This window comes from Gopherus evgoodei, chromosome 2 (genome assembly GCF_007399415.2).
Source record: "Gopherus evgoodei ecotype Sinaloan lineage chromosome 2, rGopEvg1_v1.p, whole genome shotgun sequence".
In the NCBI taxonomy this organism is placed as follows: Eukaryota; Metazoa; Chordata; order Testudines; family Testudinidae; genus Gopherus; species Gopherus evgoodei.
The window spans coordinates 295,695,803-295,834,211 of NC_044323.1; the positions used below are offsets into that span (position 1 = coordinate 295,695,803).

The 138,409-nt window shown below is 56.5% G+C and overlaps 6 protein-coding genes across 17 annotated transcripts in view; 4 read left to right on the forward strand and 2 right to left on the reverse strand.

Moving 5' to 3' along the window:
• Positions 1–2,270: 2,270 nt before the first annotated feature.
• Positions 2,271–7,926, forward strand: LOC115645082 (forkhead activin signal transducer 3-like). Its single transcript, XM_030549484.1, has 3 exons — positions 2,271–2,543; positions 5,491–5,595; positions 6,991–7,926. The coding sequence occupies exons 1-3, from the start codon at positions 2,271–2,273 to the stop codon at positions 7,924–7,926; spliced, it is 1,314 nt and encodes a 437-aa protein (XP_030405344.1).
• A 984-nt stretch (positions 7,927–8,910) lies between these two features.
• KIFC2 (kinesin family member C2) lies at positions 8,911–41,429 on the reverse strand. The gene is made up of 19 exons (XM_030553984.1): positions 41,317–41,429; positions 33,241–33,322; positions 32,779–32,948; positions 29,524–29,776; positions 24,167–24,363; positions 23,679–23,744; positions 22,583–22,720; positions 21,401–21,598; positions 20,675–20,848; positions 20,147–20,294; positions 19,765–19,895; positions 18,739–18,850; positions 16,752–16,933; positions 14,392–14,496; positions 13,806–13,936; positions 12,197–12,320; positions 11,742–11,871; positions 10,669–10,898; positions 8,911–10,214 (listed from the first exon to the last, which is right to left on the reverse strand). The coding sequence occupies exons 1-19, from the start codon at positions 41,395–41,397 to the stop codon at positions 10,089–10,091; spliced, it is 2,778 nt and encodes a 925-aa protein (XP_030409844.1). The 5' UTR covers positions 41,398–41,429; the 3' UTR covers positions 8,911–10,088.
• Positions 41,430–61,575: 20,146 nt separating this feature from the next.
• On the reverse strand, positions 61,576–70,049 carry LOC115647190 (flap endonuclease 1-like). Its single transcript, XM_030553985.1, has 11 exons — positions 69,955–70,049; positions 69,528–69,618; positions 68,982–69,084; positions 68,519–68,564; positions 67,915–68,000; positions 67,351–67,487; positions 65,756–65,816; positions 63,894–64,025; positions 63,349–63,500; positions 62,469–62,622; positions 61,576–62,143 (listed from the first exon to the last, which is right to left on the reverse strand). Exons 1-11 carry the CDS (start codon positions 70,034–70,036, stop codon positions 62,057–62,059), a joined length of 1,131 nt encoding a protein of 376 aa, XP_030409845.1. The 5' UTR covers positions 70,037–70,049; the 3' UTR covers positions 61,576–62,056.
• Positions 70,007–71,687, forward strand: LOC115647191 (fibroin heavy chain). The gene is made up of 2 exons (XM_030553986.1): positions 70,007–70,380; positions 70,423–71,687. Exons 1-2 carry the CDS (start codon positions 70,029–70,031, stop codon positions 70,998–71,000), a joined length of 930 nt encoding a protein of 309 aa, XP_030409846.1. The 5' UTR covers positions 70,007–70,028; the 3' UTR covers positions 71,001–71,687.
• A 242-nt stretch (positions 71,688–71,929) lies between these two features.
• LOC115647194 (ras-related protein Rab-19-like) lies at positions 71,930–94,483 on the forward strand. 10 transcript variants are annotated; one of them, XM_030553999.1, is made up of 5 exons: positions 77,657–80,236; positions 85,367–85,693; positions 86,307–86,469; positions 89,394–89,513; positions 94,134–94,483. In XM_030553999.1, exons 2-5 carry the CDS (start codon positions 85,499–85,501, stop codon positions 94,160–94,162), a joined length of 507 nt encoding a protein of 168 aa, XP_030409859.1. In that variant the 5' UTR covers positions 77,657–80,236; positions 85,367–85,498; the 3' UTR covers positions 94,163–94,483. The 10 variants fall into 10 exon arrangements, with proteins under 10 accessions (XP_030409856.1, XP_030409858.1, XP_030409852.1 ...); XM_030553997.1 differs by lacking the exon at positions 94,134–94,483 and adding an exon at positions 90,783–91,677 and having other exon boundaries at positions 77,658–80,236; XM_030553995.1 differs by lacking the exon at positions 94,134–94,483 and having other exon boundaries at positions 89,394–89,953.
• Positions 94,484–104,195: 9,712 nt separating this feature from the next.
• Positions 104,196–138,409, forward strand: part of LOC115647192 (cysteine and histidine-rich protein 1-A) — a 44,422-nt gene continuing 10,208 nt past the window's right edge. The window contains exons 1-3 of one of the 3 annotated variants that reach the window (XM_030553989.1): positions 104,196–104,252; positions 134,792–135,033; positions 137,255–137,466. In XM_030553989.1, the coding sequence (XP_030409849.1) occupies positions 134,813–135,033; positions 137,255–137,466 (433 nt within the window). In that variant the 5' untranslated portion in view covers positions 104,196–104,252; positions 134,792–134,812. Of the gene's footprint in view, positions 104,253–104,309; positions 104,342–109,809; positions 109,939–134,791; positions 135,034–137,254; positions 137,467–138,409 lie in introns of those variants that run through there. The other 2 variants (XM_030553988.1, XM_030553987.1) reach the window with 2 other exon arrangements.

Consider the following 138,409-nt stretch of genomic DNA (forward strand, 5'->3'; position numbering starts at 1 on the left):
CAGCGGTGACTAGGCTGAGAACCGCTGCCTAGCTAATCGGTGATGGACATGCCCAAAGCCAGCCTGCAAGGGTTTCTGTGGGGGACGTCTCCCTGCCCTGGCTATGAGTCACCCCTCAGCAGGGCGAGGCCTGGTCAATGCCTGGACGGGAGAACTCCAAAGAGAGGGTGCATCCTACCTTGAGCAGGGAGGGTGGGGGCGAGCTAGCAGGGTTGAAAGGCATGGAAACGTGCCCTCCTGCTGAATCCCAGGCAAAGGGCCAGCCCCCTCCCTCGATTACAGCAGCACCTACCCCCAGGAGTGCAGAAATCACAAAATTGGCTTAAAAACCACGAGATCTTCAAAGCCAAACACCCGGCCTCCGGGTTCCAAACCGAGCTGCAGGGCCCATGCCCTGGAAGCAGCAGGCTCTCTCACCCCCATGTCCTCCCATCCAGACCCCATGGGGAGAAGAGCCAGGCCTGTGGCTGAGGATAGGACTGGGGCCCTGCATTGCCACAGGACTGTGGTTCCCTGCCTGGACCAGCCTCCCATGGCAGCGGGTGGGAGGGTTTTATGCCTCTGGCTTCGTGTGGGCATGTGCCAGTCAATGCCCAGTGGCGTCAGAAAAGCCTTGCTGGCCGCTCCAGAGTCCTGCACATCTTCATGGCCCAGTGCCCAAATGCATCCCTGGGCAGGAGACGCGAACAGCAGGGCTGGGATAAGATCCCAAAGGGTAGAAATAGCTCCTTCAGGTCCCTGCCAGGGCCCCAGCTCAGGACTGTGCCCTGCAGGCCTTTCAGTGATGGGGCTTCCCCTAGGATGAGGAGTGGGAGGATGGGTGGCCCAGTGGTTAGGTACTAAACTAGGTTCCTCTTGGTTTCTCACTGCTTCGGCTGTCATCCCTACCTTGGGGGTGACAGAACTGCCCCAGGCCGCGGGGAGGCAAAATCTCTCTTGTGATGGCCAAGTGGCTGCATGAGCAGCCACAGAGACTCCAGTCAGTGCCCCACAGGGCCTGGACGACTCCTTGGGCGTGGGTCTCTCTATTCAGCCTGCTTGAGTTGATGACATTCAGTGAGGATGAATGCAAAGTGCTCCACTTAGGAAGGAACAATCGGTCGCCACACACACAATGGGAAATGACTGCCTAGGAAGGAGCAACGTGGAAAGGGGGGGGCATGGGGGGTCATAGTGGATCACAAGCTAAATGTGAGTCAACAGTGTAACAGTGTTGCAAAAGAGAGAGAGAGAGAGAACATCATTCTGGGCTGTATTAGCAGGAGTGTCGTCGGCAAGACAGGAGAAGTCATTCTTCCGCTCCACTCCGCACTGATACAGCCTCAGCTTGTGTATTGTGTCCTGTTCTGGGCGCCACATTTCAGGAAAGATGTGGACAAATTCGAAAGTCCAGAGAAGAGCAACAAAAATGATGAAAGGTCTAGAAACCCTGAGCTATGAGGGCAGATTGAAAAAACTGGGTTTGTTTAGCCTGGAGACAAGAAGACTGAGAGGGGACATGAGAACAGTTTTCAAGTACATAAAAGGTTGGTACAAGGAGCAGAGAACGATTGACCTCGTTAACCTCTGAGGACAGGGCCAGAAGCAATGGGCTTAAATTGCAGCAAGGGAGCATTAGGTTGGCTGTTAGGAAAAACTTCCTGACTGTCAGGGTGGTGAAGCACTGGAAAAAACTGCCCAGGGAGGCTGTGGAATCTCCATCCTTGGAGATGTTTAAGAGCAGGTTGGACAAACCCCTGTGGCTGGGCTAGACAATACTCTGTCCTGCCAGGGAGGTCCCTTCCAGCCCTACCAAGCTATGATTCTTCCTGGCCTCACCCCAGCTCATGGCTCCTAGGCCCCCCACCCAAAACCCTAAGGTAGCCAGGCCGAGCCCTGCCCTGTCACTGTACCAGGCCTCGCTCTGCCCAGGGGAATCTCAGCTCATCTGTGGCTGCTTGTCACCCCAGTGCTCAATAGAAGGGCAGTGCCCCAGGACGGCAGGTGCCCCCGCGCCAGGCGAGGTCACCCCAGAGCCAGGCAGGGCAGGTGGCTCTGGCTAGGAGCTGGCTGGGGGTGGCTCCTCCCCCCCAGCAGCGCTGTCTCAGGCCCCATTGAGCTGGGCTGCACAGTGAGCTGTGGGGGGAGGCGGGGGCCACTTCTCACCTCAATTAACCCAGGGCCGCCACCTCCCGCCTCCTCCCAAGCGCCCAGCCCCTTGCCCTGGGCCGCACCCAGCCGGGCTGGCTCCAGCGGGGGCCGAGCCGCCCATCAGCATGACAAAGGCGGCGATGGCCCCTGATGCGCCCACCGGAGAGCTCCCGACAGCCGCCGCTGGCGCCGGACCTTCCCCTTCACACGCTCCGGGCGCCTGGCCGGGACTGACGGACCCGGGCCCCGCCGGCCACCCCGCGCCCCAGCGCCAGCCCCAGCGCCGCGCCATGGAGCAGACGCCCCCGAAGAAGAAGCGCTACAGCCGGCACCGCAAGCCGCCCTACACCTACCTGGCCATGATCGCCCTGGTGATCCAGGCCTCGCCTGGCAGGAAGCTGAAGCTGTCCCAGGTACGGGCCCCCCTGCCCGGCCAGCGCAGCGCAGCGCGCAACTCGCCAAGGCCCGGATCGGGGCCCCCCGCCCTGAACCAGTGACCCCCAATCCCAGGCTGCACTTCCCCCCTTGGGTGCCCTGCAGGAGGCCGTGGGGCTCGGGAGCTGTGGGGCGGGGACCCCTGAACTCCCTGCGGGGAGCCCAGTTTAGGGTCACCTGCCCCGGGGTCAGCTCCGCTCTCAGTTTCTTGCCGTCTGCCTGCGCGCTGCGGGGAACTGGGGGGCATCGGGTGGTTATGGGGGGCGCTGGGGTGGAGTGGTGGTGGCAGGGCGGCGTCTCCGGTTTGGGAGTGATAGGGGCAGTGGCGGGGGGGGCGATCACTGGTTTGGGGAGCGGGTCGTTGGGGGGGTCACTGGTTCGGGGGGTGGGGTCAGTGGTTCTGGGATGGGGGTCACTAGTTCAGGTTTGGGGACGGTTGCGGGTTCACTGGTTCGGGGTGGTTGGGGAGAGGTAGGGGTCACTGGTTTGAGGTGGGGATGGGGTGGTTGGGGAGAAGTGGGAGTCACTGATTTGGAGTGGGGATGGGGTGGTTGGGGAGAGGTAAGGGTCACTGGTTTGGGGTGGGGATGGAGTGGTTGGGGAGAGGTGGGGTCACTGGTTGGGAGTGGGGAGGGGATGATTGGCAGAGGGGGGTCACTGGTTTCGGGTGGGGATGGGGTGGTTGGGGGTCACTGGTTTGGAGTGGGGAGGGGGTGATTGGGGGAGAGGGTCACTGGTTTCGGGTGGGGATGGGGTGGTTGGGGAGAGGGGAGGTCACTGGTTTCGGGTGGGGATGGGGTGGTTGGGGAGAGGTGGGGGTCACTGGTTTGGAGTGGGGATGGGGTGGTTGGGGAGAGGGGAGGTCACTGGTTTGGGGTGGGGATGGGGTGGTTGGGGGTCACTGTTTTGGAGTGGGGAGGGGGTGATTGGGGGAGAGGGTCACTGGTTTCGGGTGGGGATGGGGTGGTTGGGGAGAGGGGAGGTCACTGGTTTCGGGTGGGGATGGGGTGGTTGGGGGTCACTGGTTTGGAGTGGGGAGGAGGTGATTGGGGGAGGGGGTCACTGGTTTGGAGTGGGGATGGGGTGGTTGGGGAGAGGGGAGGTCACTGGTTTCGGGTGGGGATGGGGTGGTTGGGGAGAGGTGGGGGTCACTGGTTTGGAGTGGGGATGGGGTGGTTGGGGGTCACTGTTTTGGAGTGGGGAGGGGGTGATTGGGGGAGGGGGTCACTGGTTTCGGGTGGGGAGGGGGTGGTTGGGGGTCACTGGTTTGGAGTGGGGAGGGGGTGATTGGGGGAGGGGGTCACTGGTTTGGAGTGGGGATGGGGTGGTTGGGGAGAGGGGAGGTCACTGGTTTCGGGTGGGGATGGGGTGGTTGGGGAGAGGTGGGGGTCACTGGTTTGGGGTGGGGATGGGGTGGTTGGGGAGAGGGGAGGTCACTGGTTTCGGGTGGGGATGGGGTGGTTGGGGAGAGGTGGGGGTCACTGGTTTGGAGTGGGGATGGGGTGGTTGGGGGTCACTGGTTGGAGGGGTGGAGGTCACTGGTTTGTGATGGGGAGAGGGTTTGGGACGGTCACTAGTTTGGGGTGGTGAAGGTGGGGTCACTGTTTGCGGGGGCGGCTCTAGGGATTTCGCCGCCCCAAGCACGGCAGCCAGGCTGCCTTCGGGGGCTTGTCTGCGGGAGGTGCCGGGTCCCGCGGCTTTGGCTTGGCGTGCTGGGGCCTGGAGCCGCCGCTGCTGGTTTGGGGTGGGGCAGTGGAAGTGGGGGGTTACTAGTCCAGGTTGGGGGATGGGGTTGGTTCGGTGGTTCAGGGAGGGGGGGTCACTGGTTTAGAGTGGGGGAGGGGTTGGGAGGTCAGTGGTTTGGGGTGGGGGTCACTGGTTTGGAATGGTTCGGGGTGAGGAAATGGAAGTGGGGGTCACTGGTATAGAGTGGGGGAGGGGTTGGGAGGTCAGTGGTTTGGGGTGGGGGTCACTGGTTTGGAATGGTTCGGGGTGAGGAAATGGAAGTGGGGGTCACTGGTATAGAGTGGGGGAGGGGTTGAGAGGTCAGTGGTTTGGGGTGGGGGTCACTGGTTTGGAATGGTTCGGGGTGAGGAAATGGAAGTGGGGGTCACTGGTTTAGAGTGGGGGAGGGGTTGAGAGGTCAGTGGTTTGGGGTGGGGGTCACTGGTTTGGAATGGTTCGGGGTGAGGAAATGGAAGTGGGGGTCACTGGTTTAGAGTGGGGGAGGGGTTGGGAGGTCAGTGGTTTGGGGTGGGGGTCACTGGTTTGGAATGGTTCGGGGTGAGGAAATGGAAGTGGGGGTCACTGGTATAGAGTGGGGAAGGGGTTGGGAGGTCAGTGGTTTGGGGTGGGGGTCACTGGTTTGGAATGGTTCGGGGTGAGGAAATGGAAGTGGGGGTCACTGGTTTAGAGTGGGGGAGGGGTTGGGAGGTCAGTGGTTTGGGGTGGGGGTCACTGGTTTGGAATGGTTCGGGGTGAGGAAATGGAAGTGGGGGTCACTGGTATAGAGTGGGGGAGGGGTTGAGAGGTCAGTGGTTTGGGGTGGGGGTCACTGGTTTGGAATGGTTCGGGGTGAGGAAATGGAAGTGGGGGTCACTGGTATAGAGTGGGGGAGGGGTTGGGAGGACAGTGGTTTGGGGTGGGGGTCACTGGTTTGGAATGGTTCGGGGTGAGGAAATGGAAGTGGGGGTCACTGGTTCCGGGTGGGCGGGGAAGGCCGTGGTTTGGGGGGTCACTGAATCACTGGCTTGGGGTTGGGGTGCTGGGGGAAGACATGAGGTCAGTGGTTTGGGTTGGGAGAGAGGGTTTGGGGGTCACTGGTTCGGGTCCGGCAGGGATGCTTGGGGGTCCCCCAGCAGGGCCCGGCGCCGAGCCCTGCTCCGCCCATGGCCAGGGGCTCTCACCGCCTGTCTCTGGTTTCAGATCATCCAGGAGATCGGCGCCCTCTTCCCCTTCTTCACGGCGGGCTACCAGGGCTGGAAGGACTCCATCCGCCACAACCTGTCCTCCAACCGCTGCTTCTCCAAGGTGAGCGGGGCCGGGGGGGCAGTAGGGACGGGCTGGCGGGGGGTGATGGGACATGGGGGGCCGCAGGCTGGCGGGGGGTGATGGGATCGGGGGGGGCACAGGCTGGGGGGGATGATGGGCTATTGGAGGGCAGGCTGGCGGTCTTGGGGGGGGCGGTTAACCGGCTATGGGGTGACAGGCTGGTGGGGGGGGGTGATGGGACATGGGGGGCCGCAGGCTGGCGGGGGGGTGATGGGATGGGGGGCAAAGGCTGGGGGGGATGATGGGCTATTGGAGGGCAGGCTGGCGGTCTTGGGGGGGCGGTTAACCGGCTATGGGGTGACAGGCTGGTGGGGGGGGTGATGGGACATGGGGGGCCGCAGGCTGGCGGGGGGGTGATGGGATATGGGGGGGCGCAGGCTGGCGGAGGGTGATGGGCTATTGGGGGGCAGGCTGGCGGTGTTGGGGGGGCGGTTAACCGGCTATGGGGTGACAGGCTGGTGGGGGGCTGATGGGATATGGGGGGGGCACAGGCTGGCGTGGGATGATGGGATATGTGGTGACAGGCTGGTGGGGGGGGATGGGAGGACATGGGAAGCAGGCTGACAGTGGGGGAAGTGGGGAGGGGTTCATGGGGTTTGGGGATGAGGGCATGGGGGGGTAGGCTGGCAGTAGGGAGTGGTGATGGGGGAGAGGCTGGCAGTGGGGGGTTAACAGGAAATGGGGGGTCAGATTGATGGGAGAGGCTCTGACTCTGGGGAGCTCTGTCCCTGGAGAAATCCCCCCTCCCACAGGCTGGGGGAGGAGGCAGGCTTATGGGGGGGTGTCTCTGTCCCTGATGGGGGGGTCTCTGTCCCTGGAGAATTCCCCCCTTCCCACAGCTGGTGGGGGGGGTGTCTCTGACTCTGGGGAGCTCTGTCCCTGGAGAACTCCCCCCTTCCCACAGGCTGCCGGGGGGGGGGGCAGGTTGACAGGGGGGTGTCTGTCCTGGAGAATTCCCCCTTTTCCACAGGCTGGCAGGGGAGGCAGGCTTATGGGGGGGTGTCTCTGTCCCTGATGGGGGAGGGGTCTCTGTCCGTGGAGAATTCCCCTGTTCCCACAGTTGGTGGGGGGGGTGGTCTCTGACTCTGGGGAGCTCTGTCCCTGGAGAACTCCCCCCTCCCACAGGCTGACAGTGGGGGGGCAGGTTGACAGGGGGGTGTCTGTCCCTGGAGAATTCCCCCTTTTCCACAGGCTGGCAGGGGAGGCAGGCTTATGGGGGGGTGTCTCTGTCCCTGATGGGGGGGGTCTCTGTCCGTGGAGAATTCCCCTGTTCCCACAGTTGGTGGGGGGGGTGGTCTCTGACTCTGGGGAGCTCTGTTCCTGGAGAACTCCCCCCTCCCACAAGCTGAGCCCATCTCACTCTCTCTCCGGCAGCTGCTGAAGGATCCCGCAAAGCCCAAGGCCAAAGGGAATTTCTGGACGGTGGACGTGAGCCAGATCCCCCCGGACGCCCTGAAGCTGCAGAACACGGCCATCTCCCGGCAGGAGGCGGCCTCCTTCGCCAGCGACCTGGCCCCCTTCATCCTGCACGGGCAGCCTTACAGGGGGGGTCCCCAGCAGCTGCAGCCTGCAGCCAGCGTGGACACAAGCGCTCCCGTTCCCGCCCCCGGGGCCGATCCAGAGACTCAGGCCCCACAGGCCAGGCCCCGACTGGACACTTCCTTCTCCATCCAGTCCCTGCTGCAGAACCTGCACAAGGTGGACTTGAATAAGCAGCCTGGGGGCCAGGGACCGCCCAGGCCCGGGAGGAGCCAGGAGCCTTCTCCCTTCCTGCTTCCTTCCCCCCCTGCACTGAGAGCCCCTGGCAGCCCCAGCTGCCCCTCCAGGGGCCCTGGCATCCCAAGGACTCGCTCCTCCTCTGCCTCGACGCTGCCCTTGGATGAAAAGAGCCCAGGCAGCCCGCAGGCCCCAGCTCTGGCCAAGCGCCCCCGGCTGCTCCACGCCTTCCCGAGCAACAGCTCCGACTCTGAGGGCTCCATGTGCCGCACCCCCCCGGTGTCCCCCGGGCCCCAGCTCCCCCACTCCTATGCCATGGGCCTGCCCCCGCTCATCCCCACCTGCTTTTCCTTTCCCCCCATCCCCGGGCTGCCCTACCTCAGCTGCTGCCCCGCTGCCTATGTCAGCCCGGCGTACTGGGACCTCCTGCCCCAGCCCTCGCCGGCGCCCCCTCCCCCGCTGCTGGGCGTCCCCATGGACCTGGATGGCCCCTTCCCGGCCCTCCCCCCCAGCAAGGCCAGTCACACCCCTCACCAGGCGCCTCTTCCCTGGCACAGCCAGCAGCTGGTGCTGCCACAGTACGGGGGTTTCTGAGGAGCGCGGGGGCAGCCCCTGTCTGGTGCGGCTGCCGGGCCATGGCTGATGCTAAATGTGCAATAAAGGCCAAAATCAGGGGACGGGCAGCTCGCCACAGGCCCTGCCCTGGAGCCCAGCCTCTCCCGAGCCCCTGGCCTGCACCACGGAGCCGGCAGGCCCAGCGCGCAGCGTGGCCTGGCCACTGGGCTCCAGTGGGAGCGGTGCATGCTGGGGCGTAGCCGGCGAGCAGGACACAGAGCCGGGGCTGGAGGAAAGGTGGGGTGTCTCCCAGGGGCTGGGGCAGCCTGGGCTGGGCCTGCCCCAGTGGGAAGGTGAGCGGGTGGGGGTGGAGTTTGGGGGGGGTATGTGTGTAAAGTGTGCGCACGCACAGCTGTGAATAAAGGTGAATGGAGACTTGGCCGTGCCACTCTCTGCACTGACCCCATGACCTGCCCCTGCCCTACGCTGACCCACAGCCTGCTGCCCCCGGCTCCCTGAGCCTGTCCTGTTACACCACCCCCCCCCCAGCGCAGCTGTGACTTCTCACTATGGGGCGGGAGGAATAGGAGCAAGGTGAGCACAACCACAGGCAGCGGGGGGTGGGGGGGGACTTCATAACCTGCCCCTTGCTATGCTTGGCAGCCCCTCCCCTTTCTCCATGGGGTGGGGGGAACCCATGGCAGGAAATACAGAGCCTGGCCCCTCTGCCAGGGCACAGGGCCATAGGCATCGACTGAGAGGGTGTTTGGGGCTGGGCCCCACCAGCAGGGGGCCAGCGATTCCCTGTGGGGATTGCAGAGGCTGGCCAGTGGAGGGGGACGGCAGATGGGTAGCCTGTGACCCCACCCTGTCTGAGGGCGCAGGAGACAGGGTCCGGTGGTGGATGCAGGGATGGAGATTGGCATAGAAGAGGTGGGAGGAGGAGGGATGTCTCAGACCTGGGCCCCTCACCCTAATAAGGCAGCATGGAGAGCAGATTGGGGTGCAAAGGTTCCTCTTTATTACCCCTGCAAGCGTCCAGCAGGAATGGGGCTCAAGTAGCAGAAATAGAGCCTGGGGGCCCCATCCCTCCCCTAGCAGCCCCTCTGCCCCATTGGATGCAGACCTGGGGACAGGGCATGAAGGACCTCTCCCAGCAGGCAGTGGGGCAGGAGCACTGGCTGGGAGTCCAGTGCCCAGCTACTCCAGCAGGGAATGGGGCAGCACTGGTGGGGGGGCGGCTCCTAGTTTTTCCAGCAGGGGGTGCTGTGGAGGTGGCCAGCAGCATGGGCATGAGGATGCCTCCCTCCAGGCTATGGCACTAATGAACTTCTGGCCCAGAGCTCAGGTTCGAGGAAAGGGGAGGGGAAGAGGATTCCTCCGTGATCTCCCCCCAAGTGGGTGGCCAGGGGGATGTAGGGCACATGTGCCTGGCTTTGCATGTGCATTCGGACATGCATGTGCGGAGGAGAGTGCATGACTGTTCAAGGCAGCGGCTGCTCAGCAATTGTCAGGCAGTGCATGGGAGCACTGCTGTGGGGCAGGGGCAAGGCCCCCTGTTCACCCATTCAGAGAGCAGGGCGACTGCTCCGTGTTAGCACGGAGGGAGCATGCCTGGCCATTATGATAGGCCCTACAATAACAGTTTCGGGGTGGGAGCCCTTTGTCCCATACAGCCTTCCTCAGAGAGGGGAGACCCAGGACCCCCTCCCCTGGGCCAAGCCTTCATTCGCCCAGGGCAAGGGCTGCATGGGGGGCTGGGCGACCTGTACTACAGGGGTAATGGGGGGGGGGGCACATCACCTAGTCACAATGGGCCCAGAGTGGCCCTGCTCAGGCGTGTGCCTGGCCAAGAGACCCCCCCTTGCTGGAGCAAATCATAGCCCAGCCCCTTGCCCAGGGTGGGGGGTGTGAGCTGGGGACACTGCCGGGGTCCCCGCTGGTGGGCAGAGGGAACCAGCCTAGCATGGTCACCCTAGGCCAGGCCTTTCCTTCTCTGCCCTGTTGCTGGGCTCGGGGGGCAGGGCTCCACCGGCAGCCTGGTTTCTAGGACCAGACACCCCCGTGGGTGTGCTGGCTGTTGGAGGTGATTGCTCCCTCCCAGCTGACAGCCCCTGCCTACCCTGTCCTGGTGCCCCCTTGCTCTGCCACGACTGGAGACAGGTGGGGTTGCTGCCTGCGTCTTGGGCACAGGGACGGGCTCAGAGCTCGCTCTGGCCCCAGGAGTCGATCCTGCGGGAAGCTGGGCCCAGCTCCACCTTGCAGACGCGCTGGGCAAACTTCAGGGAACACATGGTCTCCCCCGCGTTCTTCTCCAGTAGCGAGATCTGTGGGGAGAGACGGCCGGAGTAAGGGGCCTGGTTAGAATAACCTGCCTCCACCACCAAGGGGCAGCGGGCCCCATCCCCCCACACAGGGGTCCCTCAGCAGGTACTAAGGGACATGAGTGGGGCGTGCGGGGTGGGACGACATGGGCCCACTGCTCAGATGTGCAGAAACCAACAGAGCCCTCGGCGACCCCCATATCGCCCTGGACTGGGAAGTCTGTTAGTCAGCAGCATTCTCCCTGCTAACCAGAGGCAGCAGCACAGGGTGAAATAATGTAGGTCCTACACAGACAACAACGGCTATTCCCCCTTTTTTCTGCCACATAACGGTGAATTTCCACAAGGCATTTCAGGTGCAGCAGCTCACGCGTGGGAGATGCGGCCTGTGGAGACTACAAACCCCAGCATGCAGTGCGGCCATTCCCCAGCATGCCCCAGGCCTGGCGGTACCCACCTGCACCATCATTACAGTCTTGTTGCCCTTGCCCAGGGAGTCCTGCAGCAGGTAGGTGAGCTTGGAGTTGCGGAAAGGCACATGGCCCTGCCTGGCTCTGAGGGCCTGGATCACCTCCCCCAGGGCCAGCAGGGACTTGTTAATGCTCTGAGCTTCCTTCAGCCGCTCGCCCTGCGCCCCCGACTTCCAGACCCGCTCAGAACCCGCCAGGTCCACCAGATTCAGCTTCCCTGGGGCGCCGGAGACACAAGAGGGGAGCCTGGGCTTTAGCAGGACCTGCACGGCGGGATCCGGGGAGCCAGGCAGGGCTGGGTCTGCCAGGAAGGGGCCAGGTGTGGGGTGCTTTTGGGGGAGCTGCAAGCCTTCCCTGCCTGCCCTCCAGATCCCCTCGCTCCCCCTCCAGCTGGCACTGGGCTCCCAGAACCGAACCACACCTAACACTGCCCCACAAGAGAGGAGCTGGGACCTCTCCATTTCCGCACACAGATGGGGGCACAATTTTGCATCAACAGTGATAAATCTGAGCCTGAAACTCAGAGCACATGGCCAGAGCCAGCTGACACAGGCCAAACTGCAGCACAGACATACCTGCGCAGACCAGCTGGCAGCCAGGAACGACGGCCGGTCCCTGCCCTGGAATCAGAGCCAGCCCTACCCTAAGCGAGCCCCGGGCAGCTTGACACCTCCGCAGCCGGCCATTCTTGCCTAAGAACCCCACATTGTCCTGAGAAGCCTGCTCTGACCTCAGTGCAGCCTCTGGGGGACCTCTGCCCCCACGTGGGGGTGGCTGGAGGAAGGCTCAGGGGCCTCCCACAAACACCAAGCCAACTCCCCCGGCCCTGGAAATCCTGAATCAGTGTGTCCCCGGCACTGACCATGACGTCCAAAGCCCCCAGCCCTCTTTCTCGCCTCCTGTCCATCAGCTGCTGTGGACAGACTGTCTCCAACGGCTCTGCCACCCCCAGGCTGTCCCAGGGCGTCTCTCCCTGTTGCGGTGCAGCCAGCAGGGGGTGACACGCAGCAGGCTGGGGATCCAGGAGAGGACTGTGGCGCAGGCCCGTGGCCGTGGGTACCTGAGGTCTTGGTGCCGGTGCTGCAGTTGGTGCCGGTGATGGTGATGGTGAGCAGGGCGTGGGACCGGGAGCTGCGCTCGTTCATGTTGGTGCAGTAGGTCGCCCGGTTCCTCTTCCCCAGCGACAGCATCTGAGACAGAGCCACAGGCCGAGGGAATGAACCCACCAGGAACAGGGGGAGCTGGAGAGAACCTCCCAGCCCCACCCTCCAAGGTGCAGTGACATGCAGCAGCTGCGGGGAGCCTCCCGCTCTGCTCGGCGAAGTGCCCGGAGAGCACCAGTCTGGACAGCACTGACTGAGTCAGTAGCACCAGCTAAGGGAGGAAGCAGAGGGGCGGCTGGACCAGGTTTCACCAATCGTGAGCACTGACTCCGCCCCTTTTAGCTCCACTCCGCCCCCTCACTCCTCCTCTGCACCCACAGGCCATGTGTGGCTTTGGCCTGTCCCCTGGTACCTTGCGGATCTCCCGGAGCCCCTGCACCTCCACACTGGTCAGGCCCGGCACATGGAGCTGCCCACTCCCGTCAGGGTTCAGCTTGATGTCCAGCTTCTCCTGCGGCTCCTTCCCAAGCAGATCCCTGCAGGGAGGTGAGAACATCGGCTCAGGCTGGGTCTCTCTCAGGGCGAGATGAGATGGTATCGAGTCTGCAGACAGGGATGTTAGGGAAGGGGACAGGCCATGGGGAGTCTAGGACCTAGGGCTTCACAAACCGTACAGAGCAATGACTGCCCTCTCCATGGAAATGCAGCCACCTCTGGAGTGGGGCTCTGAACAGCAGCTTAGAACAAATGAAGAGGAATCCTGGATCCAACTGAAGCCAACAGGAAGATTTAAGGTGGTTTTATGTTTCAGTTTAAATCTGCATCTCCAGCAGTACAGCGCCCCCTAGTGCACTGTGAGGTCCTGTCAAGCAGTGCTGAGAGCATCCCCTATAGCACAGCACCTCCCAGTGCTGCTCTGGGGTCCTGTCAATCATTGCTGATAGCACCCCTGCAGCACAGCGCCCCATAGGGCACTCTGGGGTCCCATCAGTCAGTGCCAAGAGCGCCCCCTGCAGCACAGCACCCCCTAGTGTGCTCTGGGGTCCTGTCAATCACAGCTGACAGCTCCTCCTGCAGTACAGCACCCCCTAGTGCTGCTCTAGGGTCCTATCAATCATTGCCGATAGCGCCCCTGCAGCACAGCGCCCCCTAGTGCATTCTGGGGTCCCATCAGTCTGTGACAAGAGCGCCCCCTGCAGTACAGCACCCCTAGTGCTGCTCTGGGGTCCCATCAGTAAGTGCCAAGAGCACCCCCTGCAGTACAGCACCCCCTAGTGCTGCTCTAGGGTCCTATCAATCATTGCCGATAGCGCCCCTGCAGCACAGCGCCCCCTAGTGCACTCTGGGGTCCCATCAGTCAGTGCCAAGAGCGCCCCAATCAGTGCCAACAGCACCCCCTGCAGCACAGCGCCCCCTAGTGTGCTCTGGGGTCCTGTCAATCAGAGCTGACAGCTCCTCCTGCAGTACAGCACCCCCTAGTGCTGCTCTGGGGTCCCATCAGTCAGTGCCAAGAGCGCCCCCTGCAGTACAGCACCCCCTAGTGCTGCTCTAGGGTCCTATCAATCATTGCCGATAGCGCCCCTGCAGCACAGCGGTGCCAAGAGCGCCCCCTGCAGTACAGCACCCCCTAGTGCTGCTCTAGGGTCCTGTCAATCATTGCCGATAGCGCCCCCACAGTACAGCGCCCCCTAGTGCACTCTAGGGTCCTGTCAATCATTGCTGATATTGCCCCCACAGCACAGCGCCCCCTAGTGCACTCTGGGGTCCTGTCAATCAGTGCTGAGAGCACCTCCTGCTGCACCCCCTCCCCCGTCCCAGCACAGCGCCCCCTAGTCCCATGCTGGGTATGGGGTCACTGTGGAGTGCTGAGTAGGTCCCTTGGCCAGAGCCTGCCGTGCTCAGGGGCATGACCCAGGCTCAGCCCACACCTCCCTAGTGCCTGGCCTGTGCGGTGGGGTGAGGAGAAGGTTCGGGGGGGGCAGGGCATTCCTAGCGGTGCGTGGGGCAGGCCCCCCTCTTACCGGATCACCTCGTTGTAGATCTCTACCATGCTGAGGGTCACCGAGTACTTCCACAGCCCCGCCCTGGCCTCCATCTCCTGGTACAGGGCCTGCAGCGCCCGCTGGTTTATGCCAGGGTCCTCAGGGACACCCTGGAGCCAGACAGAGACAGGGCCTCAGGCTTCTGCCCAGCACAGAGCTGGGGGCTTTGGGGGCAGCCTAGGCCCCCTCAGAGTCCCATCAAGATGGAAGTGTGTGTGGGCGTGTCCATGCATGTCACAGCCCGTTGGCACACGCGTGTGTAGCCATGTGGAGGAGTGTGCAGGTCAGGATCCCCTGCACTGAGCCCCGTGCTTCCAGGCAACTCTAAACGCCCACAGATGATGCCCCCTTCCCAAGGGAAGAAAGACAGATCCCAGTGCCCAAGAGCCGGAGACTGTCTGGGGGGCAGCAGGATTCCCATGTCTCTGGAGGGCTCTAGGCCTGGGATGTGGAGTGGGGTCTCTCCATTCCCCACCCCAGCGCCAGCCCTTCCAGGAACATGTGGAGCTAAGTGGGGCCGAACTCAGACTGGCCCCTTCCTCAGTCCCATGGCCCTGCCGCCTACCTCCATGGTGTACGTCTTCCCTGAGCCGGTCTGCCCGTAGGCAAAGATACACACGTTGTAGCCATCCAGACAGGACAGGACCAGGGGCTCGATCTCCAGGAACACCTGAGTGGGAGACAGACCAACAGACGTGTGTCAGCAGGGGGCCGAGGGACCCGTGTCCCGGTGGGGGGTGCAGGTTCTCCAGTGTGGGTGACAGCCAGCAGAGCTGTGGGGAGAGGGGCGCAGTGCAGGGGTGCCCTGAGCAGGCAGGGTGAGTGCTGGGGGCTGAGGCTGCCGGTCATGCAGGGGGAAGGCCAGTTACCTGCAGCCCTGGTAATCATGGCTCTGGTGGTCCAGGAGGAGCTCCAGGGTCCTGTCCCTGGCTAGGCACCTGGGGATCAAGGGGTCACAAAGCACCAGGTGGAAAGGTCAGCGCAGAATTAACAAGCCCTCCACAGGGGGGAGACAGTGCCCAGAGCTCCCCTGCTGCGATGGGCCCTAGCATGCTCTGCCAGACCACAGAGCACCGCCATACGCCGTCTTAGAACACAACACCCCCTGCACACCACTCTAGAACAGACTGCAAACGGCTCTAGAACAGCCCAAATGGCTCTAGGACAGTTCGGCTGTGCACTGCTCTAGAACAGATGTCATGTTGGCCCAGCTGCACACCGCTCTAGAACAGTCCACTCCATAAATACACACCGATCTAGAACAGGCCATCCATGCACTGTTCTAGAACAGTCCACCCAGCCACTGGTCTAGAACATACAGGCCATTCACCGATCTAGAGCAGCCAGACCTCACTCTGCTCTAAAACAGTCCACTCGCACAATCAGTACTTTCCCACTGCTCCAGAACACCCTGCACCATCCATGCAGTGGGAGTACCGGTCCCCACATGTTGGTCTGGAACACTTTGTCACCCATCAATCTAAATTGTTCCCAGAGACAGACCCAGAACACCACAGCCTACATGTCATTGTAGAACACTCCACATCACCCCCACACGCTGTCTTAGGACACCAGCCCCTTGCACTTTGAATATAGAATGTTCCACATATCGATCTAGAACGTGCAATATTTCCATTTACTTAGAACACTATAATCCACGTGGCATTTTTCAACCCTCTGTTAACTATTCTAGAACGTCTCCCCCCCCAAAGACAATCCTCTAGCACATTTGGGCCATAAACACTCACCTAGCTCACTATAAGCTCTTATTCTAGAGCTCTGTAGGCCACTATAGAACCCCATGCCATGCACTGATCTAGAACACTACAGCATGTGTCGCTCTCTAGAACACTCAGAACGGCATGCTGTCCTAGAATGCCCTACTCAGACCATGCTAGAATGCCCCCCACCCCAGTCTAGAACAACCTGGTCTGTGTGCTGATCTAGAATGCTGGCAACTCTTGCTGTTCTGGAACACGTCCTGCTCAGTGGTCTAGAATACCTCTCCTCCTCCTCCTCCTTCGCTGCTCCCCAGTGCTAGCACTGCTCTGACATGCTCCACTTTCTAGAATGCTTTTCTCCCTTCTGCCTGTCTTACTTCCCTGGTTCCTCTCGAACGCTGCACCTCCCCACGCCCTGGAACTCTCTGCCCTCCCCCACAGCCTTCTGGAGTCCCCCAAGCCCCGCCAGCATTCCAGCTCCATTGCATTCTGGGCTGCTCCAGGCTCTGCTCCCTTGGCAAGCCACTGCCCCATCCCATCACAGTGTAGATGTGGGGCTGGAGTGGGGCATATGCCCCAGCCTGCCCTCCCTCATTCCCAAGTGCTGCCAAGCAGTGCAGCTCCCTGATGGGGGCCTGCTGGCCGCACAGCAGCTCTGTGGAGGGGCTCCTGGTAGCACAGCCCATCCCACACCCACATAACTGCCCCAATCGCTGGGCTGCTGCTGCCCCGCGGCTGCCAGGGGACGGCCCTTCAGCCGAGCCCCACAGGCACAGTGCCTGCGCCACCCAGGCAGCGTGGAGACCGGCATGGACATGGCTAAGGGGCCCAGCACCCCTGGCACAGGCACAATGAGGGGAAGGGATAGCAAGTGTCTGGCTGCAGCTGCTGCCTTGAGACCACCCCCTGCTGGCCTGGGGGGCCACAGCTCTGAGGTGAAGATGCCTGTGGGCCTGGCCAGTTCTGAGGGGTGGCCCAGGCAGGGCACTGAGTCACCGGGCATGAGAAACAAGCAGAGGGTGGCTTAGACCCAGTCCTGCCGCCAGTCTGCGCTGTCAGAATGCCCCCGGGGCCCTGACTGCCAGCGGCTTGGGTGGCACCAGGGCCCTCGGCTCATGGCTGGCATCACTCTGGGGTCAGACGCAGGGTGCCCAGGCTGGCACAGACGGCATGGGGTATGGCAGGGAGTCGGGCAGCGGGTCACCTCCTCCTGCGTGGCCTCTGGCAGGAAGACCTTGTCCAGCTCGAAGGTCCTCTCCTTGCCCTTGTAGCGGGTGGTGACGCTGCTGTCGCTGCCGGGCTCCGTGCTGACAGCCGTGCTCACCTCCCCCTCCCGCTGGTCCACCTCCGTCACCGGCTTCAGGCGGCAGAGCACCCGGATGTTCCCTGGGGGCGGAGACACAGGGTCACGGGGGCTCTGCGGGGCGCTGGAGACCAGAGTCCTCTGCGCGGGACAGCCAGGGGCCCTCAGTCTCCATGGCCCAGCCGGCACCTGGCCAATCAGCGCCAATGGCTGCCTGGCCCATGAGAAGCCAGGCTGAGACCCCCAGCCCCCAAGGCCTGCAGCCAGGGGCAGGGCTGAAGCCAGCCCTGTGTGACCCCACAGCGAGCGTCCCCGAGCCAGGGCAGCCTGGGGAGGGGGACGCAGTTGATCGTATTCCTGCCCACTGCCCTGAGCCCGAGCAGCAGCACAGCAAGGTGGGACCCACCAGCAGCACCAAGGCCTGAGCTGCCCTAGAGACCAGGTGGCGAGCAGCCTGCAGACGTTTACCCCCCTGCCCTGTCGCCCCACTCCCCAGGGCTGCAGCCACAGGCAGGGCAGCAGCCTGGCTGGGAGGGGGCGCAGGGCACTTCTAGGGTCCCCGGTATTTGGGGCGGGCTCTCCATTCACAGCTAAGTCCCTTAATGGCAAGAGCCCTGGCTCTTTGGGGGACCCTCGGGTCGCAGCCCAGTGGGCACTGCCTTCTTCGGGGCCCTGCCCCCACGCTCGGACTATGCTCCTGTCACCGCCGGGGTGCAGCCCTGGCTCCTCAAGGCATGTCCCAGCCCAGACCCATTGGAAGGGACGTCTAAAGAGGCTTCTGTGGCTCAGCCCCCGGGTGTGGGCCTGAGCAGGGAGGGCTCCAGGGACTCGCACAGCAGCCAGAGCCCTGGGTGTGGGCCAGGGGTCAGTGCAGGAGGCCGAGCCCTGGGCGTGGGCCGAGGGCTCTGGGGGTCAGCGCAGGAGGCCAAGCCCTGGGCATTGGCTGGGGGCTCTGGGGGTTAGCACAGGTGGCCAAGTCCTGGGCGTGGGCTCTGGGGGTCGGTGCAGGAGTCTGAGCCCTGGGCGTGGGCCAGGAGCTCTGGGGGGTCAGCGCAGGTCGCTGAGCCCTGGGCGTGGGCGGGGTGCTCTGGGAGTCAGGGCAGGAGGCTGAGCCCAGGGCGTGGGGCAGGAGCTCTAGGGTCGGTGCAGGCGTTTGAGCCTGGGGCATGGGCTGGGGGCTCTGGGGGTCGGCGCAGGTGTTCGAGCCTGGGGCATGGGCCGGGGGCTCTGGAGGTCGGCGCAGGTGTTCGAGCCCGGGGCGTGGAGCTGGGCTCTGGGGATCACCGCAGGTGGCCGAGCCCTGGGCGTGGGCTCTGGGGGTCACCGCAGGTGGCCAAGCCCTGGGCGTGGGCTCTGGGGGTCGGCGCAGGTGGCCAAACCCTGGGTGTGGGCTCTGGGGGTCGGCGCAGGTGGCCGAGCCCTGGGCGTGGGCTGTGGGGGTCAGCGCCGGTGTTCAAGCCTGGGGCGTGGGCCAGGGCCGGGTCACAGGATCCTGGTGGCCTGGAGCCAGGACCACACCTGGTTTTCATGGGGTCTGAACCCAGCTGGCCCTGCTCAATGGGAACTACTGAAGCAGGAGGCGGAGCGGGAACGTCTTGGCTCCTCCCACACAGCTGCTCAGCCAATGAAAAAAAGACGTAGTTGTGCCCAGCTGTCATTGGCTGCTCAGTGACCCAGCAGGCAGGTGGTGACACCTGAGAGCCAGTTAACGCTTTCACGCCTGCCACACCCCCCATGCTTGGCTCTGAAAGTCCCCAACCCAGGAGAGCAACCAGCTGCTTCAGGCTCCCTGGGGCCTCTGCTGGGTGGGGCGTGGGGCCCATCCCGCCCTGCCCGTGGGCCCCCCATGGAATCCATCCCCCTGCCGCCCTGCCCCGGCCCTTCGCACCTTTCAGCTCCACCAGCTGGGAGTGGTACTTTTTGCGCAGCAGCACCTCATGCTGGTACTTCTGCAGCAGGTCCCGGCTGGTCTCCGACGCCTCGCTGACGGCCAAGCACATCTAGGGGGACAGGGGCGCTCAGCCCTCAGCCGTGCCGTGCCCAGAGAGCCAGGCTGAGTGCCCAGCACCGCCGGTGTTGGGGGCAGGGACTGGGGGACAGGGACACTCAGTCCCCAGCCGGGCCGCACCCAGAGAGCCAGGCTGAGCACCCAGCACCGCTAGTGTTGGGGGGAGGGACTCGGGGACACGGACACGGAGCCCAAAGCCGGGCTGCACCCAGAGAGCCAGGCTGAGTGCTCAGCACCGCTAGTGTTGGGGGCAGGACCTGGGGACAGGGACACTCAGCCCCCAGCTGGGCCGCACCCAGAGAGCCAGGCTGAGTACCCAGCACCGCTAGTGTTGAGGGGAGGGACTCGGGGACACGGACACGGAGCCCAAAGCCGGGCTGCACCCAGAGAGCCAGGCTGAGTGCTCAGCACCGCTAGTGTTGGGGGCAGGACCTGGGGACAGGGACACTCAGCCCCCAGCTGGGCCGCACCCAGAGAGCCAGGCTGAGTACCAAGCACCGCTAGTGTTGAGGGGAGGGACTCGGGGACACGGACACGGAGCCCAAAGCCGGGCTGCACCCAGAGAGCCAGGCTGAGTGCTCAGCACCGCTAGTGTTGGGGGCAGGACCTGGGGACAGGGACACTCAGCCCCCAGCCGGGCCGCACCCAGAGAGCCAGGCTGAGTGCCCAGCACCGCTAGTGTTGGGGGCAGGGACTGGGGGACAGGGACACTCAGCCCCCAGCCGAGCCACACCCAGAGAGCCAGGCTGAGTACCCAGCACCGCTGGTGTTGGGTACAGGGACTGGGGGACAAGGAGCAACTGCCTCCTTCCCCTGGACGGGCCTCGCCTGCCCCCTCCATTCCCCACGGGCCAGCCCCGCTTCTCCCTGACAGGCCTGGCCCCCAGCAGCCTCCTCCAGCCTCACCTGTCTCCTGGCCTCCCGGATGGCCGCCTCGTAGAACTCGGAGAAGTCGCACACCTGGCTGCGCAGGCTGGCGTAGTTGGTTTTCATGTCCTTAAGGAGGGGCTGCAGCATGGCCAGGCGCCTCTGGACACCTGCCAGGGGAGCAGAGACCGGGGGCAGCTGCCCTCAGAAACAGGCCCTCGCTAGTCCATCCCCCCACCCCTGCCCTACACAGGGATCCACTCTGCAGGGCTGGAATCTGCTCCCATCAAGTGCAAGGGATCCTCTCCCCAGGGATCTGCTCCCAGCAGGAATCTGTGCTGTTCGCCCATGGCTCAGGATCCCCTCCTGACCAGGGGCTTTCGGAGACGATTCCCCACCCCCCCACTCCGGCCTGCGGTACCTGTCAGCTGCTCGCGGAGGTGCTCCAGGTGCTGCTCCGAGCTTTCCGAGGCCTCCTTGACAGCCTCCTCCTTCTGGGCTTCCAGGTGGCTGATCTCTCGCAGCAGCTCCTCCCGCAGCTTGGCGATTTCGGACTCGTAGGCAGAGATCTGCAGGCGGGGAGACCCCTGGGTCACCAGGGAGGGCTCATCTGACCCTCCCAGGAGATGCAGGGGTCCCATGAGTGAGGGACAGGGCTCCTGGCTATGGCCTGGGGAGAGGGATGGGGGAGGTCGGTCCCTCCACAGGTGAGTGCCTGATCTGGGGGCTAGACAGAGCAGCTCCATTCCCCCACCTCCACCTGCCATGCCCAGGCCCTGGGGACCTGCCCCCTCTTTCATGGAGTCTGGGCTACCTCCCGTGCCCAATGGCCACCCCCAGGGAGGGGTCTCTCAGCAAAGGAGCAAGGAGCTGTGGGCCATGGTATTCTGCCTGTGGGGGCACAAGTTTGAATCCCGCCCACCCTGTCAATAGTGCCGCTCCTACTCACCTTGTGCCGCAGCTCAGCAGTCACCTCCTCCGAGCCTTGCAGCTGCTCGGCCAGCTGCTGGCACCGCTCCCCCTGGCTGGAGAGCTGCTCCAACAGCCCCCGGTTCCGCTCCTCGGCCTCCACCAGAGACCTCAGGGTCGTGGGGGACTCCACCTCCACCGTCTGGGTCACGTACTAGAGATGTGAAACGGATGCTGTGAGGGGCTGGGGAGTGGGGACCTCACTGCCCCCTGCTGGGGGAATCAGACCTGTATGTACGTGTGTGTGTGTGTGCGCGTACGTGTGTGCACACACACCCCCTGCTGGGGGAACTCTCTGTGTGTGTGTGTGTGTGTGTGTGTCACTGCCCCTTGATGGGGGAATCAGACCTGTATGTGCATGTGTGCGTGTGTGTGCGCACGCGCACTCCCTGCTGGGGGAATCGTGTGCGTGTGTGTGTGTGCGTGTGTGTCACTGCCCCCTGCTGGGGGAATCGCACCTGTGTGTGAGTGTGTGTGAGCGAGAGAGAGAGAGAGACTGGTGTGTGTGTGTCACTGCCCCCTACTGGGGGAATTGGATGTGTGCATGTGTGTGTCACTGCCCTGCGTGTGCGCGTGCGCACCACTGCCCCCTGCTGGGCGAATCAGGCCTGTGGACTCATGTGTGAGAGCAAGAGGATGCTCCTGCCCTCTAGTGGCCACAGAGGCAAACTGCGGCCCCGAGAAGCAGGCCCTGAGCTGGGCTCACCTGTACGTCGGGGGGCCGGTTCTGCTGGGTCTCCAGCATGCGCTGCAACTCCTGGATCCGCTCGTCCAGCCTGGACACCTCCTGCTCCTTCCGCCACTGCAGGGCGCTGACCTGCCCCTCCAGGCGCACCAGCTCCTCCAGCTTCTGCTGCAGGCATGTCTCCAGGTGCTGCACCCTCGACCTCAGGCCCTCATTCTCCTGGGGAGGGGCCGTGGGCAGGTCGTGGTTATGTGCCAGGAGGCTCCTCGGTGACCTGCCTGGCCTGATCTCCCGGTGCACTGCATGTGTGTGAACACAGGGGCGCCAGCCTGGAGCGGGTCCTTGGAGCTCAGGGTCCTATGTCCCACAGTGGTAGTGACTCAGGGGCTGGGCATAGGGGGGCTCTAGTGGTCAGTGACATGGGGGCTGGGTGGGGGGCAGGGCTCTAGGGGGCAGTGACTCGGGCTGGGCATAGGGGGGCTCTAGGGGTCAGTGACATGGGGGCTGGGTGGGGACATGGTTCTAGGGGGTCAGTGACATGGGGGCTGGGCATAGGGGGGCTCTAGGCATCAGAGATGGGGGTCTTGGTGAGGGGCATGGTTCTAGGGGGTCAGTGACATGGGGGCTGGGCATAGGGGGGCTCTAGGCATCAGAGATGGGGGTCTTGGTGAGGGGCATGGTTCTAGGGGGTCAGTGACATGGGGGCTGGGCATGGGGTTCTAGGTGTCAGTGACGCGCGGGCTGGGCATAGGGAGGCTCTAGGGGTCAGTGACATGGGGGCTGGGTGAGGGGCAGGGCTCTAGGGCTCAGTGACGTGTGGGCTGGGCATAGGGGGGCTCTAGGGCTCAGTGACATGGGGCATGGGTGGGGGGCAGGGCTCTAGGGGTCAGTGATGATGCTGGAGCTGGGCATAGGGAGCTCTAGAATTCAGTGACGGGGGGCTGGGTGAGGGCAGGGGGATGGGTCAGCGATGGGGGCACCCTCACCTTGGACAGTGTGGCAGAGGGCTGGGCACGGGGCGGCTCTAGGGGTCAGTTATGGGGGCCTGGGCGGGTGCTGAGTCAGCGATGGGGGGCTGTGGGGGGGCCCCTCACCTTAGCCAGCGTGGCAGAGGGCTGGGCATGGAGGGGCTCTAGGGGTCAGTGACGGGCAGCTGGGCAGGTGCTGGCTCAGCAATGGGGGGGCTCGGGGGGGCTCCCTCACCTTGGCCAGCGTGGCAGAGGGCTGGGCAGACACAGTCGCCAGCTGCTGCAGGAGCCCCTGGGTGACGCTGAGACTCTGCTTCAGCCCCTCGTTCTCCATCGTCAGGTTGTGGATCCGCTTCTCCGAATCTGTCACCCCCTGGAAGGAAAAGGGGGGTCAGGGAGCTTGGGGCCCCCCCACACGCTGCCCCCAGGAGCCTTGGCAACCGCACACACACACCCTGCCCCCACAGCAGCTGCCAGCTTTCCTCTCCCGCGGGAGCCCCCCCCCGCTTCTCTCATCTTCCTCCACACCACATTCTTCCTCCCCCCACCCTGGGGGGCAGGAGAGGGGCCAGGCCTGTAAAGGAGGCAGTGGGGGGAGAGGGCAGAGAGGACAGGGGTGGGGAGGGGGCATGCAGTGGGGGGCAGAAGGAACAAACCTAAGTGGTGCAGTGGGGGGAGGAGGCAGATGGGATGTGGGGCTGGGGGGATGCAGTGGAGGGGAGCAGAAGGAACAGGCCTAGGGAGTGGGGTGTGGGACTGCAGTGGGGGGACAGAAGGGACAGGCCTAGGGAGTGGCGTGTGGGACTGCAGTGGGGGGACAGAAGGGACAGGCCTAGGGAGTGGCGTGTGGGACTGCAGTGGGGGGACAGAAGGGACAGGCCTAGGGGAGGAGGCAGTGAGAGGGGAGGCAGAAGGGACAGGCCTAGGGAGTGGGGTGTGGGACTGCAGTGGGGGACAGAAGGGACAGGCCTAGGGAGTGGCGTGTGGGACTGCAGTGGGGGGACAGAAGGGACAGGCCTAGGGGAGGAGGCAGTGAGAGGGGAGGCAGAAGGGACAGGCCTAGGGAGTGGGGTGTGGGACTGCAGTGGGGGGACAGAAGGGACAGGCCTAGGGAGTGGGGTGTGGGACTGCAGTGGGGGACAGAAGGGACAGGCCTAGGGGAGGAGGCAGTGAGAGGGGAGGCAGAAGGGACAGGCCTAGGGAGTGGAGTGAGGGACTGCAGTGGGGGGACAGAAGGGACAGGCCTAGGGCAGGAGGCAGAGGGGATGGGGCTGAAATGGGGGACAGAGGCAAAGGGGACGGTGGTGGGCTGGGAATGTCCTTCTCCTCACCATCCCTGTGCGCAGCCGTGTCAGCTCCTCCTCTCGCTCCTCAATCTGCTGCTTCAGCTCTTGGACCTCGGGGAAAGACACATCCGATGTCAGGCTGCCCCCTCCCCATAGACAGGGGTACTGCCAATGTAGGGGTGCAGGGGCAGGGCAGGGGCAGCCCCGGGCATAAGGGGCTGGCTGGCGGGTGTGAACCCAGTGCCCACATTGGCCCAAAGCACCGTGAGGATGAGGAGGGTGCCTGTTAGCCAGGGTTCCTCTATAGCTCAAGGGCGCTGAAGGGATGGGTTCTCGCCCCGGTTCCCCAGGGGCTCATCCATCCCTGCCTTGCTAGTGGAGATCCCACCTGTGGAGTCCTCTCCAACCTGTGGTTCTCCCCTTTCTGGGGCTTTGCTGGAGGCCCCACCAGCCTCTCCTCAGCAAGAGCATCATTCCCGCTGGTGCCCCTACCTGCCATGGCTCCACCAGCAGTGCCAGCCCCTGGTTCTCACCTGCAGGCCGAAGCTCCCTGCCAGCTGCTGCTTCTCCCTCTCCCCCTCTTCCAGCTGCTGCTTCAGGCCTGTGATCTCCTCTAGCAGCTTGTTCCTCTCCCCATGCAGCGCACTGATGGATTCCACCAGCCGGTGCACGCCCACGGGGGTCACAGGTGGACACGGGTACAGGGGGCAAGTGGAGGGCGGCTTCTTACCTGGAGAGGAGGGGACATAGGCAGTCACTCCTAGGACATCCATGTGGGCGCAGAACTCCTGCAGGGGCAGGTGGGCCATCTGGGGAAGGGACGAGTGGGATGGGGAGATGCAGCCCACCACAGAATCAGCCTGGAGACAGAATCACCCTCCCCTTCAGTGAGGGGCAGGTGGGAACGTGCTCAGAGGGGTGGAATGGATGTGGGGGGACATTGTACAGATATTTTGGATGAGTGGGTAGATGGATGAGTGTTTTGCATGGGTGGATGGACATGGTAGATGAATGAGTAGGTGCACTGCATGGGCGAATGGATGATGGATGAGCTTGTTGGGTGGATGGCTGGATGGTGTGTTGGATGGACAGGTGGATGTGAGGGTTGCATGGATGAACAAGTGTGTTGGATGGATGGATGGATGGTTGTGTTGGATGGGCAGACGGATGAGTGTGTTGGATGGATGGGTGTGCTGGATGGATGGTTGTATTGGATGGTTGGGCAGATGGATGAGTGTGTTGGATGAGTGGGCAGATGGATTAGTGTGTTGGATGGATGGATGGGCAGATGGATGGATGGATGAGTGTGTTGGATGGAGGGTGTGTTGGATGGTTGGGCAGATGGATGGGTGTGTTGGGTGGATGAGTGTGTTGGATGGGCGGATGGCTGGGCAGATGGATGGATGGATGAATGTGTTGGGCAGATGGATGTGTTGGATGGGTGGTTGGTTGTGTTCAATGGCTGGGCAAATGGATGAGTATGTTGGATGGGTAGATAGGTGTGTTGGATGGCTGTGCAAATGGATGAGTTGGATAAATAAATGGATGGATGGATGTATTGGTGGATGGATGATTGGTTGTGTTGAATGGTTGGGCAGATGGATGAGTGTGTTGGATGGATGGTTGGGGAGATGGATGGATGGATGGATAGGTGGGTGTGTTGGATGGGCAGATGAGTGTGTTGGATGGATGGATGGATGGGTGTGTTGTATGGTTGGGCAGAAGGATGAGTGTGTCGGATTGATGGATAGGTGTGTTGGATAGTTGGGCATATGGATGAGTGTGTTGAACAGATGGATGGGTTGGGTGGATGAGTGGGATGGATGGATGGGTGTGTTGGATGGTTGGGCAGACAGATGAGTGTGTTGGATGGATGGTTGGGCAGATGGATGAGTGTGTTGGATGGATGGCTGGTTGTGTTGGGTGGTTGAGCAGATAGATGAGTGTGTTGGATGGATGGTTGGGCAGATGGATGAGTGTGTTGAACAGATGGATGGGTTGGGTGGATGAGTGTGCTGGATGGATGGGTGTGTTGGATGGTTGGGCAGACAGATGAGTGTGTTGGATGGATGGTTGGGCAGATGGATGAGTGTGTTGGATGGATGGATGGATGGATGAGTGTCCTGAATGGATGGGTGTGTTGGATGGTTGGGCAGACAGATGAGTGTGTTGGATGGATGGATGGGTGGGTGTGTTGGATGGATGGGCAGACAGATGAGTGTGTTGGATGGATGGATGGATGGGTGTGTTGTATGGTTGGGCAGAAGGATGAGTGTGTCGGATTGATGGATAGGTGTGTTGGATGGTTTGGCATATGGATGAGTGTGTTGAATAAATGGATGGGTTGGGTGGATGAGTGTGCTGGATGGATGGGTGTGTTAGATGGTTGGGCAGATGGATGAGTGTGTTGAATGGATGGATGGGTTGGGTGGATGAGTGTGCTGGATGGATGGGTGTGTTGGATGGTTGGGCAGATGGATGAGTGTGTTGGATGGATGGTTGGGCAGATGGATGGGTTGGGTGGATGAGTGTGTTGGATGGTTGGGCAGACAGTGTGTTGGATGGATGGATGGATGGGTGTGTTGGGTAGATGGGCAGATGGATGAATGTGTTGGATGGATGGTTGGGCAGATGGATGGATGAATGTACTGGATGGATGGATGGGTGTTGGATGGTGTAGTAGGAAGACAGCCTGAGACATAAGCACTTGTATTAGAGGCCTGGTATGAGGCAGGACCTGCTCACACAATCTGCGAAGAACAGGGCTGATATTGCAGAAATACACATTCCTAAGGAGTGCTAGTCACAGCGTACTCACACAAACACATCCTAATATCAAGTGGTACCAGAACATCCCAATATCAAGGATGGTACAAAAACACTCCCCAAGGATAACCGGAGCACACTGACCCCTCCTGAAAGACAAGGTCAGGATGACAGTACGTAATAGACAACAAAGACTCCTGTGGCATCTTATAGACTAACAGACGTATTGGAGCCTGAGCTTTCGTGGGTGAATACCCACTTCGTCAGACACATGTAATGGAAATTTCCAGAGGCAGGTATAAATATGCAAGCAAGAATCAGTCTAGAGATAACGAGGTTAGTTCAATCAGGAAGGATGAGGCCCTATTCTAGCAGTTGAGGTGTGAACACCAAGGGAAGAGAAACTGCTTCTGTAGTTTGTAATAGAGATGTTTTGATCGAACCAACATGTACAAGGTGATGGGTGATTATTTGCCACATCAGGGGCAATAACTATGTCAGAGGGGAAATAGGGAACTTGTTTGTATCGGTGTATAAAATGGTACCTCAGAGGGAGTATCTTTGTCTGGTCTAGGAAGGAACAGAAAGTCCCACCATTCACTGACCTGGTCCATTGTTATAGACATACATGTATTAGTGGTCCAGTAAAGTCTGCGGGATACTAGTTCTGTGCTTCATCGACAACAAACCTGGTTGGGTGCCTTCCTCCTCTAACAGATCTTGTGCTCATTGGGCGGTTCGCTCAAGGTCTGCTGTGCCAGCTGTCTGCACAGGGCTGGGGTGGCACACAAAGGGAACACACACACACAGCCAAATATCTATCGACATCTAACAACAGATGGATGAGTGTGTTGGATGGATGGATGGATGAATTCATGGTGTGTTGGGTGGATGCGTGGGCATGTTGGTTGGATGGGAGGGTGGATGAGTATTTTGGGTGGATGGATAGATGGTATGTTGGATGTGTTGAATGGACAGGTGGCTGTATTGGATGGACAGGTGGATGGGTGTGTTGGATGGATCAGCAGACGTGTGGCTGTGTTGGATGGACAGGTGGATGGGGGGGGTGTAGGATAGACAGGGGGATGGATGGGTGGGTGAGTGTGTTGAATGAATGACTGGACAGGTGTTTTGAATGGGTGCATGGGTTTGTTGGATGGATGGGCAGATGGATGAGTGTGTTGGGTGGTTGGGCAGATGGATGAGTGTTTTGGATAGACGGATGGATGAATGAACGATGTGTTGGTTGGACGTGTGGGCATGTTGGATGGATGAATGGATGGACCAGTGTATTGAATGGTAAGGTGGATGAGTATTTTGGATGGATGGATGGAGGGTGTGGGTAGGTGTATTGGACAGACGGGTGGATGCATGGGTGCGTTAGATGGACAGGTGGATGAGTGGCTGTGTTGGATGGACAGGTGGATGGGTGTGTTGGATGACTGGGTGTGTTAGATGGCTGGGCAGCTGGGTGGGTGTGTTGGAGGAGTGAATGGAAAGGTGGGTGTGTTGGATGGTTGGGCAGATGGATGAGTGTGTTGGATGGACGGACGGATGAATGGATGGTGTGTTGGTTGGACGTGTGGGCATATTGGATGGATGAATGGATGGACCGATGTGTTGGATGGGAAGGTGGATGAGTATTTTGGGTGGATGGAGTGTGTGATGGATATATGAGTAGGTGTGTTGCATGAACAGATGGATACATGGGTGGGTGGCTGTGTTGGATGGACAGGTGGATGGGTGTGTTGTAAGGAAAGGTGGATGAGTATTTTGGGTGGATGGAGGGTGTGATGGATGTGTGGATAGGTGTGTTGGATGGACGGTTGGATGAGTGGCTGTGTTAGATGGGCAGGTAGATGGGTGTGTTGGATATCTGGATGTGTTAGATGGCTGGGCGGCTGGGTGGGTGTGCTGGATGGGTGTGCTGAATGAATGGATGGACAGGTGTGTTGGATGGGAGGGTGGATGCGTATTTTGGGTGGAGGGGTGGGTGTGCTGGAGGGATGAATGGATGGACAGGTGTGTTGGATGGGAGGGTGTGCTGGATAGATTTGCAGATAGATGTGTATGTTGCATGGATAGAGGGACGGTGTGTTGGATGGAGGGGTGGATGAGTGTGTTGAATGGGTGGATGTGCTGGATGGATGGGTGGATGGACAGGTGTGTTGGATGAGAGGGTGTGCTGGATGGATTGGCAGATGGATGAGTGTGCTGGATGTACAGGCAGATGGATGATCATACAGGCAGGCGGATGGATGGGTGCGTGGATAGTGTGTTGGGTGGATGAGTGTTTTGGGTGCATGGACAGGTGTGTTGGGTGGATGAGTGTTTTGGGTGCATGGACAGGTGTGTTGGATGGACAGGTGGATGGGTGAGCTGGAGTTCACTGGTTCATCGGGTCCCTTCAGAAGATGAAGTCTCTTCTCCCTCCAGCAGACCATGGTCCCTGCAGATCAGACTCCATGACTCATTCAGTCCTCGTCCTCTCTCCAGAGGCTGCCAACAAGGGGCCGACTGACCACCACTCATCACCATTTTGTTTGGACGCTGCCCCTTAGCCAAGACCCTCCAGCAAACTCTGCATCCAGCAGCTGCATGGCTTTGAGGAGCCACCATCCTAGAGGTGAGGGGCTCCACCCTCCACCCCACTATACCAACCCATCTCCATGCCCAACGGCCAGCCAGGTTCCCTCCTATCACCAGTGCAGCCACCCTCTCGCATTGCCACAGCTGCAGCAGACCCATCACCCTGGTCCCCAGCGACAACCTCAGGAGCTTCTCTATGTGTTGTCTTCAGAGGGGAGAAATTCACACAAGGCCTGACAAAGGCGTAGGCACTATGGGACGAGGTGGGAAGCCAGCCAACGGCACCCAGGCCTCGGCAGAAGTGGGACCCCAGCCAGTGGCGCCCAAACCTCAACAGAGGCGGGACCCCAGCCAGTGGCGCCACCCCAGCCAGTGGTGCCCAGGCTTCAGCGGAGGCGGGACCCCAGCCAGTGGTGCCCAGGAATTAGCAGAGGCGGGACCCCAGCCAGTGGTGCCCAGGCCTTGTGAATTTCACCCCCGAAGCCCAGGTTGCTGCTCGTGGGCGTTGCTGCGATTGGGGCGAATGACTCCCCACCATGCAGTGTCTCCATGACGTTCTGCTGCTCGCAGATGACGCCCTCCAGGCTCTCGATGATGCTCAGCTTGTCCTGCACCTGCTGCTTGTAGGCCCTCCTCAGCGTCCGCAGCTGCTTCCGGCACCGGCTCTCCTCCCGACGCAGGCGGGAGCGGTACTCCCTGGCTTGCTCCTGCAGCCGCTGCATCTGCCCATAGTGCTCCAGGAAGGAGAGGAGGTGGGACATCACCGAGATGAGAGGGGAGTCGGGGAGCTGGCGTGGGAACCCGTGGGAGGAGCAGGGGGGGAGGGAGACCCATGGGGACGGTCGGCCCAAGTGAGATGGTAGGACAGGGAGGGAGGGGCGGACAGAGCAGGTCGCAGGAACACATGGGATGTGGGGGGATGATGGGGGTAGTTCGAAGGAGAAAAGAGAAGACAAAGCAGTTACCACAGGCGGAGGGTGGGAATGGTTTGCCTAGTGGGTAGGGTTGGGGCCAAGGACTCAGGAGACCCGGCCCTGGTGCTCTGCCACAGACCCCATCCACCGCGCCTCGGACCCCCACGCGTGCAGAGGGGCTGGCTCTGAGAGACCCCATCGGCGATGGTGAGGCACTACGCCCAGGGGCCAGAGGAAACCCCAGACAAGTACCCCCACCCCCAGCAGCCTGCACAGCCCCTGCGGCTGGCTGGCACCATCGGCAATCGCACACCAAGAGCAGGGGCCCCGTGCGCTGGCCACAGCACACTTAGGGAGAAGGGACTCGCCCAAGGTCACCCGCATAGCCGGGGTAGGAAAGGTGGTAGCTCAGACTAGCCACCTGAGTACAGACCCAGGGAGGCCGGGCGGGTCGGCATTCTGGCTGCTAGACCAAGCCCCCCTCAGTGCTTCCCCAGCTACACTGCGAGCAGAGCTAGCGCATCTGCCCACGTGGGCTGGGAATCGCCTCCCGGCTCAGACCCAGATGTGCGCTAAGTGCCGCCCCAGAGCCTGGGCTCCTAGCAGGTGGCACCGGGACAGCGGCACCGGGAACGTCAGGGGCAGAGGAGCCCTTAGGGCCCGGTTCATGGCTGCCCTGTGTCTTGTCAGAGGCCAGCGCTCCCAATGGCAGCGTTCTACCCACACTCTGCCAGGCTGCACCAGGCCCATTGGTATCCCCGTAACGGACGCTATCCAAGACCAGGCAGGTGGACATGGAGCTAGGGATGGGCACCGCTGATGGATTCCAGAAACCCACACGTGCTCCAGACCAAGTCCATTGGTCCCCTCTGTGGTCTGAGACTCACGGTGACCAAAGAGACACAGGGACTGGGTCCCTCCTTCTCTGCTCCAGACCTCAGCAACCCCCTTCCGGGGAGAGTCGAGAGCTGGACAAGCTCCCGGAGGGACATGAGTGCTGGCAACTGCCTGGTAAATAGCCAGCAGGTCGGTCAGGGCAGCAAAGCGAGCAGAGTGGAGGACAGGGACAGATGTGCCCTGGGAGCTGTCTGGATGGATGGCTCTGCTGGGCCGGTATGTGGCCAGTTCAGATCTGATACAGTGGGTCCTGGGGTAACCCAAGAATCCCATAACACCAACTGGCGAGAGGGTCCCAGCAAGGTCCCCATGCTGGCTTGTGTGTTCTGGGTCCCCAAAGAGTGAAATGTCCACACACATGCTGCGTAAGGGGCTGTGGATGTCCAGTGACAGCGTGTGGGTTTTCTGCCACACAAGCGATCTTTGTTCACCTGGCTCTCAGATGGGACGTGAGCAGCATAAGCTAACACAGCGGATACCCACGTACATACAGAGCCAGCAAGGGAGATGTGCAATCAACGGGGAAGCAGCATGCAGGAAAAAGAAGCCCCTATCCTGTGTTATCCTGATCTGAGAACAGACACTGAACTCTGGGGACATGAGCAGAAGGCAGAGACGACGCCCCACATCCTGCACTTAGGAAGGAAGCGGGCTGAGGGCTTACGGTCCTGAAAATGGGATCTGAACCCTCCTTGGCTGAGGCTCAGCAGAGGAGTTTGGGGATGAGATATGCTTCACTGGCCAGCAGCTTAGCCTGCTGAGTGAAGTGCAGGCTCCAGAAAATGTGCTATGATTTTGTTTTATAGGTGACCTTTCGTTTCTATTATTCTCCCTCACCATCTCTTGGTTCTCTGGCAATGATCTCACCCTTGTTTTCACTATAAAGATCCCTCAGTGCTGTGATATCCCACAAAGAGCAGACCCTGACTCTCACAAACAGGTGTACATGTTGGCCCCTGGGGGACAGCAGGCCTGGTACTTGTGGGAGTGTCCCGTGGAGACCGGGCTGGGCCCGACGGGCTCGGGGACTGGGTGCAGCTCCTGTTAACCTGCTGTGACGAACTGGGAATGTTCTTAATGTTTTCTCTGAATACTGTATTGGTGCCTCAGTGTCCCCATGGCAGTTCTTAAGTATCTGGCAAAGCCAAGGGCCAGTGCACCTAAATGCCTGACACTCTGTCTCCTAGCAACTGATGGCCTGGACCCCTCCTCTGCAAAGGTGCCAGCTGAAGGTGTTGGAGACAAAGGGATCAGGTGACCTCCTGGCCCGGGAAAGGAGCTGAGGAGAGAGGAGGGGCTGGGAGGGGTTGTTAGTCTGGAGCTGGCTGGGGTCAAGGGTGGAGGGCAGACCTGGGGGTCTGGCTCACTGCCCCCCAGAATGGACCCAGCCGAGGGGTCCAGTTCGCTGTATCTACAAGCTCTGTTTTAGACCCTGTTCCTGTCATCAAATAAACCTCTGTTTTACTGGCTGGCTGAGAGTCACGTCTGACTGCAAAGTGGGGGTGCAGAACCCGGTGGCTTCCCCAGGACCCCGCTGGGGTGGACTCGCTGTGGGAAGCGCACGGAGGGGCAGAGGATGCTGAATGCTCCAAGGAGAGACCCAGGAGGTGAAGCTGTGTAAGCTTCTTGCCCTGAATAAGTCTGCTCCAAGGGAGAGGAGGTTCCCCAAAGTCCTGCCTGGCTTGGTGGGGTGCAGTTCCAGAGCATCGCCCGGTGACTCCGTGACACCTGCGAGGCAAGGTAAGGGCTGGCACCGCCTGGAAGAGAGGGCCTGGGTGACTGACAGGAGGGTGGGATCAGGGAGTGGACACCCAGCTAAGCACAAGCAAGACTCTCCCAACATAAGAGACCAAGGCGCCTCTCAGCTCTGGGCACCCCGAGACCCGTCACACTTGGCCACAGCTGTTTGTTTTTCATGCTCCTCAATGCCATGGAGACAGGAAGGCAGCAGCTCTGATGGGGAACGCGCCCAGATTTACCTTCCCGCCAGAGGCCTCTGTGTCCACTGGGCAGAGCTTCCCCTCGGCAGCTTCCCGCTTGAGGGACAGGAATTCGGTGAGCGGGGTGGTAGCATCCTCCAGAAACCCACTGTCAGGGCCAGCCTCCTCCTCCTCCCCCGTGCCACTGCCTCGGTCGCTCTCGGAGCTGCCTGCAAAGGGGGGAAGAGAGCTGGGGCGGGAGCTGCAGCGCCAGGGCGCCCCTTGGCTCCCCCAATGTTGAGACAGATGTGCCCCTGCCCACTGGCACCCCCCCCCAGTGTGAGATCCATTGTCCCCAACACCCTGAACCCCTTCAGGACACGGGGGGACCTGTCCCAGCTCACCAGCCCGGCATGCATCCATCTACAGCCAGCACCCTCCCCCACTGCTGGGCCACGTGCCAACCAGCCCAGCCACTGCAGCTCAGAGCCGTGCACGGGCAGGGGAGAGGAGGCTACGCACTGTCCAGCTCCGGCAGCTCCGGCCACAGCTCCTCACACAGCCTGCGCCTCCTGGGCAGCTCCACGGAGAAGGCATCCAGGCCCTGGAGAGCAGGAGGGAAAGGAAACGTCTGTTAGCAACAGAGACCAGGCCACAGACGGGTCCTCAGACCCCCCGATCAACCCGGCCCCTGTCACGGATGGGTCCTCAGAGCCCCCCGACCAACCCAACCCCTGCCACGGTGGGGTCCTCAGATCCCCCTGACCAACCCGCCCCCCGCCACAGACGGGTCCTCAGATCCCCCCGACCAACCCGCCCCCCGGCACGGACGGGTCCTCAGAGCCCCCCGACCAACCCGCCCCCCGCCACAGACGGGTCCTCAGACCCCCCGATCAACCCGGCCCCTGCCACGGACGGGTCCTCAGAGCCCCCCGACCAACCCGGCCCCTGTCACGGACGGGTCCTCAGAGCCCCCCGACCAACCCACCCCCCGCCACGGTGGGGTCCTCAGATCCCCCCGACCAACCCGCCCCCCGCCCCGGTGGGGTCCTCAGATCCCCCCGACCAACCCGCCCCCCGCCACGGTGGGGTCCTCAGAGCCCCCAGACCAACCCGCCCCCTGCCACAGATGGATCCTCAGAGCCCCCCGAACAACCCGCCCCCTGCCACGGACGGGTCCTCAGAGCCCCCCGACCAACCTGCCCCCCACCATGGACAGGTCCTCAGAGCCCCCCGACCAACCCGCCCCCTGCCAAGGGAGGGTCCTCAGGTCCCCCCCAACCAACCGGCCCCCCTCCACATGAGGGTCCTCAGAGCCCCCCGACCAACCCGCCCCTGCCACGGACGGGTCCTCAGAGCCTCCTGATCAACCTGCCCCCCACCATGGACGGGTCCTCGGAGCCCCCCGACCAACCTACCCCCTGCCACGGAGGGCTCCTCAGAGCCCCCCAACTAAATGGGTCCTCAGAGCTCTCCCCATCACCATGGACAGCACTTCAGAGTCCCTCCAACTATTCCTTCCTCCACAGATGGTGTCTCAGAGCCCCCTGACCAACCTTCCCCTCTGCCACAGATGGCACATCACTGCCCCCCCCAGACACCCCCCTCCACCACAAATGACCCCACAGAAGCCCCCATGGCACCACCCCTTTATGAACAGCACCACAGAGCTCCCTACCCCCCAAACACTCCCCACCATGGCTGCCCCCCCGAACCCATCTGGGCATAGACGGCCTCCCCCATGCCACCTTCCACTACTGTGCCCTACAGATCCCCCCAAGAAACTCCCCACCACAGACAGCCCCATAGAGCCCCCCTCAAGCACTCCCCCACCACAGACAGTCTTCCCACACACACCTCTGGCTACAGATAGCCCCACAGAGCCCCCTAAAGTACCCCCCACCAGCCAGTCTCACAGAACCCCCTCAAGTACCCTCCACCAGCCAGCCTCACAGAACCCCCTCAAGTACCGCCCCCCAGACAGCCCCATAGAGCCCCCCCTACTCCCCCCAAGACCGGCACAGAGCTGACCCTGCTGGGTGCAACTGATGCCCTGAACCGGATCCATCTCGGTTCTGAAGCTGTCCAGCCACCGGGAATGCTCCTGGATCGCTCCCTTCAGCACCCCGTGCCCAGGGCCCTGACTACACCCCAAGACCCGACCCTCTCCTACGAGGCCTGGCTGGGGCACCAATGGGACTGGGGAACAGCAAGGTGCTGAGCTGGCAAGATGGGAACCCTCCTAATAGGAAGAGCGGGCCCTGCCCGGGTGCTGCCCCTGCTAGCGCACCCCACGGGCGAGGGCACACACCCGTTCCCCCTCGGTGCCAGGTGCACACAGGACGAGCAGCTGCTTAGCCCCCAGTGGCAAGCCCGGCTCTTTAACTCATGTTGCAGCAGCTCTGGAGGGCTCTGGTTCGGCCCAGCCCCTCACCCGGCTATGCTGATGGGGCCACGCAGGCGCCGTCTCCGCAGGCTCCTTTCACCAGCCCCACAGGGAATAGCTGTGACAGAGGCCCCAGCTCCACACTCAGGAACTGTCCAGTACATGTGGGTCTGGGGGCCTGAGCCAGGTCTGGGGCCAGGGACAGGGCAGAGCTCAGCAAGGCCAGGGCACCCGACGGTGCTGCCTGTCCTCCCAGCAGGCAGCTGGCATCCCCTGCTGCAGGAGTCTGTGCCCCCTGCCAGGGAGACAGACCCACAGCGCGGCAAGTCGAAGCCTGAGCCGGCCTCCCTGGACAATCAATACAGCCTGGCTGGAAACAGCATCAGCTCCCTGCTAACAAGCTGCAGCCAGGCCAACCTCAGAGGCAGCTAGCTGCGCAGAGCGGAGCTGAGTGGGGAAATGGCAGAGCGCCAGAGCCGACATGCCAGGGGCGGAAATGGGGCAGGCTCTCAGCACTGCCCTATGGATCCAATCAGCCCTCTGGCAGGGGAGATCACACGGCCTTGAGGGGTCAGGCCCCGTGTTGCCAGTCCCCTTTGGAGAGAACCAACCTCCCAGCTGCCAAAGTGCCAACAGAGGCAGCCCGGGCACACCTGCCGCGCACATCCTGTCCCAGCAGAGGGGCCCAGCCTGGGAACGGCGCACAAGGCTCTCTGCCAGGGGAGCACGAGGCTCGGCCAATGCTCCTGGCCTTGCAGACGTGTCTGGCAAGGCCCAGTGGGGCTGGGCGCCGACCCATGCCTGTGGCTGAGGAGGGGTCAGATTGGAACAATCGACGTCTATTCATCCAACAGACAACACCCCTGCCCCCAGCCACCCCTAGTGCCCAACAGGGGCCCAGGGCAAAGCGGGCAGGGAAAGCCAGGGTCCTGCACCCTGCTGAAAGGCAGCGGGAGACCCAGACCCAGCCCCCCTCGTGCCCCCCAACTAACTGCCATGCTGGGCAGGGGACAGGAGGGCGAATCGCCCCAGTAGGTACCAACAGAGATGCCTGCACCCAAACATGCCTCACCCCCGCTCTGTGCGGTCAGGACCCATGCAGTTCCACTGTGCAGGGGGCAGCTGGGGGGGAGCATGGAGGGTGGAACCCACTTCAGCACAGTGGGGGTAGGGGGCCAGCAAATCCATAACTATCCTGATCCAGCAGCTAAACCTTTGCGGGGGGTGTAGCATCCAGGGGCAGTACTGCCACCCAGAGAGCCGGGGAGAGGATCTGGACACAGCCCTACTGGCCCCCCAATTCTCCCATCATGCACCCAATGTGTTCAGACTGGGCACCAGGAGCAGGACTGGGCCCCAGGGGAGGTGGCAGAAGCTGGGGGCAGGGAAATGCCCCATGGGTCCAGCAGGGCTGCCTCCTCTTCCCGTGGGGGGTGGATTTCTCCCCTCAGGGCCTGGCACCTGGGAGCCAGCCTGAGCTGCCGTCTGCATATCTGCTGGGGTGGCTGAACTGGGCACAGGGATGCCACATCCCGTGGGGGTGAGCTTAGGCGCTGGGAGTCAGGGTAGTGGCTAAACGTGCCCCCAGCTGTGGCAGCATGGGGCACCCCAGCAAGGGAAGGGGTGAATGAACCCCCATCTGCCATCCTCTGCGCTGGGTCCGACTGGGACCAGGAGGCTCCTTCCCCTCCCCTCAGTGCAAACAGACCGACCCCTTCAATCCTGGCGCCTTCCAGTGCCTGCTCCAAGCAGGCCCTAGCAAGCCGGGCCTCCACCCCTGAAGCCACACTCTTCCCCACCCCTACTCACATCCCTTGTGGCATCAGTCTCTCCCGCTCCCTTTCCCTGGTGCTGCCATAACACGCTAGTGAAGCAGGGGCCATGTCTCTAGGGGCTGGTCCTCACAGAGGATAAGAGCCTACTGCTGCTGTTGGCTGACGGAGGGATTCCTTTAGCTCAAGTGATAGAGACCTACGCACTGGTGCTGAATCCACAGCGAAAGACGTCATGGAACTGGATCCCGAACAGGGACCCGAATGCCTGTGCTGCCATCCCTTCCCATGCTCCATGCACAGCCAGTTTGGGGATTAGCCCGTGTGTTGCCAGCCAACCCTCAATAACAAGCCTGTGTTAAAACAGGGGAGGGTTAGCACTGGCACAGGGATTCCACCTGGCTCCAGCATGGGACGTGGGAAATCCAGGCCATCCATCAGCCAGAGGACAGCCTCAGCACCGGCATCTCCAGCGGCCGCCAAGGGCTGCGCTGGATTCTCCATCCCTGAACATTTTTAAATCAAGATTGACCTGGAGCAGATCTTTCAGAAAAGCACCCAAACAGGAGTTAATGTAGGGCACTCCTAGGGCCTATGCGATAGATACAGAGATCTCACAATGATCCATCCGGGCCCCGGGCTCTCAGAATCGATGGAAAAAACAGCAGGAAATCACTAGTGGCCCAGGAGTGAAAGCACCAAAGTCCTGCAGTGGCCTTGGAAGGGCCGTCAACAGGATCGAGAACATCTGGGGGAGGGCACCTGTCCCCCACATGCCCCCGAGAGCTCTCACCCCACCACGCTGGGTGCAGGATCCTAGAGATGTCACACAGGCCTTGCCTGTCAGCCTGGACAAGGAGAACGTCAACGGGCCAAGTGCATAGCTGGGTCGGCAGGTTCAATTCCCCCTCCAGCAGGGCTGAGCTGCCCTCATGCCTTCCCCTTCCAGCCCTGGCTCCACCTCCTCACTGCAATTTTAGTCATCTCACTGGTACTGCCAAGTGCCCCAGCTGCTGGCCGAGTTCATCTCCAGAACCAAGTTGTGCCCGGCGCTGCTCTGCCAGCACCGATGGGATTTGGACCATGGGTCCGCTCTGGGCTGGTGCCCATTTTTGGCTCTGGGACTCCTGCCTTCTTCTTTTCCAGGGGATGAATCTCTTGCTATCTCCAAGAGCTTGAGCAGGGGATAGAGACGGCAAACTGAGCAGCACTTAGCCCCCCTTCAGGATACAGGGAGCCGGGGACTGTCCGTGAGATTGAAATACAGCACATTTACAACTGATCTGAGAGCCTCTTTCCCAACACGTGTCGTTAACCTGTGGAACTCACTGCTACCAGACATTATTGAGCTTAGCAGGATTCAAAACACGCCAGACCCTTCTAAGGATCATTACCCCAGCCATGGTTACCCATAATCTCTCTTGGTCCAGGACATAAGCAGTTCCTAACTGAATGATGGGGGATTAGGAAGAGACGCTGTAACGTTATGAGTGTAATATAATATCTCATTGAAAGATGACAGGGCCAGAAAGAGTTAATTAACTGACCTGACCCATGGGTGAACCTTAAGGACTGGTTAGGAAGATATGTAAATAAATAGAGCTTTGAAATGGAAGGCTGCATTGTTAGACATAGAAGGGTAGATGTTTGCTCAGGTCTTGGGATGTCAGCAAACAAGTCTTGTCTATTGCTATAGTTTAAATTCAAAGATCAAAAAAGGGAATATTAGCATTTAAGATCATACTTCAGTGAAATAGTATTATTGTCTATGTGTCTCTTTGAAGGTTATGGTAACCTGTATCTGAACAGTTTAATGGATAAATTACTCTGTGCTAATTGCCAGGATGTTTGGGAGAAGGAATTAAGCCTGTTGTTTTCTCAGGCCAAAAGGCTGCTGGAAATGTATAAGAACCCTGGGCCATGATCCTTCTTCATCTCAGATCTGCTTTGGGTTTCAAGAGGGGGAAACCTTAAATCACAAGGATTGAGATCCCCGGTCATTGACTAGAGTCACCCTGAATATGGACATTGGACTATAACCTCTGGACTATTTCTAAACGGACTTTTGGCAACTACAAGCTCACCTCTACTATGTATCTGAACCTCAAGAATTGAATTCAAGTCTGTCTGTATATTGATCTTTTAACCAACTTTCTCTCTCTTTTCTTTTCTAATAAATTTTAGCTTAGTTAACAAGAATTGGCTATAGCGTGTATTTTGGGTAAGATCTAGGTTATAATTGGACCTGGGTATGAAGCTGATCCTTTGGGATTGGAAGAACCTTTTCTTTTATATGATAAGATTTTCAGGAATCATCATCATATCTGACAGGTGTGTCTGGACGGAGGCCTGAGGCTGGGCACTTTAAGGGAACTGCATGGTTGGACTTCTAAGTAACCAGTGAGGTACTATAGAAGCTGTTTTGTGCTGGCTTGGTAAATCTAAGTATTGGAATAACCACCAGCGTTTGGGGTTTGTCTGCCCCATTTTGTTTGCAGTTCACCCTGATTGAGTGACCTCAGCTGGCTCCCACAGGCAGCACCGTCCCAGACGCCTCCCCCCTGGACAGGTTACTACATAATCATCCAGTACCAGGTGCCTTGCGCCTTCCTCTGGAATGGCTGGGGCTGGTCCCTGTCACCAACAGGACAGACTGAGATGATCCCTGGCCTGTTCAACCTGCCCATTCCTATGTCCCGAGTGCTGACCCAGACAGACTGGAGGGGCCACAAACCCCATTCTGAAAAGGATCACAGCTCCACAGCAAGGCATGGCGAGTGGGGGGCGGGGAGGGCATGCCTATAGCCCCACCTAGCCTGAGAATGGGGGCTGCCTGGCTGGGGAGGGGCAGGTGAACTCACTCAGGCAGCTGGCTCCTTAGTGCACTCCCAGTGCACTAAGGAGCCAGCTGCCTGAGTGAGTTCAGGGAGAGAGGACCTTGGGTGAGCCAGGGGGAGAGGACCTTGGGTGTGGGCTGAGCAGTCAGGAGTGGGGAGCCGACCCGCACGGGGAGAAGGACTGAGCTGTTTTTTACATTCTCCTCGGGACCCCAGGACAGGGGGACTCCCCATGCATTTTGCTATGAGCTGGTTGGGAAAGGCACCTGCTGCCACGGAGACAGAGCGGATGCACAGTTACCATGGCAACACGTGCCTTTGAAATTCCACCACAGAATGATGGAGACAGATCAACTGTTACTTCTGGGTACCCTCCCTCCACCAGCATGCCAGGAATAATGGGGATCCATCTGATCGGGGTAGACGCCCCCAAGTCTGCATGGCTAGGACTCGGTACCTCCCTCCACCCCTTCCCATGCCAGCAGACGATCAGTGTCCCATATCACTCCCCAGGGCTGGATCCGGCAGTGCCAAAACTGACCTGGTTTCCCCCAATCTGAAGAGCCCCCTTCCCCAGCCCGACAGATACGACAACCGCAGCCCATTTGGATCTCTGTAGCCAGGTGGGCTTTCATCTCTGCACTGATCAGGGGGCAGCATCCTCACAAGAGAAGCAACCACGGCTGGGAGTGAACCGGCTCCCTGCTGCGGCTACCCGGGCATGCAGCAGCTCGGGAGCCAGGTTGTCGGGGACCACGCCAAGGGGACAGGGGGCAGAGATCCGGGGCAGGCAGTGCGAAGGGCTGTGGAGCTGGGAGTGGAGAGGGAACGACTGACTATCTTCCCAGGACAGAGTGGTCCCACTCGGGCAGGGGACAGAGCCTGGCTGCTCCGGGACAGTAGCAAAGTGAACAGTGCGAGGGGAGCAGAACAGCCCACCCCAGCGGGGCGGGTGGCAGCTTCTCATCCCTGCTGTGAGTTGGGAGAGCTCAGCCTGGCCTGCACCACGGCACAAAAACCACCCCACGGCCTGGCACCTGGGGAGTCTGCTCAGGGGATAGCCAGGCTCGGGGGGCTGCAGGCTGGGACTGAGGAGCATCAATAGACCTCAGGGGGGTAGGGGGAGCCCAGGGCTGGGATAGCAGGGGGCTGCAGACTACGGGGATAGCAGGGAGCACCAGGACCAGGGCTGGGGAAAGCCAGGAACCCCAGCTCAGGTATCCGCAGAGCACCCGGTGACGTGAGGGTGAGCAGCTGTCAGGGGCAGGTGCTGCTGGGGGCATACAGAGCAGCTGGGTGCTGGGGGCAGAGTCGGGAGGGTGCTGGGGGCACAGCAGGAGGGGTGCTGGGGGCAGAGTCGAGGGGTACAGGGGGGAGGAGAATAACTCCATCCTTTGCCCTCCCCAGAGGTGGCACCGGCAGCCCCCCTCCCGTGTCCAGCACCCCGGGGCCAGGTTCTGCTAGCGGGGGGAGACTGGCCGGGGCCCGGGCCGGGGTTAACCACAGCGGGGGCGGCTCAGGATCCGCTGGAGGACATGACCCTGCCTGAGGAGGGGCGGGGTCCCCCCAGCCGGTGCCCGAGCGCCCCCCCCCAGCCCCCTACCTGCGGCGGGGGGAGCGGCCGCGGGCCGCGGCGCAGCAGCGCGTACACGATGTAGACCAGCAGCGAGTAGAAGGCGAACATGGGGGCGCGGGGGGGCTCCGGGGCGCCCCGCAGCCCAGCCCGGGGATCCCCACGCCCGCTCCGCACCGCACCGCACCGCACCGCGCCGCACGCCCGGCAGCTGCAGCGCCCACCCCCGCCGAGCCAGCCGCAGCGGCTCCGAGCATGCCCAGTGCCCCCCCGCCCCTGGCGCTGCGGCACCGGCGGGGCCCGGGAGGAGCCGCCCACGGGCCGCCAGACACGGGCAACTCCCTGCAGCCTCGCCGTGCCCTGGGCGCAGGGGAGACTCGGGCACCCCCCACCTCCTGCTGCCCTGGGCACGGGCGAGACTCGGGCACCCCCCACCTCCTGCTGCCCTGGGCACAGGGGAGACTCGGGCACCCCCCACCTCCTGCTGCCCTGGGCACGGGCTGGACTCAGGCACCCCCTGCAGCTCCCCTCGCCCTGGGCACGGGCGAGACTCGGGCACCCCCCACCTCCTGGTGCCCTGGGCACGGGGGAGACTCGGGCACCCCCTGCAGCTCCCCTCGCCCTGGGCACGGGCGAGACTCGGGCACCCCCCACCTCCTGCTGCCCTGGGCACGGGCGAGACTCGGGCACCCCCTGCAGCTCCCCTCGCCCTGGGCACGGGCGAGACTCGGGCACCCCCCACCTCCTGCTGCCCTGGGCACAGGCTAGACTCAGGCACCCCCTGCAGCTCCCCTTGCCCTGGGCACGGGTGAGACATGGACACTCCTCCCACCTCGTGGTGCCCTGGGCACAGGGGAGACCTGGCAGCCCCTGCCACCTCCTTGTGACCTGGACACGGGCAAGACACGGGCACCCCCTGCAGCTTCCCTCGCCCTGGGTACGGGTGAGACATGGGCAGCCCCTGCCATCTCCTTGTGCCCTGAGCAGCGTGGAGCTGCAAGACACGGGTGCCCTGCAGCCTCCTTGGGCCCTGCTGGTAGTGACAGAAACCTCGTGGAGTCCCAAGCTGCCATGGTGACCGTAGGGCCTGACCCGCGGGGCGTGAGCTGCTGGCCATGGGGAGGACCGTGGGCTCTGGGCGATGCTGAGAGCTGTGACAAGGTGGGCATCATGCCCATTTCTCTGCCCCCCAGCCCTAGGGGAGCTTGCACCACAGCAGAGAGTGGTGTTCCCATGGTGAATTACCCTCCCTGTGCAAAATGTACATCTCCTTTCCAGTGTGAATTCTCTAGCTTTGCCGGCCAGCCATTGGCTGGGGTTAGACCTTCCTCTGCCGGACTGATCAGGCCTTTATCAAACACTTGGTTCTGTGACCGGAGGACCCCTTTGTGCCAGCTGGCATAGGGCACAGGGGTTGTAGGGTCACAGGGATCCCCTGGGGCTGGGCTCTATAGTTCATCAATGGGGGTCGTGTAAAGTGTGACATTATCTGATTAAAATATGACCATGTAGATCATTGTTGCTACCACTGTTATATAATTGCAACAAATCTTGTACAAAGGATGTCAAGTGAGGTGTCTATGGAAAGGGTATGATCTGCTGAATATGGCTGTGCTATTTGTATTCGTGTATCATTTTTGTATCTGAAGTTATGAATATTAACTATGTCCCTGTATTACAAACGTTTGCTCCTGCAGTAACACCCTCAAGGTATTTAGCCTGCACATCTTGAAGGTACTATTCAAGTTAAATGGCCCATCAGGGAACACTTAACTCACAATGGACCATGGGAGACGCCCATCCACACCTGAGGGACTTTCATGTGAATGCAGCAAAGAATCCTGTGGCACCTTATAGACTAACAGACGTTTTGGAGCATGAGCTTTCGTGGGTGAATACCCACTTCCTCAGAGGCATGTAATGGAAATATCCAGGGGCAGGTATATATATGTGTGCTAGCAAGCAAGCTAGAGATAATGAGGTCAATTCAATCAGGGAGGATGAGGCCCTGTTCTAGCAGTTGAGGTGTGAAAACCAAGAGAGGAGAAACTGGTTCTGTAATTGGCAAGCCATTCACAGTCTTTGTTCAATCCTGAGCTGATGGTGTCAAATTTGCAGATGAACTGAAGCTCAGCAGTTTCTCTTTGAAGTCTGGTCCTGAAGTTTTTTTGCTGCAGGATGGCCACCTTAAGGTCTGCTATAGTGTGGCCAGGGAGGTTGAAGTGCTCTCCTACAGGTTTTTGTATATTGCCATTCCTAATGTCTGATTTGTGTCCATTTATCCTTTTCCGTAGAGACTGTCCAGTTTGGCCGATGTACATAGCAGAGGGGCATTGCTGGCATATGATGGCGTATATTACATTGGTGGATGTGCAGGTGAATGAACCAGTGATGGTGTGGCTGATCTGGTTAGGTCCTGTGATGGTGTCGCTGGTGTAGATATGTGGGCAGAGTTGGCATCGAGGTTTGTTGCATGGATTGGTTCCTGAGCTAGAGTTATTATGGTGTGGTGTGCAGTTACTGGTGAGAATATGTTTCAGGTTGGCAGGTTGTCTGTGGGCAAGGATTGGCCTGCCACCCAAGGCCTGTGAAAGTGTGGGATCATTGTCCAGGATGGGTTGTAGATCCTTGATGATGCGTTGGAGGGGTTTTAGCTGGGGGCTGTATGTGATGGCCAGTGGAGTCCTGTTGGTTTCTCTCTTGGGTTTGTCTTGCAATAGGAGGCTTCTGGGTACACGTCTGGCTCTGTTGATCTGTTTCCTTATTTCCTCATGCGGGTATTGTAATTTTGAGAATGCTTGGTGGAGATTTTGTAGGTGTTGGTCTCTGTCTGAGGGGTTAGAGCAGATGCGGTTGTACCTCAGTGCTTGGCTGTAGACAATGGATCGTGTGATGTGCCCGGGATGGAAGCTGGAGGCATGAAGGTAGGCATAGCGGTTGGTGGGTTTTCGATATAGGATGGTGTTAATGTGACCATCACTTATTTGCACCGTGGTGTCAAGAAAGTGGACCTCCCGTGTAGATTGGTCCAGGCTGAGGTTGATGGTGGGGTGGAAGCTGTTGAAATCATGGTGGAATTTTTCCAGAGTCTCCTTCCCATGGGTCCAGATGATGAAGATGTCATCAATGTAGCGTAGATAGAGAAGGGGTGTGAGTGGACGAGAGCTGAGGAAGCGTTGTTCCAGCTCGGCCATGAAGATATTGGCATATTGTGGGGCCATGCGGGTGCCCATAGCAGTGCCACTGATCTGGAGATATATATTGTCATCAAATTTGAAATAGTTGTGTGTAAGTATAAAGGCACAGAGCTCAGCAGCCAGTTGTGCTGTGGCATCATCATGGATAGTGTTCCTGACAGCTTGTATTCCATCTGTGTGTGGGATGTTTATGTAGAGAGCCTCTACATCCATGGTGGCTAGGATGGTGTTTTCTGGGAGGTCACCAATGCATTGTAGTTTCCTCAGGAAATCAGTGGTGTCGCGGAGATAGCTGGGAGTGCTGGTGGCATAGGGTCTGAGTAGAGAGTCCATATATCCAGACAGTCCTTCAGTGAGAGTGCCAATGCCCGAGATGATGGGGCGTCCAGGATTTCCGGGTTTGTGGATCTTGGGTAGTAGATAGAATAACCCTGGTCGGGGCTCTAGGGGTATGTTGATTTCTTCTGGTGTTAGTGTAGGGAGTGTCCTGAGTAGATGCTGTAGTTTCTTAGTGTATTCCTCAGTGGGATCTGAGGGAAGTGGCCTGTAGAATTTGGTATTGGAGAGTTGTCTGGCTGCCTCCTTTTGATAGTCAGACCTGTTCATGATGACAACGGCACCTCCTTTATCAGCCTCTTTGATGATAATGTCAGGGTGGTTTCTGAGGCTGTGGATGGCATTGCGTTCTGCACGACTTAGGTTGTGAGGCAAGCGATGTTGTTGTTCCACGATTTCTGCCTGTGCCTTTATACTTACACACAACTATTTCAAATTTGATGACAATATATATCTCCAGATCAGTGGCACTGCTATGGGCACCCGCATGGCCCCACAATATGCCAATATCTTCATGGCCGAGCTGGAACAACGCTTCCTCAGCTCTCGTCCACTCACACCCCTTCTCTATCTACGCTACATTGATGACATCTTCATCATCTGGACCCATGAGAAGGAGACTCTGGAAAAATTCCACCATGATTTCAACAGCTTCCACCCCACCATCAACCTCAGCCTGGACCAATCTACACGGGAGGTCCACTTTCTTGACACCACGGTGCAAATAAGTGATGGTCACATTAACACCACCCTATATCGAAAACCCACCAACCGCTATGCCTACCTTCATGCCTCCAGCTTCCATCCCGGGCACATCACACGATCCATTGTCTACAGCCAAGCACTGAGGTACAACCGCATCTGCTCTAACCCCTCAGACAGAGACCAACACCTACAAAATCTCCACCAAGCATTCTCAAAATTACAATACCCGCATGAGGAAATAAGGAAACAGATCAACAGAGCCAGACGTGTACCCAGAAGCCTCCTATTGCAAGACAAACCCAAGAGAGAAACCAACAGGACTCCACTGGCCATCACATACAGCCCCCAGCTAAAACCCCTCCAACGCATCATCAAGGATCTACAACCCATCCTGGACAATGATCCCACACTTTCACAGGCCTTGGGTGGCAGGCCAATCCTTGCCCACAGACAACCTGCCAACCTGAAACATATTCTCACCAGTAACTGCACACCACACCATAATAACTCTAGCTCAGGAACCAATCCATGCAACAAACCTCGATGCCAACTCTGCCCACATATCTACACCAGCGACACCATCACAGGACCTAACCAGATCAGCCACACCATCACTGGTTCATTCACCTGCACATCCACCAATGTAATATACGCCATCATATGCCAGCAATGCCCCTCTATTATGTACATCGGCCAAACTGGACAGTCTCTACGGAAAAGGATAAATGGACACAAATCAGACATTAGGAATGGCAATATACAAAAACCTGTAGGAGAGCACTTCAACCTCCCTGGCCACACTATAGCAGACCTTAAGGTGGCCATCCTGCAGCAAAAAAAACTTCAGGACCAGACTTCAAAGAGAAACTGCTGAGCTTCAGTTCATCTGCAAATTTGACACCATCAGCTCAGGATTGAACAAAGACTGTGAATGGCTTGCCAATTACAGAACCAGTTTCTCCTCTCTTGGTTTTCACACCTCAACTGCTAGAACAGGGCCTCATCCTCCCTGATTGAACTGACCTCGTTATCTCTAGCTTGCTTGCTAGCACACATATATATACCTGCCCCTGGATATTTCCATTACATGCCTCTGAGGAAGTGGGTATTCACCCACGAAAGCTCATGCTCCAAAACATCTGTTAGTCTATAAGGTGCCACAGGATTCTTTGCTACTTTTACAGATCCAGACTAACACGGCTACCCTCTGATACTTTCATGTGAATGTTCTAACTAGAGTATGGGTGAGGGCCTCTACTCTGATTAAGCAGGTGTGGACATGTGACTCCAAACACCATCTTGTTACCTGTAATTTTCCACAAACTAGAACAATGCGTTTCCTTCACTTGGCAGAAGCTATAAAAGGCCCTGGAGACATCTCCATTTTGCCTCTTTCCTGCTCAGACCTCTGGATTCTGAACTTATACTAATGGGAGCATCCTAACCAAGGGACTGAGGACCTTCCAATGATTTGGAAGCAACCAGAGATTTAACAAGCCAGCAGTTTATGCCATCACTGCTACAAGCCTGATGCAAGAACTTTCTATTTATTCTATGTATTTGATTCTTTCAACCAATTTTAACTCTCATTTTTCTTTCTTTTTATAAATAAATCTTATGTTCTTTAGATATTAGATACTAAAGGATTGGCAGCAGCATGATTATTGGGTAAGATCTGAGTTATATATTGACCTGAGGGAGTGGCTGGTCCTTTGGGATCAGAAGAACCCTTTGGTTGATTAAATTGGTTTTAAATAACCGCTCATCATTAAGTCTAGCATCTGTGTGTTGACCCAGGACTGGAATACCCAAGGAGGCTGCATTTCTGACTTCTTGTTAGCCAGTGTGGTGAGACAGAAGTTTACTTTTATTGCTGGATTGGTATATCACATGGAAGAATAACTACCAGATTTGGGGTGAATCTGCCCTTTATCCCAGCAGCTTGCCTTAAATTTGGTAGTCTCCGTTGTGACCCACTGAGACATGGTGACATAAGGTCTCTGCTGAAAGCCTGCATCACACCAAGCAGCAGTATCATCAGGCAGTGTATGTATAGATACTATGTAAGTGGCTATGTAGCTATACTGAAAATCCTGCTTGTAAGGTCTGTGAGTTCATAGAAGATTAGGGTTGGAAGAGACCTCAGGAGGTCATCTAGTCCAACCCCCTGCTCAAAGCAGGACCAAGCCCAACTAAATCATCCCAGCCAGGGCTTTGTCAAACCTGACCTTAAAAACCTCTAAGGAAGGAGATTCCACCACCTCCCAACGTAACCCATTCCAGTGCTTCACCACCCTCCTAGTGAAATAATTTTTCCTAATATCCAACCTAGACCTCCCCCACTGCTACTTGAGGCCATTGCTGCTTATTATGTCATCTGCCACCACTGAGAACAGCCAAGATCCATCCTCTCTGGAACCACCTTTCAGATAGCTGAAGGCTGCTACCAAATCCTCCCTCACTCTTCTCTTCTGCAGACTAAATAACCCCAGTTCCCTCAGCCTCTCCTCGTAAGTCATGTGCCCCAGCCCCCTAATCATTTTCATTGCCCTCTGCTGGACTCTCTCCAATTTGTCCACATCCTTTCTGTAGTGAGGGGACCAAAACTGGACGCAGTACTCCAGATGTGGCCTCATCAATGCCGAAGAGAGGGGAATAATCACTTCCCTCCATCTGCTGGCAATGATCCTACTAATGCAGCACAATATGCCATTAGCCTTCTTGGCAACAAGGATGCACTGTTGACTCATATCCAGCTTCTCGTCCACTGTAACACCCAGTTCCTTTTCTGCAGAACTGACGCTTAGCCAGTCAATCCCCAGCCAGTAGCAGTGCACGGGATTCTTCTGCCCTAAGTGCAGGACTCTGCACTTGTCCTTGTTGAACCTCATCAGATTTCTTTTGGCCCAACCCTCCAATTTGTCTAGGTCACTCTGGACCCTATCCCTACCCTCCAGAGTATCTACTTCTCCTGCCAGCTTAGGGTATGTCTACACTACCTGTTGGATCGGCAGCCAGCAATTGATCCAGCGGGGGATCGATTTATCGTGTCTAGTCTAGACACAATAAACCGACCCCCAAGCGCTCTCCCGTTGACTCCTATACTCCACCGCCACCAGAGGCGCAGACGGAGTTGATGGAAGTACATCGACTTCAGCTACGTTATTCACATACCTGAAGTGTGTAACTTAGATTGATTCCCACCCCCAGTGTAGACCAGGGCTTAGTGCAGGAGCGGCCCCAGGGTTTTTGGCGCCCTAGGCTGGGGTCCTTCCGTGCCCCCGGTTGTTGGTGGCAATTCTGCGGCGGGGGGGGGGTCCTTCCGCACTCCCAGTCTTCGGGGCACTTCAGCAGCAGGTCCCGGAGCGAGTGAAGGACCTGCCGCAGAATTGCCGCCGAAGACCCGGAGCGCGGAAGGACCCCTCTGCCGCCAAATTGCCGCCAAGGATGGCAAAATGCCGCCCCCCCCAAATCCTGGCGCCCTAGGCGACCGCCTACTCGCCTAAATGGAAGCACCGGCCCTGGCTTAGTGTCATCTGCAAACTTGCTGAGGGTGCAGTCCACACCATCCTCCAGATCGTTAATGAAGATATTGAACAAAACTGGCCCCAGGACTGAACCTTGGGGCACTCCGCTTGATACCGGCTGCCAACTAGACCTGGAGCCATTGATCACTACCTGTTGAGCCCGACGATCTAGCCAGCTTTCCATCCACCTTACAGTCCATTCATCCAGCCCATACTTCTTTAACTTGCTGGCAAGATACTGTGGGAGACTGTATTGATAGAGGGCTTTCCCTCAATCCTCCCACTTCCCTGGTTCTTGTCATGCAGGCAGCAAGCAGCAACAGACCAGAAGTCTGAAGTGCAGACAATGCGAAGCTTATTAGGGTTAGTTTCCAAGCAAGCATATTCCAAAACCCTTCACACCAGCAGGGCTTATCTCTATACCCCGAGAGAGTCTGTTCCCCATGTCCCCTTTCCCAGCTGTGAAGCCGAAGAGATTTGTCTGTGTCCCTGTTCCCATCCCCCCCTAGTGAAACACGATTCTAATTTCCTTTCCCCCACTTCCTGTTTGACCTGTTTATATAGTAATATTCTCAGCTATACCTTAACCAATCATTTTACTGAAATTTACTAACCAATCCTAACATATTGTAACATAATTCTCTAACCAATTATATCCCACTACCCTAATTAACTTACACCTAGCAAAATTAATTATATAGCAGACAGAAACAATTAGAGAACTAGACAGATTAACAATAGAAAAGATAAAACAATACAGAAATGAGAGTTTCACAAGCACAACCATTGATCAGTGATTTCTTGCCAGACTGGATGCTCTCAAACTAAGTTTTCTTTAACCATCTTAAGATCTGTTTCTTTAGGTGGTGGTGATGGGCACTGTCAGGACAGGATCATCTTCCTGACAGCCCAATAGCACCTTATTTCAGTCTGGCTGGTTTGGGATGTGAGGATGAGCCAAAGGCCTTAACCTAAGAACAAGGCCTCAGACTATCCTAGGGAGAGAAGGCCCAGACACAGGCGAACTGTGATTCTGATTCTTTGTTTTTATACCCCTGTAACTAGCTAAGTGATAAAAATAAACCGAAGTTCTTAAAGTATAGGCTTTACAGGCAGGCCTGAAGAGCTATATTCTAACACATATCAAAAGGTTTGCTAAAGTCAAGGTATGTCACGTCCACCGCTTTCCTCACATCCACAGAGCCAGTTATCTCCTCATAGAAGGCGATCAGGTTGGTCAGGCATGACTTGCCCTTGATGAATCCATGTTGACTGTTCTTGATCACCTTCATCTCCTCCAAGTGCTTCAAAACGGATTCCTTGAGGACCTGCTCTATGATTTTTCCAGGGACTGAGGTGAGGCTGACCAGTCTGTAGTTCCCCAGATTCTCCTTCTTCCCTTTTTTTTAAAGATGGGCACTAGAGTAGCCTTTTTCCAATAGTCCGGGACCTCCCCCAATCACCACGAGTTTTCAGAGATAATGGCCAATGGCTCTGTCATAAACAGATAGTTAAGGGTTAATGTCTCTTTTACCTGTAAAGAGTTAAGAAGCTCAGTGAACCTGGCTGTCACCTGACCAGAGGACCAATGGGGGGACAAGATACTTTCAAATCTTGGTGGAGGGAAGTCTTTGTTTGTGCTCTTTGTTTTGGGGATTGCTCACTCCTGGGACTAAGAGGGACCAGACGTCAATCCAGGCTCTCCAACTCTTTCTGAATCAGTCTTTCCGGTTTCAAAATTGTAATTATAGCCCGGCAAGATGGATTAGTCTTATGTTTGTTTTCTTAACTTGTAAATGTGTCTTTTTTGCTGAAAGGATTTTTACCTCTGTTTGCTGTAACTTTGAATCTCAGGCTGGGGGGGAGGGTCCCTCTAGTCTATATGAATCTGAGTACCCTGTAAAGCATTTTCCATCCTGATTTTACATAGATAATTTTTACCTTTTCTTTCTTCAATTAAAAGCTTTCTTTTTAAGAACCTGATTGATTTTTTCCTTGTTTTAGAATCCAAGGGATTGAGTCTAAACTCACCAGGGATTGGTGGGGGGAAAAGTAGAGAGGATGGTTAATCCCTTGTTTAAGATCCAAGGAGTTTGGATTGGTGTGAAGCTTCCCAAGGCAACCCAGGGAGGGGAGAGTCTGGGGGGAAAAAGAGGGGGATGGTTAATTTCTCCTTGTTTTAAGACCCAAGAGTTTTGGGTCTTGGGTTCCCCAGGGAAGGTTTTGGGGGAACAGAAGGTGTGCCAGACACAGACTTCTGGCTGGTGGCAGCGTACCAGATCTAAGATAGGAATTAAACTTAGAAGGGTCCATGCAGGTCCCCCACATTTTTACTCTAAAGTTCAAAGTGGGGGGAAAAAATGGGACCTCCCCCGATCGCCACGAGTTTTCAAAGATAATGGCCAATGGCTCTGAAATCTCATCAACCAACTAACTCCCTCAGCACCCTCGGATGCATTAGATCTGGCCACATCGACTTGTGCATGTCCAGCTTTTCTAAATGGTCCTTAACCTGTTCTTTCACCACTGAGGGCTGCTTACCTTCTCCCCATGCTGTGCTGCCCAGTGCAGCAGTCTGGGAGCTGACCTTGTCTGTGAAGACCGAGGCAAAAAAAGCATTGAGTACTTCAGCTTTTTCCACATCATCTGTCATTAAGGGTCCCACACTTTCCCTGACCACCTTCTTGTTGCTAACATACCTGTAGAAAACCTTCTTGTTACCCTTCACACCCCTTGCTAGCTGCAACTCCAGTTGTGCTTTGGCCTTCCTGATTACACCCCTGCATGCTCGAGCAATATTTTTATACTCCTCCCTGGTCATCTGTCCAAATTTCCACTTCCTGTAAGCTTCTTTTTTGAGTTTAAGCTCACTGAAGATTTCTCTTTAAGCCAGGCTGGGCGCCTGCCATATTTGCTATTCTTTCTGCACATCGGGATGGTTTGTTCCTGCGCCTTCAATAAGGCTTCTTTAAAATACAGCCAGCTCTCCTGGACTCCTTTCCCCCTCCTATTAGCCTCCCAGGGGATCCTGCCCATCAGCTCCCTGAGGGAGTCAAAGTCTGCTTTTCTGAAGTCCAGGGTCTGTATTCTGCTGCTCTCCTTTCTTCCTTGTGTCAGGATCCTGAACTCGACCATCTCGTGGTCACTGCTGCCCAGGTTGCCACCCACTTCTACTTCTCCTGCCAATTCTTCTGTCTGTGAGCAGCAGGTCAAGAGGAACACGGCCCCTAGTTGGTTCCTCCAGCGCTTGTGCCAGGAAGTTGTCCCTAACGCTCTCCAAAAACTTCCTGGATTGTCTGTGCCCTGCTGTACTGCTCTCCCAGCCGATGTCAGGGTGACTGAGAGAACCAGGGCCTGTGATCTGGAAACTTCTGTTAGGTGTCTGAAGAAACCCTCGTCGACCTCATCCCCCTGGTCTGGTGGTTTACAGCAGATGACCACCACAACATCACCCTTATTGCTCTCGCCTCTAAACTTAACCCAAAGACTCTCAACAGGTTTTTCTGCAGTTTCACACTGGATCTCTGAGCAGTCATACTGCTCCCTTACATACAACTCTTCCACCTTTTCTGCCCTGCCTGTCCTTCCTGAACAGTTTATATCCATCCATGACAGTGCTCCAGTCATGTGAGTTACCTCACCAAGTCTCTGTTATTCCAATCATGTCATAGTTCTTTGACTGTGCCAGGACTTTCAATTCTTCCCGCTTGTTTCCCAGGCTTCTTGCATTCATGCACATGCACCTAAGACAACCAGCCGATTGCCCTGCTTTCTCAGTGTGACTCAGGAGGCCTCCCCGGTTGCACCTTCTCCTTGTGTTTCCTCCCAGTATCCCACTTCCCCACTTAGCTCCGGGTTTAGGTCTCCATCCCCCAGCGGACCTCGTTTAAAGCCCTCCTCACTAGGTTAGCAAGCGAAGATGGTCTTCCCTCTCTTCGTTAGGTGGAGCCCGTCTCTGCCTAGCACTCCTCCTTCCCGGAACAACAGCCCATAGTGAAAGAATCCAAAGCCTTCTCTGTGACACCGCCTGCGTAGCCATGCACTCGGCCCACCCTAACGTGATAGAGAGGATTCCCTACCTGGCTCCACGTAGGTGGAGTGAGTGTGCTGCACGCTGGAGGCCTATTTACAGCCAGAGCAAAATGCTTATCGAGTGACTGCAAAGAAGATATTTTAGACAGCACCAAACAAGCAGCCGCGGGTGCCTGTCTCCAAGTGAAGATGACGGCCGGCTGGAACTGTAGCTGGGGCTGCAGAGGTACTCCCTGTCGCCGTCACCGAGGGGATAGGCCGCCAGCTGGCTTGTCTTACGAACCGAGGCTCACGGCTGGTCTGGTGGTTGGAGGCTGGCAGAGAACCAGCCGGTGAGCTACCCTCCGTGAGTGGGGCCTGGCTTGGCAGTCAAGTCCAGGCTCTCAGAAGCATGTTGATTTTAGTTGATATGTTACATGAATTCTACTTGAAGCAGCAAAGAATCCTGTGGCACCTTATAGACTAGAGGAGTTTTGGATTTTGGAGCATGAGCTTTCGTGGGTGAATACCCACTTTGTCAGATGCATGTAGTGGAAATTTCCAGGGGCAGGTATATATATGCAGGCAAGCTAGAGATAATGAGGTTAGTTCAATCAGGGAGGATGAGGCCCTCTTCTAGCAGTTGAGGTGTGAAAACCAAGGGAGGAGAAACTGGTTTTGTAGTTGGCAAGCCATTCACAGTCTTTGTTTAATCCTGAGCTGATGGTGTCAAATTTGCAGATGAACTGAAGCTCAGCAGTTTCTCTTTGAAGTCTGGTCCTGAAGTTTTTTTGCTGCAGGATGGCCACCTTAAGGTCTGCTATAGTGTGGCCAGGGAGGTTGAAGTGAGGATATCCTCACACACAACTATTTCAAATTTGATGACGATATATATCTCCAGATCAGTGGCACCGCTATGGGCACCCGCATGGCCCCACAATATGCCAATATTTTTATGGCCGACCTGGAACGGTTCCTCGGTTCTCGTCCACTCATGCCCCTTCTCTACCTATGCTACATTGATGACATCTTCATCATCTGGACCCATGGGAAGGAGACTCTGGAAAAATTCCACCATGACTTCAACAGCTTCCACCCCACCATCAACCTCAGCCTGGACCAATCTACACGGGAGGTCCACTTCCTGCACAGCACGGTGCAAATAAGTGATGGTCACATTACCACCACCCTATACCGAAAACCTACCGACCGCTATGCCTACCTTCATGCTTCCAGCTTCCATCCTGGGCACATCACACAATCCATTGTCTACAGCCAAGCACTGAGGTACAACCGCATCTGCTCTAACCCCTCAGACAGAGACCAACACCTACAAAATCTCCACCAAGCATTCTCAAAACTACAATACCCACACGAGGAAATAAGGAAACAGATCAACAGAGCCAGACATGTACCCAGAAGCCTCCTACTGCAAGACAAACCCAAGAAAGAAACCAACAGGACTCCACTGGCCATCACATACAGTCCCCAGCTAAAACCCCTCCAAAGCATCATCAGGGATCTACAACCCATCCTGGACAATGATCCCACACTTTCACAGGCCTTGGGTGGCAGGCCAGTCCTCGCCCACAGGCAACCTGCCAACCTGAATATATTCTCACCAGTAACTGCACACCGCACCATTGTAACTCTAGCTCAGGAACCAATCCATGCAACAAACCTCGATGCCAACTCTGCCCAGATATCTACACCAGCGACACCATCACAGGACCTAACCAGATCAGCCATACCATCACCGGTTCATTCACCTCCACCAATGTAATATATGCCATCATATGCCAGCAATGCCCCTCTGCTATGTACATTGGCCAAACTGGACAGTCGCTACGGAAAAGGATAAACAGACACAAATCAGATATTAGGAATGGCAATATACAAAAACCTGTAGAACACTTCAACCTCCCTGGCCACACTATAGCAGACCTTAAGGTGGCCATCCTGCAGCAAAAAAACTTCAGGACCAGACTTCAAAGAGAAACTGCTGAGCTTCAGTTCATCTGCAAATTTGACACCATCAGCTCAGGATTGAACAAAGACTGTGAATGGCTTGCCAACTACAAAACCAGTTTCTCCTCCCTTGGTTTTCACACCTCAGCTGCTAGAACAGGGCCTCATCCTCCCTGATTGAACTAACCTCATTATCTCTAGCTTGCCTGCATATATATACCTGCCCCTGGAAATTTCCAATACATGCATCTGACGAAGTGGGTATTCACCTACGAAAGCTCATGCTCCAAAACGTCTGTTAGTCTATAAGGTGCCACAGGATTCTTTGCTGCTTTTACAGATCCAAACTAACACGGCTACCCCTCTGACACATAATTCTACTTGCTGCTTCTCACAGCTCTGGTCTTTGGTAAATCGACTTTGACTTGTTTTCACCACAAACCAAACCAGCGCGGTGCTCTGGAGGTCTCACAGGTAAGCCAGGGGGGCCGGGGGGCACCATTCCCCAGGGAGTGGCGGATCCGAGAGTCCCCAGTGGCTCAGGGCTGTGCACCCTGGCAATGCTCGGGGTAGGAGCGTGCCTATTGCTAACCTGCGGATGGACAGCAGAGCCTGGGGAGGCTGCGAGCGGAGTGCTGCCTGGGATTGGGGGAAGCTGGCAAACCCTTTCGACAAGAATGTGCCCTATCACTGTTGATACCCTTCTCCTGTACCCCCACGGCCCTGCGTGCTGGCTTGGCTCAGCCGCCTGGTGCTTGCCCTGTAAGCTCTCTGGGGCACAGTCTGTCACTTGCTATGGGTTTGTTCAGCACCAGCCTTGCTGGCCTGTGGGTGCCGCTGCAGTACCAATATCACAGAACCACAGAAATGGGGGTGAGAAGGGAGCTCATGGAGTCATCAAGTCCAGCCCCCTGCACTGTGCAGACCTAGACCGGCCCGGCAGGTTTGTCCAACCTGTTCTTAAAAACTTCCGGGGCCAGGGATTCCACAACCCCCTGGGACTCCTGTTCCAGAGCTTAGCTACCCAGAGAGTTAGACACCTGTTCCCAATCTCTAACCTCAACCTCCCCTGCTGCAGATTCAGCCCATCACTACTTAATATTCATATGTCAAATAATGTGCAAATATCCGTTACAAGCTCATTTTTCAGTGGCTAAGTCCAATACGCAGAAGTTAGGAAATACCAGATGTGTGGTTCTCCCTGTGACCTTAGTTCCGCCCCTGCGATCCGAGTCCTGTGCACTGAGTGAGGCTGGGCCCTGTGGAAAAAACCATTGATGCCCATGTCATTAAAGCAATGTCACGTAACGCACACGCTTCAGGGGGCAGAGCGATGGGTGCGGGCACAGCCTTCATTCTGGCATGTCCTCACTTCCCAGTGCTTGACTCCAGCCCTGCCACACTGCTAAAAACCTCCTCAAATAACATCGCGGTTTTGAGTGCTTTTTCTGCCACGAGCAGGATTTGAACCCTCAAGTTTCATTGCCAGAATTCAGGCAGCTTGAGCTAAAGCTTCACTTAGCTGACTGCTACTAGAAGTTTGTTAGCCCCATGCGGGCACAGGCTGCTGGGTTTGGGGGTGAGGTTTGGCCCCGGGGGGCTCTCTCCCCCCATCTCCGTGCGACAGGTGTTGGAGCAGGGCCCCCCGGCATTCCCGTGTGCTGCTGCAGCATAGCAGCGCTCATTCTGTTACCCGGGTGGCTAAGAGCCACAGAACCAAACTGTAACCCATTTCTAATGCCAACCACGTCAAGCCCGGGGGTGCTGCAGCACCCCCATTCCAGCACCCATGGCCGTTACCAGGCTGGCAGGTTGTCGAGGGAAGGGAAATGGGGACGTCTGACCGCTCACAGCTTAGCTGACCTGAATGGGGCAAAGACAGGGCCCCTCCCTAGCCAGAGAGCAGGCCTGCTGGCAGCCAGGGCGGGGCTGGGACTCTCAACGAAAGGGGCACAGGAATAGTCTATAATGGGACGCACTAGGCAGCGTAAATATCGGGGTCCCTGCCACACCCCGTAACTGGAGACTCTTACCTTTGAGCCCGGCAGCTGTTTGGATCTTTGCTATTCCAGCTGCCACTCCAGCACCACGCTGGGCCGGGGGCAGGCAGGAGCCTGCTTCTGAATTCCCGCCCGCCCTGGGCTTCGCTGGGCAGGGCCGCTGCTCCCAGCACATGGCAGAAGCCACGTGCAATGCATCGTGTGACCACAGCCCCCCAATTGCCAGGCTCCCCTTACGGCCCAGCAGGACACGGTGCCCGCGCTCACTGGAAGACTTGCCGGGCCAGGAGCTCAGGCGGTGGCAGGGTGAGGAGATGTGAGCTCGGAGTTAGTCAGCCCCTTCCAGGAGACCCAGGCTCCCAGCAGCCCCTCCAAGCAAGCTGGCCCATGTGCAGCTTGAGGTGCGTTTGGCCCCAGCCTCGTGTTATCTGGGGTTTCCCCGTAGGATGCGTGATGTGCTTTGGGGCATGGAGGGGGTCTCAGGCGCGCTCTGGCTGCCTCTGTGGCAGAGGAGAGGCAGGGTCCCCACTCATCTGCATAGGCCCAGCGCTGGCCCACTTGCCCCAGGAACCCATTCAGCCAGGCCCTGCCCAGCGCGTCAGCGCACCACGCTGAGCCCACCAGCGGACGGGTGAACTGGTCCCCTGGGGCCTCTGTCCTGCTAGACAGTGGGAACAGCACAGCGAGCGGGACATCCTGGGTCCCGCTCAGCCTGGCCCGGGTCCCGCTCCACCTGGGGAGAGCAGCAATTCCCCTCGGCCCCAGCAGACTCCAGCCATCAGTCCAGAGCGAGGCTCACGCCTTTGGGACTCTGCAGCGAGGGGTGGCAAAGTCCCTGGGCTCGCATGACACATCCTCCCCGCCACAAGCAGGCCGAGTGCCTCACGCTCCCTTCCAGGGCCGAGCCCCCTCCCTAGCAAGGCCCCTGGCTCTGAGCAGCCACCACCTGGGCTGGGCCTGAGGGGCTAACGAGCGCTCCCACGGGTGGGGGGGAACCGCCTCCACCACGGCCCGGAAGCTTCCTGTCCACTTGAACTGAGCTGATCAGCCAAACCAGGGTCCATCCTGGCTGGCTCCCACCCATCGACCCCCCGTGGGACCGGCCAGCTCCCGGTGCCGGCTGCACGCGCAGCGCAGTGGAGGTACAGAGCTCAGGGCCTGGCTAGTTCACGCCGCTGACATCAGGGCGCTGAGCTCAAAACCACTCCAGTCCCCACCTCTCCCAGAAGGGGGCGCTGTGGGGAGCAGGGCAGGAGCTGGCTGGGGGGGGCTCCCGGTTACTGCAGTCCCAGCCTCTCCCAGCAGGGGTCGCTGTGGGGAGCGGGGCAGGAGCTGGCTTGGGGGGGAAGGTCCCGGTTAGTACAGTCCCCACCTCTCCCAGCAGGGGCCGCTGTGGGGAGCGGGGCAGGAGCTGACTGGGGGAAGGTCCCAGTTAGTACAGTCCCCACCTCTCCCAGCAGGGGGCGCTGTGGGGAGCGGGGCAGGAGCTGGCTTGGGGGGGAAGGTCCCGGTTAGTACAGTCCCCACCTCTCCCAGCAGGGGGCACTGTGGGGAGCGGGGCAGGAGCTGGCTTGGGGGGAAGGTCCCGGTTAGTACAGTCCCCACCTCTCCCAGCAGGGGGCGCTGTGGGGAGCGGGGCAGGAGCTGGCGGGGGGGGCTCCCGGTTACTGCAGTCCCAGCCTCTCCCAGCAGGGGGCGCTGTGGGGAGCGGGGCAGGAGCTGGCTTGGGGGGGAAGGTCCCGGTTAGTACAGTCCCCACCTCTCCCAGCAGGGGGCGCTGTGGGGAGCGGGGCAGGAGCTGGCTTGGGGGGGAATGTCCCGGTTAGTACAGTCCCCACCTCTCCCAGCAGGGGGCGCTGTGGGGAGCGGGGCAGGAGCTGGCTTGGGGGGGAAGGTCCCGGTTAGTACAGTCCCCACCTCTCCCAGCAGGGGGCGCTGTGGGGAGCGGGGCAGGAGCTGGCTTGGGGGGGAAGGTCCCGGTTAGTACAGTCCCCACCTCTCCCAGCAGGGGGCGCTGTGGGGAGCGGGGCAGGAGCTGGCTTGGGGGGGGAAGGTCCCAGTTAGTACAGTCCCCACCTCTCCCAGCAGGGGGTGCTGTGGGGAGCGGGGCAGGAGCTGGCTTGGGGGCTGGGGAAGCTCCCGGCTACTCCAGCAGCTTCGCATGGCAGCACAGGGTCTCCGAGCAGCTGTGACTCCCGGGAGCTCTGGTGCCAGAGGCTCTTTACCAATTACAATCAGACTGAATTGTATCACCTCCGACTTTATTGCCGAGCTCCCAGAACAGAGCAGGAGACGGTGCCTGGTGCCCCGCTGGGCTGGGCAGGGCGGAGGTAGCGGGAGAACTGCAGCAGGCACCTCTGTGCAGCAGCCGGGCGCGAGCTCCCAGCCCCATCAGATACCACCTGACTGGGGAGCCGGAGTGCCAGCCCGAGCCAGACCATCTCCCCTGCTCTTTGTGGCACACATGCTGCTGGCACCGGTCAGGGACTGGTGAGGCTCACGCCCAGCAGGGCCTGGCACCAGGGAAGGGGCTCCCGGCACTGCTGCAGGTCAGGGTGCAGCAGAGATAACGAAAGCAGGTGGCGGAGGGGAGTTCAAACCCAGTCTCAGCTACCAAGATTTCTCACCCCTGGATGTACTTGAATAAACCCTCAATCATCTTCCCTGTGCTGGGCCCCTCCCATCTCTGCTGCCCCCTTCTGGGGCCTGGGGTCTCCGCCCCACATCTGGGCTTCACTTGGCCCTTTGCTCACCGGCTCCTCCCCGATGACAGTCCAGGCTACACCGAGGAGCAGAGGCCACCCCAAGAACCGGGACCATCCTCAGCTGATGTGCAGCGCAGGGCGGTGCCGGGGGCGCTCAGCCGAGCCGTGCAGCGCAGAGAAGGGGCAGCTCCGGGGCAGATCGTGCTGCTGGTGCGGCCTCCCTCTATCGCTAGCAGGCCTGTCTGGTCCACGTGCTGGGGGCAAAGTGGCATGTGCCACCCCCCACCCCCATGTTCCTCAGTCCGACCTGCTTGGAAATGTCCCTGGCGGGTCCCACAGTCGGATCCATCTCCCAGCCGTGGAGTCACTCCCGATATTTCACCCTCATTCTTCTCTTCCTTCGCCCCATCCCCATTGTTCCCTTGGGGACCCAAAACAAGCTGCCTCCCCCTCGGTGCACCAGGCAGCTGACGGACGGCGCTCCGGCTGGACTCCCTCCAACAGGTGCTGGGGCCAGGCCAGCAGGAAGGACAAGCCTGTGATCCGAGCACTGGAGGCTCAGGAGAGCTGGGTTCTAATCTTGCCTCTGCCGCAGCCTCCTGTGTGACCGTGGGCGAGTCGTTTAGTGGCTCTGTGCCCTGCTGCCCCAATACCACAGTGATGGGCCTGGCAACAGAAACCTGACAGTTCCGAAAGGCGGCCAACTCTGACCTCAACTTGCTACAGGCACAAAGCGGGTAGGAACTGTTACTTCCCCATTCTACTTCTGTCGGCACCTCTCACTCCCAACCCACAGCCCCCTCTTCCAGCCCTGAGCTCCCCCCAACTCTGCCAGTGCCCCTCACTCCTGACCCGCAGCCCCCTCTTCCAGCCCTGAGCTCCCCCCAACTCTGCCAGTGACCCTCACTCTCAACCCGCAGGCCCCCTGTTCCAGCCCTGGGCTCCCCCCCGGCTCTGCCAGTGCCCCTCACTCCTGACCCGCAGCCCCCTCTTCCAGCCCTGAGCTCCCCCCAACTCTGCCAGTGACTCTCACTCCCAACCCACAGCCCCCTCTTCCAGCCCTGGGCTCCCCCCCCGGCTCTGCCAGTGCCCCTCACTCCCAACCCGCAGGCCCCTGTTCCAGCCCTGGGCTCCCCCCGGCTCTGCCAGTGCCCCTCACTCCTGACCCGCAGCCCCCTCTTCCAGCCCTGAGCTCCCCCCAACTCTGCCAGTGACTCTCACTCCCAACCCACAGCCCCCTCTTCCAGCCCTGAGCTCCCCCCAACTCTGCCAGTGCCCCTTACTCCCAACCCGCAGGCCCCTCTTCCAGCCCTGAGCTCCCCCCAACTCTGCCAGTGCCCCTTACTCCCAACCCACAGCCCCCTCTTCCAGCCCTAGCTCCCCCCAACTCTGCCAGTGACCCTCACTCCCAACCCGCAGGCCCCTCTTCCAGCCCTGAGCTCCCCCCAACTCTGCCAGTGCCCCTCACTCCCAACCCGCAGGCCCCTCTTCCAGCCCTGAGCTCCCCCCAACTCTGCCAGTGACCCTCACTCCCAACCCACAGCCCCCTCTTCCAGCCCTGAGCTCCCCCCAACTCTGCCAGTGACCCTCACTCCCAACCCGCAGGCCCCTCTTCCAGCCCTGAGCTCCCCCCAACTCTGCCAGTGACCCTCACTCCCAACCCGCAGGCCCCTCTTCCAGCCCTGAGCTCCCCCCAACTCTGCCAGTGACCCTCACTCCCGACCCACAGTCCCCTCTTCCAGCCCTGAGCTCCCCCCAACTCTGCCAGTGCCCCTCACTCCCAACCCGCAGGCCCCTGTTCCAGCCCTGGGCTCCCCCCCGGCTCTGCCAGTGCCCCTCACTCCCAACCCGCAGCCCCCTCTTCCAGCCCTGGGCTCCCCCGCGGCTCTGCCGATGCCCCTCACTCCCAACCAGCAGGATCTGTTGGAGCTCTCAGGATGGGGCTACTGAACCAACCTGTTCAGTCAGCTGTTCCTTCCCCTCATCCATCCATCCATCCAGTCAGTCTCTCTCTCTCTCTCACACACACACACACACACACACAATTTCCTAAGGACAGTGCCAGTGGGCAGCCAGCAGAGATTACTGCTCCCAGCATGCAGTGCCTCGTCTGGGCCATATTGCGTGCTGGAGCCTGGCCTGCACCTGGGTATTAAAGTGGAGAGCAGCTGCGATCTGGTTCCGTCCGCGCCCATCAGGTGCAGCCCCTGGGCTCCTGGCACGTTGCCCCGGCTGCCCACTGGGCATGGCTGGCAGAAGGCCTGGGGGAGAGCAGACGGCAGTATGGGCATTGTGGCAGAAGCAGGAGCAAGGCCAGCGTCTCACATCCCTGGCTCCGGGCTGCCTGCTTCTGCGGGCATCCCCGCCTGCGGTTTCTGTCTCTTCCTGCTGGGCCGGGGACCGGGCACCTGGAGAAGGAAAGTGGCCGTCTCACTGTCTGGGTCCTGTCGATGCAAGGGCAGCCCCCAGCAGAGAGGGCGGCCAGACTGATACGTGCCCAGGCCCCTGCTGGGACCAATGGGGCCAGGGTTGAAAGCAAAAGATCCCTGTAGGGCCATGAGGAACCCGGATGGCTTGCACCAGGCCTGGCCCCCACCCCTCCTCACACACGACTGGCACAGTGAAGACCCTGCTCAGGGCTGTTTGCAGATGTCGACCCATACACAGGATAATTCCCTGCGCCATCCCTCGGGCCCCCCTGGTGCCGGGGGGCCTGGCACGCACACCCCTTACCTCCGGCGGACGGGCGCGTTTGCTGGCTGGGAAGAACTCGCCCAGCTTCCGCTGCCTCCTGCCCTCTCGGGTCGCTTGGTGCTTGGGCTGGGCCTCCTCGGGCTTGGGCTGGGCCTCCTGCCACCGCTGCAGCCGCCGGCACACCCGTGCCTCACTGGAAACAGAGCTCGGGTCAGCGGGGGGAGTGGGGCAGGGCCTGGAGGGGATCTGGACTAGGGGGCATCACAGCAAGAGGAATGGAAACCAAGGGGGGTTGGGGAGAATCCTCTAAGCGCCCATCCCCTGCCCCGTGCCAGGATCTCAGCAGAAGTGGCTCAGCGCCAGGCCTGCTCCCCGAGCTCCCCGCTACAGGGGATCTGGGGGCTCCCCGAGCTCCGTGTCCATTATCCCTGCAGTAAATCTGCTCCACCGCCAAGGCCGCGTCCAGCCTCTCCGGGGCTCTGAGTCACGCTGGGGATGGGGACAGGGCCAGGCGAAATGGGCAATTCTTAGGCTGATGCACAAAACAGGCCAGAGCCCAGCTTGGACCCAGGCCAGGGGCTGGGGACTTGTGTGGGGCGCTCTGAGTGCCGACCCCAAAAGGGGAGGGGGGAGTCTGCTGGTGCCACAGAGCGAGCTCCATGTTGGTGCCGGGAGCACTAGAGACATGCCCCACTTCCCCCCATCCCACCGTGGACATCCCCGCTGTGGGCGGGAGAGAGGCATGAGTCTCCAAGGCCTATGCAGCTGCTGGCTTCAGTACTGAGGCCGCCAGCTCTGGGGTCTGATTAGGGGCAGCAACACAATGAATCAAGACCCACCCCCGAACTCATCACACACAGGACTCCACCCCATTCTAGGCCATCCCGCCTGCCCCCCATCCAGACAGGGCAGCACTGACTTCATGTGCTTCTCGTGGGCAAGGAACCGCACCAGCCCCTCTGGGTCAGGGTCACGCCACTCCAGCGTTATCCGGCCTGGGTCAGCCACCTCCGGCTGCAGGAAGAGCCTGCGAGCTCCCTCCAGGTCCCAGTTGGCGGGCAGCGGGTGCTTCTGTAACAGCAGCAGCTTACAAGCCAGCGGTGCCTTGTGCCCCCAAAGGATCCCAAAGCACGTTGGCAGCCACGCCCAGGAATGGCTGTACCCCGCTGCAATGCACCCACCTCTGGGGAGGTACCAGCAGCTGGTTACCAGTGCATAGCAACACCACAGGAGCGCAGGCCAGCGGGGGGTCACTGCTGCTCCTTTCCCCAGGGGACATGGGATTTGTTCCCTCCAAGCAGCCCTGCTTGTTTGCCCACTTCCTGGGAATCCCCCTCTACCTGGCTCTCGCTGGCAGTCACACCCTTCCTGGCCCCTCCCACTGACAGTGCGGCTTTACAGCACCCCCGCCCCCCCGTTGCGGCACATGGCTTGGCTGTGCATGCCCAGGCCCCGCCCCAGTACCTGGGGGTCGATGTTCTGGAGAACCTGCTCGATGGTCCCATGTTGCTGCAGCAGCTTGAGGGCCTTTTTGGGGCCCAGCTGCCAGATCTTCCCACAGTAATCACAGCCCAGCAGGATGCACAGGTCCACGAACTGCCCCAGGACAGGCCCGGCCCGAGGAGAGGGAGCAGAAGACAGCCATCACCAGAGGGGTTAGCTGGGTGGCCATCCGCGCCATCCCTGTCCACCCCTCCCACATCCCGGTGAGGCTGGCAGAGCAGGGGCCAGGTCCCCAGGTCACAACCGAACCCTGACAAATACAAGGCTGGCCCACTTGGGGGTTAGTATTGTTCGGATAGGTGTTAGCATTGGAAGACTGTGTTTAGCCTTCATGGAATGCTTGTGAGCTGCTGCCGGCATCAATCTCACAGGTAACATCCGTATCCCCTAGTGCAAGGGAACATCTGAGCGGTTGGACTGGGAGCCTCTGTGACCCTGTCACTCACCAGGCAGGAGAGACGCTAACCAGTGTGACGTGCTGGCTCCAGTGGGAGGTGTCACATCCTGCCCCACAGGGAAGAGCCCATTGACTCCTACTGTGCCCCCCATGAAGCTGAGTCATGCAAATAGTTTCCTCCCATCAGCTGAGTTTGCAGCTCAGAGCACGTGGGGGAGGGGGATAAAACCCCCAGACTGAGGGAAATGATGACACTCGGCTTGGACTCTGGAGGGGCAGGTTTCTAGGCAGAAGCAAGAGATCCCCAGTGCTCAGTCTGGGTCAGCCCGAAAGGACGTATGGGGCTTGCATGTGATAGACACTTCTATTCCCTTCGGAAACTTGTGACTGTAACTCCGGTGTGTATCTGTGGTTCCCTGCTGAGCCTCGCCAAGAACCCTCCTGTTTCCTTTCCCCATGTAATGAAGCTTTCGACAGCTTGTTATAGGGCTGGCTACAAGCGGGGGCTTTGGTGTGAGCAGGGCCGGCTTTAGGCCTATTCCACCAATTCCCCTGAATTGGGTCCCACGCACAGTGAGAATCCCTTCCCTAGCTAGAGGCGCCTTTTTAATTTTTACTCACCCAGTGGTGCTCCGGGTCTTCGGCGGCACTTCGGTGGTGGGTCCTTCAGTGCCGCTGAAGACCTGGAGTGAGTAAAGGACCCGCCGCCGAAGCCTCAGAGCACCGCCCGGTGAATATAAGCCCCACGTTTTTTTTTAAGTCATCCCTGCCGGGGCCCCATCGAAACTGTTCGAATTGGGCCCTGCACTTCCTAAAGCTGGTCCTGGGTATGAGAGCTGAAGCGCAGGGGCCCTGGGGCGAGGACGGGTCCTTTGGGACAGGGAGTAACCCGACTGTTGCTGTAACCTTGAGGGAAGGGCCCGGCTATCACACATTCGGGTCACCTGGGTGGCAGGAGAGATGGGGGCGCCCACGGGCCTGTCTGTGACTCCCCGGTTAGGCTGTTGTGGGGCTGAGGAGCTCACACCTGGTAACTGGTTGGTGAAATCGAACACAGAACTCACAGCCATTGTGCGGCTAGGGCCGGGTTCCCGGCACTCACGCCCTGGAGTCATGGCAGGCAGCATTACACTCCTCACCAGCACGGTCCCTCGCTGTCCCAGCATAGCCCCACCTGGGCAACATGCAACATACCCACGGGGAGCGCAAGGGAACGGCGAAACACTCCTGCTGGCCAGCGTCGTCTCCCTGTTCCCTTGAGCTGCCCGTCGGGCTGTCTGCTTCCACCCGTTGTCTCCTATTCTCGGATCCCAGCTCTGGGCGGGGCCTGTCTCTGTTCTGTGTCTGGGCAGCAGTGAGAGCAGGGGGTTGTGCTGTCCACGGGGGCCCCACAGCGCTACCACAAAATCCATCAATCCATCCCCACCTGCTCCTGAGTCATGCCCAGCTTCTGCAGGATGTCAGGCAGGGAAAACTCTTCTACTTCACTGCAAGAGAGAGAGGGCAGCGTGAGGCTTGGGCACCCTCCCCCCACCAAGCCCCCATTCCTGCCAGGCTTACTCTGCGGCACCCCCCAGAGCTGCGCCACCATCCCCTGTGGTGGGGGCGAGCTCAGCCCGTGCCGTGCAGCACAAACCCAGGGCAGATCTCTTAGATTTAAATACGGCCAGTGAGAGAATCCACCACGGCCTTGGGACGTTGCTCCAGGCGTTCATGGTTTTAAGCCTCACGGTTAAAAACCTGCCCCTACTCCCGGTCTGAATTTGTCGAGTTTCAGCCTCCAGCCATTGGCTCATGTTAGACTTTAGTCTGCCAGGCTGACAAACCCACTGTCAAATCTCTGTTCCCATGGACGGACGGACTGATCAAGCCCCCCTTCACCTGCTCTGTGCTAAGGTAATAGATGGAGTTCCTGGAGTCTCTCACTATAAAATATGTTTTCTGATCCTCCAATCATTCTCATGGCTCTTCGCTGACTCCTCTCCAATTTATCACCAACCTTGTGGAATTGTGGGCACCAGAGCTGGATGCAGGATTCCTGCAGCACGTGCACCAGGGCCACATGCAGAGGTGAAGTAAGCTCAGCTCCTCGAGATTCCTGTGTTCACCTCCCAGGACTGGGTGAGCCCTTTTGGCCACAGTGTCGCCCGGGAGCTCACGTTCAGCCGGTTATCCACCCCCACTGCCAAACCTTTCCCAGAGCCTCTGCCTCCCAGCATAGAGTCCCCACCCAGTTAAGTATGGTCCTAGATGTACGTCTTTACATCTGGTCGTATTGTTGTTTGCTTGTGCCCAGCTTACCAGTGATCCAATCGCTCTGTGTCAATGACCAGTTCTGCTATTTCCCACTCCCACAATTGTGTCACCTGCAAACTTTGTCAGGGACGGTTTTATGTTTTCCTCCAGGTCACTGATAAAAATTTTAAATAGCCTAGGGCCAAGAACCAGTCCCTGTGCGGCCTTACTACGAACACCCGCTCAGCGGGGATTCCCTGGCTTCCGTGACATTCTGAGACCTGTCACTTGGCTAGTTTTTAATGCGCTCACTGTGTGCCACGTTCATTTTATATCGTTCTAGTTCCTTCATCAAACCGAGATGCAGGACAAGGTCAAACGCCTTCAGGAGTCTAAGTCTGTTACGCCAGCGCTGTCGCCTTTATCACCCAGACTTGTTGTCGTCTTGTCAGAAAAGACACCGAGCCAACTTGACAGGATCTCTTTTCCCCAAACCCGTGTGGACTGGCATTCATTAGATCACCCTCCTGTCATTCTCTACGAACTGCGTCCCGTTTCAGCCGCTCCATTACCTTGCCGAGAATGGATGTCAGCCTGACAGGCCAATAATTACCCTGGTCATCCTGTCTGCCCCTCTAAAATACTGGCATCTGAGCTTTATGCCAGTCTTCTGGCACTTCCCCAGAGTTCCCCGGTGCCAGCAGCTCCTGGATCCCCCTCTCTCTACCACATCCCCCCGCAGGGCTCAGACCCGCCAAGGCCCCTGCCCAGCCCCCCGCCACTCACCAGTTGTTCTTGGAGTTCAGGTGGCGGATCAGGCGGAGGCTCCCGAAAGGCAGCGCGTCCATGTCCTCCGTGGCTGTGCACCAAACCTTGCCAGACTTCACCAGAGCTGCGCAGGTGGCTTCTGCCTCAGCCGGAGCCTGCGCACAGGTACAGAGAGCGGCTCTGTTAGCATCCCCGTGGGGACAGAGCCCGAACGGGACCTGCCGGGGGCACACGGCCACTCCTCCCCCTTCCTCGCTCAGACCAGCTTTCACTGCTTCCTTTAAATCACAGCAACAGGTTTGCTTCTGTCAAGGGTCTGTGTCCCTCCCAACAGCACTTTGTGTAGGCCCTAGATAAACAACCCCCATCTCCACCAGCGATGCCCTGCAGCTCTGTCACACTCAGTCATGGACCCTCTGGCCAGCAGAGCCACCCGGACCATCCCTGCAGAGCAAGAAACTGCAACCAAAGTAACCGGCTTCGCCCAAGCACAGGGGCCTCTCCCCTTCTCCTGGGGAGCCGGGACAGCTGCCCCTGCGATCCGCGGGGGACCCAACCCCGTGCTCTCCTGCTCCGTGTTACCTGCACATATGGCACACCCAGGTAGCTCAGCAGGGTCTCGCAGTCCTGCTTCAGGGGCCGCGGCAGGTTTTCAGCCCGGCGGGACTCTGTAACCAGCGGAGGAATGTGGGTCAGGGGTTCCCCCCGGGACCAGTTCCAGTGCCCCCTGCTGCTGCAAACAGGCACTGCATGTCCAAACCGGACCCCAGGCCTCGACAACGAAGGCCCTGAAATTAGGCCTGGCACCTGGATAGGGGCCACTGACTACCGCTGCTGGAGAAGGTAATGCTGGCCCTACTGGGGCTCTCTGAGGCAGGGGCAGGGGAGGGCCCGGTTGGGGCTAGGGTGAGCAGACGTCCCGATTTGGGACCGTCCCAATATTTAGGTGTTCATCCCGCATCACGACCGATTTTTAGTTGGGACACAATTGTCCCTAGATTTCGTTCTGCCAGCAGCATTCGGCTTTTTTTTTTTTCCCCTGCCGGTGGACACCGCTCCCATGTGTCCTGATATTTTCTCCCTCTCATCTGATCACCCTAGTTGGGGCAGAGCAGATGAGGTGAGCCAGGGACCCCGGCTGCTTTGCAACGAGGCACGGCAGAATCCCCCGGGCTTGGGCATTTACCTGCAGCATCTCTCCTAGCCCCGGCAGCCTCCGCCCGCCTGGCCAGCTGCAAGGAAAGGAATCTGTTACAAGGATCTGCGCGCAGAGACGTCTTATCCCCTTCTCACCCCGGGCCCTTCAGCATCCCCCACTGGCTGAGACAGAGAACATCTGCATAGCTCCCCCAGCCCCCGTCCCAGTTCCAGCAGCGCCCCCTGCTGGCTGTCACAGAGAATGATCAGCTAGGTATCCCCACCCCCACCCTGCCCCCATCGCTGCATGTCCCGTCCCCTCTGCCATGTTCAGGGATCACACAGTGCTCACAAGAGCTCTGCTTACAATACTGCACCTGCGGCCACTCCCGCATGTAAATGACCTAACAACAAGCACCCTGCCTGGACTCTCTATCCAGGAAGCTCAGCCCTTAAAGGCAAAGCCCACCCAGCGCCATTAACAAACATCCCAGCCCATCTCTGATACCAACCAGTGGCTGTTTGAGGTCAGGGGGCTGCCCGTCAAACACAAACACCGGTTTGATGCCATTTTCCAGGAGATGCAGCGTCCGGTAAAACAGCCCCTGCAAGTGACTGAGACAAAAGCCTGCGGCTTGCCACCACGGCCCGTGCGCCATGCGGGACCGAGAGCCCGGCAGCGGGAGCCGCTCCAACAGAACGAGGGAAGCCCATGTGGGTGCAGGCCCAGAACGACACAGCTGCCTCTCAGCTTCCACCTGAGAGTGTCAGCACCCTTAGCCTCACATACGGAGGCACGGGCAGGGGATGGGGGCTGCCCAAAGCCACCCAGCAAGTCCATGGCAAGGCTGAGGGCAGGCCCCAGGGGTTCTTGGCTCCGAATCCCGCATGCAAGCCATCAGGCCATCCTACTGTGCTCCACTGGGCCCAGGGCACTGCATGTCACCGGGTGAGCGCCGCAAGGCGACCCCACTGGCCAGGCTGGGGCTGCCTAGGGGCTCTGGGAGCAGGGAGCCGCCCTGGGGAAGCCGGGCACTGCGGGGGCACAGGCCACTCACCTGATGTTCTCCCCGTTGCGGTTGAAGAGCTTCGGCGTGGCCGTGCGGAACTGGTAAATGGCAATGGATGCGTCCAGGGCTATGACGCGGTCTGAGAAGCCAGGGGAACAGCCAGGTTATTCCCCCAGGAACAGGCAGAACCCCCGCCCCCACATCCTGTCCCATAGGGCTGGTTCTCTGGAACTGCCTGCCTGGGGATTCTCACTCCTCTTCCATGCCACCCCCATGGCTGCTTCCCCATTCACCCCCCTCCCAATTTTCTGATATGTCCCCAGCCACTACCCGCACCATTCCCAGGCGATCTCAGCCTCTGCCACCCTCCTCTGCGCTCTGAATCCCCATCTGCCCCCAAGCCCCTGCTGCGGGGGGGGACGGGACAGCAGGAGGAGCCGTGCCCCAGGCTGGGGAAGAGCTGAGGGGCGCTCACCTCGATACTGTCGCAGAGGGAATGAGCTCACGGCCTCCGCAGCCTCCTCCTTAATCACATCTGCCAACCTGGCAATGCCCATGGGCACGATCTGGGAATCTCTGCAGCGGCTGGGCACAGATGGGGAGTGTCCCGGGGGCTGGGCACGGAGGAGGGCGGCAGAGATGGGGAGTGTCCCAGGGGCTGGGCACAGAGGAGGGGTGCACTGGGGGAGTGTCCGAGGGGCTGGGCACAGAAAAGGGGGGCACTGGGGGAGTGTCCCAGGGGCTGGATGCAGAAAAGGGAGGTACGAGAGGGGGCAGAGATGGGGAGTGTCCCAGGGGCTGGGCACAGAGGAGGGGTGCACTGGGGGAGTGTCCAAGGGGCTGGGCACAGAGGAGGGGGGCACTACGGGAATGTCCGAGGGGCTGGGCACAGAAGAGGGGGGCACTACGGGAATGTCCGAGGGGCTGGATGCAGAAAAGGGAGGTACGAGAGGGGGCAGAGATGGGGAGTGCCCCACGGGCTGCGCACACAAGAGGGGTGCAATGATGGGGAGTGTCCCAGGGAAGTGGGCACAAAAGAGGGGGCAGGGGGGGCACAGATGGGGTGCCCCGGAGGCTGGGCACGGAGGAGCAGAGGACAGACAATCCCCAGAACGGGGACACACACCGGGCGGGCCCCCGGCAGGCAGCAGAGCAGGGACCAGACCGAGGGGCAGCGCGGCCGGGGCTCGGAGCCGGGGCTGCGCGCAGGGAACCAGGAGCAGCGGCAGCCACCGGAGCGGAACCGGCGCTGCAGCCCCCGGGCTGCGGGTTCGGAGCCGGGCTGGGAGGCGCGGAGGCCGGAGCGCACCGGGAGCCAGGCCGGGCTGGAAGGAAGGAGCGGGGCGGGGCTGCGCTGCCCGGCACCTCCCGAAGCTGCGCCGCCTGCTAGGCCGAGGGGCCGGGCGGGGAGGGAGCGGGGAGCCGCAGGGCCGGGCCCCGGGCAGCCAGGTCCCAGCAGCAAGACGCCCAGGATGGGCGGGGGGAGGCTGCCTGGGAGCAAAGAGGCTTTTCCAGCTCTGATTGCCCGGGCGGGCCTAAGGCTGCGGGGCGGCTGATGGCCCCGAGGGGGAGAGTGGCCCATGTGGACCCCCAGGCTGGGGCGCTGAGTGCCCGGGGCGGGGTGGCCTGGCCCATGGGGCCCCCCAGGCTGGGGGCGCTGAGTGAGGGGTGGCCTGGCCCATGGGGCCCCCCAGGCTGGGGGCGCTGAGTGCCTGGGGCGGGGTGGCCTGGCCCATGGGGGGGACCCCCAGGCGGGGGGCGCTGAGTGCGGGGTGGCCTGGCCCATGGGGCCCCCTACGCTGGGGGCGCTGAGTGCGGGGTGGCCTGGCCCATGGGAACCCCCAGGCTGGGGGCGCTGAGTGCGGGGTGGCCTGGCCCATGGGGGGGCCCCCAGGCTGGGGGCGCTGAGTGCCCGGGGCGGGGTGACCTGGCCCATGGGGGGGACCCCCAGGCTGGGGGCGCTGAGTGCGGGGTGGCCTGGCCCATGGGGCCCCCAGGCTGGGGGCGCTGAGTGCGGGGTGGCCTGGCCCATGGGGCCCCCCAGGGTGGGGCGCTGAGTGCCCGGGGTGGGGTGGCCTGGCCCATGGGCTGCGATGAGTCCTCCGCGCCTGCAGGGGGCGCCAAGCGCAGCGCTGCCTGTGTCCGGGCACCGAGCGCGCCCGTCCTGGGCACCTCTGCGCCTCGCTAGCCCGGGCTCTCCGCGTGCTGCCGGAAGGGCGGGGCGGGGCGGGGCGGTGAACGGGGGGGGGGCGCTCTGGGAGCTGATGCCAGGCCGGGAGCGGGGGGTTCTCGGGGAGTGCAGCTCGGGAGGGGGGGTACCCGGAGCGGGGGGTTCTCGGGGGAGGGGGTACCCGGAGCGGGGGGTGCAGCTCGGGAGGGGGGGTACCCGGAGCGGGGGGTGCAGCTCGGGAGGGGGGGGTACTCGGAGGGGGCGGCGCCAGCGGGGGGGGGGGCACCCCGAGGGGGGGCAGTGGCCGTGACGTTCTCCGCAGGGTTCCCAGCTGACGGCTCTGCCCCGGCCCAGGCAGGTGCTTTGCTGCGTGTCCCGCCAGGGCCCGGCTCTGCTCAGCAGCCGGGGGGTGCTGCGGGCCCCCGGTAACCCAGCTCTCTCCTCTCCCTGTCAGGCATGGTCGGGCCCCTGCCCCCATGGCCGGCCGGCCCGCCCGCTGCGTGGGGCAGGGCTCTCCCCAGCCTGGGGCTGGGCGCCGTGTGTCTGAGCTCAGCGGTCCGCACTTTCCAGGTGAGAGCGATTGCCGCAGAGCATCGTGTCGGGCTCAGGAACGGACCAACGTGCCCCTCTTACCGTAGCCGTGCCCAGGTGGCAGCTGTTCCTGTTCTTCCACCTGCCAGAGACGGGCCTTGTTAACGGAAACTGCCGACGCAGAGAACACATCAAGGCGCTGCGGCCGAGCGAAAGGCCATCTGCATTGTCCCTCCTTCGCTTCGGGATGCCCCCATATTTACTGGACAAACAGATTTTCAGGCCCAATGATCACTTAGCAGGTTTCTTTCCGCAGCACTTGATTGCAAGTTAGCTTAATGCTTACAGGTGTCAAGAGTCTGGTAAGGAGGCCTGGGGCCCAAGTTTAATGTGCTCTGTTCTGCCGGATGACTCCTTGTCCTTTGGTGGCATACCTGCTTCACCAGCTCCAGGTGAATTTTTTTGCAGAAGCTGGGGGAAGAATGAATCTGTTTGTGAGGGCAGGAGGCAGCGGCAGTGTCTGTAGGGCTGGGGAATCAGCTGGGGGGGGCAGTTGTCAGTGGAACAAAAGAGGTTTCACAGTTGCACTAGAGGTAGGAAGGAACACAAGCAAAGATGTTTTAGTGAGGAGCTGTGTGTGGAAGGAAGCAGTGGAGCTGATGAAGGGTGGACTCCCGCTGACAATGTGATGCAACTCTGAGTACCAGGCAGGGGGATGGATTCTCAGGCTGTTACCCTGGGTGTCCAAGCTTATGCTTTGTGTCTGTTCTGCTGAGTTCCCTGTGACCGTGGCCTGTGGCTCATTGCTTGCCTCTGTGTGTTTGTAGATAAATCGCGGGGCCGCCGCAGGGTTCCTCCTCCAGGCCCTGGCAGCACTTGTGGGAGCAGCTGGCTTCTTCTGGACACCTCTTGGGCTTACCTTGGCAGCAGATTCCCAGTCTGGTACCTGGGTCTCCACCGTCATTGGCCTCCCTCTGCTGGCTTTTGGATTCCACTGGCTGAACGGTGACCACTCCACTGCCAACATGCTCCTGGGAGGAGCCCTGCTGCTGGCCGCGGGCTTGGAGTACTTTAGTGAAGAGGGCAGGGCCATGGTTGCCCAGTCTGTCACCGTGGTGGCCTCTATCACCATCCTCATCCTTTCCATTTTCACCATGAATTTCTATGGGATACTGGGCAGCCTAGTGTTGAGCACTGCTGGCCTCCTGTCCGGGGTGAAGGTGGAGACACTGCTGATGGTTAGGAAGGAGGCTGTCCTCAGCTGTCTCCTGGCAGCAGGAAATTTAGCATTTCAGTGGGCCTTGCGGACACAGCACCTCGACGTTGATTGATTTTATGTGGGACTTACCAAGGTACTGTCTGTGGCATTCTCATTGTGGTCTGTGGCTGCCGTCAGCCTTGGGTGCAGAGGTTACAGCTTCCAGCATGCAATCTGACTTGGGCCCTTGGACTGTAGAGTTAACTTTCATGTTTATGGCTGCTGTCTGATCTACGTTAGTGCACTGGGTTCAGCCCTCAGGCTCCAGGTAAGTCGCTGCAGCGGCTTGTGACTTGCGTAACTGATGGATGCTGGATGAGAGGAGGATACCAAAGATTGGAGCTGTTCCATTTGCTGCTGTTCCCTGGAGTGGGTCCCAATAGGGCAGAAATACACCCAACTGCCTCTCCAAAGTGCTTCGAATTTCTTCTTCGATCTCTGGGGTGGGGAGAAGAGGCAGGGTGACTAGGAGCCCTCTTGGAAGCTGGCTGGTTCAATACCCCCAGCCTTCCAGGAGGAGTTACAGGCCGCCTAGGGAAGAGGCTGGCTATTCCATCATAGGCTGAAGGGAACTGGGGACAGAAAGGACCTGCCAGTCCGTTTCCCAGCAGACCATTGCATGCTACTGTTGCAGACTGTGAGAGTGCCTGGTCCCATGTCTCCAGCACTTCACTTGGGAGCCCATTCCTTAAGCAGATGGAGCTCAGGGTATTCTTCCTGCCAACCAGTCTGCATTTACCATTTCACTCCAGGCTCTTCATTAACAGACTCTTGTGAATTTACGGGTATTAAATTCAGGGGACTCCTGTTTCCCTGCCCCAGTTTAACTCAGCCCCTCTGTGAGGATAATGTTATTATTGAGTACTTGGAACTTTTCACATCAAAGTGCTGTAGGTGCTACCAGTGGCCTGTAGTATCTTGGCTGTCCCATGATAACTCACTGTCTTATAGTTCTGGTGGCCTTGGGAAGTGCAGCCTTGAATGTCCTGACTCTTGTGCCTGTAAAGCTTTGAGCACGAGCTGTTTTTTACAGTTAATTTCCTCACTTGAAAGGGAAAATAAAAAAGTGAGACCAGCTGAAATAAAACATTTCCCACCCTGTGCGTGTGTCCCCATGGAGTCGCACGAGCACGCTGGCTGTCTCTGCCTGGGCGATTGCTGGAGGGAGCTCTGTGTGGCTGGGGCTCTCTGGTTAGACACACACCACAAGCGTAACCCAAGAGTGCACCCTCATACGGAAGCTGGCCCGGCCGCTGGGTTCACTTGCTTCTCCGCCATCGCTTGGCAAAGCCAAGTCCTCATTGGAGACCCCATGAGAAGGTTTCGAACCAAGCTGCTGAAATCTGATTGAATGTCCCTGTTAACTTCTGGGAAAGGTCTTCTCCCCCACCCACACTTAGGGCGACGTTTTGCTCTCCAGCTTGGCCTCCGTGTGGAGAGGCCATCCATTCAGGATGTGGAAGAGCAGCTGGGGGGAACCCCCCAAGCAGATTTGAGTTTCTTACTCGTGTTAATTCTCTGACTGGGCCCAAACCGTTTGGGTATCGATAGTTGTGGCTGCTGCTGGTTTAGAGGCGTCTCACTCGTACCCTGGCCTGGCTTTTCCCTGTCTCTGGGATCCTCACTGTGCAGTTAAGACCCTTCCATAATAAGGTTTGAACTTTTCTGCCTTTCCTCATGAAGGAGGTTAAAACACCAACTGCGGCTCTTGGGCTTTTCTCTCAATAAAATTAAAGGAGTCCGACAAATTCTGCAGCACCCCTTGGTGCCACTTCTCCCCCCTCCCCCCCAAGGCAGCCTTGCCAGTGGAACTCCCGACTTGCAGTGCACTCTGCTGACCTTTTCTGTCTGCGTAAATCGTTATCCTGGTGACAGGCATTGGGTATCAGGGTATGAGCCCCTATGTCAGGGGTCCCCAGCGTGGTGCCCGCGTACTGGCCGGCAGATGAGCATCCACCGAAATGCCGCTGACAAGCAGAGTCATCCAGAAGCGTCAGCGGCGATGCCTATTGACGCTGCTTGGCGGCATTTCAGAGGGTGCTCGTCCACCAACACAGTCTTCCATGGCTTGTCGTCTGGTGCCCGGCAGACGGAAAAGGTTGGGGACCACTGCCCTACGTAGTTCGGCCCTTCTGTAGGAGTTAGATGCCCTAGAAGTGACAGGATTCCTGCCCTGTTACCAACCCCAGGAGCCCCACAGGCTCTGGCTGGCTCTTTATCCTTCTTCGAGTGCTTACAGGCATTCCACTCCGGGTTGTGCACACCCACTGCACCAAAGCCGGAGCAATTCTAGCAGTACCCGTAGGGGTAGTGTTCGCGCCCCTTGACTCATAGCCTCTCACCTGGCGCTGACCCTCCTCAGTTCCTTCTCATCACCCACAGCTAGAGTCGGAGCGCTGTGGGCACCACTCTTTTATCTCTCAGTTGTTGAGAACTTCGTGTTCATAGTTAGTTGTTTAGTGGTTAGTACCTTAGGTGGGTGGGTGGGTTAGTTAGTTGTTTCCTGCTGGAATGTCTTCACCGAGATTTAAACATTGCCCATCACATGAGGGACCATTCCAAATAGTGATCCCCACACAGGTGTTTGTTATGCCTGGGAGAGGGACATGGAAAGGACAGGTGCTCCATCTGTAAGTCCTTCAGGACAAGGATGCGGTTAGCAAGGCACTTGAGACGTAAGCAAGCCACGATGCCTACGTCAGCACTAGAGATGGTACCAGCCCCTCAGCTGTCGTCTGAGCCTCATTGCATTGATGTTCGGTGGCAGAACTCGGAGGCAGCCTCTAGGAGGACTTCACCGAGAAAAAGGACCTATACATTGGAACACAGCCCCTCCAGCTGGCAGAGAGAGTTGTTCTCTGCAGGGATCAGTGCTGACTGGCACGGTGTCTCCTCGGGTACCTGTGAAGGAGCTGGGCCTTCAACCCATTCTCTGGTACCAAGGCAACACTGAGAGGCTGTACAGTCAACTCCAGCATGAGTCCAGAACTGCCGTCTTCAGCACCAACAATGACCACGCCCTTGGCCTACCGGGCGACATCAGACCGATCACAACTATCAGTCCCAGACTCTCCAGTCACCAATGAACCATCAGCTGCCGTGGCTTCATCAATGATTATGGCACCGACACCATCCTTGGTACCGGGCATATGCCTGGGTACCGTATCTCGACTGGTGTCTGTAGCGGCTCTGACCAGTTCTTCGGGCAATTACGACTTCATTGCAGACTGAGACGTGAAGACGCTGGCACTGGAGCTGCCTTCAGAGTCCGTACTGAGAGAGAATGTATTGCCCCTGCAAACCATAGGGTCCCTTGCTGACCTGGAGCCCATATGCAGTCAGCATATTGGGCCGTGCATGAAGCTGGATGGTGGCTGGCAGGCTGTGCCTGGCGTTGACCTGCAGTTACCCCAGATGACTTTGAGGTTAATCGGGGTTGAATTAGAATTCTTCCTCCCCCTCCCTTTTGTCCCGCAAAGGCTGGTTTACAGCTTGGTCTAGACATACAGCTGATACTGGCATCCTGGGATCAATACCAATCACACGTTAGGCATAGAGGCTCTTGGTACGCTACTCGTTGGCCTTACCCATATCCACAGTACTAGCCTGGGAATCTGTGGGATGTTCCTTGTTCCTTCAGATCCCGATCTTCCACCCACACTAGGGCAACATCTGTACGCGTTCAATTCAGCCTCCCAAGTGTCTCCTCCCTCTCCCTGAACTGTTGACCCAACATCACAGCCAGGTTGTTCATCCAGCACTAGCCAGTCTACTCCTTACCACGTGGATGCTGCGTGGCTCGATGAGGAAGAGACGCAGTTAAAGAAGTTCTGCTAAAGTAGGAAATCTGTGAGGGCCACCTGTTTCTCTAAGGCCAGGTCCACACTACAGCATTAAATCGATTTAACGCTGTACCCGTCCACACTACAAGGCACTTAAAATCGATTTTAAGGGGTCTTAAAATCGATTTCTGTACTCCAGCTAAACGAAAGGAGTAACCCTAAAATCGATATTACTAAATCGATTTAGGGTTAGTGTGGACGGAAATCAAAGTTATTGGTCCCATTCTTTTACTGAGCTACCCAGAGTGCACCGCTCCGGAAATCGATGGTAGCCTGGGACCATGGATGCACACCACCGAAGTAATGTGCCCTAGTGTGGACGCGTAAAATCGATTTTTTAAAATCTGTTTTATAAAATCGATTTCATTAATTTCGATTTTACTCTGTAGTGTGGACGTGGCCTTAGTGGAAGCGGTTTTTGATTTGGGGGACCTCTGAGAGGATTCATCCTATGTCCATTTGGATTCAGAACACTCTGGACTATTCATTCATTGCAGTTGAAATCTTTGGGCCTGGCTCTTAGCTCTTTGAAAGTTAATTTGGCTGCAATTTCAGCTTTCTACCCTCCTCTTTGGGGAAAGTTGCTATTTTCAAATCCTATGGTAGGGAGGCTTCTGAAAGGCATTGTCCATCGTTTTCCACCAGCGAAGAGAATGGTGCCATTGTGTGCCATTGATGTGTCTGTTTGAGTCAATAGCAACGTGCTCATTGGCTCTTCACTCCAGGAGATGGCCTTTCTGGTAGCTATCACATCTGCTAGACTAGTCAGGGAAGCCTCATGGCAGCAGATCCCCCATACACCCACGTCTTCAAAGGCAAGGTTGCTTCAAGACCACAGCCAAACTTTCTGTCAAAAGTGATCTCTCCGTTTCACCTTAATGAGGTTATTTACTTACTGTATTTTTTTCCCAACGCACACTTGGGCATAGAAGAACGATGCCTTCAGACCTTAGATGTGGGAAGGTGCTCGGCTTTTTATCTGGAAAGGACTAACCCCTTTCATTCATCATCTTGCCTCTTCGCATCTTACACTGAGCTGAGCAGATGAAAGAGCCATTGGTCTCTGCTAGGTAGATAAGGCCGTGAATTACTGTAGCTTCTGTAGCAGCTCAGATTACGCCCCCAAAGTCGTTACGGGCTCATTTGACGAGCGCTCAAGCAACATCAACAGCGTTTCTTAGAGATGTTTCCCTCGGTGGATGGCTGCAGGGCTGCGTCTGGCTCTCCATGCACACCTTTGCTAACCGCTGCGCTATCCCCGTGGCTTCTAGGGCTGATGCACACTTTGGGGAGGCAGTTCTGCAGTCTCTGTGTAAATAGACTCCGAGCCCTGGGAATACACGTCTGCAGCCTCTCGAAGAAGAAAAGACTGTTACTCACCTGTGTTGCAGCCGTTCTTTGAGATGTGGCTGCAGACACACATTTCACGCCCCACCTTGCACCCCCTCTGCAACAGAGGCTCCAGCCTGGGGTTTGGTGCAAAGGCCCCAAGGGGTCGCGGCAGCTCCGCCCTTCTAGAGCCAGGGAGGGACTGTGAGGCAGAGGGTGTGAGCGCTGCCCATACGTGCTGCTAGGCGGATTTCCCTGGCTTTGGTGCATGGGTGTGCACATCCCTGAGTGGGAGAGGTGCCTGCAGCCACCCCTCGAAGAACAGCAGTTACCAAACAGGTAAGGAACCATCTGCTGTTGTTGATTTGTGCCGAAGGAGTTAAAAGAGCAGAACCACTTGGGGTACGATTTCTGCTGTCACTGTTGTATGCGACTTGCAGGAGCTGCGTGTGTGTCTGCCCGGTTGGCTGGGGAGGAGCTGTGCACAGCAGCCCTAGTAACACACGAGAGGAAGGAGTGTGTGGCCAAGGGCGGGAGGGAGCAGTACCAGGAGCTGGGGAAGCACCGTCAGCAGGAAGTCCCTTGCAGCACCCATCCTAAGCCCAGGCACCGGGCATGCTCAGGGGTGCTGGCAGACCCGGCTGCAGTGCTGTGCCCATGAAAAGGCCAAGCCCAGTGGCCGGTGTTCGGTTACCCTCCCCCCAACAGCTGGCTGAGCCGTGGGGGACACCGAGAGCAGGGTGGTGGCAGGGGAGGCCAGTGAGGCCATGCTGCTTTCTCTGCACCACTGGCTCTGGGAACGCCCTGCTCTCCATCCGGCCATTGTTAGAACAGGGCAGCTGGGTGACTCAGGCCTCCCATCTAGACCAGCTGAACATCTCGCCAGCCACAGTCGAGTGAGTCGGGCGGGGGGCGGTGTCTTGTCCCTGCTGTATCTGCCACTGTGCTGAGCCCCCTCCCTGGCAGAGGTGCCAAGGCTGGAATAGAGCCTGAGCTCCCTCCAGGGCCCCCTCCGGTTTATAAATGCCTTGCTCAGTTCACCGCACTGGGGGCACGGAACCGTCACGGACCAAATGGGTGAAGGCAGGAGTGGAGCAGACCAAGGGGGATGGGTGTGCCCAGGCAGTTTTCCCCGTGAGTGCAGTTCCCTGGCAGCCCAGACAGCTCCCTGCTCAGCAAGAGGGGGCAGGGACTGAATGCAGCGGGGCCCAAGGGGTGGGGGCAGCTGGTCACCTTCATCCCCCGCCCGGGCCAACTGGACAGACAAGCCTGTGTCACGGGGAAGGGGAGCTCTCCAGTCTGCCAGGTGCGGAGCTCTTGGCTAGTTGGGTGGGAAGGGATCATCTCCATGTTACACGGAGGGAAACTGAGGCACAGAGCAGGGTTGGGCCCTGCCCCAGGCTGGGGAGTGAGTGTCAGGGCTGGGAGGTGAAGCCAGGGCTTTCTGCCTGTGGAGGCTTTACAGAGAAGGGGGCCCAACCCTCCTTGTTTGTCGCACTTTGACCGCATGGGATTGCCTCGCTGAGAGGGGTGTGCCAGGCGCACTGCCTCCTACCCAGGCTCTTCTCCGGCGTGCCAGGAAGCAGTGGGCAAGCTCTCTTGTGGGCCCGGCAAGATCCTGGCCAAGGTAGAGGAGGCCCCGCTTAGCTCTGCCAAACCGCCCCCCACCCTGCTCAGCTGCCCAGCCCTCCGCCCCTCCCCCGATGCAGAAAGCGAACACTCTGGCTGGAGGGGTACCAGCCTGCTGGGCCCTCTCCCCTGATTGCATGAGCCACCCCCACGGCACGTCTGAGCCACCCAGACAGCAAGAGTTAGAGCCTAGGGGCTGAGTGTGAGACACAGGGCTGCAGGGAACAGGGGGGCTAACAGGGCACTCTCCCCTAGTCTCTGCTGGCCCCAGGGTGGTGCTACTGGGAATGGGGGGGTCATTCAGTAAGGGGTGCTCTCACCCAGCAATCGGTGCTGGCCCCAGGGTGGTGCTACTGGGAATGCGGGGGTTGTTCAGTAAGTGGTGCTCTCACCCAGCAATCGGTGCTGGCCCCAGGGTGGTGCTACTGGGAATGGGGGGGTCGTTCAGTAAGGGGTGCTTTCACCTAGCAATCGGTGCTGGCCCCAGGGTGGTGCTACTGGGAATAGGGGGGTCGTTCAGTAAGGGGTGCTCTCACCCAGCAATCGGTGCTGGCCCCAGGGTGGTGCTACTGGGAATGGGGGGGGTCGTTCAGTAAGGGGTGCTCTCACCCAGCAATCGGTGCTGGCCCCAGGGTGGTGCTACTGGGAATGGGGGGGTCATTCAGTAAGGGGTGCTCTCACCCAGCGATCGGTGCTGGCCCCAGGGTGGTGCTACTGGGAATGGGGGGGGTCGTTCAGTAAGGGGTGCTCTCACCCAGCAATCGGTGCTGGCCCCAGGGTGGTGCTACTGGGAATGGGGGGGGTCGTTCAGTAAGGGGTGCTCTCACCCAGCAATCGGTGCTGGCCCCAGGGTGGTGCTACTGGGAATAGGGGGGTCGTTCAGTAAGGGGTGCTCTCACCCAGCAATCGGTGCTGGCCCCAGGGCGGTGCTACTGGGAATGCGGGGGTCGTTCAGTAAGGGGTGCTCTCACCCAGCAATCGGTGCTGGCCCCAGGGTGGTGCTACTGGGAATGGGAGGGTCGTTCAGTAAGGGGTGCTTTCACCTAGCAATCGGTGCTGGCCCCAGGGTGATGCTACTGGGAATGGGGGGGTCGTTCAGTAAGGGGTGCTCTCACCCAGCAATCGGTGCTGGCCCCAGGGTGGTGCTACTGGGAATGGGGGGGTCGTTCAGTAAGGTGTGCTCTCACCTAGCAATCGGTGCTGGCCCCAGGGTGGTGCTACTGGGAATGGGGGGGTCATTCAGTAAGGGGTGCTCTCACCTAGCAATCGGTGCTGGCCCCAGGGTGGTGCTACTGGGAATAGGGGGGTCGTTCAGTAAGGGGTGCTCTCACCCAGCAATCGGTGCTGGCCCCAGGGTGGTGCTACTGGGAATGGGGGGGGTCGTTCAGTAAGGGGTGCTCTCACCCAGCAATCGGTGCTGGCCCCAGGGTGGTGCTACTGGGAATGGGGGAGTCGTTCAGTAAGGGGTGCTCTCACCCAGCAATCGGTGCTGGCCCCAGGGTGGTGCTACTGGGAATGGGGGGGTCGTTCAGTAAGGGGTGCTCTCACCCAGCGATCGGTGCTGGCCCCAGGGTGGTGCTACTGGGAATGGGGGAGTCGTTCAGTAAGGGGTGCTCTCACCCAGCAATCGGTGCTGGCCCCAGGGTGGTGCTACTGGGAATGGGGGGGTCATTCAGTAAGGGGTGCTCTCACCCAGCGATCGGTGCTGGCCCCAGGGTGGTGCTACTGGGAATGGGGGAGTCGTTCAGTAAAGGGTGCTTTCACCTAGCAATCGGTGCTGGCCCCAGGGTGGTGCTACTGGGAATGGGGGGGTCGTTCAGTAAGGGGTGCTCTCACCTAGCAATCGGTGCTGGCCCCAGGGTGGTGCTACTGGGAATGGGGGGGGTCGTTCAGTAAGGGGTGCTCTCACCCAGCAATCGGTGCTGGCCCCAGGGTGATGCTACTGGGAATGGGGGGGTCATTCAGTAAGGGGTGCTTTCACCTAGCAATCGGTGCTGGCCCCAGGGTGATGCTACTGGGAATGGGGGGGTCGTTCAGTAAGGGGTGCTCTCACCCAGCAATCGGTGCTGGCCCCAGGGTGGTGCTACTGGGAATGGGAGGGTCGTTCAGTAAGGGGTGCTCTCACCCAGCAATCGGTGCTGGCCCCAGGGTGGTGCTACTGGGAATGGGGGGTTCGTTCAGTAAGGGGTGCTCTCACCCAGCAATCGGTGCTGGCCCCAGGGTGGTGCTACTGGGAATGGGGGGGTCGTTCAGTAAGGGGTGCTCTCACCCAGCAATCGGTGCTGGCCCCAGGGTGGTGCTACTGGGAATGGGGGGGGGTCGTTCAGTAAGGGGTGCTCTCACCCAGCAATCGGTGCTGGCCCCAGGGTGGTGCTACTGGGAATGGGGGGGTCGTTCAGTAAGGGGTGCTTTCACCCAGCAATCGGTGCTGGCCCCAGGGTGGTGCTACTGGGAATGCGGGGGTCATTCAGTAAGGAGTGCTCTCACCCAGCGATCGGTGCTGGCTCCAGGGTGGTGCTACTGGGAATGGGGGGGTCATTCAGTAAGGAGTGCTCTCATCCAGCAATCGGTGCTGGCCCCAGGGTGGTGCTACTGGGAATGGGGGGGGTCATTCAGTAAGTGGTGCTCTCACCCAGCAATCGGTGCTGGCCCCAGGGTGGTGCTACTGGGAATGGGGGGGTCATTCAGTAAGGGGTGCTCTCACCCAGCGATCGGTGCTGGCCCCAGGGTGGTGCTACTGGGAATAGGGGGGTCGTTCAGTAAGGGGTGCTCTCACCCAGCAATCGGTGCTGGCCCCAGGGTGGTGCTACTGGGAATGGGGGGGTCGTTCAGTAAGGGGTGCTCTCACCCAGCAATCGGTGCTGGCCCCAGGGTGGTGGTACTGGGAATGGGGGGGTCGTTCAGTAAGGGGTGCTCTCACCCAGCGATCGGTGCTGGCCCCAGGGTGGTGCTACTGGGAATGCGGGGGTCATTCAGTAAGGGGTGCTCTCACCCAGCGATCGGTGCTGGCCCCAGGGTGGTGCTACTGGGAATGCGGGGGTCATTCAGTAAGGGGTGCTCTCACCCAGCGATCGGTGCTGGCCCCAGGGTGGTGCTACTGGGAATGGGGGGGTCGTTCAGTAAGGGGTGCTCTCACCCAGCGATCGGTGCTGGCCCCAGGGTGGTGCTACTGGGAATGGGGGGGTCGTTCAGTAAGGGGTGCTCTCACCCAGCGATCGGTGCTGGCCCCAGGGTGATGCTACTGGGAATGGGGGGGTCGTTCAGTAAGGGGTGCTCTCACCCAGCAATCGGTGCTGGCCCCAGGGTGGTGCTACTGGGAATGGGGGAGTCGTTCAGTAAGGGGTGCTCTCACCCAGCGATCGGTGCTGGCCCCAGGGTGGTGCTACTGGGAATGGGGGGGTCGTTCAGTAAGGGGTGCTCTCACCCAGCGATCGGTGCTGGCCCCAGGGTGATGCTACTGGGAATGGGGGGGTCGTTCAGTAAGGGGTGCTCTCACCCAGCAATCGGTGCTGGCCCCAGGGTGGTGCTACTGGGAATGGGGGGGTCGTTCAGTAAGGGGTGCTCTCACCCAGCAATCGGTGCTGGCCCCAGGGTGGTGCTACTGGGAATGGGGAGGTCGTTCAGTAAGGGGTGCTCTCACCCAGCGATCGGTGCTGGCCCCAGGGTGGTGCTACTGGGAATGGGGGGGTCGTTCAGTAAGGGGTGCTCTCACCCAGCGATCGGTGCTGGCCCCAGGGTGGTGCTACTGGGAATGGGGGGGTCGTTCAGTAAGGGGTGCTCTCACCCAGCAATCGGTGCTGGCCCCAGGGTGGTGCTACTGGGAATGGGGAGGTCGTTCAGTAAGGGGTGCTCTCACCCAGCAATCGGTGCTGGCCCCAGGGTGGTGCTACTGGGAATGGGGGGTCGTTCAGTAAGGGGTGCTCTCACCCAGCGATCGGTGCTGGCCCCAGGGTGGTGCTACTGGGAATGGGGGGGTCGTTCAGTAAGGGGTGCTCTCACCCAGCGATCGGTGCTGGCCCCAGGGTGGTGCTACTGGGAATGGGGGGGTCGTTCAGTAAGGGGTGCTCTCACCTAGCAATCGGTGCTGGCCCCAGGGTGGTGCTACTGGGAATGGGGGGGTCGTTCAGTAAGGGGTGCTCTCACCCAGCAATCGGTGCTGGCCCCAGGGTGATGCTACTGGGAATGGGGGGGTCGTTCAGTAAGGGGTGCTCTCACCCAGCGATCGGTGCTGGCCCCAGGGTGGTGCTACTGGGAATGGGGGGGTCGTTCAGTAAGGGGTGCTTTCACCCAGCAATCGGTGCTGGCCCCAGGGTGATGCTACTGGGAATGGGGGGGTCGTTCAGTAAGGGGTGCTCTCACCCAGCAATCGGTGCTGGCCCCAGGGTGGTGCTACTGGGAATGGGGGGGTCATTCAGTAAGGGGTGCTCTCACCTAGCAATCGGTGCTGGCTCCAGGGTGGTGCTACTGGGAATGGGGGGGTCGTTCAGTAAGGGGTGCTCTCACCCAGCAATCGGTGCTGGCCCCAGGGTGGTGCTACTGGGAATGAGGGGGTCATTCAGTAAGGGGTGCTCTCACCTAGCAATCGGTGCTGGCTCCAGGGTGGTGCTACTGGGAATGGGGGGGTCATTCAGTAAGGGGTGCTCTCACCCAGCGATCGGTGCTGGCCCCAGGGTGGTGCTACTGGGAATGCGGGGGTCATTCAGTAAGGGGTGCTCTCACCCAGCAATCGGTGCTGGCCCCAGGCTGGTGCTAGGGGCCTGTGCTACCGGGAATGGGGTGGGGAGGGTGCTCAGTATGGGGTGCTCTCAGTGCAGTGCTAGGGGCCTGAGTTGCTGGAGGTGCTGAATTTCACACCACACCCTCTCAGTGAGCTGAGGATGCCTTCCCAAGGGGCAGCCTCCTGCCTGGGTAGGGCTGAGGATGCTGGGAGGGTGCTCGGAACCTGTTCCTGCCCGGGGGAGAGCTAGAGGCTTTCACTGTCCTTGGGGTGCAGTCCGCTCGGGCTCCCTGGGATGGGGCCCCCCAGGGCTGGAGCCGGCAGTGCAGGTGGGGCGGGGTTCCCCCAGCCCTGTCTCTCAGCCGGGGAAACATGCTCCGTTCCCTGCTTTCTCCTTCCCTCCCGCTGCAGCTCTGCTAGGTCTGCCGGCTCGGGCTCCCCAGTGGCCCAGTGGGACGGAGCCTGCCGAGGAATGGAGCCCATGGGCCAGGCCTGGGCACTTCCCACCCCTGGCTGCTGGAGGGAGCCGGCCCCCTCACTGTGATGGCGACCGTGCCTCCGCCTGGCCTGAAGTTCAAGCTCATCCTGCTGGGGGACTTTGGGGTGGGGAAGACCACCCTGTTCCACCGCATCCAGGCAGGGCGCTTCCTGCAGGGGGCCCACGCCCCCAACGAGTACCTGGCCGTCTGCAAGAGGACCGTGCGGCTCAGCCACCCCCAGATCCCCGGCCTGGTGCAGGTACGTGGCTGTGGGCCTGTCCCTCTCCCATCCTGCCAGAGCCGGGTGTGTCTGGGCCACGCCAGCGAGGCTCCTTGCAGCAGCACCGTGGTCGCCGAGTCCTGCCACGTGCACCCAGACTGTCCCCCTCTGGGGAGCGACAGGGGTTAATGGGCTGTCGGGAGTTGCTAGGCAACAGCATCCCCCCTCAGAGAGCGGCTCAGGGCTGGGGTTGTGTTGGCTGAGCGCCTTGGTGGTCCCTGCTGAGCGAGCCCCTGGTGCGGGGTGGGGGCAGGGCTGGCTGAATCCCATGAACGAGCTGGTTTTTCTGAGTTCCCCTCTGGACTCTCGCTCCACTCACCACAGCACCCGGGGCTCTGGGCCCATCTAGCCTGGTATCCCGCCTGCATCCTGAGGGAGATGAAACCAGCTGGCTGGGCAGTGCTGTGAGGTGGGGAGCGGGGCACATCCCTTACACATCCACAAGCCAGGCGCTTTAGGGCCTGCAGCCTGAGACCTTCACCATCTAACCCAGCCGGCTTACACACTCCAGCCAAGGTCCTGTGGCAGTGAGTTCCACAGGCTGCCAGGGCCTGGGGCCAAGGCTTCCCCCTGTGCTCTCTGCTGTGCGCAGATCTCCCTGTGGGACACGGCCGGCGAAGAAAGGTTCCTCTCCCTGAGCAGCTGCTACTACCGGGACGCAGACGCCGTGCTACTGCTGTACAGCGTCCAGAGCCAGCTCTCCTTCGACAGCCTCCCGCACTGGGTCTACGTGGCCCGGCAGTACTGCCCGGACGGTAGGGGGCCCGGGGCCACTCCTGCAGTGCGGGGACAGAGAGGGCCAAGTTCCCAATCTCCTCTGCGCCGCTCTCGACTCTGCTCCCTCCCAGACAGCGGGTTCCCCCGACCTGCCGATGTGGGCGGTGCCCAATACCCATCCCCCCAGATATTCAGCCACGGAGAGGGGAGCTGGACAAACACAGCACGGCTTGGCTGCCCTTGCCCTGGGGGGCCCAGGCGGCTTGGATGCGGCTGCCTCGGACCTGGAGACCTGCCTCTTGGGGCATCTCTTCAGCTCACTGGTCGCCCCAGCCACAGGGTTCTGCAGCAGTGCCACACTGGGGTCTGGCCATGGCAGGGATGCCTGGCAGGGCCCCCTGCCCCCAACCGACCAGTTCTAGCCTCCCCACACACGGTCCCTGCCCTGTGCACAAGGCCCCTTCTCACTCCCCCATTCCAGCACCTGCACACACCTTCCCCCATGCCCCCCACTGACCAGTTCTAGCCTCCCCACACACGGTCCCTTCCCTGTGCACAAGGCCCCTTCTCACTCCCCCATTCCAGCACCTGCACACACCTTCCCCCATGCCCCCCACCGACCAGTTCTAGCCTCCTCACACACGGTCCCTGCCCTGTGCACAAGGCCCCTTCTCACTCCCCCATTCCAGCATCTGCACACACCTTCCCCCATGCCCCCCACTGACCAGTTCTAGCCTCCCCACACACGGTCCCTGCCCTGTGCACAAGGCCCCTTCTCACTCCCCCATTCCAGCACCTGCACACACCTTCCCCCATGCCCCCCACTGACCAGTTCTAGCCTCCCCACACACGGTCCCTGCCCTGTGCACAAGGCCCCTTCTCACTCCCCCATTGCAGCACCTGCACACACCTTCCCCCATGCCCCCCACTGACCAGTTCTAGCCTCCCCTCACATGGTCCCTGCCCTGTGCACAAGGCTCCTCCCCCCCAGCACCTGTGCGCACCTTCCCCCATGCCAGCCACTGCTCTCCCCAGTATGGTACAAAAGTACCCACTCCCCAAGGGTAGGGAACGAGCAGCTGAGCCCCTCGGGGAGGTCCCCCCAGCCCATAATTGCCCTCTCCTGGAGGGAGCGCCCATCCCATAGGCCTGGGCACATGTACTAGGGGCTGGGCACCACTGCCCACCACCCTGAGGGCTGGTGTCCAGCCTGTGCCACCCAGCTCTTTCCCAGGCTGGCTCCAGTCATGCTCCTTAGGGCAGTGGCTCATTAAGCCCTGGGCTCCAGGCTATCTCTCACGAGTTTCCTGGCAGCTTTGCAAAGTGGCTGGAGACAGAGGGAGGCTGGAAAATTGTTAAAGAGAAACCAGCCACCCTGCCGAGAGAGAGAGAGAGAGAGAGAGAGAGAGAGCATGTGTGTGTGTGTTAATTAACGATGCCCTGGCCAGAGTGCTGCTGTCTTCAGACACACGTTTGTAACACTGCGTTGATTTTTAGTGCTCATGACAATGGTGTGTATTGTACGTAAAGCTCTGCCAGTGCCCCTCAGTCCCAATCCACAGCCCCCTGCTAGCTCAGCCCTGGGCTCTCCCCCAGCTCAGCCAGTGCCCCTCACTCCCAGCCTGGGGTCCCACCCCCAGCTCTGCTGGTGCCCCTCAATCCTGACCCACAGCCCCCTGCTGTCCCACCCCTGGGCTCCCCCCCAGCTCTGCCAGTGCCCCTCAATGCTGAACCTCAGTTCTGTGCTCACAGGCACCAACTTAAACTTTCTTTTTTCCAGGAGGGTGTCCACGCCTGCTCTGCCCTGAGGCCCCACCCCGTCCCCAAGGCCCCGCCCTTGCTTCACCTCTTCCTGCCCTGCTCCACCCCTCCCCCCAGCGCCTCCCGCCTGCTGATCAGCAGGTGGCTGGTGGGTGCTAAGCACCCACTATTTTTTTCCCATGGGTGCTCCAGCCCCGGAGTCCGTGCCTATGCCTGGGCTCCCCAGACACAGCTGTGCTGCACGCCGGTGGGAAGTTGAAGCCGCAGGGGCAGACCAGGCAGGAAAGGCCCTTCCAGAGAGGCCGTCTCATCTCACCTCAGCTCTTGTCCAAACGGGCACCTTGAGGCAGAATCGTCTGGTGCTCACATGCTGCTGGCCAGGCACCCACAGGCCCTGTTCAGGGCTGGGCCCCAGGGTGCTGGGTGCTGTGCAGACACGTACCGACATGTGTCCTGCCCCAAAGAGCTAATAGGGAACACGGGGGCCACCTGCAGAGCTGTTTGACGCTAGGTCCTGTGGCTGTCTCTGTGGCAGGTGTCGTGACAGGGGCAGGATCTGGAGGGGAAAGGGGGAGTGGGCTGACCGACGGGGCAATGGGGAACAAAGTGCAGTGGGAAACACGGATGCCCGGCATTGGAGCTGGCAGGGCATGGCAGGGCAGGTGGGGGTCCCACCCAGCCAGTTTTGCAGGGTCGAAACCACACTCCAGTGTCCAATGTCCTGCCTTGTTCACTAAGGCTGCGGAGGGCTCTGGGGACCCCATCAGAGTGAGTAGGAACGGGGGCCCCCGGCACCACAGCCTGGCACCGCTGCTTCAGGACGTGGCACCTTTAGTGCCAGGGCTCTGCCATTCCCCGAGTTTTGCTCCCGGCTGACCCATCTGGGATCGGGGAGGTGGGGGGCCAGTCCTGCCGTGAGCTGAGCCCCGGTGGGCTCTCGAGCTCTGTACATGAGGGAGTTGGCACGGATGCTGTGGCAGTGCCAAGGGACAAGGGAGTTCAGGGCGTGGATGCCGGTCTGAACATGTGTCCAGGCCTCCCTACTGTGCGCGGGGGTACAGGGCCATGGCTGGGCCTCCCTGCGTACAGCCCGGCACCCCAGTCACACCCCGCAGCTTGGCAGATGCTGGCCCCATCCTGAGCCCTCGCGTTTTCCCATCTTTCTCTCCCCATCACCCCGTCCCATCTCTGCCTCCTGCAGCCCCCATCTTCCTGCTGGGGAACAAGACTGACCTGGAGCCACGCCTGCCGGAGGACAAGGCTGAGAAGTTTGCCATGGAGCATGGAGTAGCCGGCAGGTTTAATGTGTCGGCCAAGACAGGTAGGGCGGGGCTGCCCCCCTCACCTCATGCAGCCTGGGAGCTGGGCCCCCAAATGGGCTCGGCACAGCTGGGAGGCGCCGGATCCCTCTCCGAAACATGTTGTTGCAGCCGGGCAGCTTCCCTGCCCCAGCTGTGTGCCCCAGCTGTGTGCCCCACCCTGCCCACGGGGCGGCGAGTTCAGGCTCTCGCCCGTTCAGCCCTTGGCCTCGGGGGGGACAGGTCCACCCCTGCTATTGATGTCGGTGGGAGTTAGTACCTTTGGGGAGCGGGACATGAGTGCCCATGGTTGGTGCTGGGCTGAGATTCCTCCCCCGCTGCTGAGTGGCGTCAGACAGGAACCGCTGCCCTGGGGTTGCCCACTTTCGAATCACAGAAACCCAAATACCCTTGCCCCGCCCCTTCTCTGAGGCCCCGCCCCTTCTCTGAGGCCCTGCCCACACTCACTCCATGCCCCCCTTCCTCTGTCACTCACTCATTTTCATTGGGCTGAGGCAGGAGGTTGGGGTGCAGGAGGGGGTGAGAGCTCTGGCTGGGGGTGCAGACTCGGGTGGGGCTAGAAATGAGAAGTTCAAGATGTGGGAGGGGGCTTGGTGCTGGGGGAGGGGTGTGGGCTCTGGGAGGGGGCTGGGGCACAGAAGGAGGTGAAGGGTGTGGGCTCCGGGAGGGAGTTTGGGTACGGGAGAGGGCTCAGCGCTGGGGCAGGGGGTTGGGTGGGGCATGAGATGAGGTGAAGGGTGCAGGCTGTGGGAGGGAGTTTGGGTGCAAGAGGGGGCTCGGGGCAGGAGGTCGGGGCAGGGGAGGAGGTGAAGGGTGTGGGCTCCGGAACAGAGTTTAGGTGTGGGAGGGGACTCCACGCTGGGACAGGAGATTGGGGCATGGGAGGAGGTGAAGGGTTTGGGGTCTGGGAGGGAGTTTGGGTGTGGGAGGGGGCTCAGTGCCAGGGCAGCGGGTTGGGGCACAGGAGAAGGTGAAGGGTGCGAGCTCTGGGAGGGTTCCCATGTATGACCCTCAGACACACACGGCCCTTTTCCCCACCCACGGCCACTGTGCACACCCGGCCCTCGTGTACACACTCACATATGGAGCCTTCATTCTCACACACAGCCCTAGAGAAATGCCTGTGCACTGAACCCCCGTTACAGATACACGCAGAGCCCTCCCATCACATACACACTCTGCAGAAGAAGCAGGTCCTGTTCCTTTTCCCTTGGGGGGGACTCCTGGTGCTGCCGCCCACTGCCGAGCCGCTGCCAGTCTCACCCCTGCAGGAGAGAACGTGGACAGGTGCATGCAGGACGTGGTGCAGCTGCTTGTCCTCAAGAGCGATGCTGGGAGCAGCAGGCTGACAGTGCAGCTGCAGGAGGCCGACTCCTCCAGTCCCTGTGCATGCTGAGAGCCCTGGGGATGCCTGGCAAACCCGCTCTGTGCTTCAGGAACCTGCTGGGGTCCCAGCCTGAGCCCCGAAAGTCACTGTGCCACCACCAGCCACAGCTCCTGCCGGGCATGGAGCCACCCTTGGAGAGACCCTCCTGCCCTGTTAGCAGAACATGCTGCCGGATACTCCCTGCCGTGGGTGGTGAAGCACCTTGTGCCATGCGGGCACCTTTGTCCCCTGAAAGGGGAGGCCAGGGCCTGGGCTGAGCCCCAGATCTCTCCCCACGTCTGTGGTTTGTCCTCTTGCTGCTCACCAGCCTGTAGGGGAGGAGAGTGCCCCGCAGGGCCAGCACGTGGGCTGCACCTGGTCACTGGGAGACCCACGCGCACACACTTGGCCCAGCAGGAAGCCAGGTCAGTGGGTATGGGGACTGTTCTGCCCTCTGGGCTGGCAGCGAAGCAATGTCCCCACCCGGTGCCGGAGGGCACTCTGGGTCCTGTATGAGAGATGGTGTGAAAAGCAGCCCCAGCTCCCTAGTACTCATTGCAAATCTCATTGTTCCCTGTCCTGGGTGGAGGGGTATGTGACACTGTGTACCTCGGGGGAACACCAGCAGCCCCATGTTCATCCTTGTAAAATGATTGTGTAGGATCCAATGCAAAGTTTGCCATGTCGGGTGTCTTCAGAAGGCTCCTGATGCAGAGCAGTGTTGTTACAGTGATGTTATAGGTTGTAATTTCATGTATATAGTTACAAGGCTGAAAATGTGTCCTCGTGGCTTAAAATAAGACCAGGCAAAAACTCTCCAAGAGCAGAGGGGCAGTTCACACCTCATCAGGGCAGGTATGGGACAGACCCAGCCCAACCTCAAAGGAACAAAGGACACTGGCCTAGACAGCAACAAAGGATCTGTTGGACTCTGGGTTACCCCCTTCCCTTGGTCAGTTTAGGACTGCGACAAGGGAATGTTCACCTGACTCTGAAGTGGGGGGCAAAGCCAAGAGGGAAAAAAGAACATGATAAAAGGGAGAAACATTTGCCATGCTCGTTCCCTCTCTTTCACCTGCATCTACAGACACCACCACCAAGCGACTGAAGCGCTGATCAAAGGGAGAGCCTGACTGAAGGGCAACCAGCCAGCCGGTGGTGAGAAGCATCTAAGTTTGTAAGAGCATTGAAAGTGTTAAGGTCAGCTTAGAATGTGCTTTGCCTTAACTCATTTGACCAAATCTGACAAAAGAACAGCCACACTGGGTCAGACCAAGGGTCCATCCAGCCCAGTATCTGTCTGTCGACAGTGGCCAATGCCAAGCGCCTCCAAGGGAGTGAACCTAACAGGCAATGATCAAGTGATCTCTCTCCTGCCATCCATCTCCATCCTCTGATGAGCAGAGGCTAGGGACACCATTCCTTACCCATCCTGGCCAATAGCCATTGATGAACTTAACCTCCATGAATTTATCCAGTTCTCTTTTAAACGCTGTTACAGTCCCAGCCTTCACAACCTCCTCAGGTAAGGAGTTCCACAAGTTGACTGTGCGCTGTGTGAAGAAGAACTTCCTTTTATTTGTTTTAAACCTGCTGCCCATTAATTTCATTTAGTGACTCCTAGTTCTTATGGGAACAAGTAAATAACTTTTTCTTATTCACTTTCTCCACATCACTCATGATTTTATAGACCTCTATCATGTCCCCCCTTAGTCTCCTCTTTTCCAGGCTGAAAAGTCCCAGTCTCTTTAATCTCTCATCATATGGTCCCATTCCAAACCCCCAATCATTTTAGTTGCCCTTCTCTGAACCTTTTCTAGTGCTAGAATATCTTTTTTGAGATGAGGAGACCACATCTCTATGCAGTATTCCAGATGTGGGCGTACCGTGGATTTATATAAGGGCAATCAGATATTCTCCATCTTATTCTCTATCCCCTTTTTAATGATTCCTAACATCCTGTTTGCTTTTTTGACCGCCTCTGCACTCTGCATGGACGTCTTCAGAGAACTATCCATGATGACTCCAAGATCTCTTTCTTGATTCGTTGTAGCTAAATTAGCCCCCATCATATTGTATGTATAGTTGGGGTTATTTTTTCCAATTGCATTACTTTACATTTATCCACATTACATTTCATTAGCCATTTTGTTGCCCAATCACTTAATTTTGTGAGATCTTTTTGAAGTTCTTCACAATCTGCTTTGGTCTTAACTATCTTGAGTAGTTTAGTATCATCTGCAAACTTTGCCACCTCACTGTTTACCCCTTTCTCCAGATCTTTTATGAATAAATTGAATAGGATTGTTCTGTCTTTCTTTGCTAAATGAGAGATTCCGCGTAGTGCTTGGTAGCTTCTCCCTGTGTTGATCCCTCTCTCCAGTATTGAGCGATGCCTCTTTCAGTGCCTCGACTCATCGCTGTAGCGCTCTCCTGCAACCTCGTCAAGTTTTCAACTTCCTTTTTAAAATGTGGGCCCCGTGTTCCAGTCTCAGAGCAATCACGAAACGCCAGGGACAAGCCTGCCTGGGCTCTGCAAGGGAAAGTCGTGCCTCTCCAATGTTCTGCAATTCTTTGAGCATGTCAGCACATGGCGGAGAAAGGAGACCCAGCTGATACTGCTCCCTAGCAGCCCCTCCGCTGGTGGAGAAGCCTTGGGCTGGAGTCTGTGTTACCCAGCAGCTGCGTGTTCTTGGGGAACCAGGGCACAGTACCCAGCCTGTCTGACTCAGGAAAGACACCTCCCCACAGTCTCTGCTTGAACCAAATCTGCATCAGAAGAAAGACAAAAAGCAATGACAAGGCCATGGGAGACACCTAAACCCTGGAACAAGGGTGACAGGATTAAGGAAACTCCCCTAGGCTCGTCTGCATCAAAGATGGGACAGGGAGGCATCTGCATGAGCACACAGAATGGAGACCAGAGATTCCAAGGCAAGAACTGCACTGAACTCTGGGACCAGAAAAGCAGGGAAGCATGGCATGATGGGGGATCTCTGCTCCAGATGCTAATGAACCCATGCTGCACACCCCCAGCTCAGCAGTTATCAGACCAATTCTAGTAATGAATCCTTGGTTGGGATCCAAAACACTGAAGCAGCCTAATTGCATTGTGAGCTCCCTCCAAGGGACACCGTCCATAGCCAGGAATGAGCAGCTCCCATGTCTAGCCTGAACAAAACAACTCTGGTATCTCCCTTGTTTACACATCAACAAATCTCCTGTTCTCCCTTGAACCATTGTTGTTTCTCTACAGAAACCCCTGCCCACGCTCGTGTGTTCTGAGACCTGGATCCAAAATCTGCACCAGTTCCACTGGGACTTCATCTCCTGACTGATGGTGCTGGGGGCTCTGCCTGTCTCCCGCACTCCGGACCCTCAGCTACCACCACTGCCTGGGACCCCCAGTCGATTCAAGCTTCATGCAGTGGTGACAACCCACCTCTCTCTCTCTCGGTGTAGCCTTCTGACCCCGACTTATGTGATCAGTGATAGTTCCTAAACCCGACTTTTACAATGACGTTTGTTAGATTTAATATTATAACTGTTCTGTTTGTTTGACTCCCCTGTGGTTATTATCTGGCGATAAATAACTTTCCTGGTTAAGCTGGTTGCTTCTCTCTCTCCCCCTCCATCCCCCTTGTGGGTGTTTTTTGGTTTCCTCATTCACTCTGCAGCAATGCTCCTCATACCTAAGCTAAAGATCCCTGCCGCGCCCACAAGTCCCGTGGGGTTTGCTCTTCAGGTGGGTTACTGCCAGAACAACTGTAAGGTGTAAGAAGGGACGTGCTGAACCTGGGACATATGACGGTGGCAGCGTAGAAGTGCTGCTCCACCTAGCCTGCCCAGGTGGGCTCTGTTCCGGTGCAGTGCCCATGGCATATGAGGGTGACAGCTTGGAGGTGCTGCTCGACCCAGCCTACTGAGCGCTCTGTTAACGTGTGTTCGTCCAGTTCTGGGGCTGGAGGAACCCAGCCCCTGGGGGAGCCTAGGTCCTGCAGGATCGCTCCATTGGGAGGGGACTTGCAGCAGGGAGTAGTAGAGCTCCGTATGAGCGCACACATGACACAAGCAGAGCACTGATAGAATTACAGATTCCCATCCCCCTGCCTCCTGAAGAGTAACCTGAATAAATGAACATACCCCTAAGTAGTGGGCAAAGCTGGTAATAGCAGTCACTGGCGATGCAGCCTTAAACTGGGGGGAGGGATAGCTCAGTGGTTTGAGCACTGGCCTGCTAAACCCAGGGTTGTGAGCTCAATCCTTGAGGGGGCCACTTAGGGATCTAGGGCAAAAATTGGTCCTGCTAGTGAAGGCAGGGGGCTGGACTCAATGACCTTCCAAGGTCCCTTCCAGTTCTAGAAGATTGGTATATCTCCAACTATTATGTATTATAACAGTCTTTGGGGTGACAAAGGTACAATGCAGATGTGCCTGCTGCTGTGCCCAAGCCTGGCGCTGCAGCAGCTTCCCTGGGCAGGGTAACAACGAGAACGAAACACACCAGGCCAGGAGAGTCTTGGTCCCAAGGCACCCCTGCGTAGGGCAACCAGATGTCCCAATTTTATAGAGACAGTCCCAGTTTTTGGGACTTTTTCTTATATAGGCTTCTATTACGCCCCCCCCCCGACCTCCTGTCCGATTTTTCACACTTGCTGTCTGGTCATCCTACCCCCATGGCCTGTTCCCCCATTCTCAGAAGCAGCCCTGCTTCTCTCCTTTCTGTGCCCAGGGCCAGTTTGCTTCCTGCTGCAGCAGGACAGTGGGAGCAACTTTCCCCACCTCCGTAACCTCTGAGAAGCTGCTGGTGAACCGCGAGTGAGCAGCCAGGTGTCGGGGCTGAGAAAGGACCATCCTGCTGACGTAGGGGGAGGCGGCTGGTTCCAAACCTCCATTGCATGACAGCCAGTTCCACAGCCCCCCTTCCACCCCCCCATGTGCTGCTGAAGATCACTGCAGTGGGGCAGGCCTGAGCTGTTTCCAGGCAGCCCCTTGGTTCTGCAGTGAGAGTTGGCTTTCCCCCTCGGGCCTCTCCTGCGGGGGGCTGCAGACAGCAGGTCACTGGATGCCCCCACCACGGCAGCTAACCCTGCCTGGGGAGGCTCCCCCCATGGAAGCTAACCCTGCCTGGGTAGCCCCCCCAGCTCACCTCGGCTGCGCCTCCCCCACTGCTCTAATTCTCCTCCCGCCCAGGCGTGCGGCGCTGATTGGAGGAGACTCAGAGCTGGGCTGTGTGCTCAGCGGAGGAGGCAGAGTGGAGGTGAGCTGGGGCGGGGAGCAGTTCCCCTGTGTGCCCCCCCCATTACTGCAGGTAGCCCTCCCCGCTCGCTTCCCCACCCAGCTCACCTCCACTCCACCTCCTCGCCTGAGGGGACTTTTAGGCGCCCCCAACCAGCCGCCTAGTTTGTCTAAATGGTTGCACCGGCCTTGGCTAGCGGCAACAGTCGCACATGATGTTTTTGAGGGTCAGCCCTGGCAGTGTGCTCAGTGCTTGGCAGAGCGTGCCCAAGCCCTGCCCTTGCCCTGGGCACTGCAGTGTACACTCAGCAATCAGGCAGTCAGTGGAAAACGGTGAAGGCCAAAGGGACACAGAACACTTTGCCTTCTGCAGCTGCTTGGGCATGGCTGTTGCCAGCACTTGGAAACATTCCCTCCCAACCCACCTGCGTGAGATCGTCGCCCCCATTTCATAGACGCGGAAACCGAGGCACAGGGCAGTTAAATGTCTTGGCCAGAGTTTGTTTCCGTTGAAGTAATTACACAAAAGACACCCCGACAAGGTTTCCAGGCTGCACAGTTCCCTGCCTACACTGCGATATCCCCAGCAAGCCAGACTGCCCAAACACGCCAGCATCTGCGTTTTGCTTTGTCCTCCGAGGCGATGAACAGCCTAGCAGCCATCGGTTACGAGTTTCCACACAGCCCTTCCTAAGGGAGCACAGTTCTGTTCTGGTGGAAGCATGACAGAGAAAACATTTTAAAAAATAGCTTCTAAGAAGCTTTCCAGAGGTCACCCGAATTCCAGCCTCAGCCTCTGGCCTGTGTCTCTCCTTCCATCTCTCCCCACAAGACGTCCTGCCCGTTCGCTGGAGCAGAAAGCAGGCCCTGAGTCCGTTTAAACTTGGGCTTTTCTTTATCGGTCTTGGGAGAATCTAGTTTGAACCAGCCTACACGAGCCTGTCCCGGTGGTGGGACTTCTCTGGCGGTATCACACCTGAGTGAATTTGCCTAATCGCCCCTTGCTGCTCTGAGTTCCCAGAGGGCTGTGGCCACCCTCTCCCCATGGAATTACAGACAGTCCCTGGCCCACAATGATACAGAGAGCTCCCCAAGACACTGCGAGGCACAGGCACCGGCCCCGGGGGTGCTCCAGCTCAAGCACCCTCTGAAAAAAGATAGGGGGTGCTCAGCACCTGCAGGGCTGGATTAATCTTTTACGGGCCCCGGTGGCTGGACTGTGGCCCCACCCCATCCCGAGCCCCGCCCACTGCTCTGCCCTGAGGCCCCACCCACTGCTCAGCCTCTTCCCCAGGAGGCCCCAGCAGCTACTTGCATGAGAGGGGGAAGGGAGGAGGAGCACCCAACAGCAAAACCAGAAGTCAGTGCCTGTGCTGTGGGGCGTTGCCATCTCTGTCACAGCAAGGAAAGGCAGCTCCCGCTGGGCCCCGGAGAGCATCCCTGGGCTGAGCTTTTCCCGCTGCATTTCCTCTTGCGCCCCTTCTCCGGCGACATCTGCAGTGAAACCAGCCCTCTGGGTTGGACGCTAGTCTGGTACCAGCTGACTGGCCTGGTGCTGATCCCACAGCAGGGGCCACCGGTGTGTGGGAGGTTCTTAGTCACCAGTATCTGCATTCGCTGCACCAGCACATTGACCATTGAGCGTGTCAGTTTGAACCACGGATCTTCCATTTTGAACCCCATAAGCCATCTCCTTTCCTTGGCGTCCAAGGATCTCAAAGTGCCTGATGGGCTAATTCATTCACCTTCACCCACCTGGGAGCTGGACAGTATCATTATCCCACCTTACAGAGGGGGAAACTAAGCCTGCTTCGTGCTAGTAAGACCTTGTCCCTGCTCCTGTGAACACAGAGGGACACTTCTGACCATTCAAGGGGTGGAGGATTGGCCCATTAGTTCCCTGTGTCTTGATCCTTAAACTCAAGGCCAGGTCTCCTCTGCCAGACTTAGAGTTGGATTCATTGTAAAAGTCCCTGGCATATGATGGCGTACATTACATTGGTGGACGTGCAGGTGAATGAACCGGTGATGGTGTGGCTGATCTGACCTAACCAGATCAGCCACACCATCACCTGTTCATTCACCTGCACATCCACCAATGTAATATATGCCATCATATGCCAGCAATGCCCCTCTGCTACGTACATCGGCCAAACTGGACAGTCACTACGGAAAAGGATAAACGGACACAAATCAGATATTAGGAATGGCAATATACAAAAACCTGTAGGAGAGCACTTCAACCTCCCTGGCCACACTATAGCAGACCTTAAGGTGGCCATCCTGCAGCAAAAAAACTTCAGGACCAGACTTCAAAGAGAAACTGCTGAGCTTCAGTCCATCTGCAAATTTGACACCATCAGCTCAGAATTAAACAAAGACTGTGAATGGCTTGCCAATTACAGAACCAGTTTCTCCTCCCGTGGTTTTCACACCTCAACTGCTGGAACAGGGCCTCATCCTCCCTGACTGACTGAGCTGCCTCATTGTCTCTAGCTTGCCTGCATGTGTGTGTCTGCCCTGGAAATTTCCACTATATGCATCCGATGAAGTGGGTATTCACCCACGAAAGCTCATGCTTCAAAATGTCTGTTAGTCTATAAGATGCACCTAGGAGATGAGATACCCCAGCAGATCCTCAGAAGATACCCACTCCAGTCCATCACTTAGGCACCAGGGTTTGAACTGCAGCCTGGTAGCAGGTGCTGGTTGAACGTCCATGGGCTCTAGCACTTACTGCAGAATTTAAGCTTTCCATTGCAACCCCAAACTTTCTAATTGCTAGGGTTGCAAGATCCACTTGCAAAAGTGACCCCCATGCATTGCTACCCCCAGAGTCTGTGGGATCCAGCCAGAGAAGAGCCTCCATCCATTTTGGGGAGGTGCGAACTCCCCAGCATAACCATGACCATTTAAGTGTCAGTACTGCTAGCTGTTTCCCTGGGGTTCAGTTCAGAAGCGCCCAGCTAGACTGGGATAAAGCCAGTGCTTCAAGAGAGTCTGGCTTTATTGGGTCAGTTTGACTCCTGCTTTGTGCCTCTGGAAGAACCAAGCTAATTCCAGGGCCACCCTAAAAATAAGTGTGTGCATGGCAGGTGGAGGCTTTATTCATGTCCTGTAGGAATCACTACCTGGGCAGTTCCTTGCTTCCAGCCTTCTCTCACTCACTAAGGACTGGATGGGATATTTTCCATTGACTTCAGGCTTTGGACAGCCAGTGCATGTGAGTGCAGGTGGAGGCTTTTGGGAGCCAGCAGCCCCGGCTGATTTCACAGCGACTCCTCCTCCCAGCTTGGTGCTGAGTGGAAATGAAGGACATTCAGGTGTGACCTTATCCCATCCAGCCAATGCCTTGCTCTCCGTGCAGGGGCCGGATGGGGGTGGCAGGGAGGGATCAGAAAGTGCATCTGGCTCCTTGCACGGAGTTCCAGTGACAGCGTTTCTGAGCTGGCCTGGTTCCTCGCACGCCCTGCAGGGGACCTCAGCTCTGGCAGGGCAGGAGCCAGGTGTGCGTTGTGCTGGGGAGAGCAGGCGAGGACAGTGACGCTTTCTCAGCCCACCTGCCTTTCTCATGGTCTCCCCACATCTTAATGAGGTTGGAAGCAGCTCACAGAGTGGATCCTGCAGGCTCTCCAGTGTGGTGCTGCAGGGCCAGGCTCCCCCCATCCCATCAGCTCAGCTCTCTGCTTAGTTCTTCCAGCCAGGAGGGCTTTGATCCCAGTAGCCAAGAGGGGGTGAGCAGGCCCTGTGGAAAGTATCCATTTACAGTCAGCCGGGGGGCAGGGCGAGAGCAGGGAAAGGAGACAAAATGCCATCCTGGAATCTGGTTTGATCAGGCTTCTGAAGCCAGTCTGGGAGCTTTTAGGCTGTTAAAAGTCCGGTTGGTGGTGCAACAGGGCTAAGGCAGGCTACCTACCTGCCCTGATTCCACGCAGCTCCTGGAAGCAACCGATATGTCTGGTTCCTAGGTGTACAGGTGACAAGGGGGTCTCTGTGTGCTGCCCCTGCCCTGAGCACTGACTCCACAGCTCTGATTGGCTGGGAACCATGGACAATGGGAGCGGCAGGGGCAGTGCCTGCAGGCAAGGGCAGCACGTGGAGCTGCCAGGCTGCCCCTGAGTCCAGGAGCTGGACATACCCGTTGCTTCTGGGAGTTGCCCAAGTGATGCCCGGCCAGAGTGTGCACCCCTCACCCCCTCTTACACCCCCTACACCCAAACTCCCTCCCAGAACCTGTACCCCAAATCCCCTCCTGTATCCCTGGCCCAGCCCTGATCCCTCCTGCACCCAGACTCCCTTACAGAGCCTGCACCCTGCACCTCAACCCCCTGCCCCAGCCCTGAGCCTCCTTCAGCACACAAACTCCCTCTAAAAGCCTGCACCCCACACCCCTTCCTGCACCCCAGCCTCCTGCCCCAAGCTCAGCCCAGAGCCCCCTCCTACACTCTAAACCCCATGGACCCACCCCCAAGCCTAGAGCCCACACCTCCAGCTGGAGCCTTCACCCCACACCCCAACCCCATCCCCTTCCCAGCTTGATGAAAGTGAGTGGGGAGGGGGAAGCAAGCAACAGAGAGAGGGAGGTGAAGTGAGTGGGGCTGAGGCCTTGGAGAAGGGGTGGGCCAGAGGCGGGGCCGCGGGGAGGGGGCGGAGCAAGGGTGTTTGGGTTTGTGTGATTCTACGGCCAGCAACCCTAGGGGAGGGATGTCTCATTTGTGCTTTGCCGTCGTCATCCAGTCTCTGCTGTGCCTGCTGCAGGTTCTGCAGCCCCTTGCCCAGCTACTCTTTGCCACCCTTCCCCCCACCCTACCTTGCCCTTCCCCCTCTCACTAGACCTGCAGCACCTCCTTCTCCCAGCCCCTTCCCTCTCATCTCCACTCCAGCCTCTCTCTCCCTCGCCAGCCCTGCCCCTTCTCTGTAGCTCCCCCTTCTCCATTGCCCCGCCCATTCAGCCCCACCCTCTCTAGCCCCGCCCTCCACCCTTCTCTAGCTCCTCCCCTTCCATTTAGCCCCTCCTCTTCCCCTCTAGCCTCTCCCTTCTCCTTTAGCCTTTCCCATTCAGCCACGCCCTTCTCTAGCCCCTCCCCTCAAGCCCCACCCTTCTCTATCCCTTTCCCATTCCACATAGCCCCGCCCCTTCTCTTTAGCCCCTCCTCTCCCATCTCTAGCCCTTCTCCTTTAGCCCCGCCCATTCATCCCCTCCCCTCTCTAGCCCCTCCCCCTCCCCTCCAGCCCCTCCCTCCAGCCTCTTCCCTTCCCCCGCCCTCTCTGCCATAACTCCTCCCCCCAGCCTCTTCCCGCTCTTAGCCCCGCCTCCCTAGGGTCCCTCTGCACTAGCCCCGCCCCATCTGGCCCCGCCCCCGCTGTTTTGTTCCTTCTCCGAGTTCGTGAAATTGTCAATAAAAAAGCCAGTGGACGGCGGCGGGGCCGCCCTAGGGGGCGTGGCGACCACCTTTGTGCTGGTAGGTGGGTGGCGCGGCGGGCCCGCCCCCGCAGCGCACTGATTGGCGGGGGCCGCGGGGCGTGGCGGCCGGCCGGCGGGCGGGGGGAGGAGGAAGCAAACAAAGATGGCGGCAGCGGTGGCGGGGTGAAGTGGCGGCAGCGGAGTCTGGGCCGGCAGCAGCGCGGGGCGGGCGGTGCCATGTCCGGGGCGGAGGAGCGGGAGCCCGGCGGTGGGGGCCCGGCCGCCGCCTCCTCCTCCGCGGCCGCTTCCTCCTCCTCCTCCGCGGGGCTGGGGGAGGCGGCGGGGCCGGCGGGGCCCGAGGAGCCGGGGCTGCTGCTCGGCGGGGCCCGGCCGCACGCGGAGCCCGCCGCCGACCCGGACGCGCCGCCCAAGAAGCGGCTCAAGGTGGCGGGGGCGGGCGGGGCCGAGGGCAGCGTGAAGCTGGAGGAGCGTCTGTACTCGGTGCTGTGCTGCACGGTGTGCCTGGACCTGCCCAAGGCCTCGGTCTACCAGGTACCCCCCTGGGACCCCCCTACAGCCCCCCCTGGGACCCCCCCCTACAGCCCCCCCCCGCACGGTGTGCCTGGACCTGCCCAAGGCCTCGGTCTACCAGGTACCCCCCTGGGACCCCCCTACAGCCCCCCCGGGACCCCTCCTACAGCCCCCCCGCACGGTGTGCCTGGACCTGCCCAAGGCCTCGGTCTACCAGGTACCCCCCTGGGACCCCCCCGGACCCCCCCTACAGCCCCCCCGCACGGTGTGCCTGGACCTGCCCAAGGCCTCGGTCTACCAGGTACCCCCCTGGGACCCCCCTACAGCCCCCCCCGGGACTCCCCCTGCAGCCCCCCCGCACGGTGTGCCTGGACCTGCCCAAGGCCTCGGTCTACCAGGTACCCCCCTGGGACCCCCTACAGCCCCCCCGGGACCCCCCTGCAGCCCCCCCGCACGGTGTGCCTGGACCTGCCCAAGGCCTCGGTCTACCAGGTACCCCCCTGGGACCCCCCTACAGCCCCCCCGGAACCCCCCTGCAGCCCCCCCGCACGGTGTGCCTGGACCTGCCCAAGGCCTCGGTCTACCAGGTACCCCCCTACAGCCCCCCCGCACGGTGTGCCTGGACCTGCCCAAGGCCTCGGTCTACCAGGTACCCCCTGGGACCCCCCCGCAGCCCCCCCGCACGGTGTGCCTGGACCTGCCCAAGGCCTCGGTCTACCAGGTACCCCCCCTGGGACCCCCCTACAGCCCCCCCCGGGACTCCCCCTGCAGCCCCCCCGCACGGTGTGCCTGGACCTGCCCAAGGCCTCGGTCTACCAGGTACCCCCCGGGACCCCCCTACAGCCCCCCCGGGACCCCCCCGCGCGGTGTGTCTGGACCTGCCCAAGGCCTCGGTCTACCAGGTACCCCCCTGGGACCCCCTACAGCCCCCCCGGGACCCCCCTGCAGCCCCCCCGCACGGTGTGCCTGGACCTGCCCAAGGCCTCGGTCTACCAGGTACCCCCCCTGGGACCCCCCCACAGCCCCCCCGCACGGTGTGCCTGGACCTGCCCAAGGCCTCGGTCTACCAGGTACCCCCCTGGGACCCCCCCACAGCCCCCCCGCACGGTGTGCCTGGACCTGCCCAAGGCCTCGGTCTACCAGGTACCCCCCTGGGACCCCCCTACAGCCCCCCCGGAACCCCCCTGCAGCCCCCCCGCACGGTGTGCCTGGACCTGCCCAAGGCCTCGGTCTACCAGGTACCCCCCTGGGACCCCCCTACAGCCCCCCCGGGATCCCCCCACAGCCCCCCTGAACGGTGTGCCTGGACCTGCCCAAGGCCTCGGTCTACCAGGTACCCCCCTGGGACCCCCCTACAGCCCCCCCGGGATCCCCCCCACAGCCCCCCTGAACGGTGTGCCTGGACCTGCCCAAGGCCTCGGTCTACCAGGTACCCCCCTGGGACCCCCCTACAGCCCCCGGGACCCCCCCTACAGCCCCCCCCCGCACGGTGTGCCTGGACCTGCCCAAGGCCTCGGTCTACCAGGTACCCCCCTGGGACCCCCCTACAGCCCCCCCGGGACCCCCCCTGCAGCCCCCCCGCACGGTGTGCCTGGACCTGCCCAAGGCCTCGGTCTACCAGGTACCCCCCTGGGACCCCCCTACAGCCCCCCCGCACGGTGTGCCTGGACCTGCCCAAGGCCTCGGTCTACCAGGTACCCCCTGGGACCCCCCTGCAGCCCCCCCGCACGGTGTGCCTGGACCTGCCCAAGGCCTCGGTCTACCAGGTACCCCCCGGGACCCCCCTACAGCCCCCCCCGGGACCCCCTGCAGCCCCCCCCGCACGGTGTGCCTGGACCTGCCCAAGGCCTCGGTCTACCAGGTACCCCCCCGGGACCCCCCCTGCAGCCCCCCCGCACGGTGTGCCTGGACCTGCCCAAGGCCTCGGTCTACCAGGTACCCCCTGGGACCCCCCCTACAGCCCCCCCGGGATCCCCCCTACAGCCCCCCCGCACGGTGTGCCTGGACCTGCCCAAGGCCTCGGTCTACCAGGTACCCCCCTGGGACCCCCCTACAAGCCCCCCCCGGGACCCCCCCTACAGCCCCCCCGCACGGTGTGCCTGGACCTGCCCAAGGCCTCGGTCTACCAGGTACCCCCCTGGGACCCCCCCCTACAGCCCCCCACGCACGGTGTGCCTGGACCTGCCCAAGGCCTCGGTCTACCTGGGACCCCCCCTACAGCCCCCCCGGGACCCCCCCTGCAGCCCCCCCGCACTGTGTGCCTGGACCTGCCCAAGGCCTCGGTCTACCGGGTATCCCCCTGGGGACCCCCCTGCAGCCCCCCCGCACGGTGTGCCTGGACCTGCCCAAGGCCTCGGTCTACCAGGTACCCCCCTGGGACCCTCCCACAGACCCCCTGGGACACCCCTACAGCCCCCCCACACGGTGTGCCTGGACCTGCCCAAGGCCTCGGTCTACCAGGTACCCCCCTGGGACCCTCCCACAGACCCCCCGGGACCCTCCCTACAGCCCCCCCCACATGGTGTGCCTGGACCTGCCCACGGTCTTGGTCTACCAGGTACCCCCCTGGGACCCCCCCCTACAGCCCCCCCACATGGTGTGCCTCGACCTGCCCAAGGTCTCGGTCTACCAGGTACCCCCCTGGGACCCCCCCCTACAGTCCCCCCGCATGGTGTGCCTGGACCTGCCCAAGGTCTCGGTCTACCAGGTCCCCCCTGGGACCCCCCCCGGGATCCCCCCTACAGCCCCCTGCATGGTGTGCCTAGACCTGCCCAAGGCCTCGGCCTACCAGGTACCTCCCCCCCAGAATCCCCCCACAGCCCCCCCCCGCACGGTGTGCCTGGACCTGCCCAAGGCCTTTGTCTACCAGGTACCCCCCCCGGGACCCCTACAGCTCCCCTGGGCCCTCCCGGGACCCCCCGCACGGTGTCCCTGGACCTACCCAAGGCCTCGGTCTACCAGGTACCGCCCCCCTGGGACTCCCCCCACAGCTCTCTCCCGCCGCCCCCCCCGCCCGCCCCGCATGGTGTGCCTGGACCTGCCGAAAGCCTTGGTCTACCAGGTACCAGTCCCCTGCTCCTGGTACTTCCCCAGCTCCCCTTCTCTCCCCCTCCCCCCCACATGGTGTGCCTGGATCTGCCCATGGTCTTGGTCTACCAGGTACTGTCCCTGCAGCCCCCTGGGACACACCACAGCCTTGGGGATGCCTCCAAACCCCGCTGCCCTGCATGGTGTTCCTGGACCATCCGAAGGCCTCGGTCTACCACATACAGCCCCCCTGCACTACTGGGACCCCTAAATCCCGCCCCATGGTGCGCCTGCCCATGATCTTGTTCTACCAGGTACCCACCCTTGGGACCTCAGTCCTCTGTTTGCCTTCTTGGGACCTCTTCTCCATCTCCGCTGCCACTCCGTGGACCTGCCCATAACCTCTGTCTCCACCCCCCCCCGGCGTCCTCCGGATGCTGTGCCTGGATCTAGACAAACCTGTCTTCTACAGAACCCCTCTGCCAAGGGCTGACCCCTCCTGTACCCAGAAGACCTTATCTCCACCCCTGTCGTGGTGTCTGGCCCTTCCACGGCCTTGGTCTGCTAGCGTCCATTCTCCAGGGAACAGGACTGTCACACCGCAACCCTGCTTCTGGGGGGAAGGGACACCCCCATTGCTCTGGAGATTGTGCACTTGAGCCTGCCCAAGGCCTCTGTTTCACACCTGCACTCAGCCACCCTTTCCCCTTACCAAACCCAGCCTCCAGCTCTGTTCTGGGTTATCACTTCCTCAGACTTGAGGACTAGGCTCTGCTCCTGAGCAAAGTGATTGCCAAAGAGAAGATGAAGTGAGTCATTTCTTCCTCAGTCTGATGATCATGAAGGGGGCAGGTGTTTTCCCATGGTCACTCCCAAAGGGCCTTTCCCCAGATAGTATCTGAGATGTGCTCCTTGCTCTTTCTAGGTTACCTGGTACCAAAATCAAGGCAACCTCACTTCACCCTCTTGCAGGGCGTATTCCTCCCACCTCACGGCTCCCAGGCACCAACTCCCAAAATACATCCCATTCCTTCCCAGAATGTTCTTTGCAGAAGAAAACAGGGATCCAGTTGAACTCTGATTGAAAGGAGTGGGCTATGGTGCCTCTCCCTGGGAATTGTCAGCTGGTCAGGGTGTGTTTGCTTCCCCGGGAGACTTGTGTTCCCTGGAAGGAGGGGTGCCTTGGTGAGATCTTCCATGATTAAAACCTGTTTTGAATCTTAATGGGATCGAGTTATTTCACTGAATGGCTCTAGTGACTGGTCCCTGCACCTGAAATAGGGCCAGGCCAGAGAGAGAAGACAAACCTCTGTGAAATAGAAACAGAAATACTACTTGTAAAACCCCAAAACCTCATGGTACTGCCACCTGAGTGTGCCGGTGGGTGGGACTGGTAGAAAGCAATGATTGTGGGCCAGCTGCATGTCCTACACAGACACTTGCATCACAGTGAGGGTTTCATTGGAACAGCCCAAGTGGAGGTGCCAGCAGCGCACATTTATTGTTGTTGACAAGACTCAGATCTGCTTTTTATTTTACCACCTCTTTTGCAAGCAGACAGTTCTCTCTTTGCGCTGCAAAGCGTCCCCTTCTTGTAATAGTGCTGCAGGAACGTGCTTTAAGCTGCAGACAGTTGTAAGTGATCCTGGTATAGCCAGCGTCCATTTTGTGGGACACGGACCTCCTGGTGCAGTTGAGGCTTTGTGTGTCAGGCAGGGCTACCCATTCCTTTCTAGATCTGAGGATCACTGAGAACTGAAAGAGTTGGATAGCACTGTCGGTTCATTCAAATCTATCTTTTAGCCGGGTTAGTTGGCTTTCCTGGGGTATGCTAACCATTCTGGCCTCTTCAGGCAAGCAAGAGGAAAAACAAAATGGACTTTGGCCTAGCCATTCCTCAGCTTACAGCTTCTATGCTGCGCAGGCTGATTGGCTAGAGGAATTTTGATGTAGGGTTGCCAATTTTGGACACATTCCTGGAGATTTCATCACATGACAGTCTTCAATTAAAGATTAATATTTAATTCCTGGAGACTCCAGGACGGTCCCAGAGGGTTGGCAACCCTGCGGGAAGGAGAATTGAAGAGATCTGGTGTTTGGAAGATTGACTCACATTTAATTGTTACAGAGCTGAGCTGTGAAGCAGAATGTGAGCTGAAAGCCTTGAAATGGGAGGAGTATGTGACTTGAATTAGCCAAGAGCCTAAATGCAAAGGTCATTGCCTTGGTGATGTTACACTTTGCTGATCAGGCCCTAATAATTTTGGCTGCAGACTGTTGCTGATGTGAGAGCGGCCTAAGATGGCAGAGCTGTGCTGTCTCAAGGAAGGGGACTGTGCTCTGTGAGTTTATTTCATGTGCCACTGTGTCTGTCATGGTAAGGGTTACAGTCTCAAGGGATCTTGTAAAATGGCTGCTTGCTCTCAAGAGAAGCAGTGTTATTAGAAGCAGAAATGTGTGAGTATACAGTTAAACTGAATCCGAATGAATGGCGATAAACCCATGGCTCTTGCCTTTTGTATGTGTGCTTGCAAAAGAACTTGCACTAAAACTGGCTTTCATCTCTGAGCCTTTGTAGGTATTTGGCTTCATTGGGAGAAAAGGGTTGTATGGGAATACGGGTCAGTTTTAGAATCAGCATCTAACTGCCCCCTTTCCTCCTCTGGGCCCTCTTCCAGTCGTACTTGTCTGGTGCCCTAGAATTATTTTCCCTGAAAGAAGATGGAATATTTCAGTTTTAACTTCCTTCCCTGCAGAGAATAGGTAAAGCAGGACAAGCTGCTGCTGGCTGCCAGGCTGTGGGAGCTTCAGCAGCGTCACACAATGGTCCCATTATTGATGAGGGCACTCAAGGTTTTGGATTGCCACAAAATTACTGCTGCTTTTACAGGCTAGCAAAGCAAGCATGGTTGTGTTTTTGGAAAGGCTGGTACAAACCAGTTCGTGGCGCTTTGCTAGCTGTGGAATTCCCTGGGCAGATTCAGTTAGGAACATTTAAAATGTTTTGGGAGAAACTAAATCAGCCATGAATAAACAGCAAGAGGTCTTCCTGTGTCTGCAGAGACCCACACAATGAAATCGGTGCTTGCTTGTATGTGTCTTCTGGAGTGGCTAACGCTGTTTAGTTGCTGTTGCTTGATTTGCTTGTGCTAGCTTTGTATGTACTGGGGAAGGCAGCTAAACAGTGCTACAGGGAGCATATGTGGTTTTATTCCTCTTATATGCCCTCTTCTCTGAGGTCTCCTATGTCTCTCTAGCCCCCTGGCTGAATTTGAGGGGAAGGGTGGCTGTGTGGTTGAGACAACGCACTGGGCCTCTGGTGGAGGTGGGAATTGAACCCCTATCTCTGGACTTACCGTGACACCTTGGGCTGGCCCCTCACTCTCCATGCCTTGGTTTCCTCATCTCTAAACTAGGGGTCCCTGCGTGGCAGTGTTGAGCATACGTTTGTGAATACTTGCTAGGCGCTCAGATGCTGCAGTGACTTGGCACACAGGGAAATGTTGGAGCTTTTTGATATGGAATGCCCAGGTCTTGTCTAAGTGTGGGCTGTACTGGCAACTTTCCAGAAGGAACAGATTGCAGCTACCCTGGGTTCTGAGACCCGCAGGTAGCTGCTTGGGATCAAGATGGTGCATTGTGATTATGGACTGCTCCTCTATTAAAGATGAAGGTTGACCTGAATGTGGAAGGAAGGTCTTGTGCTTAAAGCGCAGGACTGGGTCCTGGTCCAGGTTCTGGTCCTGGCAGTGCTACCAGCTTTCTGTATAATCCTGAGGAAGTCGCTTCTTTGTGCTTCACCTTTCTCTACCTGTAAAATGGGGATATCCACCTAGCATAGTGTTGAGACCTAATTCATAATTTGTAAAGAACATTGAGGTCCTGGGTGGGAAGTGGTTGTAGCTGGGTGTACTACACAGTGTTGTGCAATTCTGTGGGTTCTCTTTGGCCACCCTTTGTTACGGTGTAGAGAACTCGAAATCCTTATTAACCAACTCAACTTGGCAAAATGTCCTGCAAAGCAACTATTCTCCCATCCTACCTGGTCCAGTCTCTGCTTGCCTGGGCTGGCCACCTTTATCTGTTGTAACCGAGGAGCAAGCTTGCTGTTTGTAATCCCTGTTTGGGAGGGAGGTGGAAGTGAAGGATAAATACGCTTTGTGCCTAGGCTGCTGTAAGCATTCTTATTGGGACCCTAATACTAGTCCAGAGCTAACATGAGAAGCAGGAAAGCCAGCGCTAACCTTCTCGTGGAGTTGCTATGACGTACACTTTAATGTCTGAAGCTTTTCATGTACAGTGCATCTTCGATCAGGTACACCTCTACCTCGATATAACACAACCTGATGTAACATGAATTCAGAGATAACACGGTAAAGCAGTGCTCGGGCGGGGAAGGGGGCTGCGCACTGTCGTGGATCAAAGCAAGTTCGATGTAACGCAGTAACACTTTTGGCTCCCGAGGGCAGCGTTATATCGAGGGAGAGGTGTATCTAGATCAGGGGTCGGCAACTTTTTTCAGCAGTGGTGTGTCGAGTTTTCATTTATTCACTCTAATTTAAGGTTCCGCGTGCCAGTAATACATGTTAATGTTTTTAGAAGGTCTCTTTCTATAAGTCTATAATATATAACTCAACTATTGTTGTATGTAAAGTAAATAGGTTTTTAAATGTTTAAGAAGCTTCATTTAAAATTAAATTTAAAATGCAGAGCCCCCTCGGACCAGTGGCCAGGACCCGGGCAGTGTGAGTGCCACCGAAAATCAGCTCGAGTGCCACCTTTGGCACTCGTGCCACAGGTTGCCTCCCCTGATATAGAGGCTGGTGAAACCCGATCAACAGGCGAATGAATGGAATCCCAGGTACCTTGCTCTTCAGTTTATCTATATATAAAGGTAGTTAGCCCAGGCAAGCAGAGATTGGAACAGGTAAGGTGGGAGAGTAGATTTTTCCAAGGTTGTCTGGAGGAGGGAGTAGTGCAGCTGCCTTGAGACAAACTAACTAAGCAATAATAGTGTTAGCGCTGACATCCAGTCACCCCCTGTTCTGAGTGCTGCCTGTCCCTTTGCATGTTGTGGAAGGCTGGGATTCCTATGTACAGACGAATGAGTGGCCTAGCAGGATGGATAAGGTGGAGTGTGTGGTCTGTTTTTTCAGTAACCGTGGTCCTGGGATGGCTGATTTCCTGGTTGAAAGCAGGAAATAGATTATCCTGAGTATTTTAGTTGCTGGTAATTTGTTTAGTTCTCAAGGATTTATCTACATGGGGATGATCAGGAAAGTCCGGATGAATTAGCTCAAAGTGTGAAGTTAAATCACTGAAAGGTCCACGCAGGGATTTAAATCAGACATAAAAGGACTTGAGCTCACTCTAGCTTAATTCCCTGAATGGAAAGCATGCATACAGAGGTTAGTGAGCTTAACTTTCCTGTCTGCCCCTGTGTAGACGGCCCCAAGCATGCAGATGGGAAATGGTCCCTGCCCTGAAGGCCTTACAGTCTGATTCTAGACATATAACAACAAGCTGTGTAACCGAGTAGGGAGGGACATCCAATAAAATCATGTAATTACTGTGTAAGCGTATGTGCAACTTGATGATTCAGCAAGCTGTTTTTCCATAATTATTGGGTCACTGTGAGCATCGCAGGGGAGGTGTCTCAGGGAAGGAGTAGTACAGCTGCCTTTAAACAAACTAATTGTATACAGCTATTGTGTTTAGTGTTGATATGGAGCCATCGCCATGTTCTAAGTCTCTTCTTAGAGGTGGCCATCCCTTGTGCTTATTAAGGAAGCCCGGGCTTCCTATTACGTATCTAATCCATAAATACACAACAAGCAGGAGTTTCCTTAGCATGCTGCCTCCATTATACCATAGGGTGCATTTCTAGTGTCTTGGTAATATGTTCTAGTTCTCACTGTCTCCCCCGTTTCCCTTGGTGGATCATCCGCTGTCAGTTGGACTTTTGAGGCCTAAAATTAAAATCCCCAATAAGCTGCTGCAGGCAGCCAGAATAGCTGTGAATAGCTGTAACTGTACATCTGCAGAATGCAACTTTCAGTGTTTGTAGGATAATTTAGCTGTTTTGCCCACTCCTTTTGGTTCAGTTACCAACTAGCTCTGGCTAGTTGGTATAATGATATTTTTAGTATAGCAGACTATACTGGGGTGGTTTCTTCACCACACGCTGTAGTCGCACTGGTGTATTATAAGTCAGCACTGATCACCTATCCAGTCTCCATGTTTCCTGTACGCTAGGGGATCTGTACACTGCAGGCTTGAGGGTTTTTAATTGGCACACTAGTCAGGATTGTGATCTTATAACTGAGATCCTAACATAGAGCTGTGCAAGATTTCAGATGTTTTAAGAGCCATGGGTTGTATGAACATACATTAATATGCCCAGATAAAATCTTAAAGTTGCTCAGGGATATGTGTAAGGGTAATATTTACTGCATAACCAGCATTACCATTAAAAAATCCCAAACCCAAGTATTAACTCTGGAAACATCCAGTTAACATTTATATAAATTATCTTATCTATAAATAAACCTTTTTTATAGATTGTCAACATGAGATGCTTAAAGTGAATGTTAATATTTTTTCAAGATGACCATACATACTCCAGCTTTTGAGATCATTACTCATGTACTTTATATAGTTGGATGTACTCCTAGATATGATGAGTTTATAAATAGGTATTACAGTTCATTTAGGTCTTTCGAGGTTGTCTGTAAGGTAACAGTACTGGAAACTGAATGTACTGTTGAATTGTATATGTGACTTTAGTAGAACCTTTCTGTGTTTGTGCTTTGGTTTTTAATGGGGACTCTCATAGACACTCGATACTCAAGCAGTCTGAACTAAGTGAGTCTGGGGAGGGATTTCCTAGCTTTTTGAAGAAAAGGGAGTGTTAAGGCTTTTGCTCGGAGGAGCAAAGTAGCTTATAGCTGAGCTGGTTGCATGGTTAGACAATGTCTGTAAATGTTGGTGTTTAAATGGCTCAACTGTTAAGCTGGCTTGGTTCTGGTTTTACAAACTCTGACCACCTCAGTAAGGACCATGACCACCCTCCTTAGTGCACCCCATGTGCTCGGCTCTACTAACCCCAAGTGGTTTCATGCTTCCTCAGAGAACTTCAAAGGCAATGAGAACTAACGGGGTTGGGAACCCAACAGCGCTCCAAAGCACTACGGGCAGCTGTACCCCAATTCAGCAGCTCTGTTGAGTGGGGCTTAAAGGAAATGCTTGCCAGCTAAGGCAGTTTAGTGCATATGTTAACCCTTAAGTGCCTAGTCCCCTCTGTTGGCAGCTTCTGTAGTGGCAGAATGGTGAGCTAAAATCTAGTTACAAATGCAAACCACTGGATTTTCATAGTTGAAAAACTGAAAAGTTAGGAAAATCCATCCCGGGATTCCCACAGCCACTGACTAGGCTTTCCTGAGTTTGTGGTACACTGGGTCCTGATCCTCATTGCAGCTGTTAATGAACTACATGTGCGTAAAGTGTAGTCTTGAGATTTGTGGGTTCTCAAGCCAGAAGGGTCCACTGTGATCACCATGTGTAACACAGGCCGGAGCCCTGCCTCCAAATCATTCCTAGAGCAGAGCTGTTAAAACTCAGCCCGTCTGGATTTAAGGTCAGTGGTGGAGAATCCGCCACCACCCTTGGAATTATTTCTGTGGTTAATTATTCTTAAAACTCTTTTCCAGTCTGAATTTGTCTTCCAGCCATTGAAAGGTGATATACCCTTCTCTGCTACCTTTCTTACTATGCTCAGTAACGTAAGCATTTACTAGATACGCATTTACTACATACGCTTTAGGGTTCAGTTAAGCTACTGTGGGAGCTCTGGCTTTTGAAATCTTAACACCCCCCACCTCTTACTGCATTTTTTGGCACTATAGACTAAAGCAGAAAATATTAGAAGTTAACGTGTGATCCCTTTCAGCTAAACATCCTGAGTGTAGGGAATACAGGCTAGTAAGCAACACTTCTTCAAATATAACCAAGGACCTTGTCTCTTGAGACTAAGGGCTAGGTTTTCAAAGGTGTTAAGGCACCTAAAGATGCAGATACGCAGCTATATTTTCACATTAAGCACATAAATGCTGTTGGATTTCAGGCACCTATTTGCCACTGTTTTTCTGATACTGAAGATGACTCTGTGCCTGCATTTAGGAGTTTACATCCTAGAGGCCTGACCCATCAGCATCCAGTCCTTGCTGCAGTAGGTCTTGGATGGCCAGGGTTTTGGGGGTCAGGCCATAAGAGTAGAAGTCCAGTGGAAAGGAGAGCCTTGCACCAGAGAAGAGTGCCCTTCTTGGGGTCCGTGTATGTTTAATGTCCTGATTGGGTTTCATAGCAGGTGTCGATTTATATGAAGGGTACATTTAAAAAGTTCAGACTGTCACTTATTAACCTTTTATAAACAGGTTTAGATCTTAGTATATTAGAGAATGTGTTGGACTCTAACAATCTCTAACCATTTATTTAAATATTAATAATTTATTAAGCCTTTAACTATAAATGTAGGCTTCATATAAAGTGACCAATTAATTTCCAGAGGAAATTAGTGGTGGAAAGATGTTTGGAGGAGGAGAGAGAATGGTGGTGGTTGCAGAAGACAACTGTCTATTCGTGACTTCTGTACGCTGCAGAGGTCTTTAATACATGGCTTTTTTCTTCAGACGTCGTCTTTAGGGCAAGAGTCTCGTGTTTTACAACACTCTCCTTCTGCTGTATTGCCTGTGCTCTTGAGCTACGGAAATATTTACAGCCTTTCAGGGTTGGGACAATTATTTAAGCAGATAAATCACTAATCTTCACTATTGTGGGATCAAGCCTTTCCAATTTCTCTTTCTGCTGCGGTGAAAGATTAAACTGCTTCCATAGCTCTGATGTGATTTGCTGTAGGCGAGAGCTTTCATTCCTCTGGGCTGACCTACTGGTTTGTCTTATTGTTGGCTCTCTGGCTGAATCTTTAGAACTGCGTTCTCTACTCCCTGCTTTCGTCTTGAGAGCTTACCCTCACCTGCTGAGAATAGCTCTCTTGAGTAAGAATGAAGGCAGTAGTGTAGCTAGGTGGGAGCGGCCGCTCCCCCACTGAGCACAAGTGCTCCGTGTCTTCAGCGGCACCTCAGCAGTGGGACCTTCACTCGCTTTGGGTGTCTTCGCCGGCACTGAAGCTTCATTGCTGAACTGCTGCCGAAGATCTGCGGAGCGAGTGAAGGTCCTGCCGCCGAGGTGCCACCAAAGACCCGAAGTGCAGCCCCGTCAGTAAAAGCACTGCAGCGGGTGATGCCTTTTTTCCACTCCCCTTCTTCCCTCCACCTGGCTATGCCACTGATTGAAGGTTGCCCAAACGCACTGCTGATGGCTCTCCTTGTGAGGCCGTTGACAGCTGTGAATGTGAGGTCTGCTTCCGCTTCCACTGTATTGTAGTCTCCAAAGTTTGGAGAGCACCTATGGTGAAGTGGACACGGTTCTTCACAGCCTGCAGATGAGCTGGCAAGCTGCAGACCCACTCTTCACAGCATGTTTCTCTTGTCTCATGGATTCAGTAAGTGACTTGGTCTGTGCAGCTCTGAATAATTCACTGCTGTCACCAGGTGAGGCAGCAGGACGAGTGAATGCTGTCCCTTGACTTTAAAGTGCAGCACAAGGATTTACTCTAAACAGTGGTTACCCAGCTACTTTAACAGACCTCTCCATAAACGAGCCCTTGTGAGCCACTTCTAAATCCCTATCCCACTCCCAACTGCTGATCCTCAGTGTTGTCTCTTGCTGACCCTCGGGCAGGACTCTAGGGGTTACTAATCCATGGACCACAGGTTGGGAGCCACTAATCCATGGACCACAGGTTGGGAGCCACTGCTCTAAGACAGTCTGAGTGGTGTCTTCAGAGAGCTGCTCATGGCCCTGAGGCTTTCTTGAGCACCTTTGGGGGTGGTAGGGAGTGGAGGGAAGATGGTACATCTGTATTGGACTTCACGTTTTGATGCAGATGTGTTCAGGGGCTTAGGCTGTACGTGTGTACGTTACCAGTCAAATCATAAATGCATCTCTCCACATTGGCAAAGGTCCCTGAATGAAATGAGGATAAAACAGAAAATGCAAAGCTATTTGCTCTGGTTGCACCTGAAGGCCTCGGTGAGGATCAGGTCCCACTTCTCCTGTTAATTAATGCTTCCAGACAAACTGCCGTCCTTGGCAGATGGTAACTAAACTTGGGCTGTAACGATTGTTTCAGAAGTTGGTAGATTCCAAGGTCAGAAAGGACCATTGTGATCATCCTATCAGATCTGTGTAACACAGGCTAGAGACCTACCCCCAGATCATTCCTAGAGCAGAGCTGTTGGAACACCCAATCTTCAAGTTCGGGCCATTAAAATTCAGTTACCTGGACAATGGCATGACTCTCACAGCAGATATGTTTCCTCACTTAACCTGGGCGTAGGCACTTCACCCTGGGTATTTGGACTTTGTTGCACAAGGCTAAGTGTTTGTCCCAGCCTTACTGCATTTCACTACGTCTGTCGCTCTTACTTTGGTAGGGCTTGGCATTGGATGTGCAAACAAACCTGTTCCTACCCAAAGCCCAGAAAAATCTCCATGTTTTTTTCTCAACTTTCTCTTTTCCTGCTTATTTCTCATACTGTGTGCCAGGTGGCAGCTGCCTTCTGCTCCTGAGAGAACTGCATTTCAAACAGGGTATGTATATTGTGAGGGGCGATAGGCACCTGTGCTTGGGATTGAGATGCTTTACTGGTCGGAGTCAATGGGTGAGATTTTCAGAACTGCCAGAGGGGATTAATGCCCAGCCTCCCCTGACTTTTAAAACATCTTACACATCAACGTGGGGTCACAAGTTCAGAGGTGCCTACCAGATGTCTGGCTGAGCTCTTCCATTTAGGCAAGGCCTGAATAACGTGCTCTGCTCTGTGGTCTCGCAGCAGGCCTGTTGCATCCGTACAAGTTCTCTCTGCAGTGACCAGTGTTACAGCCACCTTTTACTTCAGGCTTGCTGTGAGCAAGGATGAATGCCTTGTGGTCCTTCACTGTGCCAGTCCCACCAGTGCCTGTGTGCTTGGAGCTCACTGCTAATAGACCCAGAGGTGCAAATAGCCATCCTGCAGGGCCCTTGTTATTTCCAAACTCTATTGACCTAAAGGGTCAGCTTGGCCAGAAGACCCCGATAGCACCACATGTGTTGGAGCTCAGTTGCTTGCTAGCTTCACAGCAGCGAACATCTTGGTTTGTGACAAGACCCCAATGAGAGTATTACAGGTATGTCCTTGGAGTGCATTGCCAGCTGGCTCGGGGCAGACTCTCATTGTCATCTTGGAGGAGAACAATGTTGAGGGCTAACTGAGTTCAGCCATATGCAGTACCTTGGTGCAGAGTCCTCAGCCTGTGGGTCTCAACCCAAAATTGGGTTGCAGAAGTGTCAAAGGGTCGCAGGGGCTGGCTGGGCTTAGCTTACTGCTCTGGGTGTCACAGCTTGGTGCATGGGTTGCAGTGCAGCCCAGGTTTGGCACAGCCTCCCTTCCATTGGTTGCAGAACCACTCACTCAAGTTTGGCCTGACCTGTTTCCCCACCCCCCATTAGCAGGGCCAGGCCAAACCTGAGTGGCTCTGTGACCCTGTATGACACCATCTTCTCTACATCCTGTCCTGCCCCCAGCCTGAGCCTGCAATGTAATGCCCCTTCTGGCATAACATCCATCCTGGCATCCCCCTAGATCTTTCTCCACGATATCCATAACCCCTTCTGTCCCCAACTCCTTCTACCAGCCCCCACTTTACCCACAGAACTCACCACTCCTGCATCCCATGGACTCTGTTTTTTCAGGAGCTGTTGGCTCACTGCCCCTCCATTGCATCCACACACTCCTCTGCCCCCATATGCTGGGGGTGGCAGTTTTCTTTGGGGATGTCTTGGCTCATTGCCCTTCCCTCCAGTTGCTGGTGGAGAGTGTTCCCCAGATGGCCCATGACTGGAATCCTAGCTCTGAGCCCCCATACAGGCCCCTGTGGGGTGGAGCTTTGAGTCTGCGGATCTCTGGGCTGCAACAGGCCAGCAAGGTTTAGAAATAGGTTCTGAATTAGAACCACTGCTGCAGTGTACAGCCAGAGAACTGAACAGCTAGCAGATATGGGCGTTGCCAGGAGCAGCAGGCAGCGCTGCTGTTAAAAGGCAAATGGTCTTAAGGTCCAATCTAGCTCACAGTGGGGAAACTTGCTCATTGTACAATGAGCTGTACCAGATCTGGGACTGATGCCTTTTCTGAGCCTGCTATGCCAATCCTTTTGGCCCCTGTGCACTAAGATCTCATGTTCAGCTGATTATCCACCCTCACCCTGGTCTTTTTTCAGGATCACTGCTTCCCAGGATAGTCTGTCAGCCGGAAAGTGTGGCCTGCGTTCTTGGTTCCTAGATGTTACTTTACACGTGGCTGTCTTCAAAATGCGTAACTTTTTTTGCATCCAGCTTACCAAGAGGTCCAGATTGCTCTCTGTCCTGTTGTTTACTATTTACCCACTCTGTCATCTGCAAACTGTCACTAATGATTTTAGGGACCTGGAATTAAAAAGTGTTAAACAGCGTAAGGCCAAGAACTGGGCCCCTGTAGAAACACACCTGCTTGATGACTTCCTCTTCACAATTACAGCCAGTTCTCAGGCCACTGAACTCAGATTCATGACAGATTATGTTGATTTTTTGTATTGTTTTTAACCCAATGTCATGCAGCACCAAGCAAAATCCTTACTGAAGTCTAAATGTAAATGTCAATGCCATTCCCTTCCTATCACAATCTTCCTTCTGGCTTCAGTGTGAGAACACTGCTCAGGGAGTCTCCGTATACCAAGGGGTGAGGAGATGGGAACTGGGAGAGGGTGGAGTGTTGGAATCTCTTTAGGGGGACCCAGAATCCTGAGATGGCTGCTAAGGTACTTAGGCTTGAGGAGGAATTGGGGGGACAAAACACTTCTGCTGCAGGCCTGCAGCTTTTTATTGTACAGCTGGGCCTTATCGTGCATGTCCCTGGCAGAACTGGGCACATTCTGATGCATGTTGCCCCGCTGTTTGTAATAGGGCCAAAGTACCCACTTGTCCCTGTTCTGCTGTTCCTGCTGCATGGCACAAGCAGGGCTGCAGAGCCTCTCCCCCCGCTATATTCCCTGCTCCTGGTTCTTGGGCTGCTCTTAGCAATTAGGGTAGAAGTGCCTGACTCCTTCACAGGGTACCTGTCTGAGCTGTGCCATGTAGTCAGAATTCTGGTTAAGATGACAAGAAACCATCGAAGAAACAAACCTCCACATCAGAAAATTACAGTGAGCACTAGGGGCAAAACATTGCTGTTACCTGGTGTACTTATCTGGCCATCTGCCTCTAAGGTGCACCTAGGGATCATGGTGCACCATGATCCCTGTTTAATGAAGTGACCTACTGTGTTCCCCACCCTTCCCCTTAATTGCCTCCTTCTTTACTAAACTAACACTCCCCTCTCTCCTAAGTAGGTGTGAAGGATAATGGATTCTAAGTAAGCAAGGGCAGGTAGTGCTGAATTGAAATTGCTTTGATCACATTCCCTGGTATTCCAAGGGATTGCTGGGATGTGGCTGTGACCAACTCCTCTTGTTTTAAATTGTAGTCCTGCAGCCTGGACATCCTAGTGCAGGTACAAGGCAGGGGTGATGGCATTCCAGTGTGGGAACCATTTAAAAATATGAGCTGCAGGAAGAGGAAAATCTCACCACTTAATAGTTGCATTGAGTGCTCTAGTCTCAGACCTGCAAGAGGAGGGCCAATACTGACCAGCAGGACCCGAAGTTTGGAAAACTCCTGGAGTGTCAGGGCTAGTGCAGGCAGGAGAACAAGGCCATGATGCATATGGACATGAGGATGATGCCCAGCAAGTACAGATGCGCCCAGTGGGAGTTCTGTAACAAAATGAGATCCTGCTGCTTTGCCCCTGAGGCTATCCAAAGAACCACCTGCCCAAGTGCTGAGTATCAGGGCAGTAGTTCTCAACTTTCTGTACTCGTGACCCTTTTCACACAGCAAGCCTCTGAGTGTGACTCTCCCCCCTCCCCCCTTCCCAAATTAAAAACACTTTTTTATATACATTTGACATCATTATAAATGCTGGAGGCAAAACATGGTTTGGAGTGGAGGCTGACAGCTTGTAACCCCCATCTAATAACCTTGTAATGCCCCATTGAGGGGTACCAACCCCCAGTTTGAGAACCCCTGAATTAGTATAATAGCTATTGCTCTGCCCTTCTAAAGCATCCTCACAACCTCTTCTGCATGAGGAGGAGAAAGAAAAATGTCTGAAAACAAACAACCCTTGGAAGAAGTGCTCTTGCTCTCGCTCTCATGTACGTTAGGCTCTGGTTTTTTTGATAATGAGGCAGTCTGTGAACTTGTCTTTGTGTAATAAACGTTTTTGAAAGCAAATCTTGTACACGTTACACATCACAGTTACTGTTGACTGCCATGACACCACCACTTCAATCCTCTCTCAACTCCCTTGTACTGGAATATAAAGCCCCTATCTGTGAAAAGTACAGCACCTCCATGAACTTTCCCCTACAAATAAGAAAGAACGTTTAATGCTTACAAAAACCCAGTTGCATCTCCCCCACAGAATAAACTGTACTAAAATTATTCACTTCACTGATTCATAGACTCATAGACTCTAGGACTGGAAGGGACCTCGAGAGGTCATCGAGTCCAGTCCCCTGCCCTCATGGCAGGACCAAATACTGTCTGATGTGTGCTTCAGTCCCTCAGGAGTTTAGAAATGTGTTCTAGCACGGGCTGGCTGCTAACAGCTTCATGGGTACCTTTGCCTGCACTGATTAATGCCAGTCCAGCTGCCTTGATACTGAAATCTGCCTGTTGCGCAACATGATACAGGCATCTGGGGTTGTTGCATTAGTTGTGGGACTGCCACGGCAGGTCAGGAGCTCTCTCATTCTGCTTTGTCTCATGAATGCTCCTGCTATCTCCATCTGCTGTGTATACATTGGAGTTGCTGTGTGATAGGGGTGGTGTCCCTACGCATCATGCTAACAGCAAACCCATCAATGTACAATGGGAATTGTCCCCCTGTGCCTACACATGAAAGTTTAGAATCTCTGGTCTGTTGTTAAACTGATGGGTGGGGTTGAGGCTTATGGCTTCCAGCAGGGGCTCCGGCATAGTGGCCACCTTGATATCACACCCCTTCAGCAGTACGCATACTGCCTTGCATGACTCCAACAGTAGTGTTTGCTGGGGTATACTGACTGTGCCAAGGAGTTGGGTGCCCGGTAGCTCAGGGGTTCTCAAACGAGGGGTTGGAACCCCTCATTAGGTTGTGAGGTTATTACGGTGGGGGGGGGGGTCATGAGCTGTCAGCCTCCACCCCAAACCCTGCTTTGCCTCCAGCATTTATGACAGTGTTAAATATATAAAAATGTGTTCTTAATTTATAAGGGAGGTTGCACTCAGAGGCTTGCTATGTGAAAGGGGTCACCGGTACAAACATTTGAAAGCCACTGAGATAGCTGGTGTAGCCAGCTTCCAAGAGCAATCTCCACTCTTCTCTGGGGAGGGGAGCTCTCCTTGTCATGGTCTGCTCTAGCAGTGGGGCCAGGGGGGTTTGCTTCCTCATTGTGAATGCGTACAGCTGTTGGTCCTCATCTCTGCTGTTAAACACCTCAGCCCACTATTTCATGGCGTACGGTCTGGAGCCAACATCGGCTTTGCACCCGCGTCCTCCAAGAAGAGCAGTTGTGTCCCAGCTGTGTTGGAGAGGGTAGGTGCATGGGTGCTGCATACATCTGGCTTGTTCTTGCAGATGCTGCCGGAACTGTCTCCACACCCTTCTTGCAGCTGGAGGTTTCCCCACTGGAGGGCAGGGGCAGTAGTCCAGCTGAGGTGGACCTGGACAGTGGGGCTAGTGGGACACGGGGGGTACTTGAACCCCTGAGAGAGCAGCACAGATGAGGCCTCAGAATGCACCCATCAGGTGTTTCCAAATAACTGTCACAAGCCACCCAGGATCTGCTGGAAGCAGATCACCAGTTGCAGCCTCTCTCCATCTTCAGTGGTTACACCCTTCAGATAACTACATTGGTCAGGTATCCTCTCTCCCCACCTCATCAATTAACTATTGCCCTGGGGATCCTTTGAGGGGGGCGTGAGGCTTTCAGTTCCTATTGAAATTCAGTGATACTTGGGAGCATCTCTTTGGCTTCTGGTTTCAGAATGGTAGCCGTATTAGTCTGTATCAGTAAAAGAAACAAGGAGTCCTTGTGGCATCTTAGAGACTAACAAATGTATTTGAGCATAAGCTTTTGTGGGCTAAAACCCACTTCAGCAGATGCATGGAGTGGAAAATACAGTAGGCAGGTATAAATACACTGCTCGTGAAAAGATGGGAGTTGCCTTTGGTTTCCAGCAGTCCCAGCCATACCTCTGACAGGGCTGTTTCTTAACGAGCCCTGCTTGCACATGAGTTTGCTGTAGTCCTGGGATCTTTAGTCATAGATGCTTGCTGCATAAGGCAGTAGAGCAGTCTACTGCTGGTGGGTAGTTTGGCAGTTTTGGTTAAGGTCTTGTCAGGGAGTGAACAACCGTTTATTTCTGCATTAAATCATGTTGACGGTCCTGTGTCCTCCACAGCCCAGTCAATCTAAGCTTTGCAGTGGAAGGCCAGGAACCATGGCCCTACTGCCAGTTCAGGCCAGCATTCCTGGTGCAAACGTAACATAACAAATGTATTTTGCTCCACATACAAATTTTCAGTAATTGCAGAAACTGTTTGGGGAAGGGAAGCAGCTGGGTGCTTTGAGAGCCCTCTGCTGTCTTATGAAGAGGGTCAATGGGTGGTGGCTTTGGGTGTCCAGAAGTGAGGGAGGTAGGCGTCTGTTTGGGGTGGTGTGGAATACAGTAGGTATTTGAGGTTTTTTTCTTGCTGCTGTTTCTCAGCACTACAATGTATGTTTCCCTTTCCCACAAAGGTGGGTGTGACTTTAAATGTGCTGGGGAGGGGAAGATTTGTTCCTCAGTCCTCACCCTGCTCTCTTTCCAGTAACTAGCCCTTGCCCCATCACTGCACTTAGCAATGGATAAATATGTTAGGCTGATGTTTATCCTAAAGTGCTCTAGCCAGGGCTAACACATGCCCTTTGTCATAGCAGTTCTAGGCTGTCTGCAGACCCACGCAGCTATAACATGAGTTTAAATCTGGTTTACTTCAAGGCTTGTTTTCCCCACCCAAAAGGACTAGAAACTCTCTTACAAAACTAGACGCATAGTTGCTGTAGTTTAATTAGGCAGCATGTATTTAAAAGAGGAGTGATGTGGCTATTTTTGCAGCCAATAATCACATCATTCATGGAGCTGTGGTCATGTTTGACTCAAAGTGCTTGTGTACCTAGATTCTGGCTTCTCCTCCCTGTCTTGTGGCTTCACTGTTACTATAAATTGTGCAGCTGCTGACCTCTGTTGAGTTTCTTGCCGTGGTACACTGCATAATGAACAGTGCTGGGTCGCTGAGCTCCAGCATGCTTGCCTTTCCCACAACTGTAACAAAAAACAAGTCAAACTTTCTGAGGTTTGCTGAAGCTTTCCAGGCTTTCTGGAAACTCATCTGAGCCTTGTAGTGCCGCCCCTTCTGCAGAGCGCTGCCCCTGGTTGGTAGATGTTCGACTTTAGCTCTGAACCCTGGGGTGAGTAAAGACCAGTCCTGTGAGAATTATCAAACTCCTTGTGAAGGTTTGCAGGCTGCTCCACAATTCCCAATATTTTTGAGATGCCAGTGGAGGGCTAGCTCCTGCCTTGAGCTCCTCGCATTCTTCTGTCACAGCTGTTGGTGTGGAAGGAATGAAAAGTATGTCGCACACTGGGATTAGCAGGAATGTCACAGTTTCACAGGTTTTAAGCCTTCTCCTGGAAAGTGGAAGAGAAGCTTCCCCTGACTTGATCAGCTGATATGAGCACAGGATGGGGATAGGCTCTGGGTGTGGAATCTGAAGCTGCCCTTCTGGGTTCATAGCTAGAGCTTATCTTCTGAATCAGTCCAAATGAGCCATGTACACGTGCTCAACAACTGGCATGATCAATGGGAACTGCTTTGTCAGACTCAAATTCCAATTAATATCAAGACTAAATGACTTGGAGGAGAATAGATTTTGCCTGTCTAAAGTGTTCCTGGGCAGCAGCCTTTCTGTGACGCTCCTGCCCAGGGAGACTGGATGTGGGTGTCTGGAGATTGTGGAAAGAGCTAATCATCTTGGAATGCAAGTGTTAGAGTTTGATTCGTTTGCAGACATGCTCGTTGTAAGCCCTTTCCCTTCTCAATAGTGGGCGTTTCAGGAGGGGTGCAGTGTCCAAGTTCTGAGACTGTCTGATATCTGCTCACCATGGTATCTGAGCGCCTGCTTTGCCAAACACCATTCTTGGGATTGGCTGGTTATTCCGAAAGATGGCTTCAGCTTTTGTCCTAAACAGTCAGGCTTGGGCTCAGTCTTCTCTCTTCTGGCTAGGAGTTCCAGACCCCGAAGTCCTGCTGCAGAGACTCCTCTGCCAGAACTGGGCTTACTTCCACAGGGCCTTTCAAATCTACTCCCTCTGTTGCCGCAAGCCCACCCCCCAGCCCATCTGCACAATGATCACACCACCGTGCATGGGGACAGCCTGAGGGCATGGGGGAGGTGTCATAAACAGATAGCTAAGGGTTAATGTCTCTTACACCTGGAAAGAGGTAACCTGAAGCACCTTGACCAGAGGACCAATCAGGAAACCAGACTTTTTCAGGTCTGGGTGGAGGGAAGTTTGTGTCGGAGTTCTTTGTCTTGTGCCTGTCTCTCTCTCGGCTATGGGAGGATTTCTGTCTCTTGCTTTCTAATCTTCTGTTTCCCAGTTGTAAGTACAAAAGATCAGATAGTGATTTATATGTTTTTTTGTATTTTACATGTGTGTAGTTGCTGGAGTGTTTTGAATTGTATTCTTTTTGAATAAGGCTGTTTATTCATATTTCTTTTAAGCAATTGACCCTGTATTTGTCACCTTAATACAGAGAGACCATTTTTATGTATTTTTTTTTCTTTTTACATAAAGCTTTCTCTTTAAGACCTGTTGGAGTTTTTCTTTAGTGGGGAACTCCAGGGAATTGAGTCTGTGCTCACCAGGGAATTGGTGGGAGGAAGAAGTCAGGGGGAAATCTGTGTCTGTTAGATTTACTAGCCTGACTTTGCATACCCTTTAGGTGAAGAGGGAAGTAATTCTGTTTTCCAGGACTGGGAACGGGGAGAGTGGAGTCCCTCTGTTTAGATTCGCGGAGCTTGCTTCTGTGTCTCTCTCCAGGAACCTAGGGAGGGAACACCTGGAAGGGAGAAGGGGGGGGAAATGGTTTATTCCCCTTTGTTATAAGACTCAAGGAATTTGGGTCTTGGGGTCCCCAGGGAAGGTTTTTGGGGGGACCAGAGTGCCCCAAAATACTCTAATTTTTTGGGTGGTGGCAGCTTTACCAGGTCCAAGCTGGTAACTAAGCTTGGAGGTTTTCATGCTAACCCCCATATTTTGGACGCTAAGGTCCAAATCTGGGACTAGGTTATGATAGGAGGTTCCAAGAGGATTCTTTGGGAATCATACCTCTTACCATGCATATGGATCATTAGGTCTCTCCCTATGTCCTGCTGTGGAAATTGAGGCCAACCGGTTGTGCAGCATAGCTACCGATATCTCAAAAACTTCTTACAAAGTGTTCAGGTTCTTGTACTGTGCCTGTTGCCATGTATGTAAGCGGTATGGAAAACCCTTTTGGATGGGGTTGAGGGTAATCTTTACGGTTTATCCTTGTTGGAGCAGGTCTGAGTGACTGGCTTCTCTCTGTTTACATTGGCTCCACTAGCAGGTCCAGCAGGATCCTTACTCAGAGCATTTGGGATATACATAGGGTTATTCTCTGTCTTTGATCTTCTCCATTTGTGAGATGTGTGTGTGGAAGAGTTCTGATACATTCACAGGGTTCTGTTCTTGGGGATCAATCTTCCACACAGGCGTAGCTGTTCTGTCTTTATTTCCTGACAACTTTTAATCAGAAGTCACAGACAGAAGAGTGATGCCAGCTAGAGCAAAGGCGTGCCGAGCAGTATCCTGTTTCTCAGCCTGTGAATGCTGCACTGTAGAATTCCTAGTGGATTAGAGTAACCACATTTCTGGTTCCACTCAGACTCCATTCACTGAGATCATGTGAGCGGTTATAGGTCATGATGCTACATGCTTTTCAGGAAAGCAGGAAGCTGGATTATGCTACACAATCCTGTCTCTGAACACAGTGGAGCTGCAGAGACTTGTGAAACATGTTTTTCTGTATTAGTGAACCCAAAAGTGGCTTGCAAAAAATAGTGTTTTTTCCCCATCTCTGATTTATGACATGTAAGGCCTGATGAGGTCACCTTTTTAGGAATGTAGGAGTTGCCAGACTGCATGAGATCCGAGGTCATCTAGTCCAGTATGTATCTGTGACAGTGGCTAGTATCAGATGCTTCAGAGGAAGGAGCAAGTAACTTCCCATGAGACAGGTGTAGGATAACTTGCTCCCCACATTGGGTCTTGTCCTAATCCCTAATAGTTACAGATCCATTTCGGTGTGTGTTTTAATCTCTTCCAAAATGTGGAAGCTTTAACTCTTATTACTCTGGATACTTGTGTTATGCGTATGACTATCCACTCCCTTTTGAACTTTGCTAAGTTCTTGGCCCTATCTTGTACAATGAGTTTTTATGGGTTTTGAATTTCCCATCTTTTAAAAAAAATTGTTGAATGTCCTCTTATTCTTGTGTTTGAGATGGGGACCATCAGCTCTTGGTTCTACCCGCTAGACCAGGAATTCTCAACCTTTTTCTCTCTGGGGCCCCTCCAACATGCTATAAAAACTCCATGGCCCCCATGTGCCACAACAACTGTTTCTGTGCATATAAAAGCCAGAGCCGGAATCAGGGGGTAGCAAGCAGGGCAGTTGCCCAGAGGCCCATGCCACAGGGAGCCCCATGAAGCTAAGCTGCTCAGGCTTTGGCTTCAGCCCCAGGTGGCGGGGCTCAGGGTGGTGTGGCTTTGGCTTTCTGCTCTGGGCCCCAGTGAGTGTAATGCTGGCCCTGCTTGGTGGATCCCCTGAAACGTGTTTGTGGACCCCCGGGGGCCTTAGATCCCTGGTTGATAACTGCTCCTCCAGACTACTCGTTTTACGTGCTTTTATCACGTCCCCGCTTACTAGTCTCCTTTCAGAGGTGACAGCTACTCTTCATAGGAGAGATTTTCCAGGCCTTTGAACGGTTTTTTTGCTCTTCTCTGAACTCCCTTCAGCTCTGCAATATCCTTTCTGAGATGGCATGACCCATACAGCACACAGTATCTGGACGAGGCCTCACCATTGACTTATATAAAGGCGTTACAACATTATCTTTATTAGACGCAATCCCACTCCTTAGACATGCTAGTATCTTGGGGGGTTTTGAGCTCAGGTCTTCCTTGATGCTCAGGTTCCTTTCCTGAGCTGGTTGATAGGTTAGAACCCTGGATGGTGTGTGAGTAGTTTCATTTTTTTCCCTCCAATGTGCCTTACTTAGCGTTATTAATATTAGACTCTTTCACGTTATGTTGTGCTTTCACCTATCTTGGTTCGCTTTCTCTGAAGCTTGGCATGGTCCTTTTCTAGTCTTTTTGTTTTTGTTTTTGTTTTTTGACAGTTGAAGCTGTTTTATTTACACACAACGGATTCACACTCAGTACTATACAGCCCCCCCCCTTTGTACACAGCCCCCCGGACACACAACACAGCATCTGCTGGGGGTGCCCCCTCCCCTCTCCTGCCCCCCTGGGGCAGTACCCCCCCCCCAGCCAATCACAGCACAGTGCAGCACCGCCCCTCCCTCCCCAATGGTGGGCATTACCTGTCCCTCCCCCGAACACACATTAATTAATGTTCAGTAATGTCCCCATGCAAAGTTAGGAGGCGGTGCTCATCTCTATGGAAACAGTGCAGCAAGATCCCGCCCCTTCATGGCAGTCGAGTGGTCCGGGGGGGGGGTCTCCATAGCAACCTTGAGGTGAAGCCCCACCCCTGCTTTAGGGGGACCAGGTTTGGTATGGGTCTCCATAGAAACAGTGTCAGGGAGCCCCCTCCTCAGTTAGGCCATAGAACTGATCCTGCAAGGCCCCGCCTTGCTGCTGGTTTCCATGGGAATGATGGTGCAAGCCCTGCCCCTTGCTGCAATGGGGTTTGTGGGGCAGGGTCAGTCCCAGCCATTGTCCTTGATCACGTGGCTCCGCTCAATGATGTGTTTCCCCTCCTTGTGTTAGACGTGTCAGCACTTCGCTTCGGCTTCCCTGGTTTTGCTGGCAGACTACAGAATTGGAATGAGGGTTATTACAAGGTGAGACTGAACTCAAGGTAATGGGAAAAGAATTAGGTTTTTTAGTCAAGCCGCTTACAAAACAGTTACAAAACAAAACAAAAAAACAATCCCGGAAAGAAGAACTCTGCGAATGATCCAAACCCCCCTTCCCTTGTGAGTGCTGAGAAAACGTCCACCAACATTCTGCTGAAAGAGTGTTTAGAGCAGGGTGGGAAAAAATCATTGATTTTAAAAATTCAGATTTTTTAAAAAAATTGAAATTAGATTTTCTGATTGTTTAAATTCTAAGGTTTTTTCCTTTAAAAAACCAAAGGTGTTTAAACTGAAATCTGAATTTAATTAAAAATACATTAAGGCCCTAATTTATTATAATTCTTAAAACGGTTAAATAAATGGACATGCTCAATACATGGACCTCTATCAAAAACTTTGCGTTAAAGGCTGCTTTTCTATATAAAGAGAGAATGGGGGAAAAACATGTAACTTTTGAAGTCAGTCTTTATAAATATAGCACATCAGGTCATGTACTACATTAAGAGTTTGTTTTGTTTAACAAAATTAAATTGTATGCTGTTTTTTGTGTTTGTTTAAATTCTAGTTACCATCCCACTGCAGCTTGACACAAGCCATGAGCAAAAAGTTAATTATCTAGTTAATAAGCAATGTCTATTTCACTATTTTCTAACAGACTAAAATGTACAATTAGTTAATAAGAATCTGAAAATATTAAGCTATAAAATTGCTTAAATAAATATATATTGTTCTAATGTACCCTCCTAGTAATAAAAAGATGTACCTAATCTAGTGTTAACGCTCTATTTAGTTGTAATTCAACATGGTTTAACAGTTATATTAACCAGTGAGAATGCATCTTTCTTAAGAAAATAACTGAAGTACAAATGGAAAAATTGATTAAAATGGATGATTTAAATGGAGGCTTTCCACTTGGTGATTAAATCATGATTTAAATTGCTTATTAAAGCACCTTGATTTAAGTCAGTCTGCCGTGATTTGACGGATTAGAGAAAATGGTGACTCCTAATATTTCTAATGTAAGAAACAACAGAAAAATTTCAGTGTTAGCCCTTTATCTACCACACAGGAGCAAAAAGGTCACAGGCACAACTTATATTTATGGGTCACTTTTACATCAGAACGAGTGCCTAGAAGCACCTTGCTGAAACAGAGGCCAGTACATTAAGGAGATGAGGTTCGGCATGTTAAGACTTGATGCAAAACTGACTAGCTATTGAGCAGGGCTCGGATAGTAGATTGGTTCCCATTTGATGCAGAGAAAGATGAATTTGTGCAGTTTTTAGCCCCAGTGGAAATATGGGGGCTTTGGCTGGAAACGTTTTGTGTTCCCTTATTTGTGTTGCAAATGACAAGTTTTGGCATGTACTTCCTCAGTTCCTGTGGACGGTAGTTTTAGAACATTTGCCATAGTTACGCCCTTATGTTTTCTGGAACGTGGGCCATTGCTTGAGAAGCGTCTTTGCTGCCGTTAGTGTAGAACAAGCCAGCAGCATGTTGTAGTGAGCAGAGTCCACAGGAAAAAGTACCTGTTTCCTAGAAAGTTGGGGGAAAGAGGAAAAATGACCCTGAAAGGTAAATCTGTAACTAAACTTTGCGTAGAAACATTGTGACTTCCTCATCAGCACCTGGAGAGGCCTCATCTGAGAGTCCATATACTCTAGACCTGGACTAGCCAGAGGCAGACAAATGGGTTTAGAATTTGGTCACTCGGTGTCGTTGGTTGTGGCGCTCATCTTTCCAAGGGCAATGATACAAAACACAGGGTGGGGCAGGTTTTAATAACGCCCTGGTTGCTGGAAATTGGGATGCTTTGCTGAGGAGGGAGGAGTAGCTAAACCATCAGTTTCTGCAGCTGCATACATCACAGCTTTAAATGAGCCTGGATAATGAAATTGCACAGTAATAACTGTCTGTTTGATTGTGCCATTGTTCCCCTGCATTAATGTTTTCTGATGGAGGCAGCTGAAGATTGAAACTCACAAAGACTAGTGAATTTCATATTGTTTATACCACAAGGAAACTACTTGTGGGCAGGAACTCAGCACTAGCTCTCAGGCTATGCAAGGCTTCCAGTGCTACTGGTAATCTGATCATTTACAAGCATGTTAAAACAGGCTTCTTCACCTCACCACCCCAAACCAATTATCTGGGAGTCATTCTCTCTTCCCTGGCTAGGGGTGGGCGGTAAGTAAGGGTTACTCTGCCACAGGCAATTAAACTACAAACCTGCCGAATCCAAGCACCCACGGCCTGGCTGGAATGCAATCAGATGTGTCTGCTTTAAAGTAAGCACCAGACACCCTGGAGAAACCAGTTCTGTCTCTTGTGACCTTTGACTTGCTAGTTTCCGACCTGGTTTGCACAGGGGGAATAGAATCAGGGCTGTGTCAGCTGATGGTTCTCGGAGCTCCAGAGTCTGTTAGCTGCAGTGCTACCCAAAAGGATGGTCTTTCTCTTCTGCTGATGGGCTGCTTGCTCGGACCTCATTTCGGTCTCATTCCCCTTGCCCTTCGTGGGTCCCCTCCATCCTTCCCTGGCCTCAGTGCCCACTCGTCCTCCCTTTGTGGTGTTTGCCGTTCAGCTGACCCCTTTGTGTATTCCCTTCTCTCCCAACCCCCCGTGAAACACTTAATATAATAAAGAGAAATAAAGGAGGACAAACTAAGCCCACTCATCTTTATATAAAAATAAATCATGGCAGTAACATCCCATTGATCTGTCACTCGGTTCCCTTTGCTTGTAAATTACACCCGTTTTTGACTCCACATCTGTCTTGTGTATTTTGATTAGGAACAATTTTTTATTCTGTCTGTGCAGTGCCCAGCGCACTGAGGCCCTGATTTCTGTTGGGGCCTCCAGGTGCCTGTCAGATAATAAATAACACATAAGAGCAAGGGGTAGGTGAGAACCTACTCTGGACACTGCTTGACATCCTACCTAACCGTAACACTGGGCACCGAAGGCCTGTCTACAATAATTTTCCATGTAAAATCTCTAAGGGAACTTGACTTACGAAGGAAAACAGAATTGTAACATGGCAGCTCTCCAGTAGTGTTGGGGTGGAGGCTGTCTCCCCAGTAGTGCAACAGCTTCTTACTAGCTGGATTTTGTTGTTTTCCAGTGTGTTTTTACACGATGGGTGAATAGTTGCTTTGTAGTAGCTCTTCTGTTGAACTTCTGTACAGGACAGCTCTCTCCACCAGAGCTTTCAGCCTTCCGAGTACTAGCCACGGGTCAGTTGAACACAACTCTGCTACTCTGAGGAATTTTACACTGGGACTTGCACTAATAAATTTTTTTCTAAATCTCAGTGGTCAGGGTCGAATACGATTGCGCCCTGGCTAGATACAATTATGTTATTCCCTCCTCAGTTTTCTGAGGATCACTGCATGTGAGAGGCTTTAGTCTCTCTAATTGTCTTGGGCTTGGTAAAACTTCATTTTTTACAAAAAAGCTTTTACACGTAAGACAAAGAGGAAGGAAAGAACCAGCAGGAACTTGCAAATAAAAGTCCAGTTATGGACAGAAGCACGTTAGACTCTGTAGCCAAACATAAAACCAGCTGTGGAATCCTAGAGCCTGCCTAGAGGGAATGTTGGTGCCTTGTTGTTTCATGAATATGGATCACCTCCAGCTATTTGACTTTGGAAGTGACACAATGGCTCAAACATATGTGTTTTAAGATGACAGTATTTTTTACTTTACTTGTCTCTCAGAAAGGTGCTGTCTGTATTGGTTCCTGCTAATCTTTTTACTAGTGCTTATTTCAGTCCTGTGGTTCGGCCTGAAATTCACATCTCTAGCAAAGGACCAGCAAAGAGGAAGTATAGGTCTTGCTACTGCAAGCCATGCTGGTGATATTTCTCTGAAAATGGATCAAATTAATTATACGCTTGTTCAGGGAAAGGTGACTTGCATGGAAACTCTTAGGCACCCTCTTCTCCTGCAGCTTTCCCATGTCGAGTACACAGCACCAGTTTGATTTCCAGAATAGCCTGGCAAAAATGAAATAGCCAATTGGATTTGCTGCTACATAGCACAATGCCACATCTTAGATGTGACGGGTTCGGTCACAGAGACCCCCTTGGCACTGTCACTTGATGTGCTGAAATTACCTCTGAGCCAGTTTTCCCTGCGAGCTTGGGACTTCCAGAACCCTGCCTTGTTGAGCCAGACACGCTGTCCTGCTGCAGCAGAGACCCAGGATCTGGTCCACGCCCCCAAAGCTGCAGACTTAACTGAAGACAGCTCAGCAGGTTACCTTTCTCGAGCACCCAGACACCCGGTTCTCAATGGGATCCAAACTCCAAATAAATCTGTTTTACTCTGTATAAAGCTAATACAGGGTAAATTCATAAACTGTTCATCCTCTATAACACTGATAGAGAGAGATGCACAGCTGTTTGCTCCCCCAGGTATTAATCACTTACTCTGGGTTTATTAATAAACAGAAGTGATTTTATTAAGTATAAAAAGTAGGATTTAAGTGGTTTCAAGTAATAACAGACAGAACAAAGTAAGTCATCAAGCAAAAACACACAAGTCTGAGCCTAATACATTAAGAAACTGATTACAGGTAAATCTCACCCTCAGAGATATTCCAATAAGCTTCTTTCACAGACTAGATTCCTTCCTAGTCTGGGCCCAATCCTTTCCCCTGGTGCAGTCCTTGTCAGTTCCCGCAGACATCTCAAGTGGTAAGCAAGGGTTTTCTCATGACTGGCAGCCTCCTTTGTCCTGCTCCCCTCCCCGCCCCTTATAGCTTTGGCACAGGGTGGGAATCATTTGTGTCTCTGGGTCCCCACCCCTCTTTCAAATGGAAAAGTACCAGATTTAAGATGGATTCCAGTATTAGGTGACATGGTCACATATCACTGTTAAGACCCCTAGTCTCCATTCTTCCTGGGTTGGCCCACACCTACACAGGAAGGCTTGCAGGTAAATAAACCAGTTACAACCAATTGTCCTAGTCAATGGGAGCCATCAAGATTCTAAACCACCATTAGTGGCCTACACTTTGCATAATTACAACAAGACCTCAGAGTTATACTTTATATTTCTAGCTTCAGATACAAGAAGGATACATGCCTACAAATAGGAGGAATATATTCAGTGGGTTAGAACCTTTATTATGATACCTTACAAGAGACCTTTTGCATAATGTGTATTCCAGTTACGTCATATTCACATTCCTAAGCATATTTCCATAAACCATATGGAGTGCAACGTCACACTAGTATAAACACTTGTGTGAAAATGTGGAAACTGCTCTCTTCAGAGACTCAATAATTGGAGGTTGAACCCAGGCTTCCTCGGGATAGGCTGTCCTTCCTGGGCAGGGATAGATGGTGTGTTACGACGTATTGTTATCCCGTTCTAACTAACGTGTTCTAACTTTCCAAGTGCTGCAGGCTGAGGTGAAAACTAGGCTCCCCCTATGGTTCACCTTGCCCAGCTAACATGTTGACATACAATTTTCTTTTGGTTGTTTGGTGGTAATTGACGTGTTCTTCTGGACATCATAGGACTCACTGGTGGAAATCTGGCTTGCGCTAGACCAAACAATGCAGCTGTATGGCCCTCATGCCTTGGGGCATAAGTTTAGCGCTAAATGAGGTCGAGAAGACATGTCCTCCCATTGTGCAGAATTGCACAAATAGGTGGGGTGTGATTCTGCTTTTGGGATGTTGCCATCACCCATCGAGGATAAAGGGCCTAGTGTGATTGGCCAAGGGATGTCTCCTTGACTTCAGGGGTAGAAGCCTGTGTGGTTTTATTTGTGATGTAAGGACCAGTATTCTTCCGGTGCTGTGTGTGATTTGTATAGTAACTGTTGCAGCGCATGGCTCAATCTGTGGGTTTCACTTTCCTAGTCACGTGGGAAAGGGACAGTTTATCGGAAGCTCTCTGGCTGGGTTCAGACTCAAGAAACTTTATTTTCCAAAACACTTTTTGTGAAGGTGTTGAAAACAGTTTCATCCTGTCTATGCAAGCAGTTAAATTGTTGTCAGCATCAGTCCAAGGAAACCAATAGTTAACTGAGCTAGGGCTGAAAACAGCTGTCTCCTGGCGTAGCAGGGCTCCAGCTTGTTGGAAAGTACGTGAACCGAAACTTGACAGTGCTCAGGAGCGTGGTTTAGTCCACAGCTGACAGGCTTCATTCAGTAGACAAGCTGTCCAGAGCTTTCCTCTGTCTTACAAGGCTCGTACATTGCTGCGAGTTAAGCTTGTGTTACAGAGGTTGGTTGGGAATGGCATATGCCTGGCTTCCATTCAGTCTGCATTTGAGTAAAGCTGTCTGTTCTGAAATGAGCTGTCGTCCTTTTGCTGTGCCAGAGGAGAACGCAGGCCTTCCTCGAGGCTGGGGGTGTCACCTGCAAGGCTGTTACAAAGCAGTCGGAAAGGGGGAGTGCCATTCACTTTCTGTTGTTGAGCTACAAGAGCAGTGCCAGTGAAAATGGCACTGGCTGGCTGGCCAAATCCTGGGAGCCTGGTGCCTTTTTCAGCATGTTTGGTCTCTGGCTGGTCAGTCCTTTGTTTGTTCCCGGTTTGAAGCTGCGCCATGTTTAAACAAAGCGAAAGTAGTAAGTCTTTCTGCCAGGCCACAGGATTATCTGAGTGGGGGAAAATCCAGCCTTGGCATTTAGCTCCTAACGTGCTATCCTCTGCGGGTAAACAGAGGGGCAGATCCAGGATAATAGCACTACTGACTCAAAAATTCATGTTGTTTAACATCTCCCCCCCTCCTTCCCCATTGGTCGGTTTGAAGCCCAGATGCTGATGAGTCAGAAGTGAACGTCTCCTACTCTCTAGTTTCTGATGGTTGCCAGGGGGACAGTCCAGCATTGTTCTTATCAGCGTGGAAGAGTTTTGACAAGTTTGCAATATGGGCCCCCATCTCTTATTACGGAATTGCTGTTTCTGTGTCTCCCTCAATGTTACAGTGGAACAAACCAGATTCCTTTGCTTTATTTAAAGATTAAACGTTGCGGTGTTAATTTAAGTGGCTAAGTCTGTTTCTGGTTTACCTGACACCTTTCGCACATTTGTGCATTTAAAAAAAATTCTCCTTGTGTTGCTCTCTTGTCTAACATGTCAGTGGACCAGAGAGCAACAGTACCTATGTGTATGCAGCCAAAATTACATCTGTTTATAATCAAAATATAAGGGAGACTAGAGTGCAAGCCTGTCGGTGTCGAGTGAACTTCTGTTAGGTCATTTCCCGCAAGGTCTTTGAAGCTTCATTTCCCTTTCCTTCTTCACAGTGTACTAATGGTCACTTGATGTGCGCTGGCTGTTTTATCCACCTACTAGCAGATGCCCGGCTGAAGGAGGAACAGGCTACGTGCCCCAATTGCCGTTGTGAGATCAGTAAGAGCCTATGCTGTCGAAACCTGGCTGTGGAAAAAGCAGTGAGTGAGCTGCCATCAGAATGTGGCTTCTGCATGCGGCAATTTCCTCGCTCCCTTCTGGAGAGACACCAGAAAGAGGAGTGCCAGGACAGGTAAACAGTCTCACCTTCCATTCAGTGAGGCACGAGATGCTTTCATAACCCTGCAAGGGCAACCCATCTTAGCTCATTGCAGCCTTCTCCTCTGGTTTGGGTGTTAGTGGCTCCTCGCCAGACGGCATTGTCCGAAGCAGAGCAAGAGAGTGTGGTTTAAAATACCTAGCTTAGTTGGAGTGTGAATTTTTTATGGTGCTTGTGAACTGTGATTCCGAACACTAGCAAACAAGACTAACCTGCCGTGTGAGTTTCTGCCAGGCGTGTTAGCGTTGGTGGCAGCAGGTTCAGCTAATGGGTTTGGCAGACTTGCCTCATTCCACACTACAGAAACTGAGTCCCCCTTCAAGAATACGGGGCATCAAGCGAAGCCTCACGTAACCAGTCATGACAGTTCTCTACCTTCTCCTGACCTTCCAGAGACACTAGAGTGGGCAGATTCAGAACACCCCTACTAAATGGTTGGATTGCCCCTCCATAATATTTAAAGGGAACTGAATGACGAATGTAAAAGCAGCACAAGGCAGGAGGAAGGACCCACATGGTCATTGGTCTTCTGCTGGAAAATAGCCTTCCAAAGCTTGTAAAACAGCAACAACTGCATTTTCCTGATAAATCGTCACTGCTGTAGGTCAGGCCAAAAGGTAGCTGAACTGTTCCTTGCTTACAGCTGAGGCTGTTTTGAGATTTCTCGCTTTCTTCCCAGTTCAGTGAAGGGCATCTCCTCTGGGTGCGTGGCAAGGTGGGGAGGGGGATTTCTTTGCCATAAAGAGTGGCGTTTACTCCAGTCTTACAGACCATCTTCCTTAAGAACATGGTGGGCTAAACACACTGAATGTAGGTAACCCTGAACTGACAGATGTTACAAAACCCCAGGGAGGACAGAAAAATGGAGAGGCAGAGAGTAGGAACATGGGCAGCAAGTGTAATGAGATTCCATTTGTGAAAAATACATCAGAACAATAATACCCCAACAGTGAGATGTGGTAGGCTGCAGAATAGTCTTCAAACGAGATGCTGTGGGAGCTCTATCACTGAGGCATCTGAAACAAGGAAACGGTGTGCGCTGGCCCCATGACGTGGGGCTGGAGTAAAACAGGCTCCCTCTTCTCATGTTTGTTGTTTGTAAGGTGCAGGTCATGCTAGGTGAGACAAGAAAGTGAAGCATGTGGCTGGCTTGGCTGCAAGTAGCTTTACTTCCCTAGAGGTGTAAAGCGGCACTGAGACCGCAGAGATTTGCACCTGATTCCTTTCTATCGCTCCTGTCTCGCAGCCTTCCCAGCAGCATATGGGCAGAGGCAGCGTCCTAGCCTGTTGCATGCACCCTCCATCCCTTCCTTATCTTGTGTAGTTCTGAGCAGCCAAAAGCCTGCGGGATGCTTCTCTCAGGCAGAGTCCACTAGCCCAGAGAGCACTGGCTAGACTGCAGCATGTCAGCTGGGGCAGAAGCTCCGGTTACCCAGCGCTGTTGGGAATTCAGACTTACTGTCCTGCCTGTCCACATGAGCGCTTCAGCTGTACTGTCTAGTACTGCGATCTAGTGAAATCTAATAAACCAGCCGGGGTTGAGTGTCAGGATTTGGCTGGGAGGCCCGTGGCAGGAAGCCACGTGCGTGCCCTCTCCATTTCAAATTCAGTCCGAAAGGCACCTCCCGTCACTTCAGTTGTACGTTCTGTACTTTACACGAGTGCTTTTAAAAGGGAGTGTTGCTGGTATGGGATAGTTGCTACTTTACTGCTCCCCAGAGGGTGCTGCATTTCAGTGGTGGGTGAAGAGAGCCCTGCAAACAGTCCATAGAGTTCTTTGGCATCTCATAAAATGACAGGTGCTCAGTAAATCTTGGTGAAAATTTATACTGCAGTAGCACCCAGAGGCCTCACTGAGTCAGGTGCTGTACAAGTGACACACTAATGCCACCCCAGATTAGGGTTACTAACACCATTGCTGCAACCAGCTGGTTAGTTGGAGCATTAATGACTGCAGCCAAACATGCTGGCTTGCAAAAGTCTAGGCCTCTTTGGCACGGATGAAGGTTCTGGGATGCCGAGGCCCAGAGGTAGCCAGTGATGTCGTTACTGTTCCACCAGGTTGGTTGGGTTTTGCTTTCGGAGGCTGTATCCTGTTCAGACAATAAATCATCTCATTCCTGGAGTGTCATTTGCCGTTGGTGCATCTCACTCCGTGGTGCAAGTACTCCTGTTTGTACTCTCTTTGTAACAGGGTGACTCAGTGCAGGTACAAGCGGATTGGGTGCCCATGGCAGGGTCCATACCATGAGCTGACAGGTCATGAGGCGGAGTGCACTCACCCCACAAAGACTGGGAATGAACTGATGGAGATTCTGGATGAAATGGACCAAACCCATAAAAAAGAAATGCAGCTGTATAACAGCATCTTCAGCCTGCTCAGCTTTGAGAAGATTGGCTATACAGGTAATCCCTCAGCCAGGGCAAACACAGCCTCCTCCCAGTATTTTCAGTGTCTTGCTTTTGGCAGTCATGTTGTTTACGTACTGATGAAGCCTGTTTTTCTTATGCAATGCACAGTGCCGATCTGTAGATCAGAAGAGCCTGGGCTTTGCTGAGCAGACAGTAGCTGCAGTGCATCTGTCCCAGTAGTTCTCTCCAAGAAACCTTTCCTGTCTGCTTGGCAGTTGGGTTAGCTCATGTCTGTGTTCCTTACTTGGTGCTGGGCGGAGATGGATGGGGTAGTCAGACATGTTAAGAGTTGGCGCAGCAGCAGCAGATTTCATTGTCCTGGTGTCAGGTGGGATTTGGATTCAGGAGGCGAATGCAGGATTCCGGGGCCTCGGAACTGGTGAAGACTGGACCTGTTTCATAGATTATGTGCTTGGGCTCTGGACAGTAGCTGACCTCAGGTCTTATGGCACTGCTTCCCTTGATGGCTAGTCCACGGAGCAGCACTTGTGTCGAGTGTGGAGGAAGGCCACTTCCTAGCTGCAGGTAAGGTGCTATAGTTGCATCCACTGGATTGACGAACAAGACCAGAATAATAAGAATAAAAAACCAGTGTTGCCTGTGATGTTTCTTTGTTTTACTGCAAGTGAAAATGAAGTTTGACAGCATCCAGCTAACAGACCCCTTATCTGTCATCTGATACATCCTTCCAGCTGGAGTCCAGTGTATTAATAACTGAAGTGACCCACCCATAAACACTGACCCTACGTGATAGACCTCTCGTTTCCACTGCATAGGAATTACAGCTCCTCACATTCCGTTCTGGTTCCTCTTCTTGGGTCACACACTTAGTGAGCTATTCAGAAAGCTTAATTTATCTTTCACGGGGGTCTCTGTGCTGTTGGTTTTGGATCCATCTCCTGGAGAGAGCTCTTCATAATACGTAGTCATTTCTCAT

Excerpts from the sequence above, each read along its gene's own strand:
- LOC115647194 (XM_030553992.1), top strand. The coding sequence starts at position 85,499 with ATGGCGACCGTGCCTCCGCCTGGCCTGAAGTTCAAGCTCATCCTGCTG. Across the intron at positions 85,694-86,306 it reads AGATCCCCGGCCTGGTGCAG|ATCTCCCTGTGGGACACGGC; the intron begins GTACGTGGCTGT and ends TGCTGTGCGCAG.
- LOC115647190 (XM_030553985.1), bottom strand. The coding sequence starts at position 70,036 with ATGGGCATTGCCAGGTTGGCAGATGTGATTAAGGAGGAGGCTGCGGAG. Across the intron at positions 68,001-68,518 it reads GGCTAGGAGAGATGCTGCAG|AGTCCCGCCGGGCTGAAAAC; the intron begins GTAAATGCCCAA and ends CGCTGGTTACAG. Across the intron at positions 65,817-67,350 it reads CTGAACTCCAAGAACAACTG|TGAAGTAGAAGAGTTTTCCC; the intron begins GTGAGTGGCGGG and ends TCTCTCTTGCAG.
- KIFC2 (XM_030553984.1), bottom strand. The coding sequence starts at position 41,397 with ATGTTCGCCTTCTACTCGCTGCTGGTCTACATCGTGTACGCGCTGCTG. Across the intron at positions 22,721-23,678 it reads CACGGCTGCGCACAGGGATG|GGGGTGACAGATTCGGAGAA; the intron begins GTGAGGAGAAGG and ends TTTTCCTTCCAG. Across the intron at positions 10,899-11,741 it reads CACCGGCACCAAGACCTCAG|GGAAGCTGAATCTGGTGGAC; the intron begins GTACCCACGGCC and ends CCGGCGCCCCAG.
- LOC115647191 (XM_030553986.1), top strand. The coding sequence starts at position 70,029 with ATGCCCATGGGCACGATCTGGGAATCTCTGCAGCGGCTGGGCACAGAT. Across the intron at positions 70,381-70,422 it reads GCTGGGCACAGAAGAGGGGG|GTACGAGAGGGGGCAGAGAT; the intron begins GCACTACGGGAA and ends CAGAAAAGGGAG.
- LOC115645082 (XM_030549484.1), top strand. The coding sequence starts at position 2,271 with ATGGCCCCTGATGCGCCCACCGGAGAGCTCCCGACAGCCGCCGCTGGC. Across the intron at positions 2,544-5,490 it reads GGAAGCTGAAGCTGTCCCAG|ATCATCCAGGAGATCGGCGC; the intron begins GTACGGGCCCCC and ends CTCTGGTTTCAG. Across the intron at positions 5,596-6,990 it reads CCAACCGCTGCTTCTCCAAG|CTGCTGAAGGATCCCGCAAA; the intron begins GTGAGCGGGGCC and ends TCTCTCCGGCAG.